Source organism: Hordeum vulgare, chromosome 7H (genome assembly GCF_904849725.1).
Source record: "Hordeum vulgare subsp. vulgare chromosome 7H, MorexV3_pseudomolecules_assembly, whole genome shotgun sequence".
In the NCBI taxonomy this organism is placed as follows: domain Eukaryota; kingdom Viridiplantae; phylum Streptophyta; class Magnoliopsida; order Poales; family Poaceae; genus Hordeum; species Hordeum vulgare.
Genome location: NC_058524.1, coordinates 254980961 through 255125139, shown reverse-complemented (window position 1 = coordinate 255125139; position 144179 = coordinate 254980961). Strand labels below are relative to the sequence as shown.

At 47.2% G+C, this 144179-nt stretch overlaps 1 protein-coding gene across 1 annotated transcript; it reads left to right on the top strand.

Annotated features, from left to right (window-relative positions):
- The first annotated feature begins 113250 nt into the window (after positions 1-113250).
- On the top strand, positions 113251-115221 carry LOC123408696. Its single transcript, XM_045101753.1, has 3 exons — positions 113251-113670; positions 114089-114148; positions 114973-115221. Exons 1-3 carry the CDS (start codon positions 113251-113253, stop codon positions 115219-115221), a joined length of 729 nt encoding a protein of 242 aa, XP_044957688.1.
- Positions 115222-144179: the final 28958 nt, after the last annotated feature.

Here is a 144179-nt window from a genome sequence, read left to right as displayed (position 1 = left end):
TTCTGGTAAATACTCTCTCGTTTAACCAGAAGCGCATTTCCAGCAATACGTTTTCTATTTTTCTGCCGGGGACCTCTTGGAGAGGATATTTTTGCACATTGGTCCCTGATCTTCTTTCGTCCGTATCTTTTTAACCGTGACTCCGATCGAGGTGAAACCAACGCTCACGTCTTCGTCTTATCGAGCCCGTCAAGTTGGTATCATTCTCGCAAGGTGGTTACACTGTGAAAATGACCCTTATGTCCTTATTTCCAATCAGCCCCCTTTGAGAGAGAGAGCGGTATCCCGCGATCCTTTCTGCGGACTATCCGCAACTCTTCCCGGAGTATTCTTCGAACCCAGGCAAGCCGACCACCTCACATATGCCCTAAAACTTGCTCTGCATTGTTCCTGCATGTTCAATTAATATGCTTACAGTTGTATGTATAGTAACGCGTGGTACGTGACTCTAACGAACCCTTGCTCGCATTTTCTTCAATGACGGCACCACGCCCGAGTCTGAGCTGCTTTCGGCCGTCTGGGGTGGATGCCGACTTTATAACTCTCTCGTCGACAGCTAGCTCGTGTTTTGAGCTGCTTTTCGGCCGTCTCAGGGAGCTGTTGAATTTCTTTCCGTGGTAGTGACCCTATGCTCTGAGCTGTTCTTTGGCCGTCTTAGGGAACTGCTACATTCTTTTTATCAACACCGCATCATGTTGTGTGCTGCTTTCTAGCCGTCTTGAGCTGGGGCTGAGTTATTCAGGTGACGTCCCAGATCTTTGTTGTAAAGACCGTTCTGGTGGCTACCTATTTATTTGCCGGTTTTATGCGAGGGTTCCGAGGGTCTAATTTACAGTTAGAGATTGTAAAGTAATAACCTTTCATTTACATATTGTCTAATTAATGACTCATAATATAGAGATAGGTTGAGGTGTTTCTACCATTGTTATTTCATGCAGAATCAACATTATGTTAAGTCATTGCTGACAACAACCATGCTTGATAAATATGTTTTTAAACCAAACATAATGGGTTGATCTCGAGTCACGTGTCCGGGCTTATCCATGCAACCACATTTGCCGATATGGGACGGCCGTGACTTGGGCTGATTAGGTGACCTTTCACCGGTACTCCCAAAGAAGGAGGATTATGCACGCGTGCTACCCTGATCAGGTGGGCGGTGATAATCCTGTGAGCCCAATTGAGTTGAGTTCGGCCCATCCCTAAGTGGGACATTTCAGTTTGGCCACGATGGTGGCAGGTGTCATGAGGACACAGGGCCACCCAGGGCAAGACTCCGTGGAGAGTGGTTGTCGGGGGTACGATGAAAGAGTCACGGGTCAGGCAAGTTTTGTTGGAGTAATGCTGGTCTACCCGAATGGGATCACGAGGTTAGTGCTCCATAGTGTGGGTAAAGTGTGCAACCTCTGCAGAGTGTCAAATCTATTCGAATAGCCGAGTCCACGGTATTGGATAGCCCGACCAAACCTCAGTAGGTGATCAACCGTAAGAGCGATGATAATGATGGAAGAACTTGTCTTGTGTAGACATCGGAAGATGTCCGGTATATGACATGTTAGCCATGAGATGGCTATGAGATGAGTGGTCGATGACCACATGAGTTGGATTGGATCAGATATAGACGGGATCATGAGAATAGTGGGAGTACAAATCATTTACCTAATATGCTTTACCTTATCGCATTTACTTTAGAAGTTATCTTGCTAGATAACCCTATTATACCTTGATAATTAACCTTGCTAGATAGGTATGCTATGTCATGATGATTAATATTTCTCTAATAACAAATGCATGCTTGAATTCCATAGATTGCTTTGCTCAGTGTATATGTTAATTTTGGTTTGCTTGCGAGTACATTTAAAAGTACTCAGCGGCTTTTAACGTGGCCAGGTTCACATAAGCATCCGTCGTACGCGAGGAGACAGAGTGTTCGCGGGCTAGGAGCTTAACCGAGTCAGATCCCTATGGATTGGAGCTGCATCAAGACCATGCTGCCTTATAGAGATTTTCCGCTGCCATCCCCCTTGTGGTTCATCTTGTGAAACTCTTATATTCATTAATAGAAATGCCTATGTTCCTGATACCTGTTGTAAACGTGCATGCCAGAGTGATTTCATGGGCTGGTATGCGCGGCCACCGTCTGGCTAGAATGGTAATCCGGCGGAGCGCCACAACAAATGGTATCAGAGCATCCAGGCTGACTATAGGTTACCCTAGCCAAACTTCACTGTCTTGTGTTCGGTAGATAGCCCAGATGGATTTCAGCCATCTTTGCCACTTGGCACGGCTACTATTGATCATAAGGAAACCCCATAGGTTTTCGGCTCCATCAGACCCCAACTCTCGTGGACCTTGCCTCTGGTGTGAAATGCTTGCACCCGACAACGACCTGTGAGCCCTAAAACCCCTAGGTCAACCAGATATCCTTACCCCTGCTTGCTAGCCATGACATTCCTCTTCTCACTCTAGTTTCCTTGGGGAAACGCTTATAAATTCTATTTCTCCTTGACAACCTTAGGAACGTTGACTAAGCCACTTTGGCTATAGTCCTGTGTCGAGAGTGATGTTCCCTAAGGAAGTAGTAGGAGCTTGAGACCAGTGCTATCATGTGCATGGTGCGGTTTCGCTTCTAAATCCTTAGAAATGCATCAAGTGCGCTATATTAGTTATACTAGTGGATCCTTGGCCATGTTTAAGGTCCGCAACACTTGAGCTTATTTGCTTTCTGGTGTCTCGCGGTTCTCGTTTCTTTTGTCGGTTTCATTTTTCTGCTCCGACTGGATCCATTTGCAAGAGTTATTTAAGAAAATCAGCATGCAACCGGGATAATACCCAATAATCCCCATTTCAACCAAAGTCGAGCCATGCCAACTTCCTGATATTCAGAACATTACCACCGGATATGTCAAGAATGACGAATGGTTGAGAAGCAGAATCGTGTGCAACAGACAAGGCCTGAATATACCTAAGAGACTTGGCCTCAGAATCTATCATACCAAAGGAAATAGTCAGATGAACTACCGAGAATGAACATCCGTAGGGACAAAATATTCTGTCTGGAATACACATATTATTTGAGTCAGTAAGGTAAACCTTGAGTAGTTTCTGAGTAAACTCAAGAGCCATTTAGTCTTCACCAAGGACATATTTCAAGAATGCAAGTGACACAAAAGCAGCGACAAAACTCCGGTACGTTGCTACAAATTTCAAGGAAAATCTTACATCACATATGTGCAAATATAAAAATTTCTAGACACTGTGAACAAGGTTTGCAAGGAATACAAATAAGTTCACGGTTGTCCAAATCAAGAAGCACCCAACATGCTTGGAAGCTCAGCTGAACCAGATGGAATTATCCATCAATTGCTTATTATCGACAAAACCTGGTTTGAACATATGGCCTTCCGAATCAATTGTCCACATGAGGTCTGCACCAGTCATGCAACCTTTACAAAAACAACAACCAGACCAGTGGAAGGACAAGTGATGTATGGAATATGTTCAACCAAGGTATAGTCTGTATCAAGTTATGGCTCTAATATGGGTAAAATTCCGGATAATTCAAAAGGAAGCCAGAATCGGCTCTAGATCCGACTATACATCATGGAAAAAGGCTTCTGGAATAAGTAACCTAGCCTTCCCCCACAAGATACCAAAAAGAGCTTACGGTACCACACTATCTCGGTACGCCACTCGGTTAAAGATTCTTATGGGATACGAAACTCCTATCTTCCATAACAGGCTACCATGGAAAGCTTCTGGCGTAAGGAACCCTACCTTCCAAAGCAAGCCATATGAAGGAAAGATTTTGAGGTATGATAACCAGCCGTCTTTAGCACGCTACTCTAGCAGAAGCTTTGAGCATAAAGAATTCAGTCTTCTTCAACACGGCATCGTGCCTACAACAAACTTGTCAGGAGCATGAGCTAGTCTGGACAAACATTCGCTTCAGAACCTAGTGGTGATGGAAGGATCTATCCTACATTTGCATATGTTTAACGGATCAATTCACGCGAGCCCCTCGTACCCGGGAATGACTACGTTCAGAGAAATGTCAGCCCTATGTTTAAAAGAAGAATATGAGCACAACAACCCCTACGAGATACACAAGAGTAAGTTGTGAGAACAAGCTAATGCTCAGGGAAAATAATCAAGGAATGGTGTTGGCGTAACATGAAAAGTACATCAAAGGAGTCCTCAAGAGCAACGAAGTCGTGGGCAAACGACCTCCGTGACGGTGAACAAGATACCGTTTTGCAGACAAAGAGGCATTACCAACCCTTGTGAGACTCCTGCATATGCGGCCACAAACGAGCTTGCCGCACTCCTCATGAATATGGACCATCAAACCAGATAAGAAGCTATGCCCTGAAAGATACACCAAGAGATAGGCATACTATGCACATCTCAGTGATCACAACAAGGACTGCAGAGGCTATATATATGATAGAGCCATCCCAACGAACAGCAAAGTCTGAACGAGACATTAAGATATAATGGTTCAAAGCACATCGACAACAACAACTCGTAGACAGCATGACATCATAAGAGATTACTGTCTATGATTATTTTGTGATCATGTGTGACATTTCAGTCAAGGATATAGTAGCAACAGCTCAGTCTTGTTGATTCCTTGAGTCATGAATCACCTAAGGACAAGGTCAAAATGCTTGATGCAGTGAGAAACACCAATACAAAACACACAGCCAGACTGAACATTCTGACATGGCAAAAAGGAAGCCACTCCCATTCACTCGAGGACATGCGAGTACGTGAGCCTGGTACCAGGAAAGGATGATTACCCGTGACATCTAGGATCCGAAGCATTACAATAAAGCCCGAAGCAGATACTTCCAGGCCTTGAACCACGATGTTGGTTGGCAGTGCCCGCTACCCTACCCCGCAAGACCACTTTAAGAATAAAGGGTATACCCGACCAGAAAGAGAAGGATTCAAGAAAGCCATGTGAAAATACAACACTTGGTCCCTCCGAAGAGGCAGTTATAAAGTCAGAGAATCAATGAAGGCAGGACAACTGATGGATCCAAGTCGCACACAGGTAAGTCCCCTCTTCCCCAGGAGGTAAGCCTGGAAATCTCGAGGATGAGATTTTCTTAAGGGGGGTAGGTTTGTAACACCCTGGGTTTTTTTCATTTGCGGGATTTGACCCCCGTCTTTTTCTCGGGTTATCAGATTTCTTTCACCCTTGGAATGTGAAGATGGTCATCTAGCCTTGCCTTCCCCAAATTCTATCTAGTTTAGCCGTTCCACCCAAGACCTTTTCACAGGGTTTTGCCATCAAAATCCTACCTTCCGAATTACCGGAAGGGAAACCCTGATCTCTCATGTTTGAAAGGAACCCCAATTTCTTTTGCCCTGTTGGCTCCCAAACCTTTTCCCAATGATGATCCTTCATCTTTAAACCCTGGATATGCAAAAATATTGCTAAGTCATTTGCAATATTTTTGATTTAGAATTAATTCCTTTTTCTGCCAGTTAAAGGAATTAAATACAGGAAAATAGCTATCCATCGCCAAAGCTCGTGAAAACTTGTAGAGATATTCTTTGTGATCATATTGAGCTCCCATAAAATATAGGCCATCATAGAATAAGGGGAAATTGCATTTTCCTATTTAATGCCAATATAGCATTTTGGGCACTTTCTAAAGGAACTACCATTTTGGTAGCCAGGAAAAATCCAAAATAATTTGTGGATCTTCTCCTATCCATATGTTCATCATTTCCATCAAAATCCCAAGTTCTCTAGTTTAAATTTTGAGCACAACATCAAATTGCAAATTCTGTCCAGTTGGGAAATTTGCAAAGGAAGTGCTCTATTCCTTGATCTCCTTGAGCTGAAACTTTTCATGATGGTTTACATTGTTAAATCACTAGTGAATACCAAAACTCAGCTCAATCCCTCTAACCATCTTTTCCCAGCAATTTTCCTAAGTTTTTGCCCATTTGGAAGCTCTATGAAGGAAGTACCCTCTAGGAATTTCCAATTGAGCTGAAACTTCTCCAGTATATTCATTTGATCAACTCATCATCTTTCCCCAAGTTTGAGACAAATTAATTTAGCCATTTGAGCCCAGCTTCAAATTCTATTTTCTGGACCATTTTGTGGTTTGTGAAGGAAGTGTATGCAAACAGGGTCCAGAAGACTTTAAATTTTGCAAGCTTATAGTTCTTCCTATCCTATTTCATTTTGACAAAGATCCAACTCCAATTATCCACTCATTTCCCCAGAAACAACCACAAACACCTTCATATCAGTATCTGTTTTGGCAAGTTCCTTCTTCCCAGAGTCTCCCAGCTCATTCCAACTTCCATTCTTATCTCCTGGAGCAGTGAGGGTGATGTTGGACATGATTGGACATGCAGGAGGTGGCAAATCGGGTTGTGCACGTGGTGATCACCGGAGAGCGCCATATGCAAGCTATGTGCATTTGGGCCCTGCCCCGTCCACTACATCTGCCTCTCGCGTCCTCTCAATGTCCAATAGCTAGCCCGTGATCGTGCAGTCCTTCCCCCCCCCTCTGTTCCTCGCCATGGACATCTCTGCTGACCACTGGAGCAATGTCGATCCTTTGGGAGCTTCGGACGCCGACGAGAGATGCCCAGAAGCTTCCCCTGAGGCTATTTAAGGAGCAAGCCCAGAGCTCCCCAAGCCCCTACCACTCGAGCTCGAGGAGCTCTCTGCCCGCCATGTCCGCCATTGCCGCATTCGGCTTCGGCTCAAGTTAGAGCACCTCGGCCCCTTCCTCCCTGCCTAGGCCCTGCTTGAGACCCCGCTAGGGAAGGCCCTGCCGGCGCCGCCCACTCCAACTCCACGCCCGCCGCGCACCGGCACATGGCGGTGGCGTTGTGGTCCATCTCCGGTGACCCCGCGGCCACCCTCGAGCGCGGCGAGGTGCGGTGGTTCTCGTGTGCCCGTCGGCCGGCCTCCCGGAGTAGCGTAGCGACGGCGAGGACCGGCGCCGGATCTTCCTTGTGGCCCTGTCAGGAGGTTGAAGAAGAAGCAGGAGAGAGAGGGAGGTGCTGGGGCAGGGCCCGCATGTAAGAGAGAGAGAGAGAGAGGAGTGGATAAAGTGGGGCCCATGCGTCACCTGAGGAGAGAGAGGGGAGCCGACAGGTGGGCCCCGACCCCACCTGCCGGTGAGAGAAGACCTGGTCCAGTTGTTAAGTGGAAGTGTATTCTGGTAAATACGCTTTCATTTAAGCAGAAGCGCATTTCCAACAATACGTTTTCTATTTTTCAGCCCAGGGACGTGTTGGAGAGGATATTTTTGCAGATTGGTCACTGATCTTATTTCGTCCGTATCTTTTTAACCGTGACTCCGATCGAGGTGAAACCAACACTCACGTCTTCGTCTTGTCGAGCCCGTCATGGTGGTAAGATTTTCATAAGGTGGTTACACTGTGAAAATGACCCTTCTGTCCTTCTTTCCAATCAGCCCCCTTCGAGAGAGAGCGGTATCCGGCGATCCTTTCTGCGGACTCTTAGCACCTCTTCTGGGAGTATTCTTCAACCCCAGGCAATCCGACCACATGATATATGCCTTAAAGCTTGCTCTGTGTTGTTCCTGCATGTTCAATTAATATGATTACGATTGTATGTATAGTAACGCATGGTACGTGACTCCGACAAACCCTTGCTCCCGTTTTCTTCAATGACAGCACCACGCCTGAGTCTGAGCTGCTTTCGGCCATCCGTGGTGGATGTCGACTTTATAAATCTCTCGTTGATAGCTAGCTCGAGTTCTGAGCTGCTTTTCGGTCATCGCGGGATGCTGTTGAATTTCTTTCCGTGGCAGTGACCCTATGCTCTGAGTTGTTCTTCGGCCGCCTTAAGGAACTGCTACATTCTTTTTATCAACACCGCCTCATGTTGTGTGCTGCTTTCCAGCTGTCTTGAGCTGGGGTTGAGTTATTCCGGTAATGTCCCAGATCTATGATGTAAAGACCGTTCTGGTGGCTACCGATTTGTTTGCCGCTTTTATGTGAGGGTTCCGAGGGTCTAATTTACAGTTAGAGCTTGTAAAGTAATAACCTATCATTTACATATTGTCTTATTAATGACTGATAATATAGAGATAGGTTGAGGTGTTTCTACCGTTGTTATTTCATGCAGAATCATCATTATATTAAGTCATTGCTGACAACAACCATGCTTGATAAATAGGTTGTTTAAACCAAACCTAATGGGTTGATCTCGAGTCACCTATCCGGGCTTATCCGTGCAACCACATTTGCCGATATGGGACGGCCATGACTTGGGCTGATCGCGTGACCTTTCACCGGTACTCCCAAAGAGGGAGGATTATGCACGCGTGCTACCCTGATCAGGTCGGCGGTGATAATCCTATGAGCCCAGTTGAGTTGAGTTGGGCCCAACCCTAGGTGGGACAATTCAGTGTGGCCACGACGGTGGCAGGTGTCATGAGGACACAAGGCCACCCAGGGCAAGACTCCGGGGAGAGTGATTGCCCGGGGTACGATGAAAGAGTCACGGGTCAGGCAAGTTTCGTTGGAGTAATGCTGGTCCAACCGAATGGGATCACGAGGTCAGTGCTCCATAGTGTGGGTAAAGTGTGCAACCTGTGCAGAGTGTCAACTTGTCTTGTGCAGACATCGGAAGATGTCCGGTGTATGACATGTTAGCCATGAGATGGCTATGAGATGAGTGGTCGATGACCACATGAGTTGGATTGGATCAGATTCAGATTGGATCATGAGAATAGTCGGAGTACGAATCACTTACCCAATATGCTTTACCTTATCGCATTTACTTTAGAAGTTATCTTGCTAGATAACCCTGTTATACCTTGATAATTAACCTTGCTAGATAGGTACGCTATGTCATGATGATTAATATTTCTCTAATAACAAATGCATGCTTGAATGCCATAGATTGCTTTGCTTAGTGTATATGTTAGTTTTGGTTTGCTTGCGAGTACATTCAAAAGTACTCAACGGCTTTTAACGTGGTCAGGTTCACATAAGGATCCGTCGTACGCGAGGAGACAAAGTGTTCGCGGGCTAGGAGTGTAAGCGAGTCAGATCCCTGTGGATTGGAGCTACATGAAGACCATGTCTCCTTAGCCAGAGCTTTTTCCCTACCATCACCCTTTTGGCTCATCTTGTAAAACTCTTATATTCATTAATAGAAATGCCTATGTTCCTAATACCTGTTGTAAACGTGCATGCCAGAGTGATTTCCTGGGCTGGTATGCGCGGCGACCGTCTGGCTATAGTGGTAATCAGGCGGAGCGCCACAAGAATGTGATAAGCAAGACCTCCTCCTAAATGTGTGTATTGTTTTAAATTTGAGTTTGAATGTGAATGCACAATCGATTAGGATCATGGATCACTCTTCCGTGTCACATACATCTTGGTAGTGCGCATAAATGATATAAATGGGTTACAATGCACAGAATAACAAGCTTGAGTGATGGTGTAGTGAGAACCAGGGCCTCACAAACCTTGTAGTCATGGGGTCTTGTCAATCTAGGGCAGGCAATGCATCCGGTAAGCACAACATCAACTAGCAAGAGCAAGAGCTTGCTAGAGGGTGGATCCCGCCCGGTGGCACATCTTTCCGGTAAGATGAAACATGCAAAACAAGATTTCCGAGGAGGCTAGTAGGCTCGAAGCTGGCAAGCCCCCTACTGCCCCTCCACACACACCATCCCCGACAGGTGGTGCGCACACAAAACTAAGTTGACAAGTGGCAGATGTGTAGGCGGTTAGTTAGAGTGTGATGGCTATGTGGTAGACCACCGCCTCATAATCAACTTCATCGACACTCATCCTTGTTCATGTCGCCACCAGCAATCACCCCATATAATTACTATTTTAGCCATTTTGGTGACCCCTTAGTCTATAAAAGGAGGCCCGTGGAAACATTTATAGGGGGCTCCCGGTCCATTTTGCATCCACAACCACACTTCTTGAGCATCTTTCCGGCAAGTAGCGCTCCTAGTACCTTAGACTTTCACCCACATAATGCACAAACACACGAGGTAGGGTATTACGCCTTAGAGCAACCTGAACCTGTCTAAACCCTCTGTGTGTTTTTCGTTGGTTCCTATCTTCATGCACGATGATCCCCATAATCGAACCACAAAGGGGACTCGCAGGTCCCATAGATTGTCGTACCCCGACATCTTCGACACACCAGGCAGGGGCATCATGTGCGCGAAACCAAATCAACAATCCACGCACGAGGTTATCCATCACCATTGCACGGAAAGGGCTAAGTCTTAGTACTTCCATTACTTTCCGCTGCTCAGATTTTATCCTTAAGTGATATCCTTCATACATAAAATGCGTGCCAAGGAGTGCTCCTGAAATCCTGCGCGCTCCTAATTATTCTTGGTCCGCCAGACAACATGTGCATTTACGTTTGTTTATGGATCTCTAAGCTCTCACGGAGGTGGTGTTCCTCATATACTTCTACTAGGACCCAATCCTAAGCGTCATCGACTGGAATATGCACAACTGGGCAACATTCCGGCAAGTCGGCATTGAGAATCCCAGAATTCTCTTCCGAAAGCCTAAAGCCTTTTCAGCGTCAATAACTTTGCATAATTTCTTCGCTCGCAAGCCAGTATCAAGAATCCAGAGTTCTCTACCGAACCATAAAACCTTGTCGACTGATACGTCTTCAACGTATCGATAATTTATGAAGAATCCATGCCATGTTTTCCTATGTTTACAATACTTTTATAAGGTTTTGGCTCACTTTATATGATTTATTTACAACTAGCTAGTACTAATGTTGTTTTCGAAAGAATTACCCTGGTGTTGTTTTCTGTGTAGAAAATGGAAGTTCTCAGAATTGCCAGTAATGTTTTCATGATTTTTCTTGAACAAATGAGAAATATTGGAGCTAAGAACCACCATAGAGGAGCCACCTATGGGTCACAAGCTAACAACACACGCCACCCCTGTGTGCGCCCTGATGTGTGCTGGGGCCCATGTGGCTCCATTTGACGTGTTTCGAATGTTGAAAAATTCTATATATAAGAAAAACCCTGAGAAATTAGGATAGAACTTCCGCTCCGCCGCCAAAACTCTATATATAAAATAAAACCCCATCTAGACCCTTTCCAGTACCCTACGGGAGGGGGAAAATCATCTCTGGTGGCCATATTCATCATCCTAATGGAGGCCATGACGAGGAGGGAGTAGTTCACCCTCGGGGCTGAGGATATGTACCAGTAACAATGTGTTTAATATCTCTCTCTCTCATGTTCTTGAAATGGCACAAAGTTGATGTATCACGGTCTTTGTCAATATAGTGGGATCATATGGTTTTCTTCCCTTGCCATCTTGTTGTGATGAATAGAGTCTTTCCCTTAGAGATCTCGTTATCTTGGATTGAATATCTTGGGTTTGAGAACACTTGATGTATGTCTTGCATGTGGATACCCGTCGTGACAATGGGGTATTTTATTGATTCACTTGATATATGCTATGTCATCAACTTATGGATTTCACTGACCTTGGGTATATATGCATAGGTGTTGATTGCATGTTTTCATCCTACTTTCACCGATAGATATCTTGGGATACTGCTTGAATTTCTTTGTGTTGGAATGAATATGATGTATCCGAAATTGTGTGGTGCATGTGAAATAATTAATCCACGGATATTTGAGGCTACATTGGAGTATCTAGGGGACACTAGGGTTGATTGATACTTGTTACCTCGCTATTTTTAGTTATTCAGATTATGAAACTCTATTTCTAGTATCTATACTACACTTGTGTCACCATCTCTTCGCCCAACTAGTGTACGTATACAATCTTCCATTGTATTGGGTGTGTTGGGGATACAAGAGATTTCCTATATTTTATTGTAGGGTTGCTTGAGAGAGACCTTCTTCATCCTACACCTCCCACATATTAATAAACCTTAGGTCATCCATATGAGGGAAATTTGTTGCTGTCCTACAAAACTCTGCACTTGAAGGCCCAACAACGTTTACAAGAAAAAAGTTGTTTAGTAGACATGAAGCTCTTTTCTGGTGCCGTTGCCTGGGAGGTGAGTGCTTGAAGGTATATATTTAGATCTTGCAAATAAATATTTTAGTTTCTTGTTCTTCACTAGTTTGGTTTTATAAAATAAAACTACAAAAAAGGGAATTTAGGTTGCCTCAGTTGCTTCGCCTTTATAATGTCTTTCATGGAAATGATGGTTCAAAATATTGTGCTTAATTGTGAGAGGAAGAGTTTATAAAAATGCTTAATGTTAATTCCTTTAATTATGAGCATGGTAGTAATATTATTTCTATGAATTATTTGAATATCTATGATGCTACTGATATGAAAAGCCACAAGCTTGGGGATGCTACGTTTGATGAAGATGATATAGTTAGTTGTGATACCCTGGCTTATTAGGGATGATAGACTACTCATATCAATAAGGAATTCCTTCTATCCGGGAGCCCATTTGAACAGAACTCCCAGGTTAAGCATGCTCGGCTTGGAGTAGTTAGTAGTTCTAGGATGGGTGACCGACCGGGAAGTTGATCATGGGTGCGCATGAGTGAGGAAAAAGTGTGCAGAAAAGATTAGTACTGATATGTGGGGCCAGTCTAGATCCAGCCAGGAGTAATGACCGCCAGCGGGTGTGTCCGGGGCGTTACAGGTTGGTATCAGAGCCAACCCTCGCGGTTACACGGATGTTTGCACATAGGTGTGTGATCATGTTGTTCATGACGTTTGTGACCCGTTGTTGCACACGGCATGGCACATGTACTCGACTGGATGCACAGACGTTTGTGCCAAGAGGGAACACTCCTGTGGCCCGACGAGGACTTTGGTTCCTATCAGTGGTGGTGTATGTGATACCCTCGCTTATTAGGGATTATAGACTACTCATATCAATAAGGAATTCCTTCTATCTGGGAGCCCATTTAAATAGAACTCACAGCTTAAGTGTGCTCGGCTTGGAGTAGTTCTAGGATGGGTGACCGACCGGGAAATTGATCCCGGGTGCGCATGAGTGAGGACAAAGTGTGCAGAAAAGACTAGTATTGATATGTGGGGCCAGTCTAGATCCCGCCACGAGTAACGACCGCCGGCGGGTGTGTCCGGGGCGTTACAAGTTGGTATCAGAGCCGACCCTCGCGGTTACACGGATGTTTGCACACAGGTGTGCGGTCATGTTGTTCATGACGTTTGTGACCCATCGTGGCACACGACATGGCACATGTACTGGACTGGATGCACACAAGTTTGTGCCAGGATGGAACGCTCCTGTGGCCCGACGAGGACGTTGGTTCCTCTCACTGGTGGTGTATGTGATACCCTTGCTTATTAGGGATGATAGACTACTCATATCAATACGGAATTCCTTCTTTTCCGGGAGCCCATTTGAACAGAACTCCCAGGTTAAGCGTGCTCGGCTTGGGTGAGGACAAAGTGCGCAGAAAAGACTAGTATTGATATGTGGGGCCAGTCTAGATCCCGCGAGGAGTAACGACCACCGATGGGTGTGTGCGGGGCGTTACATTAGTCTCCCAAGTATTGATGAGAAAATTTATTATGATGAAAGCATGCCACCTATTTATGATAATTATTGTAATGACATGTTTGATATAAAGAATAATGATAACAATAATACTTGTCATCGTAGTTATAATTGTCATTTGTATTATGCCAATCAAGTATCACATGATAGTTATTTTGTTGAGTTTGCTCCCACCACTATTATGAATGATAAAAAGTTTGCTTATGTGGAGAGTAATAAAAATTCTATGCTTACGTATCATGAAAAAAATGCTTTATGTGATAGTTATATTGTTTAATAATTTAATGATGCTAGTAAGAAATATTATGAGGGAGAAACATATGCTTGTAGGAATTGCAATAATATCAAGTTTCCTCTGTGTGTGTTCAAAGTTTTGAAGTCATGCTTGGTTCGACTCCCTATGCAAGTTGATTCATGCTAAAATAAATTGTTTGCTTGCAAAATCGTTATGCATAGGAAATGTGTTAGACTTAAATGTGCTTGAAATTTGATCCATGATGCTCTCTTGCATGTTTCAATTATTACTTTTTATGTGAGCATCATTGAAATCATCATGCCTAGCTAAAAGACATTAAAGAAAAGCACTTGTTGGGAGACAACTCAATACTTATATCTACTATTTTTGTGTTTTGACCTGATTAAGAAACTATATTAATCATGTGTTGTGTCTTTTATTTGAATAAGGTGCCATGTAAAGCCTTTGGGATAGAGTGGATTCTTATTTGTTTGATTTAGTGCAAAAAAGAAATTTTTACGTCCATTGGAAATAGTCCCTAATTTTACTACAAAAATTTGAAATTTTTACGGAGTTTTTATAAGCAAATTCTCTGCATTGTCCTAATTTTTAGAATTTTTAGAGTCAGTTAAGTAGTGTGATTGAAGTTTCCAAGTTTTGGGTGAGATACCGATATGAGGAGAATAAGGAGCAGAAAGAACCTAAGCTTGGGGATTCCCAAGGACCCCAAGGTAATATCCAAGGAATACTCAAGCGTCCAAGCTTGGGGAAGCCCAGAACACATCCCCTCTTTTGTCCTCAACACTATCGATATATCTTACTTGGAGCTATATTTTTATTTGTCAAATGATATGTGTTTTGCTTGGAGCGTCATTTTATTTGGTTGTTATCTATTAGATATTATGTATAATATTGCTTTCCAATAAAAAGTTCCAAAAATTGCCTTTAGGATGCTTGAATTGCATGTGTAATATGTGATGTACAAAAATAGAAAGTGTTGTTGTAGTATTTGAATTATCAGATTTTACTGGTACATGGAAAGTGTTTGAAAGTTTTACGAAGTACTTTGATACAAATTATTTAGCATGTTCTACAATTTTAATTTTTTTGTAGATACATAAGTACAATTTTTCAATAGATTGCGACAGACTATTCTGTTTGGACAAATTGCTACCATAGTTTTGTTATCTACTTATCCTGCAGTTTTCATGGCTTATATTAGTATGTATAAATTGTGGAAATGATAGTATACAGTACCTAATGATTGGAAATTATTATTCAACTTGTCTTGGCAGTACATGAAGTGTTTATTTTTTCTTATGTGTACTAACCAATCTCACGAGTTCTTTTCAAGTTTTGCATGGATGAAGTTTTTGAGACTTAAGTGAAACCGGGATATGAGAGGATTGAACGAGATACAAAAGCTCAAGCTTGAGAATTTCCAAGGCACCCAAGTAAATATTTCAATAAGTCTCAAGCATCTAAGCTTGGGGGTGCTATGCACTCCTGTAGGAACCAAAGTATGTCTAGAGGGGGGGTGATTAGACTACTTGACCAAATAAAAACTTAGCTTTTTCCCAATTTTATTTGTGGGAAACTTTTAGCAGTTGTTGTAAGTCAAGAACACCCTAAACATGCAAGTCTGAGAGTATAACAGCGGAGAGTACTGACATGCATATGTAAGGTCAAATAGACAATTATCAAAATTAGGATCATTAGGCTTCATTTTGTGAAAGACAATAGATTTTCGGAAAATGATATCTAAATTGTTCAAGGAGTAGTCTTGATATCTTTTCTGCAAATCTTGGAAGTCCTCTAATGATAAGATTAACAATTTTAAGATTGCCAAGAATATTAACTTCTTCATCTTGAGAAGGATGTGAGGGATCAATGGGGGGCACATATGTATATTTAACATATTTTCTCAATTGTAATTCATCAAATATATCAAGCATTTCAACTTTCCATTGTCTATAATAGTTCCTATTGAGAATAGGCACTCTACAACTAAGATTCCCCAAACTAGATACATCCATATTCCTCCAATGGTGATTAAACCAAGTCTATGGAGACCAAAGCTCTAATACCACTTGCAGGATCCAAAGCATGTCTAGGGGGGTGATTAGACTACTTGACCAAATAAAAACTTAGACTTTTCCTCCTTTTAGTTGTGGAAATTTTTTAGCAGTTATTGTAAGTCAAGAACACCCTACACATGCAAGTCTAAGAGTATAGTAACGGAAAGTAATGACATGCATATGTAAGTAGAGGGTACGAATAGGAAAATCAAACGCAAGGTTGACACACTGCTTTTTGGTGTGGTTTCGATAGGTAGTGCTATCGTACATTAATGTTGATGGAGACTTAAATCCATGGAGGGTGACAACCACGCGAGTTCATGGAGGGCTCGACCCATGGAGGGTCCATGGAGAAGCAACCTTGTCTATTCCATCATGTCTTATGTCCACGAAGGACAAGCCTCAATCGGGGTAGATCTTCACGAAGTAGGCGATCTCCTTGCCCTTACAAATTTCTTGGTTCAACTCCACAACACGCCGTAGGAGGCTCCCAAGTGACACCTAACCAATGTAGGAGGCACCACCCTCCAAAAGTTAATAGATACGGTAGAACGATAAACTCATTGCTCTTGTAATTCAAAATATAGTCTCCTCAACACTCAAACACTATCTCATAGATTTGGCTTGGGTACAAGGGATTGATTGGGTGGAAAGCAACTTGGGGAGGCTAGAGATCAAGTTTCAAATGGATGGATTGGAATATGTTAATCTCAACACGTGAGTAGGTTGATCTCTCTTACAAAAATGGATATAGCAAGTGCATGTGTGTTTTGAGTGCTTCCTCTGCGAATGAGAGGTGGTGGAGGGGTATATATAAGCATCTCCCAAAATCCAACTATTGCAACATTATTTTCCAACTCTGTGAAACTGAAGTGAATCTCGGTGGCACCGATTTCAACAAAATGTGGCAACTTTCGAATTCTCGGCGAGACCGATATAGGAATCTCGGTGGTACCGATATGGTGACATAGGGTAGTTTCCAGATCTTGGTGAGAACGATTCCAAGACATGGAATTTCCAATTCTTGAAAACAACATACCAAAAACTTGGTCATTGGTTTTCTGTGGCACCGAATGGAATGTTGGTGGTACCGAGATTATAGGGTTTGGCAAAGCTTCTATCTAGTGCAAAATCGGTAGGGCTGAATGGAAAATCTTGGTGGCACCGATTTTGATGTTTAGATTTTGGACAAAGAACTTTTGTGGGAGAATGGCCAAGTATATTTGGTGGCTGTCTCTAAGCATTTGAGAAACCAATTCATCATAGATACCTCACCCTCTGTCACACCCCAGTTTTTGGCCTTCCTAATAAATTAACTTATTTCAAAATTTTGGACCAATTATATTTTTTGTGAAATACTAGTGATGCTTGAAGTGACTATTGTTTGCCTTGCTTGTTTGCATGATTGTGTTTCATACCTAATAAATCATGTCACTCTCCTGATCACCTCCTCATTCCATGATCTCCTGCCTAATGATCATGCCATGTGTTTATGATAAATATTTATTTTCACCAAATATTATTTTCACCAAAAAGCATTTCCTTGAATTAAAACTTCAAAACCCTGGGATGAGGTTTGTACTACAAGTCCTCAAATTGGGGAATTTCTTTTGCACCAATTATTTTATTTAAAACCTATTATCAAAATGTCTTTCAAAAACCATCATATTATTATTTTAAAAGTTATTTTATTATTTTATTTAAAAGCCCTTCCGTTAGGCCAGAAATGGTCTCCTATGAAGGAAAGTTATTTTTATTGCTTTCAAAATATTTAAGAAAATTTAGGGAAACTCAGTGGATATATTTATTCCATATTTATGAGTTTCAACACATGGTCATGTTCAAAAGATTCGGCAAACCCCTACAAAACCATTCCTGCTTATTTCAAGCTTTTGGAATATTTCTATTAGAAATATTCTCAATAAATTCCAGTAAAATTTTAGCATGTCATCTATGATATCATTGATGATGTTGCCAAGTTTCATTTTAATCCAAGTTCATTTGGCTCCCTAATCACTCTAAAACCCTATCTGTCCAGAATCAAATTTGAGCAACTCTACATTGTGAAGTATCTCGAATTTTGCTCAAATTTGGTGGACATGTTCCAATACTCCAATGAGGCATCCACACCAAGTGGTACATCAAGGAGAATAGAGTAGCTTGTCCTAAGACCCTCAAAACCCTCTCTGTCGATTTCTGACTTTGGTAAACTTTACATTATAAAGTTTCTCCAATTATCCTCAAACTTTTTGTGCATGCCTTAATGCTCAAATAATTCCCCTACATCAAATATTCGATTTGTGGGAATTCATTTGAATAGGGTTCTAAGCAGAAACCCATTTCTGCCCCTTTTTAGGGTTTTTCAAGTCTACATTGGAAAACTTCTCCAGCAAATCCCAAATTTGGTGTGCAAGCCTATTTTCATATATTATTTGATCCTCTTAAGTTTCATAGCCATTGGAATCTATCTGGTAGCCTAACCATAGATCAAACACCTTGTGTGCACTCACTAATTTGGTTTCTTTTGCCCCTTCCACTTTTACCCTTGAGCTAAACTTTCTACCACAACCTCACATAGTCATATTTTACCTACAGTAACTTTCCGATGGCCACTGGTCAATTATTGGAGAAGGTTCCTTTGTAAGTTTCTCTCATTTTCACCCTTGTAAGCACTGTTTTACCTCTCTTTCCATTCTTTTGCTTAAGCTATCACCCCCAATTCTTTCCAGAGCATCTCTAGTATTCCAAAGCTTCAGGTAGAACCAAAATATAGCATGCTCATGTGGAGAAAATGAGGAGTACCTCCTCAAGTTCATTTCTGGCTGAAAAGTAGCTTTGTACATCAAGTGCTAGCTACACTTCTTTTCTCAAGCTGAATTTTTGCACGTGTGTAGTCCTTTCATACCACATGCTCCACGACATGGTTTCACCCCCCTCTCTGCCTGTGAAAACCATTTGTATCAGCCCCTAGTTTCCTGCTGAAATGTTTACAACAGTCAAACCCCATTCAAACCTTCTTCACTTGGCTCCAAACTCCACCAGTGCTTCATGGCATGCATGCCTTGCATGCTTGACACCTTGGCCTGGCCAAGGGGTGGCCCAGGACACCAGGTGGGGTGGTGACCACCTCCCTGGCGTGCAGAAACGGTGCTCTGCACCTTGTCTTCTTTCTCCAGGGAATGTCTAGCCGTTTCTCCGTGCCCCAGTGTGTCTCAGGGGCTCCCCTTGACCATTCAAAGCATCTCCACTCATCAGCTAGCCTCCAAAGTCCTTTTGTGGTGCGTGTCATCCATGCACAGGGAGCACCAGGGAGCATCCGAGCTTTTCTTCTCTCCCCCTCTCCATTTTGTCTCCCTCCCGAGCACCCTAAGCCTCTAGAGCATCTCTCCTCTCCTCGTGGGATCCATCCCGAGCTCCCCTTCTTCCCCCCGAGCCTTCTCTTCCTCCCCTTTCTCTTCGGCAGCCATGGCCGAAGCCACCGGAGGCAGCCGCGCGAGCACGACTAACCAGGGGTCTCCCCTCGCCCCTGGGCCCCCTACGGAGGACTAACTCGTCGTCGGGCCTCCTCCCTAGCTCCTCCATCTCCCTCCCTTCGCCCCTGATACTGGCGCCAGCAGAGGCCGGCGATCTCCCTGCAGCCTCACCGTCGGCAACTTTGCGGCTCTCCCCTGTAGTCGCCGGGCAGGGGAACGGGGGCGGCTAACTCCCCCGAGCACGCCGGTGGCCGGCGCACCGCCGGGGGGTGGCCAGAGCCGCCTGGGGGAGCTCCTCCCGCGACGGTCTACCCTCCCGCATCTCCTCCCTGCGCATGCTGGAGGTAGGAGAAGCTCCTGCACGCGGGGTCCCCTCGTCAGTGAGCCAGGGCTGGGCCCAGCCGTCTTAAGTGGAGGCGGGTTCCCCTGGAGCCGTCTTCCTCACGCCGAAGGCGTAAATCCCGCAATACGCCTCCCGCGTGACGCCTCGCTGGTGGCCCGAGCCACTGGGCCGGCTGGAAGGCCTAACTGGCACCCAGTGCGCAAGATAGCCCCCATAAGCTAAGCCCTTTCCCATTTTTTCTATTTGGTTAATCTTATATAATCCATATTAAATCCATTATAACTCCAAATCCGATGATTCAAATTTCTACAGGATCCTAAAAATGAGCCCTATCCAAATATGTGCCTTGCACAATTTTCCCTACCCATTTTGTTTGGCATTTTCATTTAAATCCAAATCTGCCCATATTTGACTCCACTTTGGAAATTCCCAGCAGGTTCAAATTAACTCCAAATGGAGTGATTCCAATTCCTAGGGCCTTCTAAAATCTTTCCACATTTTTAAAACTCTGGTCAACATTTTTGTATGGCTTACTTATGTTGCAATAAATAAATAGCTCCCATTGCTATTTATTCAACATTGTAAAATCCCTAGAGTATTCATTTCAACTCCAAATCCAGTAAAACCACTTCCTAAATATTCCTAAAATCATTCTCTGTTAAATGGGTGCCTTCACTCATTTTTAACAGAATGATTTCTGTTGGCTCCTTCAATAATCACCTATTGCTCCTTTCACCTATTCAAAAATCCTTGATGATTCAAATCTCCTCTGAGAAGCTTCAGGTATTTTTCTTATTACCAGAGAGGTCCAAGAAAAATAAAACTTCTATTTATAGAACACTTTTATTCTGCTTGCTATGTGGCTTACTATGGTTGTTTCCGACGATAGATGATGGTAGACGCAGTATTGGGAGTTGGAGCGGAAGACCTCGAAGACCCCGAGGACTTACGTGAGCAAGGCAAGCAGCCCTTTGACCATGACTCCAGCATATGAGTTGATGCATGCTAGAATAGCAAGTACTTTCCGTTGCATGTGATCATAACGCCGGTTCATCATTGGTGTGATGGTATCGAAGGCTTCTTCGAAGCACTTGCATGATGGTGATGTTACACCTATGGCTCCTCGGAGCCCAAGCATGATGAGCTTGATCCTACCATCTATGAGGATCATGCTACTGTCATGTTGGCTAGTAGAGTTATAGAACCATTGCATTGAGCTTGACCCTACCCCTTGAGGGTCATGCTAATACCATGTTGACAAGTAAAGATAGAGCATATTATCATGAGCATGATGATGAGTTAAATCAAAGAGTTTATGAAAACCCCGTCGGGTGCCACTAATGCCCGAGGGTGATGATGAGTTGGTGGTCACTTTTGGTGAAGTGATGCACCGGTGTTTTGTGTGAGTATGGTTTCGGAAATGGGATTAGATTTATGATGTGTCGACCGTCCCAACCTTACCAATATGACCACGATACCCCTTTATGGGACAGGGCTTTGTTGATTACTCTGGTCGGTGCTAGCAAATAGCCACATTACTAGTGGCGGGAGTGATTGTCGTCACTCTCGTGATGGGGTCGTGCTAGGTAGGACGACTATACCATTATTATGAGTTCCAGGCACACCGTTGGTCCCTGCATGGTTGATACTGTCCAGAGTCGGTGCTCGTAAGACGTACAACATGTGGGCTGGGTACCAATCGAGTGGACCTCTTTGTCTAGTATCGTCAGGGGAAAGATGATGATCGGGTACTTACCTCGGGTATATGTGATATACCGCGAGTCGTGGATGACATGGAAGTTTCCCGTTTCTCGTGGGTCCAGCGTACTACCTCTACAGAGTGTAAACTATTCGAATAGCCATGTCCATGGTCAAGGACAGTTGGGTAATCCTGCTTAAACTACGTCCTGATATTTCCGCATAAACCAAGTGTGAGTGAGTGTGTGTGTGGTGTTAAAAAGGTGTTGATACAATAATAATAATATGACCAAGTTCGGCGACTTGGCATACAGGGTAAACCCGGATGGTTTAACCCTCAGCTGATACATTGAGGTTATGACAAGTCCAATGACTTGGCATATAGGGTGAACCCGGATGGTTCCGCCCTTAGCAGATATGTTGATATCTGTAACCTGTTCTTCAAAAGTAATTCTTTAACTTGATGCATAATCATGATCATTCCACCGAGATGAGTTATACTAGAAATGCATGATATTGTTATCCTTCACTTTCATTGTTCATATCATGGGCTATTTGCGAGTACATTCAAAGTACTCATTGGCTTGCCACTGGTTATTTCATTGACCAGGTGTGAAAGAACAGGATATGGTGAAGATTAACTCGGTGACGTTCTTGCGAGTTAGGACGCTTCCCATTCAGAATGCATGTAGGTTAAGGCTGATGGCATGGGTTCACGCTTTCAACCAATAATTCCGCTATTGGTCAAGTGTGGTGCTTTGTCCTTTAAGGCCCTAAATATGTTAGACTCGACCGAAGTGGTCATTTGTTGTATCAAACGGTATGTATGGATGTAAGACTCTTTTATTCGGTATCTGTGTTCGGTGAGCATTGATCTCTGGGATCACTGAGCACGGCGATTCTGGACTAGTAAGTCGGGGTCCCCACACCATCTTTTAATAGTATTGGCTTTCCTATGGACTCAAATGTGATTTATCACAAATATCAAATGTAGAGCCTTGTAGCTTCAAGTGTGGCCAATATTATTCCTTTCCTACCTTGGGGATTCTCCACACAATCCTTAGCCAATGCATCTTTGTGGACTATATCTGAAATATACTAGGTAAAATGTGTTAGTCCAAGAGACAATGTATGTTGTCATGAATTATCAAAACCACCAAGGGTGCATATGTGCTTTCAATATCCCCCTTTTGATAATTGATGACAACATACAATCAAAGCTTCAAATAAAGATAAGAAGTAGAATGTGACATCTTTGAAACATACATGACTAATACAAGCTCTCCTTAAATGCGTGCAATCCTTTTTAAATGATGTTTTCTTTGGACTGCAAGAGCACACACATAGTAGAAGGAAAATACAAGTCATGTGAATCTCGGCTATATTCATCAAACATATGCGAATGAAGGATTTTCATGTTCAAGACTCACCCTTGCAAGTAATATGTGCAAGAGAAAAGAGGTCATCCGCAACAAGGATGTGATGCATATACTTACCTTGAGGTTCTTTAGCATCTTAGCAGTAGGAGTACACTTGGGAAAACAAATGTTAGATAACAGAAGAATATTCTATTGTAAAGATGCAAAGAGCTTAAAAAGTACCAGTACATGGAAGACATATTGAAACAAGGATTTGATTATAGATATGTCTCCAAGAATTTTTACAACTTTTCTCCCCAAAGTATGAATATGTAGAATTTCCTCTCCTCCTAAATCATAGCATGTAGATATTGGGAGTAGGTAGGGTGAGACAAGTTCAATCCAAAGTAGGCAATATAAAATGCAAATAAAACTTTATCTCCCTTAGGGTAAGCATAAGCTTACATAAGTCTTTCATATCTCTCCCCCTGGGGGATTTCTCCTCCTTTTATATCTCTCCCCCTTAATGATATTTCTCCCCTTGTATGTGTAAGCTTGGATATATCTCCTGCAAAGGCAGAGTATCCCCTCCTTTGATATAAATATATAAAAGCTTTGATATATCTCCCCGTTTGGCATTCATTTCCAAAAAGGTCAGAGGGTAAAGTTTTATTCAGAATAAGGGATCCTCGATTCTTCTTCTTGATAAGGGTTCCTTGAATTTTCTCACCCTTTAGTATGGATAAGGTTTCCTTGAAATGTCTCCCCCTTGCGTATTGATAACGGTTCATTGAAATTTATCCCCCTTTTTCTTAGGGATCCTAGATGTTTCTCCCCCATTAAGAGAAGGTGCCCCCTTTGGCATAAATCTAGTAAAATCACTAAGAACGCATGCAACATCAATTCGGAGCCTTGGAGGCAAAGTGGTTCGATAGAACTAAGAGTGAATACTGAGCTCATGTGACAAATCTATTGGATCGATTTTCCCAACTTGGAGAGACCAAGTCCCAAATGAAAACTTATCTACAAGGAAATATGGGATACCAATTTTGAAAAGACTTCAAAAATTCAGATAAATCCTTCCTGGCCATTTTTTAAATAAAAATTCTCAAATATTTTGGCCAAAGCTCTCAAAAAGTATTCAAATGATTTTCACAGAATTTTTCAAAAATATTTGCAAGGAATTTTCACAACTAGATGAGAATTTACTGGTTCCAAGAAAGCATGCAATGAGAATATGAACCATAGAAGAAGCTTCATCTAGATGTTGGGCGGTGACTAGGTCACCTATATTAGAGTATATTGACTTGGGGAGCCAAACAAGATTGCTTGCTCATCGGTCATGCTCATCGTTAAGCGCAAAATGGGGTTACCATTTTTAATGAAGCATTTTAATGTCTTCATATCTCTTGAGTTGCTTTACCTCATGACTTGGTGTAAAGCTTTATCAAGGATATGAGTACATACCTTCGCATGATGTTGATGACATGGCATGTAGGTGAACTTGTTTGTGGATGCTCAATGTTTATGAAGATCATCTTGAGTTGGGAGCTTTCCTTATTGTTTTGATACACTTTTCACCAACATAGGTTAGCCATGCAACGAAGAACATAATATACCCAAATGACAAGAGTGAATTTATTCATCGAATAGTTGTTAAGGATATGATTTTGTTGGCTTGTTCCTTCGTCTCCAAAGGGGTTGTTGACACTTGGCCATGACAAGATTTCCATTTTGATGTGAGTTGATGTCAATCTTGTGAAGTGTGATTCTTCCAAGTACCTACAAAAGGTTAGATGAAATACAAGGGAGCATTGTTTTCCAAGATATAAAATAATGTATCAATAGCATCAAGGATTAATCAAGTAAGCTCATGCCCTTACATGCTTCCGAGTGAATTTAGCTCAAGTTTAAAATATCAATGATGTTTAACTCACTCATCAAGTGACAAAACACTTTCTCATCAAGTGGCTTGGTAAAAATATGAGTCAATTGTTTGTCGGTAAGAACATGCTTGAGATTAATATATCCTTTACCAACATGATCATGAATGAAATGATGTTCCCTTGAATATGTTTAGTTCGAGAATGTTGTACAGGATTATAGGAAATTTTAATAGCATTTCTATTGTCACACAATAATGGAACATGTTTCACATGAATGCAATAATGCTTAAGAGTTGGCGTCAGCCATAGAAACTGTGCACACCATGATCCAGTGGCAATGCATTCTGCTTTGACGGTAGGTAAATATACGAGTTTTGTTTCTTGGACGACCAAGACACAAGACATCTCCCAAGAAATTGACATGTACCCGAGGTGGATTTTCTATGAACCTTGTCTCCGACATAGTCAGACTCATAATATCCAACAAGAATAAAACAAGATCCCTTGGGTTACGATATGCCAAAGTTTGGTGTATGTATCAAGTATCGCACAATTCTTGTCATAGCCTTTAGATGACACTCCTTAGGTGTCGCTTGATATCGGGCACACATGAAAACACTCAACATAATATCAGAACAGGAGGCACATAAAGATAGTAATGAACAAATCATTTATCAATAAACCTTTTGATCAACCGGTTTGTCCTCCTTGGTGAGGTCAACATGTCCACTACTAGGCATGGGAATTTTCATACCTTTGCACTCTTGCATGTTGAACTTCTTGATCAAGAATTTGTTGTACTTGGTTTGAGAGATAAACATACGTTCTCTAGTTTGTTTGATTTGAAAACCAAGGAACAATTTCAGCTCACACATCATGGACATCTCATACTTCTCAGACATCAACATTTCAAAGTTCTCACTAATATGTGGGTTAGTAGATCGGAAGATAATATCATCCACATAAATTTGGCATAGGAATAGTTCACCATTAACTCTTTTAGTGAATAAGGTTGCATGAGTTTTACCAATCTCCAAACCCTTTTCAATGACAAACTTTGTTAGGCATTTGTACCAAGCTCGAGGGGCTTGTTTAAGACCATATAAAGCTTTGCGAAGTTTATAAACATGATTAGGTTTCTTAGGGTTCACAAAACCGGGAGGTTGTTTGGCATAAACTTCCACCTAAATTTCACCGTTTAGAAAAGCACTTCTGATATCCATTTGTTAAAGTGGAATATCATGGTGATTGGCATAAGTGAGAAGAGTGTGAATGGCTTCAAGTCTTGTAACGGGGCATAGGTCTCACCATAGTCCATATCTTTGACTTGTGTGTAGCCTTGAGCTACGAGACGTGCCTTGTTGCATACCACTTGGCCATCTTCATCTTGCTTGTTCCGAAACACCCATTTTGTACCAATGATGTTGTACTTGTCCTTGGTTTTCTCCTAGAGTGTCTAAACTTCGTTTCTCCCGAAGTTGTGTAGCTCTTCGTGCAGGGCATTCACCCAATCTGGGTCTTGAAGTGATTGTTCTCCCTTTATAGGCTCAATGCTAGAGATAAATAAGTAATGCTCACAAGAGCAACTGATTCTCCCAGTTTGTATGTCACCGAAGATTTGATTCAACGGATGATCCTTGTCCACTCATGCTCGAACTCTTGAGAACCTTTTCTTGTTGGATTGTGGAGCTTCCTTATTATATTCTTCTTTGTTGTTGTTGAAGGTGTCATCTCCTTGAGGTGGTGGTGAAGAAGGATGAGGCGGATCATCATGATGTACTTCTTCCTCTTCTTCATCATGTCGTGTACCACTAGTGGATGCCTCCATGTCATTTTGTGGTTCGCCTTGACGCGAAGTAGGAGCTTCCACTTGTGTTGATGAAGTACTTTCCTTCACCCCCGTGGGACGAATCCTGCCGATGGACAACTCTTGGATGGCTTCCGAAGGTTCCTTATCTACTATCTCATTTGGCAATTGTTTGACTTGCGAACCATTAGATTCATAAAACTTCACATGTACTGTCTCTTCAACTTTTTGAGTGAAGTTATTGTAGACACGTTAAGTGTGAGAGTTTGATACGTAACCAAGTAGGTAACATTCATGAGATTTAGGAGAAAAATTGGAATGATGATGCTTATCAAGAATGTAGCACTTTGAGCTGAATACTCGAAAGTATCCAACTTGGGGTTTGTTACCGGTGAGTAGCTCGTATGCCGTTTTACCGAGGAGCTTATGTAAGTAGAGTCGGTTCACGGCATATAAGTTGTTTCCACGGCTTCTGCCCAAAAGTGTCTTGGCGTCTTGTATTCGTCAAGCATTGTTCTAGACATGTCGATGAGAGTCCAGTTCTCCCTCTCAACAACTCAATTTTGTTGTGGTGTGTACGTTGCCGAGAACTCATGTGAAATACCCTCTTCATAAAGAAAATTATCCATATTTATGTTATTGAACTCCGATCCGTTGTCGATCCCAACTGTCTTGATCTTCACTTCAAATTGATTCTGGGCTTTCCGAGCGAAGTTGTAGAAGATATTTCGTACCTCCGACCTTTCATCAAGGAAGAATATCCCGTAAATCTGGAAAAATCATAACCAATAACTAGACCAATTTTTTTCCACCGAGGCTCTTTTAGGCATTGGGACCAAAGAGATCCATGTCACGCGGCTCGAGTGGCCTTCTAATAGTCATGATGTTCTTCACAGGATGACTTCCACCAACCTATTTTCCTGCTTGACAAGCACTACAAAGTCTATCTTTGTCAAAGATAACATATTTAACACCGAGAACATTATCACCTTTGATAAGCCTCTAGTCGGCATCATAACCCGTAGATCTCAGGTAGGGGAACCCGAACTATGGACCTTTGATCGATGGGTTGCTGGAAAGAGGGGGAGACGGTGTTTACCCAGGTTCGGGCCCTCTTGAGGAGGTAAAACCGTACACCATGCTTGATTATATTGACATGGATGATGATTACAGAGTCTATCTTGAGATCGTGTATACTAAACCCTAGGTGAATTAACCTGTCTACATGGACGAGGACCCCCGGTTTATATAGTCACCGGGGGGCCTAGGGTTACATACAACCAACCTAGTCTACTTTACTTGGTTGCCACACCGGCCTTCGATGCTTTCCTCCGTGAGTACGAGACAACCATGCTCCCCGGCCTACCATACGCATGGACCATTAGGCCGACCTCTTCATAGTAAGCCGACTATCTGAGGACCCCTTAATCCCGGACTCCCTTAGTAGCCCCCAAACTAGCCTTCAATGCCGATGTATAGGATCTTTGGATGATTACGCCCAAAGTATTCGTCTTGCAAGGCGAGTTGCTTTGTTTCCTCCGAGCAAGAAATGATGATCTTCGTCCTCGTCCGGTTCATGATTATTGAAGTGTTGGAGGGCCCACAACTTTTAATTCTACGTAAAGTTTAACATAATTCTAAATTCTCACGTGCCTTTGTAGAGGCAAATACCTTTGGCAATCCTTGATGGAACCGCTCCTAATAGCAAGAGGGGGTAACACCCTTTATAAACATATAAAAATATGTCTTGAGGCTCCCTTTCTCAGCCTCGCCAAGAAACCCTAGAGCTTTTAACACCCTTAGAGTGAGGGCACGTTCCTCTTCACGCCACCTCGGTCCTCTTCCGGGGGACTTGTCCAGTTGCTCTATTTCTCTCCTCCGCCTGCATGAGCTTGAAACACAGGGATATCTTCTCGAATAGGATCTCACACCCACTCGCGTCGGTCTGACCTCCATTGATGGGAAGGCCTTCGCGGAAAACTTCCCTTCCCTACAAAGGGGAGAACGGGTTTCCTTCGTTTCCTTCCTATTGCGAGGGGTGGGATTCCCCATTCTCCCTTTCCTAAGGGGGTTATTGGAGTCTTAAGGGCTACAGCTCCACACTCTCACCCCCGATTCCATCTTCCATATCTCAGGCTTTGTGGCCTTATGCGAGATGTTCTTGGATTGCGAGCCCCACTTTGATCTATGGAGAAAGTACTTCTGCATTGTTCCTCTAACCAGAGGAACGACAATTTGGGAAGTTGGTGGAGCCAAAGTATGGCACATTGCCGCCACAGGATATCCAATTGGGACACCGAAGAAGGAGCTCGACAAGTGGTCCTCGGAGTGGTTTTATATTGAGGATGTTCCCCTATTCGAGCCAGTTTGGAGAGGCCTTTCCGAATACTCCCTAGATCCTTTAAAGAAGCAATTTAGCTGGAGGCCGAGAGTCTTTCCCAAGAGGAGAGCTTCGAACTGAAGCGCCTAACTGCCAAGGTGAGGACCCTTACTGATTGCGGGCGAACTATCATCAATGTGATGGCTGTGGTGATTACCCGGTCCGTCCAGCCGTTTCAACAACGTACCCATCCTTTGTGGTGTTACAGCGGTATGAGAGATTCCACCCGATCCAAAAGGCTAGGACCGGAAGACCAGAAGGCCTTAGCATCCATTCTGGCCGATTTCTTCAAAGGGGAAAAGTTCACTTTACCCGCCTCATCCTTAGGGACGGCTATTGGTATACAACCCCGTCGAATGGGTAAGTGTGTTCATATTCAAAGTTTCGGTCGTTCATCCCCTTTATTGTTTGATTTATAATTTATACCCCTTCCTAGCAGCCCTGGAAGCGCTGGATCGAAATGGTAAACCATCCCGCACCTCAGCTTGAGGACTTTGCCCGTAATGACGATCCTCGGTTTCATGAAGACCCGGAGCTTTCGATCATTTTTGAGGACGGGGTGTCTTATCACGAGGGAGTTCATGAGAATAGGGTGGCCCTTATAGCCGATAACCCCAGGTCCCTTCCATGTTCAGGGAGTAATAGAAAAAATGACAACCCGACGAGGGACCGCGCCTAGGGGTCGACGGAACGCACATCGGACAACTCCTAGGACTAAACCAGCCGGGGTTCTATCAAGCGAGGATAGAATTCCCAAACAAGAGGTGGTGGGAGAAACCTCATCTGCTGCCCCTTCAACGAAAAGGTATATGGACCGACTTATATCCCTTACGATAATAACTGTCCTTCTATACTTTTATGACCCTTGCTCGACCAATGTAGGAGACGGGTGCAACCCTCCTCGCCCAAGGACTGTGTCGAGGTATTGGGTACTCAACCAAACCCAAGAGTGTCGGATAACGCCGGAGTCCAGAACGCCCACTCCCAGAGGGTTAGGATAGACTATCGATAAATAACTCCGAATACGAGAGTGCAATGAATCATCGACAGTGGAAGGAGTCACTACGTCATCCTGTATTTTCCAAACAAGAGTTTAATACTCTCAACTCTGTTGATGCATCCTGGAAAGTGTCTGCCCATCTACAGGTAGGTTATCAACATTATTATATCCAAAAAAAAGTTCAGACCCAGTAGCTTCCGAGCCTTAATTTGGGCTGGAGGGGTGAATTAAGGGTCAATGTTAATTACCTTTCATTATGTAGGCTTTAAAGCAGGAAAACGAAAGTTTATCCAAAGATTTCCATCACAGCCAGGCTGATTTAAAAGCCAGTAGGGACGGGCTGGAAGATGTTAAGAAATTTACCAGAGAAGCTCATGGTAAGGGTGTTAATTTGTGATATTCTAAATTTCTGTAAAATATCTTTTAATAGACAAATAATTTCATATATCAGGTGAATCAATAGGCAAAATACAAAAAGATCTGGATGCCTCCCGAGGGTCTCAGCGATATGCCGAATTGCATCATGAGGCTGGTCAACGCATATTGAAGCGATGCCACGAGGAAATCAACAATCTCAAGGAAGAGAATAATAACAAGATGAGGAAGTTGATAGTTTGAAGACTCAATTGGCGCAAACTCGAGAAGACAACCAAAAATTGAAAGGCGGCCTATTATGTAAGTAAAGCTCCCACCTCTAACTGATCCAAGTTTTATTGTGTTAATCATGAAAATGTGCGCTTCCTTTAGATTAGGTCTCCTGACTGGGCATCCTGAAGAGGAGGCCACTTCCTTTGGGGAGGACCTGTTGAAGGAACTGTCCATTGTGCATGAGTGGGCTCGAAACGCTATGCATAGTATGGTCCAAACTTTATGGCCAAACCAAAACCATCCGCAAGGGATGGCCGAGCTTGCCGAGAAATTTAAAGGAGCCCGAAGTCGCTTCGAATTGTGGAAGACCTCAGCCTGCAGAGACGGATATTGAAATGCATGGGCTATGGTGAAGACCCGCTTTACTCGTCTAGATCCCGAGCACATGGCCCGAGTTGGGGCAGCGGGGCCACATGGGAATGAGATTTCTCTACATGTGGTGTACGATCAAGTGATACCCGCCGCACGTCTGTCGCGGGAGGACTGCACGTTAGATGTTATAATAGATCAACTTGACCAACCGCCAAGCGTGTGATCATATGTAATGATATTTGTGTGTTAAGGCACTTCCCTCCACATTTTGAAAATTCTGCCTTTAACCGGCCATAGGCTTCTACCTCATGTGTTATAAATTGGGCAGTGTTTTGTACTTTGTATCCTACAAAGGTAGGAATTCATTTCTGATAAATAGGGAATCCGGTCATGTGGTACTAACATACAAAAATTATACTGGTGGATTATGATATATTACGACGAGACATAAGAAACATATTCCAGAAAAAATAGTTCCTTAATGGGTTCATTTTTATGGGTTGCTACATGATTTTTACTCGGTATGGCCGTTTCTCCACGTAACACGACCAACAGTTTTATGATGCAAATTTGCTGAGTAGATGGGCATCAACCTAGTCGATCAAGTTGTATATCAAGAAGAGCTAGCTTTTGGCTATACCCGTCTGAGGTACGTATCCGGATGAACTGGTCGTATCAATCACAGCGGTGCTCCCATTACCTCTAGCCAAATATATTGGGAACGTAGAGAGTAAGCACAGGAGCGAGGAAACCCAGTATTGCTAAACTCTTAAGTCCAATTGATACATAAAATGGCAAGTGTCGATGCTTTTAGTCAAGATGCATACATGAACAAGTAGGTATGACAAATATATTGAACAACTTCTTTAGGAAGCCCCGAGGTACTACTTGATCATTCCGTTTAACACGAATACTTTGATAAATGCCCGAGGACGTTCATTAAGGCGAACATGCCCGGGGAACAACTAATGAGACCTAGAGGAAAGATAAAAAATGTGGGCGAAACGGGAAAAAGGAAGTGAGAGAAAAGAGATTATGACAATGGTCTAGCTATAAAAACACCAAAGGCGAGCTGCATTCCACGGGTTCGGCTCGAGGCGGTTGTCTTCGGAGTTGCACAGGAGATAAGCTCCTCCTGTTAAAATTTCATAAAGTATAAAAGGGACTTCCTACTATGGTTGAAGTTTATGCTTCTGCTTCTCAGGGAGGTGTATGACGAGTTGTCCCACGTTATATGCCTTTGCCCAAACTTCCCTCCTGTGATAGCGCCGATCTTGCTGTTGATAGAAAGCAGATCGGGCCAGAGCGATGTCGTGCTCGCCTTCCAATGCCTCTAAGTCATCTTGTCGATCTAACTCGGCCTCTTTTTCCTTGTACATACGCAACCGAGGTGCGTCATGTATAATGTCACACGGGAGGACTGCTCCAGTCCCATACACCATAAAAAAAGGGGTGTACCCTATGGAACGATTTGGGGTGGTGCGCAAGCTCCATAGCATGGAGTCGAGCTCCTCCACCCATTGGAAATCAGAGTCTTGAAGGGAGCGGACCAAACGAGGTTTAATACCGTCCATAATTAGCACGTTAGCTCACTCAACTTTCCGTTGGTTTGTGGGTGGTATACGAAAGCATAATCGAGTTTTATGCCCAAGTTTGTGCACAAGTCTTTTACCTTCTGGGCAGTGAAATTGGATCCGTTGTGTGTTATTATGCTACGTGGAACACCATGATGGTGTACAACACCGGAGACAAATTCTATTACTCGCTTAGCTTTGGCCGAGCTGACCGGCTTTTCATCTATCCATTTGGTGAATTTGTCAACCATAACTAGGAAGTATTTCTTTTTCTTGCCCCCCTTTAAGTGGGCCGACCATATCCAAACCCCAAACCGCGAAGGGCCATGTGATCGGAATTGTACGAAGAGTTGTTGGGGGCTTGTGGCATTGGTTTGTAAAGAGTTGACACCCCATACAATGCTGAACGAGTGCATGGGTGTCCTCTCAGGCTATCGGCTAGAAGAAGCCAGCTCGAAAAGCCTTGCCGACCAAGGTCCGTGTTGCTGCGTGGTGACCGCCCATACCGGCATGTAACTTGGCAAAAAGCTGCCTTCCCTCCTCCTTGAATATGCACCGTTAAAGTACTGTTGTGGTGTTCTTCTTATATAGCTTGCCCACGTGGACCTTGTAAGCCTTTGATTGGCAGATGATACGTTGCGCCTCGGTCTGGTCATTTGGGAGTTCCTTGCATAGTAGATAAGCAAGGAAACTTTCAGTCCATGGCGCGATTATGGCCATGACCTCATGGGCCGAGGGCGTTTCTTCAACTGAAGATCCATCGATGACTTGATCATCATGCTCGGTCGCTCGGGGTACCACCTGCTCTTCGCCATCGGCTCTTGTGTGGACCATCTCGTCTTGCCATATTACGGATTGCTTGAACAGCAGTTCTAGGAATATGTTGCCGGGGAAGGGGTCACGCTTTGCGCCTAAATGGGCGAGAAGGTCCACTGCTTGGTTGTTGTCTCTTAAGACGTGGTGGAACTCTAACCCTTCGAATTGTGCTGATATTTTGAGCATAACGTTTCTATAAGCCGCCATGTTTGGATTCTTTGCATCAAATTCGTCGTTCATTTGTGAGATGGCGAGATTAGAGTCTCCTTGTACCTCACACCGCAGTATACTAATTGAGACTGCCATCCAAATATCGTGTAATAGTGCTTCGTATTCTGCTGCGTTATTTGAGTCAGCGTACATGATCTATAGCACGTACCAAACATTATCCCTTGTAGGTAATGTGAGAATCACTCCAGCCCCCACTCCGGCGAGAGTTTTGTACTCTGTGGGAAGTTCGGCCTCGGTCCATTCAACCATAAAGTCGGCCAGGACCTCAGATTTGATGGCCCGTCGTGGTTTGTAGGTGATCTCGAATGGCAGGAGCTCGATGGCCCATTCTGCTATTCGACTAGTAGAATCCTTATTGTTGATAATATCGTTCAACAGAACTTCCGAAGTCACATTGACCGCACACTCCTAGAAATAGTGCTGAAGCTTTCGTCATGCCATAAATAATGTATAGGCAATCTTTTGGTAGTGTGGGTACCTGGTTTTGCATGGGGTGAGTACTTCGGATATGTAATAGACCAGCCTTTGAATCCGTAGTGGTTGACACTCCGCTTCTCATTCTACGACGAGTACCACGTTGACGACTTGATTGGTGGCCAATATGTACAGCAACACCGGCTCCCCTGTGAAGGGTGTTGCTCGTATGGGGTTGCTGGTTAATATTGCCTTGATGTCCTCCAGAGCCGCAGTGGCCTCGTCAGTCAACTTGAGGTCTCTAGTTTTCTTGAGCTATATATACAGCAGGAGGGCCTTCTCTCCTAACTGAGATATAAATCGGCTTAGGGCCGCCACGCAGCCTGCCAACTTTTGGACGTGTTGTAGCTCTGTTGGTTCACAAGCTGTGACAATGCTCGTATTTTTGCGGATTGGCTTCAATTCCTATTTACGACACGATAAATCCAAGGAGTTTGCCGGCGGGGACTCCGAAGACGCATTTATCCGGATTAAGCCGAATATCATATGCTCGTAAGTTGGCAAAGGTCTCCCTAAGGTCGTCCACCAACTGGTTGACGTGTCTGGTCTTCACGACCACATCGCACACATATGCCTCTACCATTTTGCCCATTTGTTTCCCGAAGCAAGACTGGATCGTGCGCTGGTAAGTGGCACCCACATTTTTTATGTCGAACGACATTGTGTTAAAGCAGAATGGCCCGTAGGGTGTTAAAAACGCGGTTGCTGGATGGTCAGATTCCTTCATCTTGATCTGATGGTATTCGGAGTAGGCATCGAGGAAACACAAGGAATCTTGTCTGGTTGTAGAGTCAATAATTTGGTCTATTTGGGGCAACCGAAAAACATCCTTAGGGCAGTTTTGTTTAGGTCTTTAGAATCAACACATAGCCGCCAAGATTTATCCTTTTTTGGTACCATGACACGGTTCCCCAACCAGTCGTGGTGTTTAATTTGCCTGATGAACCCAGCTTCCAATAGCTTGGCAAGCTCGTCGCCCATGGCTTGGTGTTTAGGTTTGGAAAATCGGCGCAAGGCCTGTTTGACATGTTTGAAACCGGTGATTATGTTGACTCTGTGCTCCGCCAGCTCTCGAAGGATTCCTGGCATGTCTGAGGGGTGCCACACAAATATGTCCCAATTTTCGTGTAAAAAGGCATGTAGGACTTACTCGATTTTGGGCTCCAGTTGTGCCCTGATTGATGTTGTTTTACTCGGATCCGCTGGGTGTACCTAGAATTTGATGATTTCGCCAGCAGGTCTGTAGGATGGGGACTTGGGCTGCTTGCCGAGGATCACGTCATTTGTGTCCACCACGACGCATAGTGCCGTGAGTTCTTCTCTAGCAAGGTTCTCTGCTAGCACCTCTAGGGCGAGGGATGCCGTTTTGTTTTCGGCTTGGAGGGATCTTTTGGTGACACTGTTTACTCTATCACTCCGTTTGGCCCTGTCATTTTGAGTTTCGTGTACCAACAATGCATGGTAACCGATGTGGAATGGGACGATAAGAAAGAGGATCTTTTCAGATCGGTAGTTATTAGGTGTACCGAATACGACATCGAGTGCTACTCGTCTGATGCAGCGGGCCATACCTCGGAAGGTGCTTGTGCTCGGCTCAATTCGAGATCGATCGAAATGCATTTCTTAAAGTGTGTTCTCGTAAATGAGATTGAGGCCTCTGCCCCCGTCCATCTGTACTTTGTTCAGTTTGAAGCCGTTGATTATGGGGTTCAGGACTAGGGCTATAGGTACCCGATCTGTGCAGGCCATCGTCTCATCGCCCTGGTCGAAGGTGATAGGTGCGTTCGACCATGGGTTTGCCGCCGCTACATGGTGGATTTGATTGAGCTCCCGGAAGGCTCTCTTTTTGTGATTTTTTGAGGTCAACGTCTCGTAGATCTCTAAGATTTCTGTGGTTATATCTGGTGGTGCCACTGGCCGATGCTCTGAGGGTGTTGCATTGAGAATGTTTTCCTCGCTTTTTGCGACATGCCTGAGGACCCTACATGCTCTAAGGCTGTGGGTGGAGCTTGATTCAGGCGGGGCAGAATGTATGGGTCATGGCTTGTCCACTAGTACGTCAAGGACCGACCTAGTCCGCGTCCATGTTCTTTTCGTCGAGTTTCTTGTTGTGGCCGACCCCATGACCGAGGGTGTGCATCTTGTTCAGATTTGTTTGGCGAGGCTAGGGTTGTTGAACATTTGCTGAATTTGAAAAGTACTTTCCATGGCACAGTATTTAAGCACTACGCTTGACAACTCAGTGAAGGATTGAATCCGATGATGGGTGAGGGCATTGAGGATATCCTCATCGTGGCAATCCTACTGGAAAGCACGAATAAGCTCAAACTCGTTGCGGGCTCCGGTCATGTTGCAGAGGAGGAATCTGCCCGAAACTGGTGTACTGATTCCCCTCGCCACTGCATGACTTCATGTATGGCCTAAGAGTCGTACTGTTCCGTCTTATGCTCGAGCTGGGTGGTTGGTGGGGAAAGATTTCGAATTCCCGTGATTTGTGGGTAGGATATCTTGATAGTTGCGTTCCCAACTGGGTCACGTGCTGGTCCTGCCGCTGGCCCCGACAAGTTGACAGGGCGATATAGATTTTCCGGACTATTGGGTGAGTCCGGAAGATTATTGATTGGGACGTAAACCGTCCTCAACTCAGGTGACTAGTGTGGGGAGCCCGTAAGCGGGCACTCGACGATCTTGGTCAAGTGTATAATAGGTGGGGTGTAAATTTCCCTGTCGTTGAGTGTAAGCACAATCTAATCATAGACCATAACCTCGTTAGTCATTATTCCCATGACTTGTATCCAATCGTGTAGCATCGGGGTTTCGGCGAAGCTCGCGCCGCTAAAGAGTTCGGGTTTAGACGCTTCCCTGGTACCTCTCAAGGTCGCTCCGAGAGTGTTCTCGAATTAGACGCTCTCCAGGGCATTTACCACAACGAGCCTAAGGCCCAGGGGGATGCAGGTCGTCTCAATGGCGAGGTTCACACTTTTTTATGCTGATGTATCGGGGCCTGCGCGTTCCTTGAGAGGAGTTAAGAGTCTTCTAATGCAAGATCTCCCCGGGGGTTAGTGGTGAATTCTAGGTTCCCGAGCTTGACTTCCTAACCGAGGGTAAAGTTCTCGACCAGGCCGAGGTGGCCGACTGGATTGTCGTGCAGAACAACGCTTTTGAAGGCAAAGATATGTCCGGGGACAAAGACATCCCTGTTGATGATCTCCTCGCTGATGACTAGGCGTCCAATCGATCCTTCCAATGATCCAAATAGTGGAACTCTCAATGAAAGCACCAATGTCAGTGCCAAAACCGACAGATCTCTGGTAGGGGATCCCGAACTCTGGACCTTAGATCGATGGGTTGCAGGAAAGAGGGGGAGACAGTTTTTACCCAGGTTCGGGACCTCTTGAGGAGGAAAATCCCTACGACGTGCTTGATCATATTGATGTGGTTGATGATTACACAGTCTACCTCGAGATCGTGTATACTAAACCCTAGGTGAATTAACATGTCTACATGGACAAGGACCCCCCATTTATATAGTCACAGATGGGCCTAGGGTTACATACAACCGATCTAGTCTACTTTACTTGGTTGCCACACCGGTCTTTGGTGTTTTCCTCCTTGAGTACAAGACGACCACACTGCTCGGCATACCATAGGCCCGGCCCATCAGGCCGACCTCTTCAATGTAAGCCGACTACCTGAGGACCCCTTAATCCCGGACCCCCTCACCTGTCAAGATTACACATACGAACAAGTCCTAGCCTTCTATGCCAGAACAAACCTTTAGAAGATTTTGAAATAATACATGTACAAGGTTTAGATTTTTAGTGAAATTAGCAATGTATAGGTCACCTCTATGAAAACTAGTAAAGACCATGTTATGATTATCATGATGAAACACTTCGCAATCGACTTCCGTAAATAGCGCATTCAAACCAAAATCCGCTAATCTAGATACAGAAAGAAGTTTGTAGCCAAGGGATTCAACAAGCATGTCATTTTGAATGGAACTATCATGAGGTATGGACACCTTACCAAGACCAAGTACCTTACCCTTAGAGTTGTCTCCAAAAGCCACACACCTTCATTGTCCATGGTTCGGTGTGATCTCATGAAACATGTCTTTATATCCGGTCATGTGATTGGTGAATCCATTTTCAAGTATGCACTACTTTCCTCCGGCCATATAAGCTCTAAGGTTTGCCATAAGAGTAAGGCTCCTCATGGTCTTCTCATACTCAGTGTCAAACTTCTCGTCATCATCGTTGTAGCCATGCTCCACATTGTCATCATCGAATGTAATATCCTCGTCACAAGAATCAAAGGATTCATTAGAGTTCCAACTATTACAATATTCAAGCTTATGAATGTGAATAGCTTCAACAATGATATTTTTGATGGTAATGACATATCCTTTAGCACACATGAGGTCGTGAAGCTCAAATAGACAATTATAAAAATTAGGATAATTGGGCTTCATTTTGTGAGAGATAGTAGATTTTTGGAAAATGATATCTAGATTTTTCAAGGAGTAGTCGTGATATGTTTTCTCCAAACTTGGCAACCTGCTAATGATAAGATTAACAGTTTTAAGATTGCCAACCATATTAACTTCTTCATCGTGAGAAGGATGCATGGGATCAATGCGAGGCACATAGGGAAATTTAACATATTTTCTCAAATGTCATTCATCGAATATATTAAGAATTTCACCTTTTGACTGTCAAGTATCATGGGGAATAGGCACTCTACAACAAAGAGTCCCCAAACTAGATACATCCATCTTCCTCCAATGGTGATTAAACCAAGGCTATGTAGACGAAAGCTCTCATGCCACTTGTAGGATCCAAAGTATGTCTAGGGGGGGTGATTAGCCTACTTGACCAAATAAAAACTTAACCTTTTCCTAATTTAGTTGTGGGAAAGTTTTAGTAGTTGTTGTAAGTCAAGCATATCCTACACATGCAAGTCTAAGAGTATAGAAGCGGAAAGTAATGGTATGCATATGTAAGTAGAGGGTAGAGATAGGAAGATTAACCCAAAGGTTGACACGATGATTTTTGGTTTGGTTTCGATAGGTGGTGCTATCGTACGTCCACGTTGATGGAGACTTCAACCCACAGAGGCTAACGGTCGTGCGAGTCCACGGAGGGCTCAACCCACAAAGGGTCCACAGAGAAGCAACCTTGTCTTTTCCATCATGTGTTATGTCCACGAAGGACTAGCCTCACCTAGGGTAGATCTTCACGAAGTACGCGATCTCCTTGCCCTTACAAGCTTCTTAGTTCAACTCCACAACACGAAGTACGAGGCTCCCAAGTGACACCTAACAAATCGAGTAGGCACCACCCTCCCAAAGGTAATGGATGCGGTAGAACAATGAACTCCTTTCTCTTCTGCTTCGAAAGTTAGTTTCCCCAACTCTCAATCACTCTCTCACAGATTTGGCTTGGGTAGAAGGGATTGATTGGGTGGAAAGCAACTTGGGGAGGCTAGAGATCAAGTTTCAAATGGGTCGATTGGAATATCTTGATCTCAACACATGAGTAACCGGCTCTCTCACTGAAAATGGATATGGCAAGTGTATGTGTGTTCTGAGTGCTTCCTCTATGAATGAGAGGTAGTGGAGGGGTATATATAGGAATCTCCCAAGATCCAACCATTACAAAATTATTGCCCAACTCGGTGAAGCCAAAGTGAATCTCCATGGCACCGATTTGCACAAAAGTTGGCAACTTTCGACTTCTTGGTGAGAATGATATAGGAATCATGGTGGTTCCTATATGGTGACCTAGGGCAGTTTCCAAATACCGGTGAGACCGATTCCAAGACTCGGAAATTTCCATTCTTGAAAATGAGATACCAAAAACTTGATCACTGGTTTTCAGTGGCACTAAATGGAATGTTGGTGGTACAAAGATTGTAGGGTTTGGCAAAGGTTTTGTTTGGTGGAAAATTGGTAGGGCTGAATAGAAAATTTCGGTTGCACCAATTTTGATGTTTACGTTTTGGATAGAGAACTTTTGTGGGCGAATGTGTGAGTATATTTGGTGGCTATCTCTAAGCACTTGAGAAAGCAATTCATCATAGATACCTCACCCTTTTTAGTAGTATTGACTTAACTATGGACTTAAATGTGATTTCTCACAAATATAAAATGTAGAGTCTTGTAGCTTGAAGCTTGGCCAATCCTATTCCTTTCCTTCCTTGGGGCTTCACTAGGTAAAAGTGTTATTCCAAGAGAACATGTATGTTGTCATGAATTATCAAAACCGCGAATGGAGCATATGTGCTTTCAATCCCACCTCTGCTCATCAAACAAATATTGGCTAGCTTATGTTGAGCCAAAATTTTCATTTGTCCACATGATATGTGCTATTCTTGGAGTGTATTTTTGTTTTCTTTGTTGTTTTTATATAAATCTCAGACCTAGACATCTTTATTGATAGAGAGTCCTCACATAGCCACTTAATTTCTTGACTACTCATTGATATTCACTTATATCTTTTGAGAGTAGTTTGATATTTACTCTTGTGCTTCACTTATATCCTGACAGTAAATTGTGAATGAATGAAACATCATAAATCTGAAATGAACAATGTACTTTATGCTTAGTAGTAGTTTCACATTTGGTTTAGAAGTAAAAAACGTTGAAGTTTAACAATCACGATATTGGTCATACAAGCAATTCATGAATGATTAGTATAAGAAAGAGAACTTTCACATACAAATATATTATCTTGGACATCTTTTATGATTGCAAATACCCATTAATTATTTTCAACCTTGATAAAATAGTTGAAGTTGGACAAGGAAGACAACGTAATGGTTATGTTCGGGTATATTTGCAGAGAAGTTCTATTGTTATAGATCCTCGAACATGTGGTGCCTATTTAGAACCTTTTGCTAGCCAAAAATTCATACTAAGTAGAGGTACTACTTGTGCATCCGAATCCTTAAGCCAAGTTTGATCCATGAGAGTCCACTATAGCTACCTATATATGATATTTCACTGCCATTCCAAGTAAATTTGCATGTCTCACCTCTAAAACCATCAAATAAACATCCATTTTGTGTGACCGTACCGCTCATGGAGCAATTGGGACGGTCAATATCTTCCATGCTAAGCAGGTTATTCTCTCGATGAGTGTTTATTCACTTGTAATCGCACGAGAGAGGATTGTAAAAAGGATGCCCAGTCCTGCATAATACAAAAATAGAAATAAACAAAACTCCCCCTACAAAGTTGATTGTTTGAAGGGCACCCGTGGAAATGTCTAGGCATGGAAAGTGTTTGAATGTTTGAGGTGGAGTAAAAATTTAATTCTATTTGGGAACCGCGAGTAATGTTATTAGCATCGTACATATCAAAATCCCTTGTTGTATTGTTGACAGGAAAGGAACACCACCCAAAATATATTCATCTTTGTTTTAAGTAATGAGCTCTAGCACCTCTGCAAATCATTGCTTCCCTCTACGAAGGGACAATCTATTTATTTTCATGCTATTTACTTTTCATGTTGAGTTAACTTCATATTTCAACCTCAGTATATTAGTTGGCAAGCACCATGTGGTGGGGAAAGATGCAAACACATATATCAAGTGAAATATATTTGATTATGATTCATTATTGTTGACAATTATTTTCATGATAAGTACGCTGGGAGGCGAAACATTAAGCCCCTTTCTTTATTTTTGTTCGATGGATGCTGCTTGTTCTAAAAATATGCTTTGAGTATTAGTGATCGTAGAAGACTATATGATAACTGAGTATGTGGAGCTCTTACTTAGACTTGATGATGCATTGGAATTGTTTGATGACTAAGAACATATGTTGTTAAGTTTCAAGAGAATGCTTGTTTGAACGATGACATGTGAATTGGTTGGTACTCTATCATGATGATTGTTTATGAGAAAAAGTTGCTGGTCATGATGCTAGAAAAGTGATTGAAATTATCAATGATCAAAACTATTCACTATGCTAGCATTCACATTTCATACATTATTTCTTTCATCATTTACCTACTTGAGGATGAGTAGGAATTAAGCTTGGGGATTCTGATACATCGCCAACTTATCAATAATTTCTGAAGTATTCACGCCATGTTTGCCATGTTTACAATACTTTAAGATGGTTTTGATGGACTTTATATGATTTATTTAGAACTAACCTAGATTTACGATGTTTTCAGCAGAATTACCATGGTGTTGTTTTTTGTGTAGAAAATGGAAGTTCTCGGAGTCGCCCAAAACTTTTCTATGATTTTTTCTAGAACATATAAGCAATATTGGAGCGAAGAACCACCAGAGGGGAACCACCTATGGGCCAAAAGCTAACATGGCGCCGACCCCCCTGAGCGTGCCCTAATGTGTGCCGGGGCCCATGTGGCTCCATTTGACATGAATCCAACGCTGAAAAAACTTATATATACCAAAACCCTCAGAAATTAGGAGAGAACTTACGCTCCACCGCCGCAACTCTGTGTATCAAAGAAAAACCCATATGGAGCCTTTTTAGTACAATGTGAGAGGGGGAAATCATCTTCGCTGGCCATCTTCATCATCCCGACGGAGGCCATGACGAGGAGGGAGTATTTCACCCTCGGGGTCGAGGGTATGTATGAGTAGCTATGTGTTTAGTCTCTCTCTCTCTCATGTTCTTGAAATGGCATGATATTGATGTACCGCGGGCTTTGTTAATATAGTTGGATCACATGGTGTTCTTCCCTTTCCATCTTATTGTGATGAATTGAATCTTTCCCTTTGATATCTCATTATGTTGGATTGAATATCTTTGGTTTGAGAACAATTGATGTATGTCTTGCATGTAGGTACCTATGGTGACAATGGGATATTTTATTGATTCACTTGATATATCTTATGGCATCAACTTGTGGATTTCGGTGACCTTGGGGATATGTGCATAGGGTTTGATTGCACGTTTTCATCCTACTTTCTTTGATAGAAATCATGGGGGTACTCTTTGAAGTTCTATGTGTTGGATTGAATATGATGAATCTGAAATTATTTGATGCATGTCGAATAATTAACTCATGGATACTTGAGGTGACATTGGAGTATCTAGGTGACACTAGGATTGATTGATATGTATCATAGGTGTTATTCTAGTACGAACTCTAGGGATGTTTGTGACACCTATAGGAATAGCCCAAAACATTGATCAGAAAGAATAACTTTGAGATGGTTCGCTTCCTACAACTTATTATGATTCTAGTATGATTCTACTATGTTTGCATTGTTGATAGAATGCACTACAACTCCGCTAATAAGAACTTTGGAGTGATTCTTTGTTGCATGTTTAGGGATGACCATTGATGAGAAAGAATAATTTTGAGGTGGTTCGCTGCCTACAACTCCGCTAATAAGAACTTTGGAGTGATTCTTTGTTGCATGTTGACGGGTGACCATATGATTCTACTATGTTTGCATTGTTGAGAGATTGCACTAGTGAAAGTATGAACCTTTGGACATATTTCCAATCATTTATATAACAATTTTCTCAATGTTTACTACTTGTTACATTGCTGTTTTTATTTATTCAGATTATAAAAATCTATTTCTACTATCCATACTACACTTGTATCACCATCTCTTTGGCGAACTCGTGTACCTATACAATTTGCCATTGTATTGGGTGTGTTGGGGACACAAGAGATTTCTTTGTATTTGATTGCAGGGTTACTTGAGAGAGACCATCTTCATCCTACGGATTGAGAAACCTTAGGTCATCTACTTGAGGGAAATTTGGTGCTATCCTACAAAACTCTACACTTGGAGGCCCAACAACGTCTAGAAGAATAAAGTTCCATGGTAGACATCACCGGCTTCTATAAATTCGATGCTCTCTGCCAGGGAACCAACATTGAGAACCCTAGATTTCTCTATTGAACCCTAAATCATTGTCGGCATCGAGAGCTTTTGGATTCTCTACCAGCGAGCCAGCCTCGAGAACCCAGAGTTCTCTGTTGAACCATAAAGCGTTCTCGGCGTCGAGAACTTCCGGGTTCTCTGCGGGCGAGCCAGCATCAAGAACCACAATGTTATTTGCTGAACCGATCTGTTCCTTGCTGGTGTTGAGAACTTCCTGGTTCTCTGCCAACAAGTTAGCATCGAGAACCCCAGAGTTCTCTGATGAACTCTGAATGGCTTGCCGACTACAAGAACATCCGGGCTCTCTGCCGACGAGCCAGCATCGAGAGCCATAGAGTTCTATGTCGAACCCTAAAGTTTTGCTGGCCTCGAGAACTTCCGTGCTCTTTGTCAGCAAGCCAACATCGAGAAGCACAAAGTTCTCTGCTGAACCCTAGAGTCCTGCCAGCGTTAAGAACTTTTGGGTTCTCTGTCGGCAAACCAGTATCAAGAAACCTAGAGTTATGTGTTGAACCCTACAAGGCTTGCCGACTTCGAGAACTTTTGGGCTATCTACTAGCAAGCCAGCATCGAGATCCACTGAGTTCTGTGTTGAACATTAAAGCCTTACTGACATAAAGAACTTCGAGGCTCTCTGCCGGCGAGTCAGCATCGAGAACCATAGAGTTATCTGCTGAAACCTAAAGCCTTGCTGACGATGAGAACTTCTGGGTTGTCTGCTGGTTAGACATCATCGAGAACCCCTGAGTTATCTACTAAACCTTATAGCCTTTCCGGCGATGAGAACTTCTAGGTTCTCTGCTGGTTAGACATCATCCAAAACCATAGAGTTTTTCGTTGAACCTTAATTCCTTGCTGCAGTCAAGAACTTCCGATCTCTCTACCGGAGAGCGAGAATTGAGAACCACAGACTTCTCTAAAGAACCCTAAAGCCTTGCCAACATCGAGTACTTTTGGGCTCTGTGTCTGCGAGCCAGCATCGAGAATGACACAGTTCTTTGTTGAACTCTAGAGTCGTGCTGTTGTTGAGAACTTTGCATAAGTTTTTTTTGCCGGTAAGCCATCATTAAGAATCTCGTAATTCTTTGCCGAAAGCCTACAACCTTGCCAACATTGAGAACTTTTCATAAGTTCTTCGTCGGCAAGACCGTGTCGAGAAACCAGAGTTCCGTATCGAACCTTGAAGCCTTCCCGGCATCGAATACTTCATGGAGCGCAGCTGGAAGCAAGGAAAAAGTATACTACTGTCGAGGACCAATTCAGTATAATGGACCCAGAGTTCTCTGCCTGAAGTGACTCGGGGGCTCACGGACAAGGTCTTGTCGGCGAGCCACTAGCCCCGACAGGAATGTTTGCCGGCGAGCCACCGGCTCTGGCAGGCATGGAAGCGAGGAACAATAGAGGAATCACGACAAGTACCCTTTCTTCCCAGAGACACAAGACAATGGCCTTTTGGGGATTGGGAGTGCCGGCTGCATGACCCTCTCCGACGTATCAACAAATAAGGAAGACGAAGACGCTAACAAGCTTGGTGGAATGATCTTCCTGAAGACTAGCATGGAGAACCCTGTTGGCGTTCTAGGAATGGGGGTACCCAGACCTGCCTGCCTGTGGCTCAGGGCTGTCCCACATCATCAAGCAAGCACAATCGGGCACGGAACCACTCAAGGAATGGCCCCCGTGAGGGGTCAAGCCTCGCGAGGGGGGGCAGTATCAAGACCCGCAGGGGGCCTCATCAGGATCCCTCCGGAGCGGCGGATATACCGAGGAAAGACGCGGCCTGAGGAGTCAAGGATGACGTGGAGGAAGGACAGGCGAGGAGAAGATAGCAGGACGGAGCACTTTCCCCTTTAGTGCAAAGGGGGCAAGGACGAATCGGGGTTCCCAAGGCATCTTCCAAAGGTTTCCTTTCTAGTGCAACAAGGCCATCCCCGTCCGCCAGCAGGACAGCCGTCATCCCTAGACTCGTCCCTGCAGCTCTGGCAGCCACTTTGCATGCGAAGACTACTTTTCGACAGGGGAAGCATGTTCCCCTACCCCCCTTGAAAATATAGGAAGCAATTGTGGGATCCTTTCCCGCCGAAACGATAAGGGAAGAGAACCGGGGCCGCCACTACATATATAGAGAGCAGGTTACTTCATAGGGACCCGAATCATCCATTCGCCCATCGGCACCACATAAAGGCCACCCAGCCTCCGGAGACTCTCGAACACTGTACTAGTTCGTCCACCAACCTCCACGAGAGGTAATCCACCAAAGCAGGAGTAGGGTATTACGCTTCTCAGCGGCCCGAACCTGGGTGAACTTCCGTGTTCTATGTCTTCCTCACCACCGAGTCAGCTCTCTGCCATCCCGAGCGAGTAGTAAGTCAGGTGAGGCAAGCCCGTGAGAGATCTTCGTACACGCCCCTGAGTTCGAATCTTTAGGGTTTTGCGGAGCCTGAAATCCGACATTTGGCACGCTAGGTAGGGGGTGTGTCAAGGTCTTCTCCGAGCTTCATCTTCCCTAAGCCCCACTTCTCCGATTACAGGTGACCAACAAGCTTCTTCGAACCTCGTTGACCTGGCTTCCAACCGTCATACCACTACGGTCGAAAGCACGTGTACCGGCGTTGTGGTACCAGGCGGCTCGTACCAGATCGACAACATCATCTCCATCGTCGCAACTACCCGCGCACCCAGGCACACGGCGGCTGGGTGGCACCCCCGGCATCAATGACACGTCGCATCAACTTGGGGAACTCGACGTGCACGATGCGCTACAGATGGCGAGCGAGATGCTCCACCATCGACCGACGCAAGGGGGCTTCGATGCCTGGGCGGACCACAAGAAGGAGCTGACCGCCATCGCCCGGAAGGCCATCCGACCCCAATCTTCTTCAAGGCCGCTCGCACCGGGTGCTAGGGGCTCGCACCTCGTGCCGGTCCCCGAGCCTGCAAGGTAAGGGGCCCCTCATGCGCTGGGCGAGGCCGAGAGAGACGCGTCGCATGCTGCCCTCCTCCTCCTCCAGATTCCGGTGGCCGGCCTCAAGGTGCATCATGCCGGCAACCACCAGGGGCGCGAAGAGAAAGGCAGGACGTTTGATGCACATACCGGCGCGCATCACCAAGACCAAGTCGCCCCCGACAACCCGGGGAGGACAGGAGGGAGCGCTCCCTCAGGCACAGCCAGCGGGCGGCGGAGGCGTCAACGGGGGCGAACTACGGTGATGGAGACATGCCAGGGTACCAAAGGGGGAGTCTGCACCAGGAAATGCCGGGACCACCCAACGGCGGCAACAGGAGCAGGTGACTTAGTGCGGAGGCCCATCGCAAGAAGATCTCTGAGCAACGCGACCGGGGGGGACCTCCCCCCGCCGCAGAGAGGGACATCCACCGCCGCGCTGCTGAACGGCCTTGGTGGTCGATCGAACACCTACGTGGAGCCTTACGTACCGTGTTATGTTACACCACCTGACCCTCCCATCGAGGAAGAGCCTCAAGCATCCACCCCAGGCGCCAGTCCTCGTGAGGAGTAAGGAACGCTCTAGGGGGGGGGGGCCTTGAGCCGGACCCTAGGGCTCCCACTGGCGGAGCATTGGACCCAATAGGCGCGGGCAGGGAGGCGCCCTGAAGCCGTGGGGCTTGACGCCAGCCGCCGCCCCCACGGAGAAACTGCAAAGAACCGGGTCCCCGGCCTCACGAGGACGAGTCAGAGAAAGCAACAAGACACAAGTGGTGCGGGTCACCCGCAGCGTCTACGGTGCTGGTGTGGGCACCGAGGGTCGGGCCTCACGAGGCGTCCCCGAAGCGCGAAGAAGCTATGTGAGGTAATTTTTTGGGTTCACTGCTCTAGGGGGTTGTCTTCTAGCCGCATGAAGTTCAAGTGTCCAGGGCACACCTCTTCCCATCATATCATTTATGCATGCTTCCATAACTTTTGCTACATCCATTCGGCGATCTAACATCTTACCTTGCTTGCATCTTTGGCCGTTCTACCCCCCTCCCCACTCGAGGGCTTTGGCCAGTGCGCGTTGCCCCGTCACGGGACCTAGGGAGGCCCCGCAGCTTCCCAGGGCCACAATCAATAGGATGGAATGGGGGCCGCTTGAGCGTGAAAAGGGGGCTCCTGAGCATCGAGCCTCAGGGGCCTTACCAGTCATAAGGCCACCTGCCACCCTTGATGCCATCCACGGACATTCGGTCGTTATCAGGGGTGGCAGGGCTTGACCTCGTAGCTGTGTTCGTTCATTCGATCGCAAGCAACGACCGTTGGGAAATGTATGGGACCGAGTCTTGGCGACGCAGAGCCGCTCGAACGTCAAATGGGGCTTGTCGGGGATATACCCCGCATTGTAACCCAGGTTTAAGTATGACCCACCAAGGACATAGCGACTCACCGGCGATTCAGGAGTGACCTGGCGGGCGACTCATACTTAACCCCATAGGCAACTTAGATAAATGACGAAGGCCCAAGGCCCGGCGTACACCCTGACATAAGGCGGCTCATAGAGAGGCCAGGAGGGCCGGCTCACAAGAGAAGGCCCAAGAAAAGGAGAGACTCCCTCACAAAGGAAACAAGACCCAGATTAGGATTCAAGAGAGACTAGTCCTATTCCTACTCCTAGTAGGACTCTACATGTAAACTTACCCCTTCCACCTATATAAGGAGGGGTAAGGCTCCCCAAGAGGGACAAGACTCACAACATAGGTCTAGACAAGAAAAATCATGAGACGGACAGATTAGACACCCACGAGATTAGAGGTGGCGACTATGCACCCTTGTAATCAAGATCATCATCTTCATTAATGAAACACAAGCAGGACGTAGGCTTTTACCTCCATCGGAGCGGGCGAACTTGGGTAAACTCGCGTCTCTCGATTCCGACCAACCCCTTCAAGCCGCCACATGGTTGCGATGGCCTCACACCTAAGTCCTTGGACGAGGACATCTGCCATGACAAAATCACGACAGTTGGCGCCCACCGTGGGGCAAGTCGCACGGTGGTATTGTGTTCTTGGAGAAAAATTTCTAGGGATGAAGGAGCTCGCGATTGATCGGATGAACAAGAGCCGGCAAAGAGCAGTTGCGTTGGATAACCCGGCAAGCTCATTGTTTGTGATTAGAATCTGTATTGATTTGGAGTTGACAATATGAGTTTTGAGTTCAAGAGAGATTAAGGTTATGTCCGCCGCCACGCGCATGTGTGCGTACCATCGAATTCAATCGAAGATCGATTTTTCTAAAGCAGCTGCAAGAAGCCAAATCTGACAGGTGTCTTTCCGCGCACGTTCATATACAAGATGAGATCGAACCGAAGCAAGTCTCTGTCCAAGCACTTGATCGATCTACACAAGGATATTTGTTATACCCTGCGATGCATCTCCATCAAGCCATCAGATGAAAACAGCGGCAGACTACTTCCATGTGAATTTGTATTCATACATGGAGCGGAGCACTCCACGCAAGGATCCAAAACTCCAATGGCAAAGGAATTAATCTTTTTCCTCGTATGAGTACAACTGTGCAAAGACGTGACCAAAAAGTATACCAGAGTTGAGAAATTTATAAGCGATGGCTGCAATTGTTTTCTGACTATATTACTAGCAATCCGATGAGAACAAGAGGTTGAAAGTCAACAAAAAGAGCCGACGACAGTGTCCGAGACGGTGGCAATTTCCACACAGATAGCATACTAGCAGATTCATCCAAGCCCGCTTGCCAAGGAGATGGACATGGTCATGAACTCCAGCAAGATCTACTATGTCATACAAAAAGAAACTAAATAAAGAAGAAACACACAGTCTAGACGAACAAAATAGATGTATGTGGCAGACTAGATCCAAGCCACGCCGGCTCGCCTCTGTTCACCCGCGTCTGCGCTCCAGCACGCTGGCTCGCCTCCACTCGCCTCGCGTCAAACCGCTGTGGCCTCGCCTCGTCTTGCTGCGCCTCGCCATGGCCACCTCGTCGTCCACACACCACATCCATCCATCACGAAGGTGAAAAACATCGTCACGCATCATCCATCCATCCATCCTGCAGACACTGTCCACGCCCATAACTCACAGAGACACTTATCCATCCATCAGCCAGCAACCCGATCATACATCAAGAAGAAGAGAGAAGGGCAGACCCGATGAGGTGCACGCGGCGGCTGTGCAAGGCCATGGAGACAAAGCTCGCCCACGCCAGCTCACCGAGCCACCGCCGTCACGTCCACCAAGCCACCGGGCCGCTCTTCCACCACTGTCGCGGGCCAGCGTCGACGAGCCGCCCCGGCCGAGTCACCACCGTGAGCCGCATGTGTTGCTGCCGCGCTCCACTTCGTCTCGCCGCATCCACCGAGCCACGAGGCTGCTCCTCCGCTTCGGCCGCGGGGCGGCGCCGTCCCCCACCCCGGTCGAGCTACCGCCGAGACTTCCGCCTTTGCCGCGGGTCGGCGCTGACAAGCCTGTCTAGCCGAGCCACCACCGTGACACGCCTATGCTGCTGTCGTGCTCGACGACTTGCCATCGCCCACCAGCCTCGGACGCCACGCCTGCCGCAGCCGTAGTCGCTCGGCTCCACCTCACCTCACCTCGCCGCCTGCCCCATCACCGTTCGACCCGCTCCGTGCCGGGTTTGCTCCGGCTTCACCTCGCCCCGCGCCCCTGTCAGCTGTCAGAGTATGAAGAGAAAGGGAGATCAAGCATGCTGAGTAGAGAAAGAGGAAGGTGACACCATGGTATGATACTACTAAGTAGTATAGAGCACTGTATTGAGTACTACTACTACTAAGGGCAAAATCCTTTCAAAGACCGGCTTCAAGATACTATGAGATTATAATCCATCTGGACCCATGATCAATGCAGTCATATGTACACAGATCATCTGTCGTGTAAAAACATCAGGTGATATTTATCCATTTTGTTTTTATTAATAAATATAAATTCTTTTGAGAATAATTACTTCGTTCATAATATGTTCCTGTTCAGGATAAGTGCTCACTACAAAGACGATATAATATTGTGGATATGAAGCTCACGTTAATCACGCGCCAGCATCCATCCACGCTACAACGATCCAAGGTAGCCAACTCGTCGTATACGCCGGTTTACAAACGGCATGGTTAATTTGCCCTCCACACCAGTTTCCAATGACGCGACCAACTCTTACGCAACCGAGGCGAGACTTACAATGATGCGGCCAACTCTTACGTCCGCACAAGCAAGACGGATTACAATGACGCAGCCAACTCTTATGTCCGCGCAATCAAGGCGACTTACAATGACGTGGTCAACTCTTACGTCCACGCAACCAAGGCGACTTACAATGAGGTGGCCACCTCTCATGTCCGCGCGACCAAAACGGCTTACAATGTCGGGACCGATTCTCGCGTCCGTATCAAACTGCCAGACAGTTCTCACATTCAACTGAACCCGTCGGTGCAGTGCTTGCCTATACGAGTTGTCCAACGGACGCATGTAAGTCACCTCTGCGGCCCATCTCCCCCATCAACATTGCAGCAAAGGAAAAGTGGTGTTCATATCGACATCATGAAAACACGGACCAACTCCTATTCGCGCCGGGTTGCTCAATGGATAGACGCATTGGTCAATACTATCTATTTCAACATGTCAAAGTAAGACGAACATGTCAAAGTAAGACGAGAATTTTTCATGAAGGATCCATCCCTGCTGAAGCTATAATTTGAGCCAGCCATCATTGAGCCGACAATTGAAAGGAAGCAGCAAAGAAAAAGGAAAGTGGTCCTAGACGAACCACGAGAACAGGACCACCCGAGAATTAAGCATGGGTCAAACATCCATCATCAACTGTCAAATCTTATGACCGTTTGTGCCACAATCAAGTATGGAGAGTCTCAAGCCGCCTCGTTGAGTCGACTTAAGACTCGGGGGCTACACGGACATGGCTCGACAGATTCAACCGTGCTAAATAATTCAAGAACCCCGGGTCATTACAGGAAAATTAAGCCGACCCGGGGGCTGCGACCTTATGGCGGAAGATTTAAAAGCCGCCCAAGAAGAGAAGTCGCCATGATGCGACCGCCCAAACATGGGTGCCCGACCTTATTGGAGGATGATTTAAAAGCCGTTCAAGCATGGACGCTATCAATATCAAAGAGGATAAGTTGCCACGATGCACTTGTTCAAACTTGGGTACTCGTAAGCCAAAGAGGACCAAAGTTGCCACGTTGCACGGTTCAAACATGGGCGTATTATATGATTTTGAGAATTAAGCCGGCTTACTTTGGGGCTACTAGTTCCCAAGTCGTTTTGCAGAAAGAGCGTAAACGCTTCTGCAATCCTATGTCTGACTTTTCCCTAATCATATGTCACTTGGCGGCTTCTACTCATTGAGATTCAGCCTGAATACCCTCTTGGCTAGCGAAGAATTCACGCATTACAAATGGTTATACTCGACTGTGTGTTGGACAAATCGCCCTATGGACCCATGTACTCTTGGCGAGTCAATCCGTTTCTGGACCCTGAACTTGCCTTGGTTAAAACATGAAAGGTACCGGCAAGAGCCAACACATGGAAAATAGACAAACCATTGGTTCAGTGAACCTGCTTCGCTGAAGCTTGACTCGCGCCTGATCAGCCTGTCTAAATAATCCAGGCTGTTGCAAAAGCCTTCTTGGGGGTAACACTAGAGTTTTGCAAACTCGTCTTGTCCTGTCGCGATTCATCGAGCCGACGAATTTTATGACTATCTTTGTGGCATTGCCACAAGGTTTCATAAAAGTTTTATAACACGCCGTGACTCACTGAGCCGGCTTAACCTCTTTTGGGTACCACTAGAGCCTTGAGAGCTCGTGTTACCCGCCGAGACTCACTGAGCCGGCTATGGTGTAACCAACACTATTTTGTCATATGCATGCATCATATTGCATTGCATCGTGCATCATACATACATATCATGCCGGTCTTCAAACCGGGTCAAAGCATAAATTCTTGCAGGTGCAAATAAAACTTTGAATAGCCAATTTGGTTGGATTTTCATCATGGTTTATCATAACCAGTGTTAAATGATTGATGGTTTTAAGCCAGCTCGGAAGAAGTGACTATTGTCGAAGAGCCGCCCTATCACATATAATGCCGAGTCATCTAATTGACCGGCCCTTGGATTTCTTCAACTTGTGCTCTGTGATAAACTACAACACTTATGGATTTCTCAAACATATGAATTTCTCATGGATATATTTGCCGGGTTACATTTCAAACCACGGTCAATGATTTTTTTATCACAAAAGGCATCATCGGCCACATAGTGGATATGATTTTATTCAATGGAAGGAATAGTCCTGAGTCGCTGCAGGCACACAACCCAGCACTTGGGGGCTACATTATTCAAATCAAGATTACATCAAAGTATGAAAGTCCCATGTCGCTGCAAGCATGCACCATGACACTTGGGGGCTAATGCAAACCGCTCTTTCAAATCATCACATCATCAACAGACCCGGCTATTTGAAGGAGATAAGTCGGCCCTGCGGGCTACAGGTGGCTCTTTATCCAAGTATGGATTCAAGGAAGAACCAGCTCATTATTTTTATAATGACCCGACCCTTGGGGGCTACACATTGCCACTCAAGTTTACATAGTCAGATCCAAAGTCAATGCTCAATATTGCCTAATGACCCGACCCTTGGGGGCTACATCATATGATGTTTTATTTTCAAAGGAGAAGAACGTGGAAGTCCCAAGTCGCCGCAAGCAATCGACCCGTCACTTGGGGGCTACACTATTCAGATCATAATTTCTAAAGTCCCAGGTTGCCGCAGACAAGACAACCCGGCCCTTGGGGGCTACAGCACTAAGTTGTTTCACAGATCATGAGGTTCAAATTGAAGACCGGCCCATCACACACTGATGACCCGGCCCTTGGGGGCTACAGGTAATATGGATATATCGAAAAATTGAAGATCACATTTCATTTCATCATGGATGTGAAGTATTAGGAGACCGGCTTAACATCACACGGATTTCTTTATTTCCAATAATTCGATATAGTCAATTGGAGTTCAGTTGTTTGATGGGGCATCACCAATAATCATGACCCGCCATTAGGAATCATGACCCGCCATTAGCAATCATGACCCGCCATTGTCAATCATAACCCGCCAAAGCAAGAGAAGCCGGTTCAACATTATGTGGATTTCTTATTCCCCAAATTTTCTTCAAGCCAAAGCATTGAAGGTCGACTCAATGGCATATGTATTTTATTGCGAACAAGATGATTGGGAAGACGACTCATTATTATGAAGAAGAAACCCGGATTTTTCAAGGAGCCACTTTAGTAAATCAAGCCGGCGAAAGGAGCAAGTCGGTTCCTTAACATATTTATTATTCTTATTTCAGGATCTTACCATGAATAAATTCAAGCTAACCTGGGGGCTAATGTCGGGCATATACCCCGCGGTGTAACCCGGCTTGAAGTATGACCCGCCAAGGACTTGGCGACTCACCGGCGATTCAGGAGTGACCTGGCGGGCGACTCATACTTAACCCCATAGGCGACTTAGATAAATGACGAAGGCCCAAGGCCCGGTGTACACCCTGGCATAAGGCGGCTCATAGAGAGGCCAGGAGGGCCGGCTCACAAGAGAAGGCCCAAAAAGAGGAGAGACTCCCTCACAAAGGAAACAAGACCCATATTAGGATTCAAGAGAGACTAGTCCTATTCCTACTCCTAGTAGGACTCTACATGTAAACTTACCCCTTCCACCTATATAAAGAGGGGTAAGGCGCCCAAAGAGGGACAAGATTCACAACCTAGGTCTAGACAAGACAAATCATGAGACAGACAGATTAGACACCCATGAGATTAGAGGTGGCAAGTCTGCACCCTTGTAATCAAGATCATCATCTTCATCAATGAAACACAAGCAGGACGTAGGCTTTTACCTCCATTGGAGGGGCCGAACCTTGGTAAACTCGCGTCTCTCGATTCCGACCAAGCCCTTCAAGCCGCCACATGGTTGCGATGGCCTCACACCTAAGTCCTTGTACGAGGACATCTGCCGTGACAAAACCACGACAGGGCTCCTGAGCATTAAGCCTCACGGGCCTTACTAGTCATAAGGGAACCTACCACCCTTGATGCCGTCCACGGACATTTGGTCGTTATCAGGGGTGGTAGGGCTTGACCCCGTAGCTGCGTCCGTCACTCGATCGTATGCAACGGCGGTTGGGAAATGTGCAGGACTAGGACCTGCCGACGCAGAGCAGTAGAAAATACCTCAACTAGTATGAGGAGAAGGAGCGGGCGGGGCCTCGGAGGGCCCCATCTACAAAAGGGATCGGGGCAAACTGCCCCCAAGGAGACATCGCGAGGTCGGAGCGCCCTCACATTCGCCCTACAGTCCCCTCGGGACCTGCATCAACCTGTGGCAACTTTGCATAGTCCTTCAATCCTTCCGGAACCTACTTCATCCCGTGACACTCTCACATAATAACAAGCTGTGGTTGTATATGCCCTGGCCCCCCCGAGGACGCGGAGGGGTCCCTCCCACGCTGAGTGGATGACCTATGCTCCGCACTGGGTGAAGAACCAAAAGGAATTAGATGCCTATGCCTCAGGGGTAGGGACACTCGCGAGCCCAAAGCGTCCTCGGGACCTCCAAGATACACCCCCCGTGACACTCTCACGAAATAACGAGCTGCGGCTATATACGCCCGGAGCCCCCCAAGGTCGCGGAGGGGTCCCTCACACGCATAGTGGATTCCCTATGCTCCGCGCTAGGGGGAGATGGCGGCAGAGATTAGCCTAGGTGTTGGACGCGGCATTTGCTTGCTTCTCCGTGGAGCTTGAGTTATCTTCTGCTGGACTTACACTACAGGAATCAGCTTCTTTACCGTCTGCCATCACAGATGGCAAAGACTAAATCCCGGACGGCAAAGAGAATACCACAGACGGCAAAGAATCTCACGGCCGGCAAAATTTCTGCGTCAGCCTACGACGAGATCGTACCTTCTTTGCCGTCTGTCCCCACAAAGCGGAGCTTTGCCGTCAGCTTTCCATAGGAGTAGTCGGCAAAGTACTCGAGACGGCAGCCGACAGGCGTTGCCTCCGTTAGGGGTTAACGGAGGCTTTGTCGTCTGCCTCCCCCTTATTCTTTGTCGTCTGCCTCCCCCTTATTCTTTGCCGTATGCCTCCCCTTATTCTTTGCCGTCTGCCTCCTCCTCCCCCCCCTCCACTCTTTGCCGTCTGCCTCCTCCTCCCCCCTCCTCTGTGCCCTCTTCTTTGCCGTCTGCCCACCCTGGAGGCAGACGGCAAAGAGCCTATATAGACACCCCAGGATGCACAGCTGGGTGCCATGTGGCACCTTTGCAATCTGCCAGCTCATGGCACATGTCTTTGCCATCAGCTGGCTGACGGCAAATAGCCCATATAGTTCCTGTTTTTTTGTTTTATATTATTTCACAACACACACACACATATATATATATATATATATATATTTGATAACACATTTATATAATTCACCACACATATATGATATATAGTTCACCACACATATACTTGCCAACACATATATATAATTCACCACACATATATGATATACATATAAATCAATGTACATCCCCATATATCGAAAGAACCAACATACAAAGTATTGCACTGTTTATCCATATATACATATACATATAGTTCGACATTGTTCATCAACTCAAATGAAAACTAGATGATATACATATAAAGTTCATCCATCGACATTGTCCAACTCCACGAATGCCAGCTTCCATGCATGTACTATATCCAATCTGCAAAAATATGAATATGAAAGTCAGAAGAAGAACAAAATCTGATGTTTTTGAGCTAATTACATCATTTTTAGCGGAAAACAATCTAATAATATAATATTCATGAGCTAACCAAGGTTCTTATGCCACTTTTAGCTTATTATGGCATTTTGGAGCTAAATGGGTTAATTATGTCATTATTGGGGAAATTAAAGCCAGGATAATATGAAAGAGGAGGAGGAGGAGAAGAAGAAGAAATCAAGAAGAAGGAGGAGAAGGAGGAGGAGGAGGAGGAGAAGGACTAGAAGGTCCTTGGCCTTCCTTCTCCTCCTCCTCCTCCTCCTTCTCCTTCTTCTCTTCTTCTTCTTCTTTCTTTCTTTTCATTTTTCCTATTTATTCTCCTCTTCTACTCTTGTTGGAGCTAAATTACCTAATTATTTATTTTTGGAGCTATATGGGCTAATTATCCCATTTTAGAGGAAAACAAGCTAAGAATATAATATTCATGAGCTAACCAAGGTTCTTATGCCCTTTTGAGTTTATTATGGCATTTTGGAGCTAAATGGGCTAATTATGTCATTATTGGGGAAATTAAAGCAAGGATAATATGAAAGAGGAGAATAAATAGGAGGAGGAGTAGAAGAAGAAGAAATCAAGAAGAAGGAGGAGAAGGAGGACACCTCCTCCTCCTCCTCCTCCTCCTTCATCTCTTCTTCTTCTTCTTCTTCTTCTTCTTTATTTTCATTTTGCCTATTTCTTTTCCTCTTCTCCTCTTGTTGGAGCTAAATTACCTAATTTTGTATTTTTGGAGCTAAATGGGTTAATTATCCCATTTTAGAGGAAAACAAGCTAAGTATATAATATTCATGAGCTAACCAAGGTTCTTATGCCATTTTGAGCTTATTATGGTATTTTGGAGCTAAATGGGCTAATTATGTCATTGTTTGGGAAATTAAAGCAAGGATAATATGAAAGAGGAGAAGAAAGAGGAGGAGGAGGAGAAGAATAAGAAATCAATAAGAAGGAGGAGAAGGAGGAGGAGGAGAAGGACTAGAAGGTCCTTGGCATTCTCCTTCTCCTCCTCCTCCTCCTCCTTCTCCTTCTTCTCTTCTTTTTCTTCTTCTTCTTTCTTTTCATTTTTCCTATTTCTTCTCCTCTTCTCCTCTTGTTGGATCTAAATTACCTAATTTTGTCTTTTTGGAGCTAAATGGGCTAATTATCCCATTTTAGAGGAAAACAAGCTAAGTATATAATATTCATGAGCTAACCAAGGTTCTTATGCCATTTTGAGCTTATTATGGTATTTTGGAGCTAAATGGGCTAATTATGTCATTGTTGGGGAAATTAAAGCAAGGATAATATGAAAGAGGAGAAGAAAGAGGAGGGGGAGGAGAAGAAGAAGAAATCAAGAAGAAGGAGGTGAAGGAGGAGGAGGAGGAGTAGGAGAAGGACTAGAAGGTCCTTGGCCTTCTCCTCCTCCTCCTTCTTCTTCTTCTCTTCTTCTTCTTCTTCTTCTTCTTTCTTTTCATTTTTCCTATTTCTTCTCCTCTTCTCCTTTTGTTGGAGCTAAATTAGCTAATTATGTCTTTTTGGAGCTAAATGGTCTAATTATCCCATTTTAGAGGAAAACAAGCTAAGTATATAATATTCATGAGCTAACCAAGGTTCTTATGCCATTTTGAGCTTATTATGGCATTTTGGAGCTAAATGGGCTAATTATGTCATTGTTGGGGAAATTAAAGCAAGGATAATATGAAAGAGGAGAAGACATAGGAGGAGTAGGAGAAGAATAAGAAATCAAGAAGAAGGAGGAGAAGGAGGAGAAGGAGGAGGAGGAGAAGGACTAGAAGGTCCTTGGCCTTCTCCTCCTCCTTCTCCTCCTCCTCCTCCTCCTCCTTCTCCTTCTTCTCTTCTTCTTCTTCTTCTTCTTTCTTTTCATTTTTCCTATTTCTTCTCCTCTTCTTGGAGCTAAATTACCTAATTATGTCATTTTGGAGCTAAATGGGCTAATTATCTCATTTTAGAGGAAAAGAAGTTAAGTATATAATATTCATGGGCTAACCAAGGTTCTTATGCCATTTTGAGGTTATTATGGCATTTTGGAGCTAAATGGGCTAATTATGTCTTTTTGGGGAAATTAAAGCAAGGGAAATATGAAAGAGGAGAAGAAAGATGAGGAGGAGGAGAAGAAGAAGAAATCAAGAAGAAGGAGGAGAAGGACTAGAAGGTCCTTGGCCTTCTCCTCCTTCTCCTCCTCCTCCTCCTTCTCCTTCTTCTCTTCTTCTTCTTCTTCTTCTTTCTTTTCATTTTTCCTATTTCTTCTCCTCTTCTTGGAGCTAAATTAGCTAACTATGTCTTTTTGGAGCTAAATGGGCTAATTATCTCCTTTTAGAGGAAAACAAGCTAAGTATATAATATTCATGAGCTAACCAGGGTTCTTATGCCATTTTGAGGTTATTATGCCCTTTTGGAGCTAAATGGGCTAATTATGCCTTTTTGGGGAAATTAAAGAAAGGATAATATGAAAGAGGAGAAGAAAGAGGAGGAGGATAGGAAGAAGAAGAAATCAAGAAGAAGGAAGAGAAGGAGGAGAAGGAGGAGGAGGAGAAGGACTAGAAGGTCCTTGTCCTTCTCCTCCTCCTCCTCCTCCTCCTTCTCCTTCTTCTTTTCTTCTTCTTCTTCTTTCTTTTCATTTTTCCTATTTCTTCTCCTCTTCTCCTCTTCTCCTCTTCTTGGAGCTAAATTAGCTAACTATGTCTTTTTGGAGCTAAATGGGCTAATTATCTCATTTTAGAGGAAAACAAGCTAAGTATATAATATTAATGAGCTAACCAAGGTTCTTATGCCATTTTGAGGTTATTATGACATTTTGGAGCTAAATGGGCTAATTATGTCTTTTTGGAGCTAAATGGGCTAACTATGTCATTGTTGGGGAAATTAAGGCAAGGAGAATATGAAAGAGGAGAAGAGAAACTTACCGTAGTGGTCATCAAGGAGGAGAAACACCTGGAGAAGGGTCGTGTGATGCCGCTCGGGAGTTATTCTGCAGAATAGTTATTTTGCAATGTCTCAGTTAGCATGATGACACTCAATTATTAATACTAGTTTATAATGAAACTCACCGTGCCAATCGAAGAGAAGACGGACATCGGCGGAGGGACTTGACCGCTCTTCTCGCACAGACCTTGAAGAGTGGGTCGTATTAGTTAGTAATGAAACAGACATTACACACATGATTTGGCTAATGTGAAAAAAACTTACCACAAAAAGTTCGTACAGGGCCCATTGACCCGCCTCATTCCGAGACCTCTCCACCTCAATCAATCGTGCCGTGGTCTGGTCCCTCTCATCAAGAGCAGCCTGACTTGCCAATCTCTCTTTCTCAAGAGCAGCCTCAAGAGCAGCCTGGCTTGCTAATCTCTCTTTCTCAAGAGCAGCTTGGTTTGCGAATCTCTCTTTCTGAAGAGCAGCCTGAAACACCATTCCTCGTTACCACAGTAATGATCTATGGTGACACACATAATGAAATGGATGAAAGTGTTCTTAGTCCGTACAACTAACCTCGATGGCAAGTTCGACTCGCCGTGGACGACGCATTATCTCAGGACAGCTGCTCGACTGGCGCGCCTTGATCTCCGGAAGAGTGAGTGAACAACGTATTATCCCATCTCCAATGGCTATCGAGCCATGGGGCCTCCCGCCACCAGATATCATCACCAGCTCTGGATCCAAAGGTTCCTGGCTAGGGTGAAAGTCATCCCTTTTCGTAGCCTTCCCCGCGTCCCTGTATGCCATGAGCTTCTGGTGGGATGATATGTTGGTGAAGTTATTGGGATCATCTAGGTCAGACTCAGAGAATGCCTTCGCCTTCTTGTACGAGGCAGTATGGGCCATGCCATAAAGGTCGTACAAGTGTGGCATCTCCGTCTTATTGTGATGCGCCTAAAAGAGAGGAACAAAATATTAGCATCAAGAATGAATTGCATGAATCATGAAGCAAATCACATACCCAGTTTCGTCCAAACTGAAGTAAGTTGGCGCTGCCTTGATGGTGTGGCACACCAACCATTTGGCTACGCCGATCCTTCGCATTCTCGTGGACGGCTCGCCAGCTGCGTGTGCACGACTCATCAACCAACGCCTCCCAACAATCCATCTTATCCGCACACCATCTCGGGGGCACTTGTAAGTTATTAGAAAGAATTTTCAGTGCTACGCCTATGAATGAAATCAAGAAAACTATGTAGAAGGACTTAAGAATAGGTAATTACCTTCATGTATTGCTCCTTCTTTAGAAACTTTCTGCGACAATCCTTCTTTTGCTTCTTAATACCACGCGTGGCGTAGTAATCTCGAATAGCCTGCAGCCGAGCCTCGTGGCGCAAGTTCTGTAGTAACCACCTACACTCGGCCTCGAGAACCCTGGCCTCCTCCTCCTCATATCCATCCTCACACCTATAGAAGGTCTGCAATCAAACGTGAAAACACCGATTAGTACAATAATTAGCTATATTGTTAATTTTAGATTCTGTAAAAGGATAATTTACCGAAAAGGTCTTGATCACCATCTCGGCCCTCATGTGGCACAAGGCACCATCTATAATCTCCTCCTGCGGGGCATGCGCAGCCTGGTAGTGCTCCTAGGAATATCCTAGTGTAGGAACCTGACCCTCACCAGGCAACGTGACAAACCCCGGGAAATTTGTCCGGCAAAGCACACCAAGGACGGAGTTCGGCCTGCGGACTCCAAGAGGGTGTACCCATCCCCTGCAGTATGATAAGGTCAACACATTAGATATTTGAACAAACTTGAAGGCAAAAGCTAAAAAAAGAGTAAATGTACTTACCTATCTCCTTTAGGTTTAATCACCGGCCTCTGCTCGCGGGTAGCCAGCGCTACTGGGAGACGTGTACTACCATGCTTGTACACGGTGGCCCCATCCACCTGCACATCGCCCTCACTATCCGTAAGCTCATCCCCGGCATCCCCGCCCCCTGAGCCACTCGGACCCTCGGTCCAATCCGGCAACTCTGTACGATCCGGCCAGGTCTCCCATCCGGGCCTCTCCATGTCGGGTGAAGCCTTCGGAACCGTAATCTCCTCCGGCTGCTACTGGGCCGAATGCACCTCGACCGACGCTGCTCCTGGACTGGAGTCTCATGGGACGAATGCCCGTCAACAACAGGCTCCTGGAATGGAGTCCCCGTATCCTCCTCCGCAAATGGGTCAACCATAGTAGTCCTATGCTCAGGTGAATGAGCTGGTGGTGGTGGCGAGGACGGCTCAACAGTCCTCCTGGATCTTCCGCGGCCACCACCTCTCCCTGTACCCTTCCCCTTCTTCCCTACCCGACCAGCACCTCTCCCAGTGGGCAATGCCGCCGACAAAGAAGAACCCACGGGTGGTGTCGAGAGACTGTCTGCCAAGGCTCTACAGAGAGATAGAGGTGGAAGGGAAGTACCACCCCTCGTGCGGGGCGCCTGGGAAGAACCCGTCGAGTGATCTGGACCAGCGCCCACCATCTTTCCACACCTGGTGACCTGCCATGATAAAGATTAAAATAAATTAGTACAACATAAAAAAATTGAATAACTGTCATGAATAATAAAGATTAATATATATATAATTTAAGTTGTGAATCTTACAAACTAATAATCATCATCAATAAATGCATCATCATCATCACTATCACGCATGTCTTCATGAATGACGTGCTCGTCGGGTTCAACGGCGTGAAGTTGTGAAAGGCCTTCCTTTAATCGTTGAAGCATTGACAGGTCATCTGCATCAGTAACCTCTACGAGTTCCAGGTCTTCTGGTTCCGGCTCAGGGCTGGAATCGGATTCATTGTCGCTGTCTACTTCCATGTTCTTGGGTGAAGCACGGCGGTTCTTGAAACGTTTCTTGGAAAGACGTGTTTCTTGGAAGAATTCTCCATCATATGTGTCTGGGTTAATGTGAGGTTCATAATCCTGTTCATTTGGGAGAGGTGGCCTGACATGTGGCAGCACTTCATAAACAACATACCAACCTTCCAGATTATTATCCGTTTGGCATGCCCACGATAGATAGAAAACATGAGTCGCCTGTTGAGCCGTAATATAGATGTCGGGAACATCTAAATGGGTGTTTGGATTGGTTTCGACTAGTCCTATATGTTCATGAGTCCTTCTAGTCTTTTTTGGCTGGAACCAATAACATTTGAAGACTACGACGTTCGTTGGGTTTTCACCATAGAATTGAAGGTCATAAATTGCTTCAACTCTTCCATAATACTCGATAACACCTTCGCCGATACCAGAGACACCACAATTTGTAGATTTCCGGTCGGGCATAGATAGCTCTTTGCCAAAGGTACGAAAGAGATACCCGTTGATGTTGTATTTCTCAAATGAAGGGACCTTATAGTCAAAACCATTAGCGACTTGTCTCAATTCGGCGTCCATAGACTCTGAATTAGCCTACAAGTTTAATACGAAACGGTTGTTGCATTAGCCGCAAGTTAGACCAAGAATGAAATGGTCCATTATTGATAATTACCGTTTGTTTGAACCAAGAGATGAAACCGGGATAGCCGCCTCCTGTCTTTGACAGAAGCTCATACTCTTCGACGAAATCATTTTCGATCACCGCTCCATCCGAGAATTTGGCGACGTAACGGCTGTTTGAAATATCTGGGAATAAGTGTAGTTCAACTGAATTAGAAGTTACGGGAAAATGTGCCGAGAACTCACTCAATGTACGGCCGCACTTCTGTTAAGTTGTTGAAGATATACAACGAAATGTTACGCCATTCTTCGACATCCAATGTTATTGGTTTCGAAGCACCAGCTGGTGCGAGCTTCCCTTTGAATAGGTTGAGGTTGGACCCACCTTTTTTAGGGTCTGCATCATTGTGCCGAGGCTTCGGATTATGCAAATGATGATTTTGGCTTCGTAGTGTGCTGTCACAAAGATTGGCACCTCCTCAGTAATTAATGCCTCAGCCATTGATGCTTCAATTCTATGATTATTTTCACATTTATCTCGAAGGGTCTTCTGCATCCTCTCAGTTGCATAGCACCAACGATATTGCACGGGCCCACCCAATCTTGCCTCGGTCGGTAGATGTAAAATCAAATGCTGCATTGGATTAAAGAAGCCCGGTGGAAAGATCTTCTCTAACTTGCACAACAACTCCGGTGCAAACTCCTCCATGTCTTCTACCACGCCAGGCGACAATTCTTTCGCACAAAGAACACGGAAGAAATATCTCAGCTCCGCCAGTACTAGCCATTCCTCCTCAGGAATAAAGCCACGTAACATCACCAGCATTACCCGCTCTAGCCATATGTGCCAATCATGACTCTTGAGACCAAAGATTTTTAATTTTTCAAGACTCGCTCCCCTCTTTAGATTCGCTGCATACCCATCTGGGAACATAAAGTGCATTTTGACCCACAAGATAATTTCCCTCATAGCTGGCCTTCCAAGATTAAACCAGGCCTTTGGCTTCGACCACTTCTGCTTTCCTTTGCCTTCTCGCATGTAACGGTCTATGACATAGTGTCTCTTGATCGACTCTAGCCTTAATATTATCCTTTGTCTTCCCATCTATGTCGAACAATGTACCAAAAATAGCCTCTCCGATATTCTTTTCAGTGTGCATCATGTCGATATTGTGTGGAAGAAGGAGGTCTTTGAAGTAAGGCAGATCCCAGAAGCATGGCTTGTGTGTCCAGGTGTGTTTTGAATTATACCCCTTGAAATACCCTAGACGGTCTGGATCACGCTCGAGGGCGTTTAACTGATCCAGGATCTGTTGGCCTGTGAACGCAGGTGGTGCCAAGTTTTTGACAACTTTACCTTTGGTAAAGTTCTTCTTGTCTTTTCTGAACTGATGGTCAGGATCCAGGAACTGTCTATGCAAGTCAAAGCAAGAATATTTCCGACCCTCCTGCAACCAATGAAACTGAAGAGCTGCCTTGCATTGGCGGCGCGAGAACCTTCCATGCACACACCATCCAGAGAATAGCGCATACGCTGGCAAGTCATGCATAGAGTACATGTACCACACATGCATTTTGAAGTTTTCTTTTCTAGCGGCATCGTATGTCTTGACCCCATTATCCCAAGCTTCTTCCAATTCATCCTTAAGCGGTTGCAGGTACACATTCATATTCTTCCCCGGATAATTGGGCCCTGGAATTATCAACGTCAGAAATATGTTCTTTCTTTGCATAATCTGCCGGGGGGGGGGGAGATTGAGTGGAATGAAAAATACAGGCCAACAACTGTATTGGGTTGCCGTCATGCCGAAGGGATTAAAACCATCCGTGTCGGCGCAGACTCGAGGATTCCTCTGATCTGCCGCTTTATCCTGATGCAATCCATCGAAATGTTTCCACGCTTCCCCATCCGATGTGTGTACCATCATCTTATTCCCATCTGCATCTAGTTCGGTTCTTTTGCCCAATTTGTACCATGTCATCTGTCTGGCTGTCTCTTCGACCATGAAAAGACGTTGAAGTCTTGGTACGATTGGCATATACTGAAGAACACTAACTGCGATTTTGGTCTGCATCTTCTCACCCATACCATTGTCTACCACAAGATACCTGCAAGACTCGCAATTGGGACAATAGTCCAAGTGTGTATACTCCTTCCTAAATAAGACACATCCTTTCTCACATGCATCTATCTTCTCATAGGACATCTTAAGTACACGAAGTATTTTGTCCGACTGGTACATGTTTGCAGGCATGACATGGCCTTTGGGTAGGAAACGTCCAAATAGTGTCATCATCGCGTCGTAGCATTCTCTTCCCAAGTTGAACTGAGCCTTCAGAGCCATTACTTGTGCAATTGCATCCAGCTGATAGAGCTCAGTGTGCTCATGGAGATGACGTTTTGAAGACTCCAACATTTCATAAAAGGCCTTTGCAGATTCCTCCATCTCATCTTCCGAATCCCGAGCATCATCAAAGTCTTGCACCATGTCTTCGATCCCAGTACCATGCTCGTCCGTGCGACGATGGACCACCTCAGCTCTTGTGCGTTGTATAGACTCACCATGAAATGTCCACACCGTATAATTAGGCTTAAAACCCCTCATCTGTAGGTGTTTAATCATTAGAGCCTCTGTCGTCTTTTTATAGTTGTCGCATCCAGGACAGGGGCAATAGTATCTTTCCTGGCCATTTGCGAATGCGGCTTTCACAAATTCCTTTGTTTTTACAAACCATTCTTTCGTCATCTCTTTCTGACTAGGGTGACCGGTATAAATCCACGCACGATCACTCATCTTGCATAGCTACTAAAGACAGAAGAAATATATTTATATATAATTAACATTTATATTCATCGGTTAATCAGGTTCGCCATTTTTATTACGTCCAGGCAACCTACACGCTAATAGGTAAGGATAAGTCCTAATCCCACCCGAGTATGTGTAGATTGGGTTCGTTTTCCCATGCTCTGCTCCGGATCCAACGCAAAATTTCGGCAGCACCTCCCAGCTGTTCGCCTGATACACGTCTCCGCAATAAACAGAGAGGATGTGCATCCGGAGAACAACAGGGAGGCACTGACGAAATTCCGCATCGGATCCAGAGCACAACATATGGGAAAACGAACCCAATCTACACATACTCGGGCTGTCCATGGATAATGTTGGACAATTCGAAAGGATGGAGGTTATAAATATGCAAAGACATGCATATTTATAGAAGTCGCCCTTTCGAACGGGAGACGCATATTGGTCACGCATACTCATGATTGAAGAAACCTATATATAGCTAGCAAGTTTCAACGGCACGAAGACCGGGACAGAGCAAATTAAGGGGGTAGGAGGAGAAGTCATTTGTGCTCACCAACAAACGTAGGGGCGGAGCTCGTCCAACGCACGTGGAGGTCATCGAACAACTGCACATTGAAATTCACCCGATCAACACAAATATGATGTTTTTATAAGCTAATCAAAAAATATGTGACCTAACTCTTATTTTCTTTTTTCTTTTTTCCTATTCTTCTTCTTCTTCTTCTTCTTATTTTCTTTTTTCTTTTTTCCTCTTATTCTTCTTCTCCTTCTTCTTCTTTTCTTCTCTTCTTCTTCTTCTTCTTCTTCTTCTTCTTCTTATTCTTATTTTCTTTTTTCTTTTTTCCTCTTATTCTTCTTCTCCTTCTTCTTCTTGTTCTTTTCTTCCTCTCTTCTTCTTCTTCTTCTTCTTCTTCTTCTTCTTCTTCTTCTTCTTCTTCTTATTCTTCTTCCTCTTCTTCTTATTTTCTTTTTTCTTTTTTCCTCTTATTCTTCTTCTCCTTATTCTTGTTTTCTTCTTCTCTTCTTCTTCTTCTTCTTCTTCTTCTTCTTCTTCTTATTTTCTTTTTTCGTCTTATTCTTCTCTTCCTCTCCTATTTTTCTTCTTCTTCTTCTTCTACTTCTTTCTTCTCCTTCCCTTCCTTTTCCTTCTTCTTCTTTTCCTTCTTCTTCTTATTTTTTTCTTCTCCTTTCTCCTTCTTCTTCTTCTCCTTTCTCCTTCTTCTTCTTCTCCTTTCTCCTTCTTCTTCTTCTCCTTTCTCCTTCTTCATCTTCTCCTCTCTCCTTCTTCGTCTTCTCCTTTTCTCCTTTACTAAACAGGAAACTAACCTAACTAAACTAAACTAAAACTGAACCTAAACTAAACTGAAACTAAGACAAAACCTCACTAAAACATATAACTAGTTAGACAAAAACTATTAAAAAAAGAAGAAAAAAAACTAATCGAAACGGGGACGAGGGCCGCAGGGGGAGGAGGGCAGCAGGGGGAGGAGGGCCACAGGGGGAGGAGGGGCACGGTGAGGGGCGTGAGGAGGGCGATGGCGGTGGGGTGGGGCGCTGGGGTGGGGGCGGCGGCGGCGCTGGGGGACGGGCGAGGCTGTGGTGAGGGAGAGTGGAGAGAGTGTAGAGAGTGGGAGAGAGGAGGGCGCGGCGACCGTTATCGTTAGGTGTCCATCCACTTTGCCGTCTACCGCAGACGGCAAAGGAAGAGAAGGCAGACAACAAAGGGGTGGGGTGGGCGCGGGTGGGGTGGGGCAAAGAGGTGGGTAATGGCGTCAGCTTTGCCGTCTGCCTTCTCTTTCTTTGCCGTATGTGGGCGGACGGCAAAGAGGTGGCTGATGGCAAATAGGTATTTTGCCATCAGCCACCTCTTTGCCATCTGTTTTCCTGAAGCTGATGGCAAATATGTTCTTTGTCGTCTGCTGGCTGATGGCGAAGTTTTGGCAGACGGCAAATAAAGGAATTCCAGTAGTGTTAAATTTGTCGATTTCAAAAGTTGATGTTTGAAAAATAAAAGAGCGGGAATTTTCTCTTGCGCTTTCTCGTTTTGCCGGCTTTGAAGCCTTCTTTTCTGGATGACATTTTCTGAGGTGTTGAATGCTCTACACCGCCCCTAGGCGCCAAGGAGCGTGAAAGCAAGGAGTTGCCTTCCCAGGGGTAAACATTTTCAGCGGTCGACCCCCGCTTGGGGGCCCGAATCGAAGCACGACACCCCCACAAAAGAGTCTCACGAGGCCTTAGGGCTCCCTGGGGCGATGACCAAAGGGACAGAATGGGGAATCGCTCGAGCGCCAAAGGGGGCTCTTGGGCACCGCTTTAGGAGCCTTACCGGTCATAAGGCCACTCGCAACCCCTGGTGCCGTCCTGGAGCTATGGTCGGCGTCGGGGGCGGAGGGGCCCCGCCACGTGAATTGCGTCGAACCTAACGGCAGTGGGGAAATGTGCAGGACTGGGGCCTGTCAACGTAGAGCGGCTTGAGTGTCAACGGGGGCTCCTGAGCAACATTCCTCAGGGGCCATACTGGTCGCAAAGCCACTCGGCCACCCAGGTGTCGCCCATGTCGGCACCCAGGGCGCCGGGGCTTTGCCCCATGAGGAACAACCTTGGTAACAGGTTGCGCCTCACGGCGGCTGGGAAAAGTGTGGGACCGGGACCCGTAGACATAGAGTGCTGAAAGGGTCTCGACCCCGTCCCACAGACAACGCAGGAGCTACTCAGGAGGAGCTGCAGAAGGGACCGACGCAAACCCATGAGCTAAGTACCCCGCAGGCCTAGACAGGGGCCATCTGGTTTCGCGTCGAACCAAGAATGAATTAAAAACATGCGTACTAAAGAAAGGATGCAAGGCCTAAGTACTAAGCTGCAGCAAGGAACGAGGCCATCGACCAAGCATGAAACTACACAAACGATGCCTCGGGAGGATGGGACCTCCTGAGTGCCCTGGCCACCATTGCACCCGAGCAACGGTTGGGTCAGCGACGGGCCCTATGCAAGGAAGCCAAACCGCAACGACTACCGGTGAGCATGCCATCGATTGAAGAGCGAAAGGAAAAAGGGAGAACGGCGAAGGAAACATACATAAGTCTAACGCCCGATAGGGCTGAGTTCATGGTCCAAAATTACAGGGGCAGGAAAACGGAAGCTGGGTGACGCCTAGGGGGAGAGGCCGCCGACACTGCCCTTGGCGCCGGCAGGCTCGGCGTCGGAGCCGTCCTCCTCACTTGAGACTGGTACCCGGACGTACCGCTCCACCAGGGCGTCCACGCACGGGCGCACTTCGTCCCGGAGAAGATGCCGAAACTCAGCGGTCACCGGCTTGACGATGCTGTGGAGATCAAGCTGCGGGACGAGGCGGCGCAGGATGGAGAAAACGAGCGTCAAGGCAAGGCCCAGAAGCTCGCGTGCTGTCAGCGTTCTGTCAATGGGGGTACCCAGACCTGCTTGGCTACGGCCCAGGGTTGGACCACTTCATCGATCAAAAACCAACAGGCCCGGCACCACTCAAGGCAAGGCCCTCGCGAGGGACCAAGCCTCGCGAGGAGGAACAACATCAAGACCCGCAGGGGCCTCCTCAGGACCCCTCTGGAGTGGCGGATATTCCGATGCGAGACCCGGCCACGGGAGTCATGGATGGCGTAGGGGAAGGACGGGCAAGCAGTAGACAGCAGGATGGTGCAGTTCCCCCTATAGTGCAAAGGGGGAAGGACGCACGCAGGTCTCCAAGGCATCTCCCAAAGGTTTCCATTCTAGTGCAACAAGGCCACCACCGCATGCCATCAGGATGGACATTATCCCTGGACCCGTCCTTGCCGCGTTGACAACCACTTTGTAGGCGAAGACTACTTTTGGACAGGGGAAACACGTTCCCCTGCCCCCTTTAAAATTGGCCATTGTGGGATCCCTTCCCGCCGTAACGATTAGGGAAGAGGACCAGGGCTGCCATCTATATAGAGAGTAGGTTACTTTATAGTGGGAGATCGAATCCATTCATTCACGCACCGGCACCACATAAAGACCACCTAGCCTCCGGAGGCTCTCGAACACTTTTCTTGTTCATCCACCAACCTCCATGAGAGGCAATGCACCAAAGCAGGAGTAGGGTATTACGCTTCTCAGCGGCCCGAACCTGGGTAAACTGCCGAGTTCTTTGTCTTCCAAACCATCAAGTGTGTTCCCTGTCATTCCCAGCGAGTATCAAGTTAGGTGAGACGAGCCAGTGAGAGATCTTCGTACACGTCCCCGAGTTCGAATCTTTAGGGTTTCGTGGAGCAAGAAATCCGACACGCACGTCAGACGCGTTGTCCTCCTCCACGGGGAGACGCTGGCCTCTAGCGTCTCCACCACCTTTTGGAAGAACGCGAGGTAGCCCTCATCCCTGCTCACCCTTGGTAGCACCGGGGCATCCCCCACGAATCGGCGCATCACGCCTGCCGCCCGACCGGTGATGCTCTCTAACTGCTTGGCACGCTGGGACTCTATCATCCGCGTGTACGCCGCCTCGTCCTGGGCCGCCTGAACGGCATCGGCCGCCTCCTAGACCTGTCTGTGCAGCGACGCCAACTCCACCTTGGCCTCTGCTTCTCCCTGGCGGCCGCCTCCTGGACCTGTCTCGGCAGCTTGAGCTTCTTGGCTGTGGGCGATGTGGAGAAAAGGGATGATCAACCACCAAGCAGCGGACGGGACAACAAGGAAAGGAGGTGCAAACAAGGGACTTCCTTATCAATTAGAGCCCATCGGCGGCGAACGCGCGGCGACCCTGAGGGCCCTCCGCCGCTGCTCACAGGGGCGGATGATGGCGCGGACGTAGCCGCACGTTTCCCCCTGCCAGGATCGCCTCGCCAAGGAAGAGAAAGAAACGAAGGGGAGAAGATGTTTTTCTCGGCGGAGCAGAGGAAGCAAAGAGGAAGCTCAAGATCGAAGTGCCTCCCCCTTGCCAGGAGCGGGGCAGATTTACAGGCGAACCGTGCCTCCCCCGTTGTGGGAGCGCGAGCGTTGCACGCCCCTCGGGTGCCACGAGGTGGGCCGGCAGGCGCATTGCCGCCCACGTCTCTTCACGTGATAACTGAGCAGTCAGGTCCATGAGGGCCGTCGGGCATGGGCCGGCCGCGCCAATGCCATTCAATGAGTAACAATGATGGCCGGCGCGGTTCTTTGAGATCGTGCCAACGTGGTCTGGTGCGCCCCGGATGCCTCGGGGAGCGAGAGCGTCGCTGGATGGCGGCTGGACATGTGTGCCGCCTGGCCCGCAGGAAATTAGGGCCTGCGATGCCTCGGGCCGTCCCCGAGGCTTTGCCCAGAAGCCATTGCCTGCGACGCCTCGGGCCGTCCTCGAGGCTTTGCCCAGAAGCCAACCCGAGCATGCCGTGAGCCCAGGGGCTACTGTCGGTGCTATGGGAATGGGGGTACCCATACCTACCTGCCTGTGGCCCAGGGATGGCCCACTTCACCAAGCAAGCACAATCGAGCGCGGCACGACTTAAGGCAAGGCCCTCGTGAGGGGCCAAGCCTCGCGAGGGGGAGCAGCACCAAGACCCGCAGGGGGGCTCATCGGGATCCCTCCGGAGTGGCAGATATTCCGAGGCGAAACCCGTCCTCTGGAGTCAAGGATAACACGGAGGAAGGACAGGCGAGCAGCAGACAGTAGGATGAAGCAGTTTCCCCTTTAGTGCAAAGGGGGCGAGGACGAACCGGGGTTCCCAAGGCATCTTCCAAAGGTTTCCTTTCTGGTGCAGCAAGGCCATCGCCGCCCGCAAGTAGGACAAACATCATCCCTGGACCCGTCCCTGCAGCGCTGGCAGCCACTTTGCAGGCGAAGACTACTTTTGGACAAGGGAATCATGTTCCACTGTCCCCCCTTGAAAATTGACCGTTCTGGAATCCCTTCTCACCGAAACGACAAGGAAGAGGATCGGGGCCGCCATTATATATATAGAGAGTGGGTTACTTCATAGGGGACACGAATCATCCATTCGCCCACCGGCACCACAGAAAGGCCACCCAGCCTCCGGAGGCCCTCGAACACTGTACTAGTTCATACACCAACCTCTACGATTGGCAATCCACGATAGCAGGAGTAGGGTATTACGCTTCTCAGCAGCCCGAATCTGGATAAACCATCGTGTTGTGTGTCTTCCTCACCCGAAGGATGGAGAATGCACTTCGACGGAGCCTTCGCACGAATGGGAGCAGGGGCTGGCGTCCTCCTCACTTCCCCGATGGGAGACAAGCTTGGCTACGCCGTGCAACTCTGCTTCCAAATGGGGGAGAAAGTCTCCGACAACATAGCGGAGTACGAGGGCCACATCGTCGTCCTTGGGGGTCCAGCGCCTCACTATGATGGGCGACTCTTAGCTCCTCGTCAACTTCTCCAACAAGGAGTGCACGCCCAAATATGAGTATATGGAGGCATACCTGCAAGAGGTACGTAAGAACAAGAAACATTTTCAAGGCTTGGAGTTGCAGCACGTCTCGCGGGGCGAAAACAAGGAAATGGACGACATCGCCAAAAGAGCTTCGCGTCGCGAGGCTCAGGAGCCAGAAGTCTTTGAGGAGTGGCTCTTCAACCCTTTTGCGACGCTGTCACCCGAAGACCCCGCACCGGGTGGAAAGGAGTTCCCCCTGCACCAACCTCGGGGGCTCCGGACTGTGGTCAAGCCTCGGGGGCTCGACTGCTCCTGGCCCTGGAGGCTCAAGACGATGACTGGATGCCAGAACTCGGGGCATATCTTCTCCGTGGTGCATTGCCGGAGTAGGAGGATGATGCAGAGCATGCAGTAGGACAAGCATCAGCTTATTGCATGCGAGACGACACCTTGTACCGCAGGCGCCCGAACAATGTCGTGCTGCGGTGCATTTCCATGGCCCAGGGGCACGAGTTCCTGGCACACATTCACCGAGGGGACTGCGGACATCACTCTTCCGCGTGCTCGCTAGCAGGTAAGGCATTCATGTTAGGGTTTTAGTGGCCCACAATTCTGGATGACTCTACCGAGCTGTTCAAGTCTTGCGAGGTGTGCTAGTTCCCTACCAAGCAGATCGACCAGCCCGCGCAGGGCCTCCAGACCATCGCGCTCACCTGGCCCTTTGCGGTCTAGGGGCTAGACATTTTGGGGCCTTTCCCCGGGCCTAGGGGGGCTTCCGCTACCTCTACGTCGCCATCGACAAATTCACCAACTGGGCGGAGGTGGAGGCCGTGCGCACCATCCCGGCCGAGTCCGTCATCAAGTTCATCAAGGTCCTCGTGAGCCGCTTCCGCATCCCCAACCGCATCATCACGGATAACGGTTCGTAGTTCACCAATTAGCTCTTCAAGGTTTACTGTGCTAACCTCAGTACACAGTTATGCTACGCATCGGTGGCCCATCCGCGAAGGAATGGCCAGGCAGAGCGGGCCAACGCGGAGGTCCTGCAGGGTCTCAAAGTGAGGAGATTCAAGAAGAAGCTCGAGGCTTGCAGCCGAGGTTGGGTCGATGAGCTACCGTCGGTACTATGGTCCATCCACACCACTGCAACCAAGCCCAGTGGCGAGACACCATTCTTCCTCGTCTACGGAGCCGAGGCGGTTCTTCCCCACGAAATCAAGCACCGATCCCTGCGGGTCCTAGCGTTTGATGAGCAGCGTCAGGAGGCTGCACGAGGGATGGACCTCGTACTCGGAGAGGAGGTGCGCTGCCGGGCCTCTCTCCGAGCCGTGAGGTACCAGCAAGCCTTACAGTTCTACCACTGCCACAACATCCGCTCTAGGACCCTCGAAGTAGGCGACCTCGTTCAAACGCGGGTCCAATCCAGGGAAGGCTTGCACAAACTCTCGCCTATGTGGGAAGGCCCATTCAAGCTCGTCCATGTCTCCAGGCCTGGTTCGGTGCGTCTGGAGACTCAAGATGGAGTCCCCTTCCACCTGGAACATCCAGCACCTCCCCAAGTTCTACCCATGACGACTCTAGACCGTCCATGCATTGCCTTTGCGCTGCATCTGCATCGACCCTGCATCGTCCTTCAATTCTTTCGAAACCTACTTCATCTCGTGACACTCCCACGTAATAACGAGCCTAGGCTGTATATTCCCAGGCCCCCCTGAGGACACGAAAGGGGGTCGATCCCACGCTGGTGGGGAAGACGAAGGAAATCAACACACTCCACCAATGACTTCCGTAATAACACATCCTCGCGACCTCCCAAATACACCCCCACTGTGACACTCTCACGTAATAATGAGCCGAGGCTGTATACGCCCAGGGCCCCTCGAGGACGCGGAAGGGGTCCACCCCACGCCTAGTGGAAGACCTTAGCTCCGCGCTGGGTGGCGATGGTGGCGGAGAATAGATTAGATGTCGGACGAGGCTTGCATTTGCTTTCTTGTGACTTGTATTTAATGATATTTACGAAGTCAAAACTCGGGGCCTTTCCAAATGAAGCTTTCCGCAAAAACTTATTTTCCCCACATTCTTCGCAGCATGCTCTTTTCCTCTAAGTCATATGCCTGTTTGCCCTCACCCGCTCGTACCCCGCGTGCAGGTGCTGGGGGCATGGTGTCGGCAGCTCGCCAAGGCCTTGGTGCCTGAATACACGTGTGGTACTCACTGACGAGTCGGCACACTCATGCCAACTAGCACTCGCTCATGAGACCTAATCGCGGCTCGGCGCACCACCATGGAGAGGGAAGAACATTTGGTTTTTCCTCACAACAATTATTTATCTTGGGACAGTTTGAGCGCCTAAGGGGGCTCCTGAACATAACATCTCAGGATCTTTACCGGTCACAAAGCCACCTCGCACCCCGTTGCCAGGGCCCAACCCCGTGAGGAACCACCTTGGTAACGGGTTGTCCCTCATGACGGCGGGGAAATGTGCGGGACTGGGACCTACTGACGCAGAGCTTCCTGAATGCAGATTAGGGACCTCCAAAACAAAACTCACGAGGGCCTCTTGAACGTCTAAGGGGGGTCCTGAGCATTATGCCTCAGGAATCCTACCAGTCGCAAAGCCACCTGGTACCCGGGCGCCAGGGCCTTGTTCCATGAGAGGAGACCTTCAAGTGGCGCCTCACGGCAGGGAAATGTGCAGGACTGGGACCTATCGACATAGAGCCGCTTGAATGTCTAAGGGGGCTCCTGAGCACAGCGCCTCAGGAGCCTTACCGGTCACAAAGCCACTTGGCACCCCGGTGCCAAGGCTTTGCCTCGTGAGGGACGACCTTGGTAACGGGTTGCACTCCACGACGACAAGGAAATGTGCAGGACCGGGGCCGGCTGTCATAGAGCTTCGACCCACTTCACCTACAGCAAGGGAAAGATGAGCCAACCAAAGAGCCCCCCCCCCCCCCCCCGAACACCAAAGTCGTGCATCACAACAAAGAACTTCCCCGTAAGCATACCAAGCTAAGTATCTAAACCAGCAGAGAAACAACATCACTAACAAAAGGGGACAACCGCTAAAATCCATTACATGCCTGAAGAGTCTTCCCCTGTTCCTGTTGGTGCAGGATCGAAAGCAAGGAGAAGACAGCTAGTGATGGAGATCCCGGAGGAGGACTGCCGCTGCCGACGCCCGACACCTATAGACCAACATTCAGTGCATGTCCTCCACCTCCTTCACAGGCGCCGCAGGAGCAGATGGGCAGCGCCGCACTTGGGCGCTCCTCCCTGAGGCTCGGGCACGGCGGCAAGGCAGTTCGTCGTAGCTGCTATCACTGCTGTCGCTCGGGCTCCCCCCGGAGGGGGTGTAACTGCTGCTGGAAGCGTGGCTCCCATCATAGATACAGGCGCATCCACGGGACCGCCACGGCCAGCGTCCTCCGGGCACATACCCAGACGATCGCCTTCGACACCAAAGATCTTGACGACGATCGCGTTCTCCTGCTCCCCGTCGAACTTGAAGTGGAGGTAGCACCTCCCCTTAAAGCCTCGGCCGCGGGCGAACGCGTGTCACCCTTGGTTCAGGTACACATAGCCGCGGGGGGTGACCTCGACCTCGACCCAGGATGCCCCGCCGCTGTAGCCATCGGTCTGCAGCCAAAGGCCCGAGAGCCCGCTGGCCGATAGCACCTTCGCGAAGAGGGTTGGGAGTTGGAGCTAGGCGATCTCCGGCATGTCCACCCACGTCATGAAATCCATCGTTGTATCAGTCGAGTGGAGCCGCGGGCGAGGCGGCTGGGTGGCCATCACCGGCCTCCCATTCCTGACGCCCCGCCATGGCTACCGATGGTGATCCCCAGCAAGAAGGAACCACGGCCGCTCCTGCCGGAGGCCGCTGTCGGTGCCGCCGCGTACTTCTGAGGGCGGCTTCGCCCCCTCTTGGTAGTTGGGGCAGCAAGAGCTTTGCCAGGGGACTTCCCCTTGTCGGCAGCATTGAATCTTCTCACCGATGCTATGCTACAAGAGTGGAGGGATGAAGGTGGAAGGCGAAGAAGACTGAGGCGACGCGAGCCTTAACGCCCTGGTCGGGTTAAATAGGCAGCCCAGAGCAGGAAGGCGTCCCTTCGCCGTCCCGGGCCAACGCAATTCGTGAGGGGACGCAACCGCATGGTGAGCGTACAAGCGCCGCCCACAGAGAGCAATGATGGCTGGCGCAACATCCAGGCGTCACATCAATTTGACCTGGCACGCCTCCGGGTGCTTCAGGAACGGAAGTGTTGCCGCTGGGCTGCGCGGCGCGTGTGAATCCTTGCCCACACACATTTAGGGCCCACGACGCTTCAGGCTGCCTCCAAGGCTTTGCCAGGAAGCCAGCCCGGTCGCGCCTTGGCCCCGGGGCTACTGTCGGCATCCTGGGAACGGGGATACCCACACTTGCCTGTCTACGGCCCAAGGCTGTCCCACTCCATCAATCAAGCACCAGCAGGCACGGCAAGGCCCTCGTGAGGGGCCAAGCCTCTCTAGGACCCCGTCGTAGCGGCTGACATTCCGAGGCAAATCCCAGCCTCGGGAGTCAAGGATGACGTAGAAGGTGGACAGGCGACCCGCATATGGTAGAGCCGTGCAATTCCCCCTTTGGTGCAAAGAGGGCAGGAGCGTACATGTGCCCCAAAGGCATCTCCCAAAGGTTTCCATTCTGGTGCAACAAAGCCACCGCCGCCCGTCAGTAGGGCAGACGTCACCACGGGCCTTTCCCTGGAGCGCACACAGTTACTTTGCCCGCGAAGACCACTTTTGACAGGGGAAGCATGTTCCCTTGTCTTCCACCAAAGCTTGCCGTTGTGGGATTCCTTCCCGCCTACGATAAGGTAAGAGGACCCCGACCTCCAATATAGATAGAGAGGGTAGGATAGCTGAGAGAGGGATCAAATCATCATAACCCTAGAGCAACACACCAAACCACTTGGCCTCAGGAGGATCAAAAGCATTGTATTATCTCGTTCGTTAACCTCCGTGAGAGGCAATCCACCAAAGCAGGAGTAGGGTTTTATGCTTCGCATCGGCCCGAACCTGGGTAACCTACTGTGTACCGATTCCTCCTCACCATCATGTGAGTTCTAGCCTTGCCCAATGTGTAGCATGCCCAGTAAACCGAACCTATTGAGTGGACTCTGCGCGCGCCCCCGAGTGTAAATCCCTAAGGTTTTGCGGAACCCGAAATCTAACAGACGGTATGTATGGATGCAAGACTCTTGTTATTAAGTGTATATGTGCAAAGTGAGCGTTGATCTCTGGGATCACTGTACATGTTCATTTGACGATCTCGACTTACAAGTCGGGGTCCCCCAAAATATGTGGTTATCAAGACCCATGCCAAAGTGTGGTCCCACCTTCAGCATCGACATCTTTTGAGTTCTCTGTTGTAGGCAGTCTCGGGAGCTTCTATCGGTGTAGCGAAAATCAAGGACTCACAAACCTTCTCGGTGTTCCAAGGCAGTCCCGACAAGAATCCAATCTTACCGTCACACAATGCATTCGGCAAGCACAACATGTACGAGCAAGAACAAGAGCTTGCTGGAGGGGGGGGGGCTTTCCCCCGGTGGCTTATCTTCCCGGCAAGGCAAAGCCGGCAAAACAAAACTTCCAGGCGGGATGGTGGGCTAGAACATGCCAAGCTCCCTACCACCCCTACACACACGCCGTCCCCGACAGGTGTTGCGCACACAAAACTCAGCCGACAAGTGGCACACGCGTAGGCGGCTAGGTAGAGCATGTCGGCTACATGGCGGACTATCGCCCCAAAATTAACTTCATCGACGCCAGTTCGTGTACATGTCGCCACCAGCATTCACCCTATGTAATTACCATTTTAGCCCTTGTGGTGACCCCTCAGTCTATAAAAGGAGGCCCATGGTAACATTTAGGGGGGGGGGGGCGATCCATTTTTGAATGCAAAGCCACACTTCCCGAGCATCTTGCGGGCAAGTAGCGCTCCTGGTAACTTGGACTTCCACCCACATAATCCACAAACACAGGATATAGGGTATTACGCCTCAGGGTAGACCAAACCTATCTAAACCCTGTACATGTTTTTTCCTGGTTCCACTCTTCATGCACGACGATCCCCGAAGTCGAACCCAAATGGGCCTTGCAGGTCCCATAGATTGTCATACCCCTACAACGAGTTAATAATCACCATATGAATATCACAAGGATATGAGATAGTAAAATCAATCAAAAAGCGTATGACTAAACACCATGAAGCTTAAGACAAACAAAAGTAGGTCAAATGTTTTCAAAACCGAAGAAAGGTATCAAAAGCAACACACTCTCTCGAAGGCCTATGATCTATATAACCCCCCCCCCCCCCCCCGTTCAACAACAAGTTACCAAAAAGTTCGGAACTATAGAGCGAAGCATCACTATGGGCATGGTCTCCTCCATGGTCGAGGAAGCCGCTCTGGTTGTAATGGAAGGACGCCATAGGAGAGCGCCCATGAATTATTTCACAGAAGTCCTCTCGGGTGGTGGAGTTGACACTGGAGGTGTTGACGGAGGCATAATAGAATGTGTAGCTAGTAAGAAACTGAGGGTCTCACAACCTGAGCAGACATTGCAAAAGATCAAGCCCGAGTCCTGAAATGAGTCTGTATTGGTAGTGTGAGGCTCTCATTCTCATCATCTGAGCTGGGCAATGGAACCACATCTACCTTTTGCTTCAGTTGGTTAACCTTGGTGGTCAGCTCACTAACCTTGATGTCGAGGGCATGAAACTTAGTATCCACGATCCTCTCTAGACTCTTCTGGTTCTTCAGTACTTCGGAGATGTTCTTCTCCATTGCTTGAATGGTTCTAACAAGGTAGGCCATTTGATCACCTTTTGTCTTCAAAACCGGAGCACTAGCGGCTCTAGTTGCCTCTGCCTGGGCGTCAGCCTCAATATCGGCCCATGCAGTCGATGAAGTGGGATGAGAAGGATCCATCACCACAACATTATCCTCATAATCTAGTTGGAGGGGCAGGTGTGGTCGATCAAGTAGATATTGACACTTTCTAAATTTGGAGTAGATGAGCATCTGAATGTACGGAGTATATCCACAAGCTCTCTTCTGATCAACAACTATTCTCTTGATGGTCTCAAGAATCATATCCATCACTCTAATCCCGGTGTGGCTATCCACATGATGCAGCATGTTGATGGAGTAGGCTAAAATTATCTTGTCATCTCCCAATTTGGGCATCAAGGTGTGCCTCAATATTGTGTTGGAGATTGGAAGACCAGTTTGCAGAAAGGAGACAAAACCAAGCTTGTGGGTCTTCAGATATTCCTTGGGGACTGGTGTGTACATGTTTGCTATAGAGTTGCGGCTCATCTTAGAATCAGAGTACACATCTAAATCTCCTTGCTTCACCTTTGGGGCTCCTAAGATGTAGCATATTATCAACTGTTGACTGGTATCTGGTGCCTTCATTTATCCAAAATTTCTGTCCATCAAGATAAAAAAGAGCAGTGGAAGAGAATTGCATGATCATCTCATCCTTCTAGGTAGTCATCTTGCTGCCAAAAAAATCATCAAGATCTATCAATTTGAAGTTTTTCTCAAGATGTGGGAAGTAGTCTTCATTAGCCTTGATGTACTTCCAGTCAACAAATCTCATGTCACTATGAGCTCATCTCTTATTAAGTAACACAGTCTCATAGAAGTCTCGTTGCTTCCTTGTGCGAAAGCGAGCATTAACACTAGTCCTTCTCACAACATAGGGATCATAAGATCTTTACTTACGGAGACCTTGGTATTTCCTATCATTCATGTTCTGTGCCACTTGATGATCATCACTGTCCTCTCGCAGGTGAGGTCTGATCTTCCTCAACACAACAACATCCTCATCTTCTTCTGCAGACTCTCTGAAAGTAGTACCCTTGTTCTTGTTTGCAGCAGAGATGATTTTAGTGGTCCTCTTGGGTCTCGGGGCAGTTGGCTTGCCCTTGGGAGATGAGGGTTTTGCCTTAGAAGCCGGCTTGTGGGCATAACATCCTACATAAGTTTACTTTGCTTGGAAGGAGGAGGGTTATCAGCTAGAACTTCCTCTTCCTCTTCCTCATGCTCATTAGGCTCTTCATACATGGAGGTTGGCCTCCCAACCACATGGATAGTCCTCCTCCTCTCTCTCCGCTTCCCTCGCTGCTTGGCCAATGCCTTGGTTTTCTTCGAGGTGTTAGGGGCTTCAAGACATTTCATTCCTCCATTTGCACCCGACTCATGTGCCTTCCTGGCTTTAGTTTTGCATACTCCTTTTTGATAAGTTTTCCTCGGGTATGAAATCAGCATCCTCTTCATCTGAGTTCCTTGGCTTCCGCGGTTTAGTGGTTGGCTTGGGGAAGTCGTGGGAGCTAGGAGTTCCTCGGTCTGAATGGCTTGCCTCAGGACTAGTGACTGCTTCCAGGTCCACACTATATTCTCTTAACTGATTGTGGCCATCATCAGATCCTCGCATGACTAGGCACTGACCGTGTCAATAGATGTAGAGGAGCATAGAGTATGGGCATCACAAAATTCAGATGTTTTTGCAAATTTGAACTCAAAAAGTTACTTTTAGGTTTCGATAGTGTGAGAATCGATTCCACCTTCAAATTTTGGAGCTTATGAGGAAACATACTCCAGTAAAACAAACTTGGTCACTCGTTTTTGTTTCACAGATGAGTGACCCGGTGTAACAGTGCGAGACCGACATCCAAATGCCTTCCATTTATTTTGAGTTTCGCCGTGTTCTCCACTTGGTTGTCACATTCATCATCTCATCATTCGCATTGCATCGGCACTCCGTCGTCGTCATTTAAAAAAAAAAACTTGCGTCCGTCCCTAGTTTCCGGTTCTCTTTGTTCTCGTTGTTGACCGTTTCATGACCAACCACACACACGCGCGCCCGTGACATCATTGTAATATTGCTTTTAAAAGGGTATACAGAACTTTCTCTGAATTGGTTGAAAGTTGGTGTGCGGTCATAATATAGTGTAGGTAGACCGCGTGTCGATTTTTGATGCATTTGGAGTCTGTTTGGTACCCCAACCATTAAACATCTAGCAGCAGTATATCTGGTTTATTCATCAATTTTTTGGTTTATAAAACTTCATTGCACGGCCTCCCACTTCCCACTCTTCTAAGTCCAATGCCATCTTCATAGCCCACCTAGCCCACCTAACGTACCCCTCAGTTCCGAACCATCCGATCGAGATCAAACGGTCTGACTCTGGGCAAAAACAGCTAACCCTAGCCTCCCCTACTATAAATAGATGCCCTACACTGCCTAATCGAGAAACCCTATCCTCTCTTGCCTTGTTTTGTGAGACCCCAACCAAGTGCTGCCAGCACAACCTCTACCTCCCACCTCAGCCGTCGCGGCCTGCTAGGCCTGAACCGAGCCTCTCTGTGGCCCGATCCTCCGCCATGCGCCCGAGCTCTCTATATCGGGAGAGAGGCCCGATACGACGGAGACGTATCTACTTTTCCAAACTATTTTGCCCTTGTTTTGGACTCTAGTTTGCATGATTTGAATGGAACTAACCCGGACTGACGCTGTTTTCAACAGAATTGCCATGGTGTTGTTTTTGTGCAAAAATAAAAGTTCTCGGAATGTGCTGAAAATTTACGGAAATTTTTTCTGGAATAAAAGAAAAATACCTGCACAAAGATCCACCGGAGGGGTCGTGCCAGTGGGCCACAAGCCCCTGGGCCGCGACCACCCCCTCGGCCGCGCCGTGAGGGCTTGTGGGGCCCATGTGGCACCACAGCCCCCAAAGTCCACTCTATATCTTGTGGAGAAGGTTTCATCACGTTTTACGATATGGAGGCGCCGCCACCTCTTGTTCTTCAGCTGGAGGGCAGATCTGGAGTCCGTTTTGGGATACAGAGAGGGGAAATCGTCGCCATCGTCATCATCAACCTTCCTCCATCGACAATTCCATGATGCTCTTCATCGTTCATGAATAATCTCATCGTAGGCTTGCTTGACGGTGGTGAGTTGGATGAGATCTATCATGTAATCGAGTTAGTTTTGACGGGGATTGATCCCTAGTATCCACTATGTTCTGAGATTGATGTTGCTACTACTTTGCCATGCTTAATGCTTGTCACTAGGGCCCGGGTGCCATGATTTGAGATTTGAACCCATTATGTTGTCGCCAATATATGTGTGTATTAGATCCTATCTTGCAAGTTCTAGTCACCTACTATGTGTTATGATCCGGCAACCCCGGAGTGACAATAGCCGGAACCACTCCCCGAGATGACCATAGTATGAGGAGTTCATGTATTCACCGCATGTTAATGTGTTGGGCCAGGTCTTTATTAAAAGGAGAACCTTAATATCCCGTAGTTTCCATTAGGACACCACTGCCACAGGAGGAATGGACAATAGATGGCATGCAAGTTCTTTTCCCTAAGCACGTATGACTACATACGGAATACATGCCTACATTAGATTGACGAACGGGAGCTAGTTACATATCTCTCCGTGTTATAGCTGTTACATGATGAATCACATCCGTCATACTCATCCATCACCGATCCACTGCCTACGAGTCTTTTACTACTGGTCCTTGCTACGTTACTTTGTCTAGGCTTGTCCCTTGCTACAAAAGGGTTTGGGCCACTTTGCTACTACTGTTGCTACAGCTGTTACTCTGCTGCTGCTACTATTGTTCCTTGCTACTTTTCTTTTCTTGTTGCAAGACCCTTTTCTGACACCTTTGCCGGGAAAGAATAGTTCCCCGTCCATGTGCAACTTACTGGCGCCATTGATACAACAATTAGGAATAGTCTGCTGTCAACAGATCTGTTTCTCACACCGTTGCTATCATACTACTTTGCTACTTATACTTTGCTTGCAGACACTAATCTTTCAGGTTTGGTTGAATCTAACAAACTCAGCTGCTAATACTTGAGAATATTCTTTCGCTTCCCCTTGAGGCGGATCAACAAATTTAGGTTGAATACTCTACCCTCGAAAACTGTTGCGATCCCCAACACTTGTGGGTTATCAACCGCCTCCATTAGAGATCCGATGAGCCCCGATGCTAGCAAGCCACCAGGCTAGACCCGCGCCCCCATCTCTCCTTTCCTCATTCCCTGGCTCTCTCTAATTCCCACGTCGTTGTCGACCTGCCGGAACACCATGGTCGCACGTGGAAGCTCGTCGCTCCCATCGTTCTTTGTTTGACGCATCGCCTCCAGACCTGACGAGTCCCTGTGCCTTGACCTCGACCCCACCTCTAGATCCACCACCCTGCGCCCGTTGCTGGCGCTGCGCCCACCGCCCGCTGCCCTTATGGCTGCCTGTACCACCATGGCCTCGTCCCGCTCGGGTGCGAGGGGGGCGCCAGTGCCTCACTCGCTTTTACAATATCACCAGCTCCCACATGGGATAGAACCTGCATGCAAGACCCTGGCCTAACTGCGCCAGCGCATGCTAGGCCAGCTCCGCCAAGCCTCACAGGCCCACTTGCTTCCTCTCCAAGCTGGGCTCGAGCCCATGGTGAGCGCTGCCCATCTCCCCTCTATTTCTCACTCCAGGGCGATGTCGTGGTTGTGTCATGGCAGATGTCCTCATAATAGGACTAAGTCTGGGAGCCATCACAACTAGGTGATATATTGGATGGGGTTGTTCAGGAACGAGAGAAAAGGGTTTACGCAAGTTCGACTCCTCCGATGGAGGTAAAAGCCCACATCTTGCTTTGTGTGTTTATTGATGATGATCTCGATTACAAGGGTGCTCAATCGCTAACCTAACTCTCGAGGATTCCTAACCCATCCTTTCTACCTCAGGGGCCCTGCTCTATATATAGGTTGAGGCCCTCTGATTACAACAGAGTACTGGTCGCATTGTAACCCATGACTTATTCTAATTCTTAGTCATCTTATTATCTAAAGTAGGAAATCTTCATGAGTCTCCTACTTGAGCCGGCCCGCCTACTGATTGTGAAACCCGACCCATAGGATGAGCTGCCTCTTCGGCTTCGTGTTTATACATGTCTTGTTCTTTGGGATGGTCTGAAAAGGAAGATTAATTCCCTGGGATGAGCTTCCTTTTTTGCCACACCGCTTCGTGTTCGCCAGTTGGCTTATAAATAGACCACCCGAGGTCATTTCTTACTTTTCCCCGTGTTCTTCCTCTCACCGCCTCTGTCTTCTCAAGCATCACCGGAGTTCAAGCACTAGAAGCCATCGAGCCGTGTCAGCATTCTTGAACCTGTTCATCTACATTGCCTGCGACATTCTCCCGAGTTTTTCTTCTTCTCCAGATCTGGTAAGTACTAGTTTTTCCCACTAGATTTTCTTTCGGTTGTCGATCGTAGTTCTTCATTGTTCTTCATTGTTCTTGTCAATCGTAGTAGGGTAGATCCAAGAACTTTTGGTCCTTCTAGCTAATGTAGTTTTGACCTAGCCTCCTCTTTTTTTTCCTATAAGGTAGATCCAAAAAGTACTATAAGATCTTGAGTTTATATTGCCTTCGATACCTCTGCCATCTTAAGAGAATTTACAGTTCTTTTTCCACAATTTACTAGATCCATCCATCCTATTGCTTTGGTAGAGATCAGTTTCTGCTTACAAATTGTGCTATGTCCCCTAGAGCTCGTGTTTCACTCATTAAGCCCACTCAATCCATATCTCGTCGTTTGACCGACTTTACTCATACCTTCACTATTTGACCGACTTGGGAAATGAATTTATCTGCCAGCTTACCTGATCATCAATTACTTTTCTTGTATGTCGGCTTGCTTCAATTCACCCGCTCATTTATTCTTTCTTGTTCGTGTCTTATTTCCTCGTAGTGTTGTGACAACAATCACAATGGCTCCCAAGACCAGCAAAACTATCAGTTGGGCCAGGTCTAGAGTATCAATGCTCACTCTAGAGGAGCTCGTATTCCAAGGGCTTTTGCCAGCTCAAGATGAAATCGCGTGTCTAGTCCTTAAAGATGAAGCTTCTCCACAGCCCCGATAGGGAGGAGTTTTCATTTTTGCAGACCATTTGCTTAGGGGTTTTCTTCCGCCCGGGTCAAAATAATTCACGGATTTACTCCACTTCTTCTAGCTAAGGCCCTAAGACATTGGTCTCAACTCCATGACAAATATCTGTTAGTTTTAAGCCCTTTGTGAGGTGTATTTCCAGATTGAACACACTGTCACTCTCTTTAGGCAGTTCTTCTACATCAACCACAAAACTAAGGTGAAGAATGGCCCAAGTGTAGAACTTGATGGGATTTCAATTCAAGAAAGAAAGATGAGTACCTTTCCTGAATCAAAGTTGGCGATTTATCCTAAAGGTTGGAATGCCACTTGGTTTTACTACGAGGAAACTTCTCTAGAAGGTCATAATTCTCTATCAGGTTATAGATCTGACCGTCTTAACACCACGAGGGAATTTATGACTTGGCCAAACGAGTAGGAGTAGAGACTGCTCGCACCCAAAATCTTAGGGCTGAAAGCTTTAACAGCTCATGGTCTAACAAAAATTGATATGGTTCGGTGTTGGTTAATCGGGAGGATTCGTCCCCATAGTTTAAGGGGTGATTTAATGTGCAATTATATTGGTGAGTCAAGGGACACCCAACGCTTCAGTGAAGTGGATTTGAATGACACTGAAGTTAACAAAGCCACCAAGAAAATGTTGGCGTCTCGAAGGATTTGAATGATATGGTTCAGTGAAGTGCAGCATGACCGGATTGGCTCCATTCTACGGAACCCACCCGGTTGCACTTATAAGTGTACTTTTTGAGCTTGTCTACTTCCTTTATCATAAATTTTTCACCATTGCACTCATGATCCCGACTTATGCTTTTGTTACAGGCAAATTTTTATATTTGGAGAGCCGGGGCGAGAACCCCTTGTCGTGGTTTTTTCATGACAGATGTCCTCGTGAAAGGACTTAGCGATGATGCCATCACAACTATGTGGTGACTCAAAGGAGTTGATCGGGAATGAGAGAAGAGTTTACCCAGGTTTGGTCCCTCCGATGAAGGTAAAAGCCTACGTCCTGCCTTGTGTATATTGATGATGGAATCGATTAGAAGGCAGCGGATTCGCTTGACCTAGCTATCGATGGATTGTAACTTAACCCTGTTGACCTCAGGGGCTCGCCTTTATATACAGGTCGAGACCCAGGGTTTACAAGAGTGCGGGTCATGCTATGATTCGTGACCCAATATGCCTCTAACTCACCTTGGCTCCTAAGAAAGGAAACTCCTGACGACTCTCTACCTCATGGGACAATAGTCACCGTCTTCATGTATTGGGCCGCCTGTCGACTTACTCTGTTACCCTTGTAGCTCTGTTCCAGGAACACCAAGACCCATCTTGAATGTATACTTTAAGCCACCACATTATTGTCGGCGTTCTGGGAACAGTGGTACCCAGACCTGCCTGCCTGCAGCCTAGGGCTGCCCACTTCATCAACTAAGCCCTAGCAGGCTCGACAAGGCCCTCGTGAGGGGCCAAGCCTCAAAAGGAGGAATGGCATCAAGACCCGCAGGGGTCCTCCTCAGGACCCCTCCAGAGCGGTGGACATTCCGAGGCAAGGCCCGACCTCCGGAGTCAAGGATGACACAAAGGAAGGACAGGCGAACTGCAGATGGCAGGGTAGTGCATCTTCCACTTTGGTGCAAAGGGGGCAAAGATGTACGCGGGACTCGAAGGCATCTTCCAAAGGTTTCCACTTCAGTGTAACCAAGCCACAGTCACCTGCCAGTAGGGCAGACTTCACCCCTGTAGCGCGGGCATCCACTTTTTAGGCGAAGACCACCTTTGGGCAGGGGAGCATGTTCCCCTGTACCCCTCCAATATTGGCCGTTGTGGGATCCCTAACCGCCAAAACGATAAGGGAAGAGGACCGGGGCCGACTCTATATATAGAGGATAGGTTGCTACGTAGAGTGGATGGAAACCTGAAGCATTGAATCATCCACCATCGCACCACTAAGGCCACCCAGCCTTAGGAGGCCGAAGAACACTTTACTACTTCATTCACCAACCTCCACGAGAGGCAATCCACCAAAGCAGGAGTAGCGTATTACACTTCCCAGCATCACGAACCTGGGTAAACTGCCGTGTCCTGCGTCTTGCTAGCCATCAAGTGAGTTCTCTGCCTCCCCCATCGAGTATCAAGCCTAGGGATCGAATCTGTTACGTGGTCTCTGCGTGCGCCCCTGAGTTCGAATCCCTAGGGTTTTGCGGAGCCCGAAATCCGACATTTGGTGCGCCAGGTAGGGGTGCGTGTTGGATCATCCACGCTAACAGCAAGAGCCATATCTCGACTCGGCGACTCCATGGCAAGTGCAACAACCAACGGCCGCCAGTCCATGGCGGTGGACGGCATCCGGGGAAGCAAGCCCGCCCCCGCAGTCGCCTGCATCCTTGGAGGATCGCAGGCGCCACCTTCCGACCGTCACATCAAGCGTTTCCTGCAGCGCTCCGGGGTGGCTCACCCAAAGCCCGAGCCCCCCAAGGCCAAAGGTCAACATCACCTTTGGCCTCGACGATCACCCCAAGGCTACAAGGGCAGCCGGGGCACTACCCATGTTGTGCACGCCCACCATATCCGGTGTGGCTTTCTCCAATACCCTCATCGACGGCGGCGCGGGCCTCAACGTCATCTCAGTTGAGGCCTTCGACGTGCTACGGTTACCCCTAGAGCGGCTCTTGCCCTCAGAGCCAGTCTCTAGGGTGGTGGCGGGATCCGTCGTCCCCGTGGGACGGATTAGCTTCCTCGTTGCATTCGGCATCTGCTCCAACTTCCGCGCCGAGTAGATCGACTTCGACATCGCCCACATCCACCTACTATACAATGGAATACTCGGCTACCCCGCCCTCACGCAGTTCATGGCGGCGACGCACCCGGGCTACAATGTCGTCAAGATGCCCAGGAGCGGTGGCGTGCTCACCGTGGCTGGGGACATCAAGGACGCCTCGCGGGTGCTCAAGCTCTCCCACAAGGCCGCGGCCCTGGCGCGAGCCAACCTCAGGGGCAGGGCACGCGCCGCGGAGGACCCAGGGGATGCCCACGACATCACGCCCATGAAGAAGAACCAATTGTTATCTCAAGACCGGGCGGAGACGAAGCAAGTTCCGGTGGATGAAGGAAGCTCGGCCCCCACCTTCACCATCGGCGCGAACCTCCCTTAAGACTAAGAGGAGGCATTGGTTGGTTTCCTCAGGGCAAACAAGGACGTGTTCACCTGGAGCGCATGCGATCTGGTGGGGGTCCCGAGGGACGTCATCGAGCACCACCTCAAGGTGTGCCTGAACGCGCGTCCAGTAAAGCAGAAGGCAAGGAGGCAAGCCCCGAATAAGCAGGCATTCATCGCCCAGGAGGTGTGCAAATTGAAGGAAGCAAGGGTCATTCGAGAGGTGCGCTACCCAGAATGGGTTGCCAACCCTTTGGTTGTGCCGAACAAGTGCGGGAAGAAGCACATGTGCGTCGACTTCACGGGCATCAACAAGGCTTCCCCTCGGCACCCGTTCCCACTACCGGGCATCGATCAGGTCATGGACTCCACCGCGGAGTGCGATCTCCCGTGCTTCCTGGATGCATTCTCGGGCTACCACCAGATCAAGATGGCGGTGGAGGATGTCGAGAAGACAACTTTCCTCTCTCCGTGTGGGGTATACTGCTACGAATGCATGCCCTTCGGGCTACGAAACGCCGGGGCAACCTTCCATCTGCTGATGCATATCGCCCTGGGACCGCAGCTCGAGAGGAAGGCAGAGGCTTACATCGTCGACATCGTGGTCATGTCAAGGCAGGCCAAAACCCTGGTGGAGGACCTGGAGGAGACCTTCGCCAACCTTCGAGAGGTGAACCTGGAGCTCAACCCCAAGAAGTGTGTCTTTGGGGTCCCATCAGGCAAGCTACTCGGTTTCCTCGTGTTGCACCGAGGGATCGAGGCAAACCCAGTAAAGGTCAATGCCATAAACAAGATGAGTGCACCCACAACCATCAAGGAGATGGAGAAGTTGGCCGGTTGTGTTACCTCCTTCGGTTGTTTCATCTCCAAACTTGGTGAGTGGACCCTACCATTCGTGAAGATCATGAAAAGAAAGGGGTCCTTCGAGTGGACCCTGGAAGTCGATGCCGCCTTCCATGAGCTGAATCGTTACCTCACAAGCCCGCCAGTCATAGTGGTGCCTCACCCTTGGGAGCCTGTGCTTCTGTACCTCGCTGCCACCCCCCGTTCCGCGAGCGCCGCATTGGTGGCAGTAAGGGAGGAGCAAACCAGCAAGGGGGCTACTTAGGGAAGCCCAGTGGGCCCTCACCCGCGTCTAGGGGCTCGCATGACTCACGAGCTCCAACTCCCCCATAAGAAGAGGGACCTGAGCCCCAAACTGCAAGATCGTGTCATGAGGTGCCCAGCCTTGCTGAGGCCCCGGTTCCTCCTCCGGACGACGAAACACCCCAAGCTCCTAAAGCCGCCAAGGAGCAAGATGCCCTGGGCGGACGCACCCTGGTCGAGCACCCAGTGTACTTTGTCAACACGATACTGCGGGACGCACGCTCGCGCTACCCCATGCAGCAGAAGCTCCTTCTAGCGCTCCTCGTCGCCTCACGCAAGCTGCGTCACTATTTTCAAGGACACCCGATCAAGGTCGTCTCTGCCACTCCTTAGAAAATATCCTGCACAACCCAAACGCAACAGGAACAGTTGCCGAATTGAACATCAAGCTTCAGGCCTTTGAACATTGAATTCAGCATGACAAAGGACGTCAAGGGGGCGGCCCTGGCTGACTTCGTGGTGGAATGGAAGGACGCACTGGACCGGGGGATGGAAGGGAGCCAATCCCTTGCGCCCCAAGTGGAGGCACCCGAGGGATGGACCATGCACTTCGATAGAGCCTTCATGCGAGAAGGAGTAGGGGCTGGTGTCCTGCTCACTTCCGTCATGGGAGACAAGCTTCGGTACGCCATGCAGCTTTGCTTCCAACATAGGGAGAAGGTCTCCAACAACATAGCGGAATACGAGGACCTCATCGCGAGCCTCAAGGCAGCGGCTGCCTTGGGGGTCCGGCGCCTCACCGTGCTGGGCAACTCTCAGCTTCTCATCAACTTCTCCAACAAAAAGTACACACCCAAGGACGAACACATGGAGGCATATCTGCAAGAGCTATGTAAGATCGAGAACCGTTTTCAGGGCCTGGAGCTGCAGCACATCCCACGAGGTGAGAACAAGGAGGCAGACGACATCGCAAAAAGAGCTTCGTGTTGCGAGGCTCAAGATCCAGGCGTCTTTGAGGAGCGACTCTTCAAGCCTTCCGCGACGCCGTCGCCTCAGGACCCGGCGCCACGCGGGGAGGAGCTCCCCCCAGCACCACCCTTGGGGGCTCCGGACTGCGGCCATGCCTCGGGGGCTCGACTGCTCCTGGCTCTGGAGGCTCAGACCGATGAATGGATGCAGGAACTTTGCTAGAGAAGGAGGAAGACGTGGAGCGCGTAGCTCGACAAGCCTCAACCTAATACCTACGAGACGGTGCCTTGTATCGCAGGCGCTCGAACGACATCGCATTGCGGTGCATTTCCAGGGAGAAGGGGCGCGAGCTACAGGCCGACATCCATGGAGGGTACTGCGGGCATCACTCCTCTTTGCGCACGCTCGCAAGTAAGGCGTTCAGGTGAGGTTTCTACTCGCCTACAACGCTGAACGACGCCACCGAGCTGGTCAAGTCTTGCGAGGCCTGCCAGTTCCACGCCAAGAAGGTCCACCAGCCCACGCACGGGCCTCCAGACCATCCCGCCTTCCCGGCCCTTTGCGGTCCGGGGGCTAGACATACTGGGGCCCTTCCCGTGGGCGGCGGGGGGCTTCCGCTACCTCTACGTCGCCATTGACAAATTCACCAAGTGGGCGGAGGTGGAGCCCGTGCGCACCATCCCCGCCAGGTCGGCCTTCAAGTTCATCAAGGGCCTCGTGAGCCGCGTCGGCGTACCCAACCGCATCATCACTAATAACTGTTCGCAGTTCAGCTGTCAGCTCTTCAAGATTTACTGTGCAAACCTCGGTACGCACATATGCTATGCGTCGGTGGCCCATACGCGGAGCAATGGCGAGGCGGATCGTGCAAACGCGGAGGTCCTGCGGGGCCTCAAAGTGAGGAGCTTCAAGAAGAAGCTCAAAGCTTGCGACCGGGGTTGGGTCGATGAGCTCCCGTCGGTACTGTGGTCCATCCGCACCACTAGAACCAAACCCACTGGCGAAACCCTGTTCTTCCTCGTTTATGGAGCCGAGGCCATCCTTCCCCATGAAATCAAGCACCGGTCCCCGTGGGTCATGGCGTTCGATGAGGAGCGTCAGGAGGCTGAGTGGGCGTACCTCATTCTTGGAGAGGAGGTGCGCCGTCGGGCCTCTGTCCGAGCCGCGAGGTACCAGCAAGCCTTGCAGCGCTACCACTGCCGCAACATCCGCTCCAGGACCCTCGAAGTCGGCAATCTCATCCTGAGGCGGGTCCAATCCAGGGAGGGCTTGCATAACCTTTTGCCCTTGTGGGAAGGACCATTCAAGGTCGTCCACGTCTCCAGGCCTGGCTCCATGCGTTTGGAGACTCAAGATGGAGTTCCCATCCAGAATGCTTGGAACATCCAACACCTTCGCAAGTTTTACCCGTGACGACTCTGCACCACCTCTATGCCGCCTCTGCATCAACTCTACATCAACCCTCCATCGTGCTTCAATTCTTCCGGAACCTACTTCATCCCGTGACACTCTCACGTAATAAAGTGCCGAGGCTGTATACGCCCAGGGGCCCCCGAGGACGCGGAAGGGGTCCACACCACGCCTAATGGAGAAGACGGAGGAATCAACAGAGTCCACCAATGACTTTCGGAATCAGGCGCCTAATGCCTGAGGGGTAGGGACACTCACGAGGCCAAAGCGTCCTCGCGACGTCCCAGATACGGCTCCACCGTGACACTCCCACATAATAATGAGTCGAGGCTGTATATGCCCAGGGCCCCCCGAGGACGCGGAAGGGGTCCACCCCACGCCTAGTGGAGGACCTATTCTCAGCGCTGGGGGAGATGGAGGCGGAGAATAGATTAGGTGCCGAACGTGGCTTGCGTTTGCTTTTTCTGGCTTGGATTTGCTGATGTTTATGAAATCAAAACTCGGGGCCTTTCCAAATAATTTAGTGGTTGGTTTCTTGAGAGGGGTCATGTATGCCGAGTTTTCATAAGTCGCATCCCCTTCCTCGCACTCCACAGCTATCTTTCGGCTTCCATTAATAATAATGGTTTTGTGGGGACCCGACATTTTGAGTTTAAGGTAAATGTAGCAGGGTCTAGCCATAGAGCGAGATAAGGTGGCCATGAAAAAAGGGCGTGACAAGGACTCTTGATCTTCACCACTTCAAACGTCAAGGCTTCACTTCTGTAGTTGAATTCTTCACCAAAAGAAACGCTTAACTTCACCCGTCCAACTTGTCGATTTTCCTAGAACGATGCAATGAAACACTGTTGTCGACGACATTAGGTCGCCTTCAGAAAGGTTCATCCGCTGGAAAGTGTAATAGTTCAAGATATTGATGCTGCTTCCCCCATCGATGAGAACCTTCGTTAGGGTGTATCCACCAACCTCAGTCGCCAGCACCAAAGTGAGACCACCAGGGTTATCGTCCCGGGAAGGGTGATCGTCCCTGCTACAAGTGATCCGCTGTTCGGACCAACTGAGATACCTGGGAACCGCCGGCTCAACCACATTGATGGCTCTCTATTTTAGTTTGTTGTCCCCGTCGGCGTGCTGGGAACGGGGGTACCCAGACTCACCTATCTGCCACCCCGGGCTGGCCCACTCCATCGATCGAGCATCACCATGCTCAACAAGGCCCTCGTCAGGGGCCAGGCCTCACGAGGGCGAACGACATCAAGACCCGCAGGGGCTTCCTCAGGAGCCCTCCGGAGCAGCGGACATTCCGAGGGAGGCCCAGCCTCAGGAGTCAAGGGTGACACAAAAGGAGGACAAGCGAACCGTAGGTGGTAGAGTAGTGGAGCTCCCCCTTTCGTGCAAAGGGGGCCAAGATGTGCGTGGGACCCAAAGGCATCTTCCAAAGGTTTCCACTTCAGTGAAACCAAGCCACCACCGCCCGCGAGCAGGACGGACGTCACCCCTACAGCGCGGGCAGCCACTTTGCAGGCGAAGACCACCTTTGGACAGTGGAGTATGTTTCTCTGTCCCCCTTTAAAATTGGCCGTTGTGGGATCCCTTCCCGCCAAAACGATAAGGGAAGAGGACCGTGGCCGCCGCTATATATAGAGGATAGGTTGCTTCTTAGGAGGGGATCGAAACTCTAACCATTCGCTGATCCACCATCACACCGCTAAGGCCACCTAACCACAGGAGGCCGAAGAACACTATACTAGTTCATTCACCAACCTCCATGAGAGGCAATGCACCAAAGAAGGAGTAGGGTTTTACGCTTCCCAGCGTCCTGAACCTTGGTAAACTTTCATGTTCTTTGTCTCCCTCACCGTCGCGTGAGTTCTTAGCCTTGCCCACCTAGTAACGAGCCTTGTAGGTCAAATCTGTTGTGTGGGCTCCGCACGCGCCGCTGAGTTCGAATCTTAGAGGTTTTGCGGAGCCAAAAATCCGACATTTGGCGCGCCAGGTAGGGTGTGCGTGTCGGAGCCTCCACGCCAACAGCAAGTGCCAGATCTCGACTCGACGGCTCCATGGAAAGTGCAACCATCGACGGCCACCGACCCTCGGCGGTGGACAGTGTCCGACGAGCAGGGTCGCCCCTGCGGTCGCCTGTATTCCTAGCGGATCTCACACGCCACCTTCTGGCCTTCACATCAGGCGTTTCCTGCAGCGCGGAAGAACTACACGGCAAAGGCCCGAGCCCCCGGAACGCCGCGTGTGGCCAGAGATCAACATCACCTTCGGTCCCGGCAACCACCCCAAGGCCACAACGGCTTCCGGGACGCTTCCAATGATGTGCATGCCAACCATATCTGGCGTGACTGTCTCCAACACCCTCATCGGCAACGGCGAGGGCCTCGACGTCATCTCAGTGGAGGCCTTTGATGCGCTGCGGTTACCCCGAGAGCGGCTTGCACCCTCGAAGCCCTTCTTTGGGGTGGTGGCGGGATCCGTCGTCCCCGTGTGGTGGATTTGCCTCCCTGTGATGTTTGGCACCCGCTCCAACTTCCGCATCGAGCAGATCGACTACAACGTTGCTCACATCCACCTTTCGTGCAAGGCAATACTCGGCTACCCCGCCCTCACACAGTTCATGGCGGCGACGCACCTGAGCTACAACATCGTCAAGATGACCGGGAGCGGAGGCGTGCCTACCGTCGTGGGGGACATTAAGGACGCCTCACGGGTGCTCGGGCTATCCCTTAAGGCTGCGTCTGTGGCGTGTGCCAACTCCAGGGGCAAGGCGCGCACCGGGGAGGACCCGGGAGACGTCCACGACATCGCGCCCGTGAAGAAGAAGCAGTTGTTTTCCCAGGACCGGGCGGGGACGAAGCAAGTGCTGGTGGACGAAGGAAGCCCGGCTCCCACCTGCACGATCAGCGTGAACCTCACCCAAGACTTAAAGAAGACCTTGGTGGGTTTCCTCAGGGCGAACAAGGATGCGTTCGCTTGGAGCGCCTCCGACCTTGTGGGGGTTCCGAGGGACGTCATCGAACACCACCTCATGGTGTGCCCGAGCGTCCGTCCGATTAAGCAGAAGGTGAGGAGGCAAGCCCCGGAGAAGCAGGCATTAATCGCTCAAGAGGTGCGCAAATTGAAGGAAGCAGGGGTCATAAGGGAGGTGCGCTACCCAAAATGGGTAGCCAACCCGGTGGTTGTCCGGAAGAAATGTTGGAAGGAGCGCATGTGCGTCGACTTCACGAACCTCAACAAGGCTTGTGCTCGGGACCCGTTCCCGCTGCCACTCATCGACCAGATCGTGGATTCCACCGGGGAGTGAGACCTCGTGTGCTTCCGAGATGCATTCACGGGCTAACACCAGATCAAGATGGCGGTGGAGGACGTCGAGAAGACAACTTTCCTCTCTCCATGCAGGATATACTGCTACGAATGCATGCCTTTCGGGCTGCGGAACGGTAGGGCGACCTTCCACCGGTTGATGCACATCGCCTTGGGGCCGCAGCTCGGGAGGAACCGTAGAAGCGTTCATTGACGACATCGTCGTCATGTCAAGGCAAGCAAAAACCCTGGTGGACGACATGGAGGAGACCTTCGCCAACGCACGGGAGGTGAACCTGAAGCTCAACCCCGAGAATTGCGTCTTCGGGATCCCATCGGGCAAGCTGCTCGGTTTCCTCATGTCGCATCGGGGATCGAGGCAAACCCAGTGAAGGTCAATGCCATAAACAAGATGAGCACGCCCACAACCTTCAAGGAAAGGCAGAAGCTGGCAGGGTGCGTCACCTCCCTGGGTCATTTCATCTCCAAGCTTAGCGAGCAGGCCCTATCCTTCTTCAAGTGCATGAAAAGAAAAGGGGTCCTATGAGTGGACACCAGAGGCCGACGCTGCCTTCGATGAGCTCAAGCGCTACCTCACGAGCCCACCAGTCATGGTGGCGCCACGCCCTCGGGAGCCCCTGCTATTGTACCTCGCTGCCACCCCCACTCCGCCAGTGCCACATTGGTGGCGGTGAGGGAAGAGAAAACCTGCAAGGGCGCTACTTTGGGAAGTCCCAGTGGCCCCCTAGCCGCAACACCTGGGGCTCGCACGACTCACTATCTCCAACTCCCGCGCAAACGGAGGGACTTGAGGCCCAAACTGCAGGGTCGTGTCATAAGGTACCTTGGCCTCCTGAGGCCCCGACTCTCCCTCTAGACGACAAAACGCCTTGACCTCCAGAGGCCACCAAGGAGCATGACACCCTGGGCGGATGCATCCTCGTCGAGCACCCAGTGTACTTCGTCAGCACGGTACTGGGGGACGCGCGCTCATGCTACCCCATGCAGCAGAAACTCCTTCTAGCGCTCCTTGTCGCCTCACACAAGCTGTGTCACTACTTCCAAGGGCACCCGATCAAGGTCGTCTTCGCTCACCCCTTGGAGAAGATCCTGCACAACCCTAATGCAGCGGAAAGACTTGCCGAATGGAACATCGAGCTCCAGGCCTTCAACACCAGATTCAACACGACTAGGGTCATCAAGGGGTTGGCCCTGGCGGACTTCATGGAAGAATGCACGAACACACCAGACCGGGGGCTGGAAGGGAGCCAATCCCTTGCCCCTGGAGTGGATGTGCCCGAGGGATGGACCATCCACTTCGACGGAGCCTTGACGTGGAAAGGAGCAGGGGCTGGTGTCCTACTCACCTCCCCGATGGGAGACAAGCTTCGCTACGCCATGCATATCTGCTTCCACCGCGGGGAGAAGGTCTCAAACAACATAGCTGTGTACGAAGGCCTCATCGACGACCTCAAGGCAGCGGCAGCCTTGGGGATCGGGCGCTTCACCATGATGGGGACTCTCAGCTCCTCATGAACTTCTCCAACAAAGAGTACACACCCAAAGAAGAACACATGGAGGCCTATCTACAAGAGGTACGTACGATTGAGAAACTTTTTCATGGCCTGGAGCTGCAGCACGTCCCGAAGACGACAATAAGGAGGCGGACGATATCGCCAAAACAGCTACGCGTCACGAGGCTCAAGAGCCAGGCGTTTTTGAGGAGCAACTCTTGAAGCATTCCGCAACACCGTTACCTGAGGACCTGGCGCCGCATGGAGAGGAGCTCCCCCCGCACCGCCCTCGGGGGCTCCGAATTGCAACCAGACTTCGGGGGCTCCGGATTGCGGCCAAGCCTCGGGGGCTCAGTTTCTCCTGGCCCTGGAGGCTCAAGAAGGTGGCTGGATGCAGGAAATTGGGGCATATCTGCTCCGTGGCACATTGCCGGAGAAGGAGGAGGATGCGGAGCGCGTAGTACGACAGGCCTCAAGCTACTGCGTGTGAGACGCTGCCTTGTACCGCAGGCGCCCGAACGACGTCTCGTTGCGGTGCATTTCCATGGAGCAGGGGCGCAAACTAATGCCCGACATCCACGGAGGGGACTGCAGACATCACTCCTCTTCATGCACGCTTGCAAGTAAGGCGTTCAGGTCGGTTTTCTATTGGCCTACAGCATTGGACGACGTCACCGAGCTGGTCCGGCATTGCGAGGCTTGCCAGTTCCACGCCAAGAAGATCCACCAGCCCGCGCTTGGCCTCCAAACCATCCCTCTTTCCTGGTCTTTTTTGCGGTCTAGGGGATGGACATATTGGGACCCTTCCCGCGGGCGGCGGGGGGCTTCCGCTACCTCTACATCGGCATCGACAAGTTCTACAAATGGACGGAGGTAGAGCCCGTGCGCACCATCCCAGGCGGGTCTGCAGTCAAGTTCATTGAGGGCCTCGTGAGCCGCTTCGGCGCCCCCAACTACATCATCACCGATATGTCACACCCTGTTTTCACTACCACTTTCCCTGTAATTCAAAAATCTGAGTTTATTCAAACTTTTTCATGACTTAATTATTTTCAAAACCCTTCTTATTATTTCTGGTTAAAGTAAAACCCTGCTTTGAGATTGCACTACAAATCCTTGATGGCAAGAGGTGTTCTTACCCAAAGTTGGTGATCTGGTTCTAGCACCATTTTAGTGCACTGAAACGACAAAATAATTATTTTATGAATTATTTTCTTAATTATTTTGTATGTCCATTTCTGAGGCCAGAAATGGTATTCCTATATGGAAAAAAACTTTTCTGCCTTAGAAAAATCTGAGAAAATTTGGAGATGATCAGAAGGACATATATTTTCCATACATAAGATTTTCAACCCCTATTTATATTATTATTATTTGAGTAAAATCATGAAAACCCTTTGTGTCTGTTTTGACCTTTTGAAGTATTTCCAAAGGAAATATTCTCAACAAATTTCTAGAAAATTCCAGTGGTATCCCTAAGCCATATTTGGTGCCCATATAAAGTTTCACTTTCATCCAAGGTGATTAAGGGCACCAAATAGTTGCAAAACCTCTTTTGTACAGATTGAAGTTAGAGCATCTCTACGTAGCAAAGTTTGTCCGATGGAGTTGAAACTTTGCATGAGTGCCTAATACCTCAAATGAGGGCTCCATACCAAAAATGGGATTTGTGGGACCTAATTTGCCCACACTCTCTTTGGAAGGAACATATCTGGTCATTTGGTGGAGTTTTCAAGTTTACAAAGCTAAACTTGTCCAATGGAGCTCAAACTTGGTGGAGCCCCTTGTTTTCGGACCAAACCAAACCTGTTAAGTTACAGATCCAGTGGTGGGGTGTAACCACCCCAAACCACTATCGAGCACCTTCTATCAGATGAGTAAAACCCCTCCTATCCTTAGCTAAACCCAAACCATTTGTCCCAAAATCTCAGATTAGGTGGCCAACATCAATGCCAAGCCCCAATCAACTGGCCCCTCTCTTGTTCAATGTAGAAATGCCAAAAGCCCCAATCTAAGCTTCAACTCAAGGCTGACAACACCTGTTTTCCTTGTCCCCCTTGACCAGCCGAAGCTCCCACGGGTCTCCAACGGCTAGGCATCTCTCATCCAATGCCCATGACATGCTAGACACATCCAAGGCACCCAGAGCACGCCAGCATGCTGTGGCATGCAAAAGCTGCACTCTAGGCGAGCTACAGAGAACCACCGAGGTGGGGGCGACGCTCTCGACTAGTTCCAGCCTTCCCCTCCCTCCCGCGCTAAGAGCTGGTACGATGCATGCCCTCGCGCACCACAACCAGCCAGAGACGTGCGGCCATGGCTACTCGCCTCTCCTCTCTCATTTCCTTGAAGTGAGTCCTGGTAGTCCAAAACCACGTCTTGAGACCGTGGTTTCGACCCCAGCTCTTCTCTGCACCCCCATGCGCGCCACGGTCAATCATCGGTGCTCCCGAGTTGGCTCACTGTTGCGGGCCTATATATAGCCTCTCCCCTCGCTTAAGCACCCCTCAAACCTCATCGCAGCAACCTCAGTCACCTCCCTAGCCACCCGAGTAAGTAAGCGGAGCCCATGTGCTGGAGATCGACCGAGGCCCCTCCGCCTCGGAGCTCCAGTCGATCTCCGGCTATACGTTGGCTCCTGCGTTCCTCTGCCCCCCAAACTACTCCCCGTGACCTCAGGAAGCTTTTCCCCCTCTTCCCCGAGCAAATTTGTGCCCCTAGCTACCACCTCCTCCTTCGTCTGAAATCCCTACGCCGTAGCTACCTCGTCGTCGGTGAACATGAGCCCCTCCGACATTGTCTCGACCACGATCAGGTAGGCGACGACGAGCGGGACCCATTCCCATCATCTTTAGGGCCCGAGGACGTCGGTAGCCACGGCGGCGTGCTCCTCCTCCTCTCTGGCCAGATGTTGGACACGACCCCGACAAGTGTGCCCCACCTATCGGTGGCCCATCTCTCTCTCCCTCGCTGCACGCAGCCACTGACCACATGGGCCCGCGCGTCATGTTCAAACCTGACGGCCCGCCCGTCACGTTCAAACCTGACGGCCCGCGCGCCTACGCACGCAAGTTGGCTTGCCTTTGGGCCGGTCCAGTCCCAGGCCAAGCCAGGCCAGGGTCTGTAGACTTTTTCTTTTTATTTAAAACCTGAGTTTAAATGATTTTTATAAAAAGATTTAACCAGTATAAAAATATAATTTCTTCATTATTATTCTTCTAAAAATTTGTAGTATTTAACAGAACCATTGTTTGAATTCTTGCAGCAACTATTCTGTTTTATAATAATAAAAAGGATTAAATTGGAATAGTTTTGCTTCTGTTAAGTTGATTTAAAAAATATTCCTTCACTAAAAACAAAAGCAAATATTGTTAAAATAACAACCTGGATTTATCATAAATAACCAACATTTTTAAAATGACTTTGTGATCTGTTTTGGAGTGAGCTACTTATTATTTTTATATACGACAATAGAAAACCCGTGTGACGAACGAGTCGGAGCAGAAGACCTCGAAGACCCCGGATACCTAGCTGACCAAGGCAAGCAGCCCTTTGACCATGTTTGAGCATATGTTATGATGCATGTTAATGTAGCCAATATTTCCGTTGCATATGATCATAAGTGCCGGTAAATCATTGAAGTGATGTTACCGATGGCTCCTCCGGAGCACATGCGTCGAACTTGATCCTACCACCTATGAGGATCATGCTGGTACCATGTTGACAAGTAAAGTTAGAATAGTATTAGCATGAGCATGATGATGACATAAATCAAAGGTTTTTGAAAACCCCGTCGGGTGGCACTAATGCCCAAGGGTGATGATGAGTTGGGTGGCCACTTTAGGTGAAGTGGTGCACCGGGTATTTGTGTGTGTATGGTTTCGGAAATGGGATTAGATTTATGATGTGTCGACCATCCCAACCCTACATGTACGACCACGGTACGCCTTTTTGGGACGGGACTGGGTTGATTACTCTGGTCGATGCTAGCAAAGAGCCACATTACTAGTTGTGGGAGTGATGTGTGGTCACTCTCGTGATGGGGTCGTGCCAGGTAGGGCGACTATGCCGTTTTTACGTGTTCCACGCACACCGTTGGTCCCCGCATGGTTGATACTGTCCAAAGTTGGTGCTCGTAAGATGTACAACATGTGGGCTGGGTACCAATCGAGTGGACCTCTTTGTCTAGTATCGTCAGGGGAAAGCCATTGATCGGGTACTTACCTCGGGTATGTTATATATCGCGAGTCGTGGATGACAGGAAGTTTCCCGGATCTCGTGGATCCAGCGTACTACCTCTGCAGAGTGTAAAACTATTCGAATAGTCATTATCCACGATCAAGGACAGTTGGGTGCTGTTGCTTGAACTACGTCGAGTGGTTTCTGCATAAACCAAGAGTGTGTTAGTATGGTGTTAATATGAAAGTGTTGATATGACCAAGTTTGGTGACTTGGCATATAGGGTGAACCGGAGAGTTCATCCCTCAACAGATATATTGATATCTGTAACCTGTTCTTCAAATCAACATTTAGCTTATGTTGCATACACATGATCATGTTTATTACAACAAGTTGTTGTCCACCAAATATGCATATTATTGTTATCCTTCACTTGCATTATTCATATCATGGGCTGCTTGCGAGTACATTCAAAAGACTCATTGGCTTGCCACTGGTTATATTATTGACCAGGCATGGAAGGACTGGAGTTTGGAGATGAGTACGTCCTCGGAGACTCCCCTGCGAGCTAGGTTGCTTCCCAGTCAGAATGCCTGTTGGTGTAGGCTGATGGCCTCGGCACCCGCTTAGCCCTAAGACTTCCGCTACTAGTTGTATCTGTGTGATTTGGCCTTATAGGCCCTACCTTGTGAACTTGACCATTCGGTCACATGATGTAATAATTCGGTATTTGGATGTAAGACTCTTAATATTCAGTATTTGTGTGTTCCATGAGCATTGATCTCTGGGATCACTGAGCACGTTCATTCGGCTATCTCGACTCGTAAGTCGGGGTCCCCACAGAGCTGGTATCAGAGCCAGGTTGACTATAGGAAGCCTTAGGTAGCATGGACGATAGCCGAGACAATTAGTGTACGTAGACCTTAACCTGAGATTTCTGAACCCACTAAAAAGTTTCTAACCCTCTCCCCTATATCTTGTAGATGGCCGCCGTACCTGAGATGCTTCTGGAGACGGGCTTTCCCCTAATTTTGGGTGATAGCCTCGAGAAGTGCCAAGTACGCTGCACGCCCATCTTCCTCTACCACGAGCACTGGGTCAACGCCGACACGAAGGAATATCACGTGGATGTGATAGTGAAGGCTAATGACTCCCCGACTAGTTGGTTCTTCGAAGGACCAATAATGGAGGATCTGATGCTGGCAGTGGAGACAGCCGAACGAGAGGTGCTCATGCGTCTCCGCGATATCCTTCCTGCGATGGCTAACGAGCCAACTAGTCATCACCTACCTTTTATTAAGGATGGGATAGACGGGAGTTGGACACTCAACCCATCTTCAGAGGACGGGACACCACTAAGGTTTCAGACCTACTTCAGCCTCTCCTCCGACACTTTGACGCACCTTTTGATCAAGGAGTCAACAAAGATTCACCAAGAACTGCACCAAGTCAAGGATCTGCTCCGCATTGAGAAGGTGAAGACCCGCAAGGTGAAGAAGGAAGGAGCACCCGAAGGACGATCACGCGTTGCTTTCCGAGGAGGAGTACCACCGCTTCACGCCACTCCTATTCAGAGTCGCCGCCTGACCGCGGAAGAGTACACTGAACTCTTCGCCGCCTCGCCAACCAAGAGGTGCCGAGATGGACCGCTTCCTTCTCCCACTCCTCTAAAGGAGGAAAGTACTGATGAAGACGAAGACAAATACCCTACAGAACCTGCCTACGAAACCGAGCAGTCAGCCGCATAGGGTTACGACCTAGGCAGTTAGGAGATTTCCGAAGCGTAGTACGTTTATGTATCGGTTCATGCAAACCATGATGTTGTGGGAATGTTGGATGCAAGTCGTAATCTGCCTTAGGCAGCTTGTAAGCGACTACATCTCTTGATTTAATCTAATGCATTAGTCTATTCCAAAAATCTTTGGCTTAAGAATCTCACACTAGCACGACACCAGACCTCTTTACTAGAGCATCATCCCTTATGATTCCGGCCAGTTTGGCAAATAGACATGTCTACTCCCTTAATAGGATGGTGATTGCAACTCGCACCAGCACCTTCGGCAACCCCGGCTCTACCTCTTTAGGTTAGCAGCAGGGAACCGGAGGGGACACTCAAGTTGGAGATCACCACGAGCAGCAGCAAGACGATGTTCCACCACTGCCGCCTCCTCCTAAAAGCTTGACTGTGGCTCAGTTCCTTCAAACTCTCCATGAGGAACATCAAGCCAATAATGCCGCTATTCATCAGCTGGCTCAAGTCTTGGTGAACAACCCCCCGCAGAACGGGAATGGCACTGGTTGCTCTACTCTCTCTGATTTCATGCGAACTACGCCGTCCATATTCACGGAGACGACTGAACCATTGGATGCCGATGACTGGATCCGTACTATCGAAGACCTCCTCGCGCTGGTCAAATACACTGATGATTGTGAGAAAGTCCTCTATGCATCTCACTATCTCGGAGGCATGGCCAGGTCTTGGTGGGATGGATTTCAGATCATGCGAGCACGACAAGTCATCACTTGGGAAATGTTCAAGGAAGGATTGCGCAGTGCTCACATTCCTCCCGGAATGATGACCATTAAGAAGCATGAATTCCGAGCCTTGAGGCAAGGCAGTGGATCCGTCAAGGAGTATTTGGAAAAGTTCAACCTCCTGTTAAGATATGCACCAGAGGGTGTCAACACTTAGGCCGCTAAAGTGGAACGCTTTATGGAAGGACTGCAGCAGTCACTCCAGTATCAACTGGTTGTTTGTGAATGTTGGACCTTCAGCGATCTGGTTAATAAGGCCCTTATGTTGGAGGATAAGCATTGTGCAATGGACGACACCCGTAAGCGCAAGCTGATGGGTAGTGGAAGACCAAGTAATCCGAAGCCACGCCCATGGCAGTCAGCTCCATCAAGACCTAGTTATCAACAACAGAAGTACAAGTCTCCAACATTTCGCCAGAACTACCAGCCTCAGCAACAAGTCAATACAAAGCCAACATTCAACCCACCGAACAATAGTGGAGTCAAGACCAACCTTCCAACACAAGTTACCTGTTTTGGATGTGGACAGACATGACACTATTCCAGGCAGTGTCCCAACAAGAAGCCCGACGCACCGCGCCCCAATGTGCCAAACCAAGGCCAAGGAGGACCAGGCAAGAACCAAGAACCCCGCAACCAGTAGTTTCACAGCATGGGCGGATCAATCATATCTTTGCAGAAGTGGGGCAGGAAGACCCGGACTGCATTCTGGGTACGTTCCTCGTCAACTCCACCCGAGCAACAATATTGTTTGATTACGGTGCTTTGCATTCTTTTGTTACACAAAGGTTTGCGAAAAATGTGGATTAAAGCCTACTCTGCTTAACGGGCAAATGGCAATCAAAACCCCGGGAGCAGTGTTAAGGACCAACCTAGGGTGTAGGAAAGTCGGGATTGTTATCAATGGGATAAGCTTCTCAGCAGATCTCATTGTCATTAAGTCGCAAGGCCTAGAAGTAATTATTTGCATGGATTGGTTGGCCAAACACCAGAGCATCTTGGACTGTGCCAACATGGCTATTACCATGACAAGCGACCAAGGGTTCAAAGTCAAGTATGTCTCTGAGCCACTAACCACTCGTGTACCGCGGGTTAACAGCCTGTTAGGAGAAGAGCTGGACCAAGTGCCGATAGTCTGTGAGTACCCGGACGTCTTTCCTGATGAGCTACCACGGATGCCTCCCGACTGTGACATCGAGTTCATCATTGAGATCATGCCCGGATCAAGGCCTATCTATAAGAAGCCTTACAGGATGGGATCCGAAGAGCTGGCGCAGCTGAAGAAGCAGCTGGATGAGCAACTCAGGAAAGGGTTCATTCGTCCGAGTGCGTTAGCTTGGGGATCACCTATTTTGTTCGTGTCTAAGAAGGATGGAACTATCAGACTATGCGCCGATTACCGTTCTCTCAATGAAGTCATGATCAAGAACAAGTATCCACTCCCCAAGATTGAAGACTTGTTTGACCAGTTAAATGGAGCTAAGGTATTCTCCAAGATCGACCTCCGATCTGGATATTACCAACTGAAGATCCGACCTGAAGACATACCCAAGACTGCGTTCGTTACCCGGTACGGTCTATACGAGTGTACTGTCATGTCTTTCGGGTTGACTAATGCCCCAGCTTACTTCATGTACCTCATGAACAAGGTCTTCCTGGAATACCTGGATAAGTTTGTTGTCGTATTTATTGATTACATATTAATCTTCTCCATGTCCGAATAAGAGCACGAGCAACACTTGAGGTTAGTGTTGGAAAAGCTTTGAGAGCACCAACTTTATGCCAAGTTAAGCAAATGCCAATTCTGGTTGAACGAAGCTGGATTCTTGGGTCATACCATGATAGCAAGTGGATTGGCAGTTGATCCCTCCAAGATTACTACGGAAACCAACTGGGAGTCGCCAATCGATGTGACGGAAGTCAGGAGCTTCCTCGGGCTCGCGGGATACTACCGCAAGTTCGTAGAAGGATTCTCCCGCATCGCTCGACCCATGACTCATCTCTTGAAGAAAGGCACGAAGTTCGAATGGACGCCAGAGTGTGAAGCAAGCTTCCAGGAGTTGAAGAAGATATTGACTACCGCCCCGGTATTGGTTACTCCAGATATCAACAAGGAGTTTGTGATATATTGTGATGCCTCCATAACCGGGCTCGGTGGACTCCTAATGCAAGACGGCAGAGTCGTGGCGTATTTGTCATGGCAAGTGTGTCCGCATGAGGAGAATTACGCGACCCATGATCTCGAATTGGTAGCCGTAGTGCATGCTCTAAAGACATGGCGACATTACCTTCTGGGGAAGCGATGTGAAATATACACTAACCACAAAATTCTGAAGTATATCTTCACTCAAAGGGAATTGAAGATGAGGCAACGAAGATGGTTGGACCTAATCAAGGATTACAATCTCAGCATTCAATATCACCCCAGTAAGGCTAATATAGTGGCCGATGCCTTAAGCAGAAAAACCAGCACCTTGAAAGTTATGCTCAAGGAAAGGCTACCCGCCTTATATTAGGAAATGGAGAACTTCGGGTTGGAGCTAGTGGAATCAAGATTCCTAGCTAACCTCGAAGTCAAACCAATGCTGGCTGACGATATCCAGGTAGCCTAGAAGGGGCACAAGAGCATTGAAGGCATCAAGAATAAGATCCAAGAAGGCAAGGCCCCAGAATTCTCAGTGGATGAACAAGGAGTAGTGTGGTTTGGGAAACGTTTATGTGTACCCAACAAGGTAGAAGTCAATGATTTGATCCTGCAGGAAGCACATGATACACCCTACTCTATTAACCTGGTTGGTACCAAGATATATCAAGATCTTCGAGAAAAATTCTGGTGGCATGGCATGAAAAGGGAAATAGCGTCTTATGTTGCCAATTGCGACGTGTACCAGCGAGTCAAGGCTGGGCATCATCGACCTGCTGGATTGCTACAACCACTTCAAGTGCCAGAATGGAAGTGGGACAAGATCGGCATGGACTTCATCATTGGATTGCCCAGGTCAAGCAACGGGCATAATTCCATATGGGTCATTATCGACCATCTGAACAAGGTGGCCCATTTCATTCTAGTCAACACCACTTATGATGGAAGCCAATTGGCTAGTATATACATCCATCATATAGTGAGTCTCCACGGAGTTCCCAAGGAGATTGTATCTGACCTGGCATGCAGTTCACCTCAAGATTTTGGTAGAAGTTACAAGAAGCCCTCAGAACCAAACTCTCTATCAACACCGCTCTCCACCCGCAAACGGGCGGACAAACGGAGAGAGTAAACCGGATACTCGAAGATATGCTATACGCTTGTGTCTTGGCACATGGTGCCAAATGGGAAGATTGTCTGCCGTTCGCTGAGTTCTTATACAACAGCTACCAGTCCAGTCTCCAGATCGCCCCATTTGAGGTGTTCTACGGACGAAAGTGTCGCACCCCGCTCAACTGGTCCGAAACCGGTGAAGGATTGATTTTCAGGCTGGAAATTCTGCAAGAAGCAGAAGATAAGGTGCAACTTGTTCGAGAAAACCTAAAAGCAGCCAAGTCGCGACAGAAGAGCTATGCGGATTCTCACCGCAGAGAACTGGAGTTTGTTCCCGGAGACCAAGTGTACCTCCGCGTCACACCTGTCAAGGGAACCAACCGTTTCCACGTCAAGGGAAAACTTGCTCCAAGGTTCATTGGACCATTTAAGATCACGACAAGGCGTCAAGAAGTTGCTTACCAGTTGGAGCTACCTCCGGAACTTTCGGGTGTGCACAACGTCTTCCACATGTCACAACTTCGGAAGTGTCTTCAAGCGCCAAACCATCCCGATCTTTACAAGGATATTGACCATCACACCATTGTCCTTAATCTAAATCTCATTTACCGTGAGAAGCCGATCCGCATCCTGGATGAAGCAGAACGTTGCACAGAAGCCACAACATCATGTATTTCAAGGTTCAGTGGAGCAAACACACCGAAGCAGAAGCAACATGGGAGCGTCCAGACTATCTCCGTTCTGAGTTTCTGTACATTTTTAGCACCTACCTTAGGAAACTCGGGGACGAGATTCTTGTAAGGGGGATAGGTCTGTCACACCCTGTTTTTAGTACCACTTCTGTCTAATTCAAAAATCTGAGTTTATTAAAACTTTTTCAAAACTAATGTTGTGAGTGCCGTGATTGTCATTGGATGCTTGTGTGCTTGATCATGTGATATCACAAACCCCATTTTTCATGACTTAATTATTTTCAAAACCCTTCTTATTATTTCTGGTTAAAGTAAAACCCTACCTTGGGATTCCACTACAAGTCCTTGATGGCAAGAGTTGTTCTTACCCAAAGTTCGTGATCTGGTTCTAGCACCATTTTAGTGCACCAAAACCACAAAATAATTATTTTATGAATTATTTTCTTAATTTATTTGCATGTTGTGAGGCCATAAATGGTATTCCTATATGGAAAAATACTTTTTTGCCTTAGAAAAATATGAGAAAATTTGGAGATGATGAGAAGGACATATATTTTCCATATATAAGATTTGCAACCCCTATTAATATTATTATTATTTGAGTAAAACCCTGAAAACTCTTTGTGTCTGTTTTGACCTTTTGAAATATTTCCAAAGGAAATATTCTAAATAAATTTCTAGAAAGTTCAAGTGGTATCCCTAAGCCATATTTGGTGCCCATATAAAGTTTCACCTTGATCGAAGGTGATTAAGTGCACCAAATAGTTGCCAAACCCCTTGTGTCCAGATTGAAGTTAGAGCAACTGTACATAGCAAAGTTTGTCCAATGGAGTTGAAACTTTGCAGGAGTACCTAGTACCTCAAATGAGGGCTCAACACCAAAAATGGGATTTCTGGGACTTAATTTGCTCACACTCTGTTTGGAAGAAACAGATCTGGTCATTTGGTGAAGTTTTCAAGTTTACAAAGCTAAACTTGTCTAATGGAGCTCAAACTTGGTGGAGCCCCTTGTTTTAGGACAAAACCCAAACCTGTTCAGTTGTAGAGCCAGTGGTGGGTGTAACCAGCCCAACCCACTGTCGAGCACCTTCCGACAGATTGGTAAAACCTCTCCAAACATAGCTAAACCCCAACCCTTTCTCCCAGACTCTCCGATTAGGTGGCCAACATCAATGCCAAGCCCCAGTCAACTGGGCCCAAAAACCCCAATCTAAGCTTCAGCTCAAGGCTGACAGCACCTGTTTTCCTTGTGCCCCTTGACGAGCCGAAGCTCCCACGGGTCTCCAACGGTTAGGCATCTCTCAGCTAGTGCCCAGGACATGCTAGACACGTCCAAGGCACCCCAGAGCGCGTCAGCATGCCATGGCATGCCAAAGCTGCGCTCTGGGCGCGCTACAGAGAACCATCGAGGGGGGGCGACGCTCTCGGCCAGTTCCAGCCTTCCCCGAAGTGTCTAACCTCTTCCCCTACAGCCCCTCTATATCAGGCGACCATCACGGCCCCTCCTCTATCGCGCTAAGAGCTCGTGCGACGCGTCCCTATGCGCACCAGAACCAGCCAGAGATGCGCAGCCACGGGTGCTCGCCTCTCCTCTCTCTCCTTTCCTTGCAGTGAGTTCTGCCAGTCCAAAACCATGTCCTGAGACCATGGTTTCGACCCCAACTCCTCTCTGCACCCCATGCGCGCCATGATGAATCGCCGACGCTCCCGAGTCGGCTCACTATTGCGGGCCTATATATAGCCTCTCCCCTCGCTCCAGCACCCCTCAAACCTCATCGCAGCAACCTCAATCACCTTCCTAGCCACCCAGTAAGCCAGCAGAGCCCCGTTCGTCGAGATCAACCGAGGACCCTCCTCCTCGGAGCATTGGTCGATCTCCGGCTACACGTCGGCTCCTGCATTCCTCTACCCTGCAAACTACTCCCCGTGACCTCAGGAAGCTTTCCCACTCTTCCTCGAGCAAATCCGTGACCCTAGCTACCACCTCCACCTTCGCCCGAAATCCCTCTGCCGTGGCTACCTCATCGCCGGTGAACCTGAGCCCCTCCGACGTTGTCTAGACCACCATCAGGTAGGCGACGACGAGCCGGACCTATTCTCGTCGTCGTTAGGGCCCGAGTACGTAGGTAGCCACGCCGGCGTGCTCCTCCTCCTCTCTGACCAGAGGTAGGAGACAACCCCGACAGGTGTGCCCCACCTGTCGGTGGCCCATCTCTCTCTCCCTCGTTGCCCGTAGCCACTGACCACACGGGCCCGCACGTCACGTTCAAACCTGACAGCGCGCGCGCCTCGGCAGGCTAGTTGGCTGGCTTTCGGGCCTGCCCAGTCCCACGCCAAGCCAGGCCAGGGTCTGTTGCCTTTTTATTTTTATTTAAAATCTGAGTTCAAATGATTTTTATACAAATATTTAACCAGTATAAAAATATAATTTTTCCAATGTTATTCTCCTAAAAATATGTAGTATTTAACAGAACCATTGGTTGAATTTTTGCAGCAACTATTCTCCTTTATAATAATAAAAAGGATTAAATTGGAATTGTTTTGCTTCTGTTAAGTTAATTTTAAAAATATTCCTTCAATAAAAATAAAAGCAAATATTTTTAAAATAACAACCTAGATTTATCAGAAATAACCAACATTTTTAAAATGACTTTGTGATCTGTTTTGGAGTGAGCTACTTATTATGTTTATCTTTTTATGGCGATAGAAAACCCGTGTGACGAAGGAGTCGAAACGGAAGACCTCGGAGACCCCAGATACTTAGCTGACCAAGGCAAGCAACCCTTTGACCAGATACTTAGCTGATGCATGCTAATGTAGCTAATATTTCCGTTGCATATGATCATAAGTGCCGGTAAATCATTGAAGTGATGTCACCGATGGCTCCTTCGGAGCACATGCATTGATCTTGATCCTACCACCTATGAGGGTCATGCTGATATCATGTTGACAAGTAAAGTTAGAATAGTATTAGGGTGAGCATGATGATGACATAAATCAAAGGTTTATGAAAACCCCGTCGGTTGCCACTAATGCCCGAGGGTGGTGATGAGTTGGGTGGCCACTTTAGGTGAAGTGGTGCATCGGGTATTTGTGTGTGTATGGATTCGGAAATGGGATTAGATTTATGATGTGTCGACCGTCCCAACCCTACATGTACGACCACGGTACCCCTTTATGGGACGGGGCTGTGTTGATTACTCTAGTCGGTGCTACCAAAGAGCCACAATACTAGTGGCGGGAGTGATGTGTAGTTACTCTCGTGATGGGGTCGTGCCAGGTAGGGCGACTATGCCGTTTTTACGTGTTCGAGGCACACCGTTGGTCCCCGCATGGTTGATACTGTCTAGAGTCGGTGATCATCCTGAGGCGGGTCTAATCTAGGGAAGGCTTGCATAAGATTTCGCCCATGTGGGAAGGCCCATTCTAGGTCGTCCAAGTTTCTAGGCCTGGCTCCTTGCGTTTGGAGACTCAAGATGGAGTTCCCGTCCAGAACACTTGGAATATTGAACACCTCCGCAAATTCTTCCCGTGATGAATCTGCACCGCCCCAGCACTTCCTCTACGCCGCCTCTACATCGACCCTGCATCGTACTTCAAGTCTTCCGAAACCTACTTCATCCCGTGACACTCTCACGTAATAACGAGCCGAGGCTGTATACGCCCTCACTACAAGAAATATGCTCATACATGACGTTTTTTAAGACGTCGTTGATGAATTCGTCATAAATCTATGACGATTTCATCCGAGATTGTCGTAAACCGTTTGAGGGGATCAAATCTACATATAAATTACGACGATGTGAGTCAAAAACGTCGTAACCGCATAAGATGAGATCGTCATAACTTTTACGATGATTATAAAAATGTCGTAACATGTTCTAACTATGTTGACATGTCACTCGTGGGTCCATTCTATGTCACGCGTCAAACCCGCCTAGTTTGTGAAGCAACCTACTATTCTGTCATTCCAAAAATTCTTTAAAAATTCTCATAAATACTTTGGATCATATATTCGTCAAATATGTGAAAACCCTTCCATCCATAGTTCAAAAATAATTAAGCAATATTCATTTTCCTATTCTGTTCAGAATAGCACTTTGTGAAGGAAGTGTTATTTCTATTTCTTTGATTACCCTCATATTTTTTTAGCACCCTTTCCTATCCAAATCATTGCCTCATGAAAACATTCGGAACCATTTTCCTAGTAAATATTTGTCAGCAAATTTCCGAAGTTTGTGTTCAGCTAACAGCTTTGTGAAGGAAGTGCTAGATAGGTATATCCTGATGAGTTGAATTTTTTCCATATATTCTGTGTGCCCAAAACATAGCTCTCCACAAAATTTTAGCCCCATCTAATATTCCATGTGAGCTCATCATCCTATCTTTGTTTTTGGTAATATTTTCATTTTATGAAGCAACTACATTATATATTGCTTTATAGTTGATGAAAATAGATACTTATTTACCTCGACGTCAAGCCACCACACCATCCAAACCTCGACGTCAAGCCACCACACCATGTATTTATGATTAAATATATACTTATTTGCCTATAAATGATTTTTGGGAAAAATAAAGAGCAAACTATAATGCAGCTGCAATTCAAATTTAACCCGCTTTCAGCTCAATCGTCATAAATTTTCCTTTTTCACGAGAGGTGCATAAAAGCTTTTAACACCCAACCATTTTGTCAATTGTACATTAAATATGGCCTAGTATTTTAGAAAAATGATTTGGTCCAATTTTGAAACAAATATATGGTAGGTCCTTCACAAATAAACTCATTTTGGACACTTGAAAAATGGAAAATGATTTTTACGTACAAGGAAAATGAAAACTTCTTTAATCAACATTGTTTGCCATTCCAATATGCACCCTTGTGCATAATATTATATTATTTCAACAAACTATGTCATGAATGTGGCCATAAGATTGATCATTTGGCTTGAAAGCCATTACTCTTCACACATGATATCCCATTTCTAAGAACACTTTTTAAAAATAATTGTCGTATTACAAGTTTATTATTTTTCCTGATAATTTGTCACATATAATGACACAATGCAAAGTTTTCTATTTTTTGATTTTGTTTTGAGTTTTTCATGGCCATTTCAAAATGCGGTCAACACGGCGGGTATGCCCGTTCGTAGCTAGGGCTTGATTTTTGCAAATATTTTGGAGTATCTATGCAGAAATAGATATTTTTATATCTAGAAATGTTTTTTGAATAAAAAATAGCAAACTATGAGGCAGCTTTAGTTCAAATTTAACCCGCTTCCACTTGAATGAGGAGAATTGTTTTTTTCACGAGAGGTGGATAAAAGTTTTTGACATCCAACCATTTGGTCAATTTTATATTAAATATGTACTAGTATTTTAGAAAATTGATGGAGTCCAATTTTGCAACAAATATTTGGTAGGTTCTTCAAAAAAAACTTTTTTTCCACTCGAAAAATGGTTAAAAATAGCTAGAAAGATGAGAAATGCATACAAATTGGTCCTCATCCATAAAATATGGTCTAACTCTAGTGAAAATTTGTGTGATGCCCTTTTCCAATATATTTTTGATAGATGCTTCAAAAAATTCCTTTATTTGTAGTACTTAAAAACTATTTTAAATCACTGATATTTCGAACCAATCAGAACTCTTCGCACGGATTGATGACATGGCACCCATCCATCCATACATCTACCTCACCATCTCACATCCATCGATCCATGTATCTATAGAAAAGAAAAAAAGATAACCCGACCCGTAACCCAAACCCTAGCTCACATCCCTCCCCCCATCGCACCCTTCCTCCCTTGTCCCCATCTCCTCGTCGCCGCCACCTCCACCCCGTCCCCGCCCCCTCCCGATCCAGTCCTCCCTCGTCCCCATCTCCTCGCCACCGCCACCTCCTCCCCATCCCCACTTCCCTTGAACAATCCAGCAAACTCATCGCATGAGCAACAACCAGCAGCGGCAAGCAGAGGGAGAGAGGCAGGAAGACCGAGATGGTACAGGACACCCTGAGGCTGGTGTGCCTGCCGGTGTCGGCGCACGACGGGAGGCTGCCGCGGCAGTACACGCTGGAGGGGCAAGGCGCCAAGAAGGACATCTCGCCACCACTGGAGTGGTACGGGGTGCCCGGCGGCACGCGGTCGCTGGCGCTGGTGGTGCAGGACATCGACGCGGACGAGCGGGTTCCGTGGATGCACTTGGTGGTGGCCAACAAATCGCCTGAGGAGAAGGGGCTTCCCGAGGGGTTTTTGGGCGCCGGCGGCAACGCCAACACCGGCGGCGAAGGCGGCCTCCAGGAGGGGGTCAACGACTGGAAGCAGCCCGACTGGCGCGGCCCCGTCCCGGACTCTCAAGGCCACCGCATCCAGTTCCGGCTCTACGCGCTCGGCGACGTGCTCAGCCTCGGCAACAAGGCAAGTGCGCCCGCAAGATCCAGTCGTGGTGGCTCTGTTCTGAACTTCCTTTTTCTTTTATGACATTCACCTTTTCAAGTTTAAGATTCAATCGACATTTTCCTCCATGGATTTCAGTCCCAAACTCTCTAACCCCTTTGTGTGTGTTCTTTTGGCTTGCACGTCAAACCCTAGGTGGGGCTGTGCATCTGCTGCTCCAGATCAAGTGCGCGGCCATGAGTAGATCCAGCATATGTGCAGATTAGTGGTGTCTCCCTACCTTTCCCAAATTTTCTGACGCTCAAGTTTCTGATTTATTAAATTAACTTAGTCTCATGTGCATGTGTGTGTACTGAAAACGTTCACCCCTGTGCATAATCTTGGTGTATTGTTGCTGTACAAATAACCTGATTCATTTTATTTTATTTCCTTATTGAAGGATGTATACCCTGTCTTTTTTATACTGTTGCTTCCAAGAACAGAGTTAGATGTTCCTACGGTAATTTGTAAGCACCTATGAATGACTAGGGGCTTTTGTATGTGCATCTCGGTTGACTTCTTTGTGTGATTACTAAAGAAATGGTAGAGGAAGAAGAACTCTCCTTTCTTCTTTTGTACTCTTTGCTGGTCCTACTCTTGCTGCTCCTACGTTCAGATTTCACTCCCTCGAGTAGGCTAATTTTCTTGCTCCAGTCTGTCCCCTTTCGATCTAGTGATGGTTGCTCAGGCACCAGATTCAATTATTTCTTTGGATCTTTGTTGATTGCAGATAGAGAGATGAAGACACTCGGAGGAAGACAAGATGCTGGTCTGACTATTTGGGAGCAAGGGGGAGACGATGAAACCTGGACAGTGCTTACTCTGCTTCCTCTCCTTCTAATATCTGATATCCATCTTGCTTGGCTGGTATGGCTGCCCATCCGTGTTGTACCGTGTAGCCCTTTGTGGAGTCTTTCTATTGGTCAGTAGTTGCAGCCCATACATAGACTAACCGTGTGTCAGTTGACTATTAATATAGATAGTGCACATGAATGTGGTGGTCAAATGTGTCTCTCAAATATGTCATGTTGTCCTCGTTGACCAATAGATATTTTTGTGTTGGTCTAAGTTTGGTGTGGCATGGTTATATAGCTTAGCATAGTCTGGTCTCCCTATATTTGCTTTTACCCAAGAATCTTAACCCACTTGTATTCATGTACTATTTGAGGTGTAAGAATAATAATAAAAACATTTGAGTGATTATGCTTGTTGAAGAAGTCTGAGATGTGCTAATTTAATCTATATGATCTTCCTAATTTTAATTAAGTGCATCCGCTGCTCCAGATCGAAGCTGCCGGCGTTGGTGGCCGTGGTGCCGCTGGGTGGTGCAGGTTGATGCTCAAGTGCATGGCCATGGAGCAGAACCAGCATATGTGGTGGTGCAGGTTGATGCTCAAGTGCACGACCATGGAGCAGATCCGCTGGGTGGTGGTCACTTCGAATTTCTCCAGAACCGCCGCCACCTCCCTCGCCGTGCTCGTCGGCAGCGGCGTCGCCCTCTTCTTTCGCCGCTCCTCCATCGCGCTAGCCTAGAATGAGTTAGCAGACCCCATCGACAGGGAAGTTATGTCCTCACATTTCTCATTTTTCTCTACTCTTCTTTCACTGTAGCACAAATGGATGTATTTCTGATCTCAAATGTGTGCTCTTGCATACACTGAATTTCTGAATATAGCATGAACTATGCGTACACCCCCATAGGCAGCCAAGTTCTGTCCTCAGATTTGCTTGCTTGTTGTCCGTACAATTTATGAATCTCTGAACTTTTTCCAAGTCCATGTTATTTATGCACTGAATCTCTGAGCTTTTCCTATGTACTGTGTTTCTGTTTCATAGGTGCAGGTGTATGTTTGACATTTCTTTTCACTGTAAATAATATGTTCGACTATCAACATTAATTTTCGATGTACACCATGTCAGTATGCTAGTGTTCCTAGTAGAATACACACTCTTAAAATTAGAGAAAAAATAAATATATGCGTTCAGTTATATATGCTTATCATTTTGTAAGCTAGTGTATGAGAAAGCAATGACTTACATATGCATATCTGAACATTCCCAGCTCACCAATCCATTTGACTTAGTTATGCACACAATCAAGTGAACTGAAGATGAGTTCCATTTTGACAGCTCTTATGTCTTTGGAGAGGATGTGGGTTTTGGCAGTTCCAAATTATAAAACCAACACATAACTCTTGAAACAAAAACAATGGACCAGATTTGATTTATCTTTTCTGATTTTCAGGATTATTAGGTGATGAATTTCCCAGCCAGCTCCATGATCTGTCATTCATGTTTAAATGTAATAATAATCTTGCTGGTGTGGATGAATGACTACTAGCAGGTTTTTATATCCCACAGCTTGTGTAATGCATTTAGGGGTGGAGAGCTAGCCTGCTTCTTTCTTTGTTACCTTTTTCGCAAACAACAATGGTATGCATACTGTAGATTTCCATCTAATCCTAGTACACAGAGTAGTTTCGTCTCGCAAATATGACATCACTAAGCTTAGTTGAACCTTACCTTTTTATTTAGCGATGATTACAGCTCTCAGTCTCATCGGAACGTTATAAATGAACTACTAATTTTAGAATAAATTGGACCGGACTCCCTTGTCTATGGATCAATTAGTTCGATGTTGGATTTCTTGGAGTCGAGTGATCATTAGCGTCTAGTATAGCTTGCCATGAGATTCGAAAGAAAAATACCAAGTCTTTTTCCCTTACTCGCTTACTGTAGTTCTTTTAGTGTGTATATCGTCATCACTCAGTGCTATTAAGATGCAAATTTATTTGACTGACATGTATGTGTGCACCTGAGTAAGGAGTGATGCTGACACGTTTATTTAATTGACATGGCCTTCTGTCTCACCTGCCCCCGTCCCCTCCATGGTGTGTGTGCGTGTGTTGCTTTTCTGACCAGAGATGAATATCCCAGCCTGCTGAGCAACATTGTTGGCTTCCTCTTGTCCTGCAAAGTCTCGCGTGCAGGCTTGCTTGTTGCAAATTTAATTAACTCCTTAAAGGTAGATGGAATCTTCTTTGAAGATGTGCAATCTAATAGTCCACCCAGCGCTGAAATTGCTTCAGTAGCCGGATCAGCCCACCTGTAGTCAGATCCGTATGTTATTACTGACTTACTGTATGCAGTCTGTTTCATCTCGTTCTTCTGCTATTCAAATACTTGTACATTCATTCTATTGTTGGCCATTTCGTTGTGGAGCATGAATCCTTATCTTTGCTTATCCAAAGCAAATCAGGCTGGCATCATCGGAGACTATAATCTGTGCTTGTGGTGTGAGCGAGAGTTACCTGCTCCTCCATTGATAAATATTGTAATCGTGTTCTCTATTTATTTCAGATTGCTGACAAGATTTTGAACAAAAAAGAGCTGGAATTCAACAAGTGGGAAGGTACCCTGTCCGATCTGCTGTAGAATGGCCGCAAAAAACTTAACCAAGTTGCTTCTGTAAGTCCAAAAGCTTTTTGTTGTTGTTGAAGTGCTTCAAAGGATATATGCCACGCAATGGACGAATGAGCAGACCATCGCAAAGACTGCTATCAGGAACATCCTTCCATGTCTGGTCGCGACTACAACCAACCGAACCATAGAAGCAAGTGCTCCTTTTGATTTGCTTCCAGCCTTATGCTGGAAGCAAGTGAAACTTTGTTCGTAGTAGTGTTAGTTTACTAGTTTATCAGCCATGCTGGTGTTGGTGTAAAAAGTGTGTATTTTGATTGTGCAAACCTGGGAGATGTATTATGTGATGTTATATGATGGATGATTTTAATTCAACTTGGAGTTTTCTTGATTTGAATATGAAATAGTGTTGGATTTAATATTGGAATAATAATTTGGTTGAAAAGACCCAAGAAATAGAAATGAAACCAAGTTTTGAAACAAAAAGTTGCTGAATTTAAAAATGAAAAAAGGTCAAAACTGAAACTGGATCAAATGTATCTGGGCATGAAAAGGCCAGGGCCCAAATTAGAATGATAAAAAAAATTCGAAAGAAAAATACTAAAATGGTTGTAAATAGGCCAAGGCCCAAAGAGAAGCCCAATAAGAAAAGGCCAAAAAAATAAAACCAGCCCATGTGATCAATTGAAATGGGTTGGGCTGATTTCAACCCTGACGTTTTGATTTCGTCGTAATTTTGCCACGTAGGACTACCACGTAGGACTGAGTTTGATTGCCAACGACGATTTAGGATTGTCGTAAAGGTTACGACAACCCAGGAATCGTCGTAAAAGTTACAACGATTTTGATCAAAACATCGCTGCTGTTCATTTCTGACGCTCCGTTTTCGACGCTTGGTATTTCGTCGTGAGATCGTCGTAAATTGAAAACCGTGACAATGTAGCGACGAAAAAATGGCGTCATGTATTAGCATATTCCTTGTAGTGCCTGGGCCCCCCGAGGACGCAGAAGGGGTCCATCCCACGACTAGTGGGGAAGACGGAGGAAATCAACACAGTGCACTAATGACTTCTGTAATGAGGCGCGTAATGCCTCGGGGGTAGGGACACTCGCGAGGCAAAAGTGTCCTCGTGACCTCCCACATACACCCCCATCGTGACACTCTCACGTAATAATGAGCTGAGGCTGTATACGCCCAGGGCCCCCGGAGGACGCAAAACGGGTCCACTCCACGCCTAGAGGAAGCCCTATGCTCAGCGTTGGGGGCGATGGATGTGGAGAATAGATTAGGTGCCGGACGCGGCTTGCATTTGCTTTTTCTAGCTTGGATTTGGTGATATTTGTGAAATCAAAACTTGGGGCCTTTGAAAATGGAGCTTTTGCAAAAACTTATTTTCCTGCTACTCTTAGGAGCACGCTCTATTCCTCTGAGTCGAGCATCAGCATGTCCCCACCCACTTGTACCCCACGGCCGGGGGCTGGGGGCGCGGTGCCAGCACCTCGTCAAGTCCTTGGCGCCCGAACGAACGTGTGGTACTGACTAACGAGTCGGCAGACTCATGCCAACCAATACTCGCTTAAGAGTCCTATTCACGGCTCGGCACACCATCTATGAGATGGAACAACATTTCGTCTTTCTTCACAATAGTTGTTTCTCTTGGGACAGTTTGAGCGCCTAAGGGGGCTCCTGAGCATACCGCCCCGGGAGCCTTACCGGTCACAAAGCCTCCTGGCACCCCCAGTGCCAGGGCCTGGCCCCATGAGGAACCACCTTGGTAACGGGTCACGCCTCACGATGGCAGGGAAATGTGGGGGAATGGGACCTGCCAAAGCAGAGATTTCTGAATGCAGGCAAGGGATCTCTAAAAAGCAGAACTCGCGAGGGCCTCTTGAACGTCTAAGGGGGATGCTGAGCATCGCGCCTCAGGAACCTTACCGGTCACAAAGCCACCTGGTACCCGGGTGCCAGTGCCTTGTTCCGTGAGGGGCGACCTTGACAGCTTGTGCCTCACGGTAGCGAAAAGTGCAGGACTGGGACCTATTGGTGTAGAGCTGCTTTAATGTCTAAGGGGGCTACTAAGCACATCGCCTCAGGAGCCTTACCTTTCACAAAGCCACCTGGCACCCTGGTGCCAGGGCTTTGCCCCGTGAGGAACGACCTTGGCAATGGGTCGCGCCCCACGGCGGTAGGGAAATGTGCGGGACCGGGGCCAGCTGACATAGAGCATCGACCCACTTCACGTGCAGAAAGGAAAAAACCAACCAACCAACAGCCCCCACCCCCCAAGCGCCACAGTCATGCGTCACAACAAAGGAGTTCCCCGCAAGCATACCAAGCTTAGTATCCAAACCAGCAGAGAAACAACGTCACTAACAAAAGGGGGCAGACGCCCAAAATCCATTACATGTCCGAAGGGCCTATCTCAGTTTTCGTGAATGCAGGATAAAAAGCAAGGAGGAGACAGCTAGCGATGGAGATCCTGGAGGAGGGATGCCGCCGCCGCCCGGCACCCGAACAACTACAGATGCTCCGCAGGAGCAGACGGGCGGTGCATCGCTTGGGGGCTCTTCCCCGGGGCTCAGGCACGGCAGCGAGGCGGCTCGTCAAAGCTGCTGTCGCTCGGGCTCCTTCCGAAGGGGGTATCGCCGCTGCTCGAAGATCGGCGCTAGCCATCGTAGATGGGCTCGTCTATGGGACCTCCACGGCCGGCGTCCTCCGGACAACAACCCACGCGATCACCATTGACTGTGAAGATTTTGACGAAGAGCGTCGCCTCCCCGTCGTACTTGAAGTGGAGGTAGCGCCTCCCCTTCAAGCCTCGGGCGCAGGCGAAGGTCTGCTACCCGCGGTTCAGTTACGCGTAACCGTCGGGGGTGACCTTGACCTCCACCCAGGATGCCCCGCCGCAGCAGCCGTCGGCTTGCAACCAGAGGCCACGAACCCCGCCGGTCGGCAGTGCCTTGACGAAGAAGTTCGGAAGCCGGAGCCAAGCGATATCCGACCTCTCCACCCACGTCATGAACTCCATCACCGAATCGGCCGAGTGGAGCCTTGGGCGAGGCGGCCGAGTGGCCATCGCTGACCTCCCACTCCAGCCGCTACGGGCGCCCACACCAGACGACATCCCGCCATCTCTGCAGACGGTGATCCCCAGGCGGGCGGAATAACGACCACGCCCGCCGGAGGACGCTGTCGGTGCCGCCGCATACTTTCGAGGGCGGCCTCGTCCCCTCTTGGTAGGTGGAGCAGCAAGACCCTCGCCAGGGGCCTTCGCCTTATCAGCAACAGAGAACCTCCTCGTCCACGCCATGCTGAGAGGGTGGAAGGCTCAAGGTGGGGCGGAGAATACTGAGGCAATGCAAGCCTTATCACCCTCACCGGGTTAAATAGGTAGCCGAGAGCAGGCCGGCGTCCCTTTGCGTCCCCGGGCCCACACAATTCGCGAGGGGACGCGCCCGTGTGGCATGTGTACAAGCGCCACCCCAAGGAGCAATGATGGCTGGCGCCGCATTCAGGCGTCACATCGATTTGACCAGGCACGCCCCCGGGCGCCTCGGGAACTGGGATATCACCACTTCGTTGCACGGCGCGCGTGAAGCATGGCCCGCAGACATTTTGGGACCGCGAAGCTTCAAGCTGCCTCCAAGGCTTCGCCCAGAAGCCAGCCCGGGCGCGCCTTGGGCCCCGGGGCTACTGTCGGCGTTCTAGGAACGGGGGTACCCAGACTCGCCTGTTTGCGGCCCCGGGCTGGGCCAGTCCATTAACCAAGCACCAGCAGACTCAATAAGGCCCTGGTGAGGGCCCATGCCTCATTAGGAGGAACGGCATCAAGACCCACAAGGGCCTTCCTAGGAACCCTTTGGAGCAGCGGACATTCCGAGGCGAGGCCCAGCCTCAAGAGTCGAGGGTGACGCAAAAGAAGGATAGACGAACCGCTGATGGCAGAGCAGTGTAGCTCCCCCTTTGGTGCAACGGGGGCCAAGACATGCCCAGGATCGGAAGGCATCTTCCAAAGGTTTCCACTTCGGTGAAACCAAGCCGCCGCTACCCGCCAGCAGGACGGACGTCACCCCTGCAGCGTTGGCAGCAACTTTGCAGGCGAAGACCACATTTGGACAGTGGAGCACGTTCCTGTGTCCCCCTTTAAAATTGACCGTTGTGGGATCCCTTGCCGCCGAAACGATAAGGGAAGAGGACCGTGGCCGCCACTATATATAGAGGATAGGTTGCTTCGTAGGAGGGGATCGGAACCCTAACCATTCGCTCATCCACCATCACACCGCTAAGGCCACCTAACCTCAGGAGGCCGCAGAACACTGTACTAGTTCATTCACCAACCTCCACGAGAGGCAATCCACCGAAGCAGGAGTAGGGTATTACGCTTCCCAACGGCCCGAACCTGGGTAAACTATCGTGTTCTTTGTCTCCCTCACCGTCGCGTGAGTTCTTAGCCTTGCCCACCGAGTAACGAGCCTTGTAGGTCGAATGTGTTGAGTGGCCTCCACGCACGCCCCTGAGTTTGAATCTTAGAGGTTTTGTGGAGCCCGATATCCGACAGTCCCGCTTGTAGGTGATGGTGGTGAAGACGTGATACTAACCACTATTCAACTACATAGGGTTGCTCTAAAACCCGTTGTGGCCTTTATGCTGCGGATTATTCTGATCATAGTGATGCCCACTGCCATTGCTTGAGTCGCCCTGTCCTTGAAAGCCTGATCCAGGGAACCCGACAGATGAGCCCCGTGTGACCCGCCTGGACTAGGCTGACTCGGGTGTCCACCACCGTTTCCTCCTTGGTTGTCCCTAGAGGCGTGGAGATGGAATTCCTGCATAACATGGCAATTTTCCCAAGAATGAGGAGACGAGGTATCAGGGGTACTATGCTTGTGGCAAGGTGCTTTGAGCATCTCCTCGTAATTGCGCGGTTTCTCCCACCGTAACCTCCTCCAGGGCGGGTGTCCCCACGCTGGTTTCTGAACCCAGTATTGGTGTTGGCGACAACGTCTGACCCGCCATCGTGCTGCTTTCGCTTTCCTTGGCTTCCGGGATTCCCATTATGCCCAGGGTTTTGATAATGACCCTTGGTACCGTCGCCTTTATTGCTATTGCTAGCTTTGTCCTCATCTGAGCTGGCATCCTTCGTGCCATATGACTCGGCTTACCTGGTGAGGGTGTCCATTAACTCTCCCATGCCCTGCAACTTCCACTTCAGGCAACCAAGCTTCATGACCAGCGGCTGAAAATGGCAATTTTTCTCCAAAATAAGGACGGCCTCAGTAGCCTTGATACCATGTGATGAGTGAATGATTTCAGTGACCCGGCGTGTCCAGTGGTGCACCTACTCGTCGGAGTGTTGAACACAATCTTGCATATCCACTATCATTACCGGACGTTTGCAAGTCCCCTAGAATGTTTTGATAAACCGCTCCTTCAACTCTGCCCAGGTGTTGATGGAATTGCGTGGTAAGTTTTTCAACCATGTTCGAGCCGGCCCGTCCAGCATCATGGTAAGGTACTTGGCACACATCGCATCGCTGGCATCAAGCATGTCCATAAAAAGCTTGTGACTATCGATCCATCCAGCCTACTCAAGATCTGCTTTATAGATGGGCACCTTGCGAGGGACCTTGAAGTTCTTTGGCATGCGCTCATTGCAGAGAGCTAAAGATAACCAGGGGACCCCAATGGTCCTACCACTTGACTCGCCATGCACGGTTTTCGGCTGAGGGTAAGTCGGAACCACCTAAGCCGCCAGTGTTGTTGCTTCTTCTGCTTCCGCTTGACGGGTGTCTCGAGATACATTCACTAGCGCTTGGGCATTTGATAGTGGAGGTCGGGTTGGGTTGACCTGAGGTGGCTGTCGACGAATGTTGCTGGAAACTGCTGGAGAATCCTCATGGCGGCTCTTGGTGCAGCTCGCATGTGACATCGAGTGCACCAAAACACCACTTAAGAAAATTGTGCCTGTTGTACCACTGCGGTCTTCAGCATCTCGATGGCATTCCTAGACTCAACCTCCACCAGTGAGTTTCCATGGATGGGGAGCGACTCCAGGTTAGGCATGGCAGCCAGCATATTACCAACAGCATTGGAGAAGTGGCCCCGTGGTGTCCTGATCCGCTGAGTCGGCGACCGTGCCGGTGGAGGCTGAGCCAGCTCAACCTGTCGGTTTGTCTGTCGAGGGGGGTCCAGCTCCACCTCCGGTGTGTGTGGGTTGGCGAATAAACGAGCCATGACAAGATAATCGTGAAGCCAAGTCTGATGTGTCCTGTGGTGTACCGCGTCGGAAGCGTTCCGGCGACGTTCCAACTACCAAGCCTCGACCTTCAAGTGCTCCGACTCATTATTGATTTGAGCTAGCAGTTTTGTCAGCCGGGTGTTCACGACGTCAATCTCTTGCTGCACTTTAACCATCTCCTCACGAAGCTTTTTCAGCTCCATGTTTGACTACTCCTTATTTTCCGAAGTGACTGGGGTTGTTGTGAATTTTGCCATCTCCCCCATTAGATCCATCGTGGCTTGACCAACGCCTTGCGTGACCTGCTGGCTCCATTTGCTTCGGTTGTTCCACGTAGGTCTTGAGCCACCGCAGCTCCCGCCATGTAAATGGTGACCTAGCGAGGTGCATCTCGGGAAGCCCCTAATTAAGTTTCCCATCATAGAGGGGGAAGATCTATCCTGTGTCCTGATGGAAGACTCGCCATCAGAGTTAATAGGAGTATCCCCGCTAACTGCCAACTCATCTGGGAGGTCAATCCCTTGTGTGAACCCGATGAAGACGTGATGCTGACTGGCTTGACGCTGACCGGGTCACGCATACCGAGTTGGCTTGACGATGTTGGTCCAATCGTCCAGCTTGGGTACTGACGCGCCGACTTACCGATGAAGACGTGGATCTTTCTTAAGGGGACCCGGTATCAAGACTCGATTGAGTCGGCCTCGGGACCCGAGCTAGAGTTGTCAATGTAGCACTTCCCAAGACGACTCTTGGTCATTAGACCAACCGCATAGCTCCCGAACCTTGGAAGGGCTCCCTTTGATAACTCAACTCCACCGTGCGTGAGCCTCATGGTGGGCGCCAACTATCATGGTTTTGTCACGACAGATGTCCTCGTGAAAGGACTTAGTGATGAGGCCATGACAACTATGTGGCGACTTAAAGGGGTTGATCGGGAACGAGAGATGAGTTTACCCAGGTTCGGCCCCTCTGATGGAGATAAAAGTCTACGTCTTGCTTTGTGTATATTGATGATAGAATCGATTACAAGGGAGCAGATTCGCTTGACCTTGCTATCGATGGATTGTAACTTAACTCTATTGACCTCAGGGCCTTACATTTATATACAGGTTGAGACCCAGGGTTTACAAGAGTCTGGGTCATGCTATGATTTGTGACCCATATGCCTCTAACTCGCCTTGCCACATAATCAAGCAAACTCCTGGCAACTATCTACCTCATGGGCCATCAGTCGTCGTCTTCATGTCTTGGGCCGCCTGCCCATCTTGCGCTCAGACATTAAGCCACCACATTATGACCTGGCCCAATAGGGCGGGTTATATCTCGGGTTTATATCCCCAACACTCATGTTCCTCCCCTCCTGGTGAAATGGATGACCCGGCACATGAAGCCGCCTTGGAAGGAGAATGTGAGGTAGAACTTGACTCGCTTGATTGTCTCTTTGTTAAGGTTGCTAATGATTATTTTCCCTAGGACAATAATGAAACTAGTCAAGCCGACGATGTTGAGGTACTTTAAATCTTGTCCAGTTCTTCAGAATCATATGTTATGAAGAAGACAATACGAGCCGTCGAAAAAGTTAAGTTTAGATCCACACTTTGTTTTGAAGCAAATTCAACAAGCTGCGCAATCAATGCGCAACACCCAGAGTAGGTCCACGGAACTCTCGGTCGGCTTACCTCACAAGCTGGCCGCATGGAGGCAACGTCTTGAGGTGCCGCATAGCCCAACTACTTGTCATCCTGAAGTCAGTATTTTTAAGCAACCTCTCAGTCCATCTAATTCACTTTATCAAGAGTCACCAGCTTCCTATGGCGAGTCAACAACAACGCAACTTCCGGCTTTCGACATCAATCTGGTGTAAGCCTTCAATTTAAGACGATTTTCATTGACTTTGCCATCACTTGTCATTTCTTTGATTTAACAAACTTTTTCTATGACTTGCAGAGCCAAAGCTTTTTTTTAGCAAAAAATTGGGTGAGTCTTCTTCAGCTGCTCGGGATCGCAATGTTCAAAATCCTCCGCCACTTGAAGTGGTGACTCAAGTTGAGCCGTCTGTTCAGAATGAGCCAAATTTGGGCACTGAACCGTCTCATGATGTGGTGATTACCCACGCTGAGGAGCCAATTCTTATTGAAAAATGTGTAAATAATCAAGACATACCCACTAAGCTAGAATTTTAACCTCCTAGTCCTCCTCCTTCAAGCCATGTGCCCCATATGGATGATGTTGTCCCGTCAGCCGCCATGGACAACACAAAAGCAACTTTGGTAGGGGAAACCTTCCAAGCTCCTCGTCCTTGAACTATTTTATCAAAGGTTGTATCCAAAGACGAGACATCAAACTTAGATAAGGGAAAATCCAAAGTGGAGTTTCCAGAACTTGAGGATTTAGACATCAATGGGTTGTACCAACAATACATGAGAAAGTTGTCTGAGAGCCGAGACTTTGAGATGAACTTGGTAAACACCTTGACGACCAAATATGAGTTAATTTTTTATCCTTTACCCATTATTATATGTAATAATGTAGCCCCCAAGAACCAACTGGGTACAATAAGTGGCTAGTTGGATCTTGTAAATATTTGAAGAACCATCTATAGCCCTCAAGGACCGGGTCATTGTGACAATAATGAGCCGATACTTATGTGATCTCTTGATCCTTTTAAAAATGCCAACCATAACCCCCAAGGGCCATCTTATGCAATTGAGATAGCCCGGCCTTTTCTGCAGCACTTCATTACTTCCAAATTGCAAAACAGGCATAGTAGCCCCCAAGGCCAGCTGATCTCGGTGAGATAGCTGGGTCTTGTTCACGGTTTAGAAAGAAGTGACTTGCATTAGCCCCCAAGTGCCATGTATAATGCTTGCATCTCCTTGGGACTTTATATGAATTTTGTGTGCTCTAGCCCCCAAGGCCTGGGTCATCTACTTGCAACAGGTTGGGGCCTTATAGACTTCATTCTCATACTTATGCTTTTTGCAGGTGTTGTTAAATAAGGCTGAATCTGTGTTAGCCTATTTAGCACACAACTCAAGAAAGATATGAAATTATTAAATGATGCAGGACTTGTGGCAGCTCATCTCTTAGATGCTTTACACAGATTCAATAGTCAGTTGGAGCAAGCTAAGGACGAGTTCGATGGATAAAAGGGTGGGTTAGTGACACGAGCAGAAGAGGGTGAAGGAAAACAGAGCTTAGTCACCAACAAGTTCACAAATTTGAAGAAGCATATTGGAGAAATGGCCCTATCCATCTTCGATATGATTCTTAATCTTGTTGTTATTTTCCAAGTCATCAACTATTGTCGGCTTATCTTTACAATTGTCATCATGAAGGGCAAAAAACCACAATCTTTTATAGGAACCCATAGTTAAGCTGAAGGCGATATTCACCTATGTGGAGCTACTGTTCACAGGATCTGTTGATGCCATCACGACAGTGAAAAATCCTGAGCAGCCTCCTAAGCAAATAAAAGACATGTTGAATGAGCTGTCAACAATTCCACAATGAGTTGAAGAATTTAGAAGATCAACGGCTCATCTTGGAGTGATTATGGCGCTTGCTCGCGCAAAGGCCTATTTGCCAGAATTGGAACTATCAACAGTCGAAGGCGGGTTTTCGGAGTACAAGACTGATGGCTCAGAACTCTCAGATCAAGATTTAGTCAATTGTGCGAAGGTGACCCGCCTAGTGGCGACTATTATTGCAAATGATTTGGATATCACGAAGTACCAACCCGCCTACTCAAGGGAGAATACACGTATTGACCCGCCAAAAGACAAACCCTTTGAGCTAGTGTTGCCTTGTCGGAAGCATCCTTTTTCCCCCGACGTTGGTTCATCTTCTACTTCATATGAAAATATGAATTTTGAGGCTCTTACCACAATCTAGTGGGTTTGAAGGGACCTCGAAATCCCTGAAAATGAGCTGGCTTAGGAGGGTCAAGAAGATGCTTGTGCAGTTGATCAGCGTGAAACTACTAAAGCGAAGGACGCCTAAGCTGGAAAAACTTTAATATTTTTTCTGGCTTCCGAGTGAAGTCTGTAATATGAGTAGCAAAGTGTGATATGTCTACCGCGTCATCGTGCGCGTAATACTTTGTTGACCTTGTTTCCGCTGTAGCAGTATTTGTCAATAAGTGTTTATTCATACTTCTTGTTTGTTTGATAATTCATCTTTTGTGTGTTCAAGATAACCCACCCAAATAAGAACATGCTTTGAATATAATGAATCCCTTGATATGTTGATCAAGATGATAACTAGTCATCATGTGATCTAGTACAATAGCCCGACAGTCTATGTACGAATCGGTAAATATAAAGTTGAAATTTGTAACAACAATTTAGCACACAAGAATATATAATAAAGTAATTTATAAGATGACTTTTTAAGCTTGATTTTTAAGACTGGCTTCCGAGGCTCAAGTCTTTCTTCAATGAAGTTGACGTGATAGCCCATGGTTTATCCTCGCTCTGTGTAAGCGGCCTCTTACATGACTTAACCCGGTGTTTTAATATGTATAAATTTAGGGTACATGTGGATTTTCTTATCGGAGTAGACCGGGTCATGTTTTCGGAGTAGCATCTTGCGAACAAGCACATTTAACCAAGATTGTAGTGTCTTATAGTACAATAACCTCATCAATTTCTATTTTCCTCCCACTTACTTCTTTCAAGAGAAACTCTTTCTCCAGAAAGGATCCGTTCTTAGCAACAAAAATATTGCCTTCGGATCTAAGATAGAAGGTGTACCCAATAGTTTCCTTAGGGTATCCTATGAAGACGCATTTTTTCCACTTTGGGTTCGAGCTTCTCTAGTTGAAGTCTCTTCACGTAAGCATCGTATCCCCAAATTTTAAGAAACGACAGCTTAGGTTTCTTGCCAAACCATAACTCATACGATGTCGTCTCAACGGATTTAGACGGTGCCCTATTTAAAGTGAATGCGGCAGTTTCCAATGCATATCACCAAAATGATAGCGGTAAATCGGTAATAGACATCATAAATCGCACCATATCCAATAAAGTGTGATTACGACGTTCAGACACACCGTTACGCTGTGGTGTGCCAGGCGGCGTGAGTTGTGAAACAATTCCACATTTCCGTAGGTGTATGCCAAACTCATGACTCAAATATTCTCCACCACGATCAGATCGTAGAAACTTTATTTTCTTATCGCGTTGATTCTCCACTTCACTCTGAAATTCCTTGAACTTTTCAAAGGTTTCAGACTTGTGTTTCATTAAGTAGACATACCCATATCTACTTAAATCATCAGTGAGAGTGAGAACATAATGATAGCCACCGCGAGCTTCAACGCTCATTGGACCGCATACATCGTTATGTATTATTTCCAACAAGTTAGTTGCTCGCTCCATTGTTTCGGAGAATGGAGTCTTGGTCATCTTGCCCACGAGGCACGGTTCGCATGTGTCAAATGATTCAAAATCAAGTGACTCCAAAAGTTCATCTTTATGGAATTTCTTCATGCGCTTTACGCCGATATGACCAAGGTGGAAGTGCCACAAGTATGTGGGACTATCATAATCAACTTTACATCTTTTGGTACTCACACTATGAATATGTGTAACATCACGATCGAGATTCATCAGGAATAAACCATTAACCAGCGGGGCATGACCATAAAACATTCCACTCATATAAATAGAACAACCATTATTCTCAGATCTAAATGAGTAGCCATCTTGCATCAAGCGAGATCCTGATAGAATGTTCATGCTCAAAGCTGGTACTCAATAACAATTATTATGGTTTATAACTAATCCCGAAGGTAGATGTAGAGGTAGCGTGCCGACGGCGATCACATCGACCTAGGAACCATTCCCGACGCGCATCGTCACCTCGCCCTTGACGAGCCTACGCTTGTTCCGTAGTTCCTGCTTAGAGTTGCAAATGTGAGCAACAACAACAGTATCGAATACCCAGGAGCTACTACGAGCGCTGGTAAGGTACACATCAATAACAAGTATATCACATATACCTTTGATGTTGTCGACCTTCTTGTACGCTAAGTACTAGGGGCAATTTCGCTTCTAGTGAGCGGTTCCCTTACAGTAGCAGCACTCAGTCTCAGGCTTAGGTACTTTCTTTGACTTCTTCCCGGAAACTGGCTTACCGGGCGCAGCAAAAACTTTGCCGTCTTTCTTGAAGCTCTTCTTACCCTTGCCCTTCTTGAAACTGGTGGTCTTATTGACCATCAACACTTGATGCTCTTTCTTGATTTCTAACTCTGTAGATTTCAGCATTGAATACAACTCGGGAATAGTCTTTTCCATCCCTTGCATGTTTAAATTCATCACGAAGTCTTTGTAGCTAGGTGGAAGCGACTGGAGGGTTTTTTTAATGACCGCATCATCCGGAAGTTCTACTCCCAGTTGAGTCAAGCGGTTGTGCAACCCAAACATCCTGTGTATGTGCTGACTGACATAACTATTGTCCTCCATCTTATAGCTAAAGAACTTGTGGGAGACTTCATATCTCTCAACCCGGGCATGAGATTGAAAAATAAGTTTCAGCTCCTCGAACATCTCATATGCTCTGTGTTGCTCAAAACGCCTTTGGAGTCCCGGTTCCAAACTGTAAAGCATGCCGCACTGAACGAGAGAGTAGTCATCACTCCGCGACTGCCAGGCGTTCCTAATGTCCTGGGTTGCCGCGGGAATGGGAGGATCAACTAGCGGTTCATCAAGAACATATGACTTCTTGGAAGCCATGAGGATGAGCTTCAAGTTACAAGCCCAATCCGCATAATTGCTACCATCGTCTTTCAACTTGGTTTTCTCTAGGAACGCGTTGAAGTTGAATGGGACATATGCGTTGGCCATTGGATCTACAATATTTGTAAATACAATTTTAGACGAAGTTTATGATAATTAAGTTAATAATTACTAATGAACTCCAACTTAGATCGACATCCCTCTAGTCATCCAAGTGTTACATGATCCATGTTGACTAGCCCGTGTCCGATCATCACGTGAGACGGACTAGTCATCAATGGTGAGCATCTCCATGCTGATCGTATCAACCATACGACGCATGTTCGACCTTTCAGTCTCCCGTATTCGAGGCCATGACTGTACATGCGAACGTTAGAATCTATCACACGCGATCATCATGTGGTGCTTCGAGACAACAAACCTTCGCAACGGTGCACACTTAGGGGAATACTTATCTCAAAATTTTAATGAGGGATCATCTTATATTTGCTACCGTCATTCTAAGCAATAAGATGTAAAACATGAAAAACGTCACATGCAATCATATAGTGACATGATATGGCCAATATCATCTTGCTCCTTTGATCATCATCTTCGGGGCACCATGATCATCATTGTCACCGGCATGACACCATGATCTTCATCATCATGATCTCCATCATTGTGTCTCCGTGGAGACGTCATGCCAACTATTACTTCTACTACTATAGCTAACTGTTAGCGATATAGTAAAGTAATCAACATGGCATTGCATCTCATACAATAGATTAAGACAACTCCTATGGCTCCTGTCGGTTGTCATACTCATCGACATGCAAGTCGAAAATCCTATTACAAGAACATGATCAATATCATACATCACATCCTTTTGGCCATATCACATCACATAGCATACCCTTCAAAAACAAGTTAGACGTCCTCTAATTGTTGTTGCACGTTTTACGTGGCTGGTTTGGGTTTCTAGCAAGAATGCTTCTTACCTACGTGACAGCCACAATGTTGATATGCCAATTCTATTTACACTTCATAAGGACCCTTTTCATCGAATCCAATTCGACTACAGTGGGAGGGACAGACACCCGCTAGCCACCTTATGCACCAAATGCATGTCTGTCGGTCGAACCAGTCTCACGTAAGCGTACGTGTAAGGTCGGTCTGGGCCGCTTCATCCTACAATACCGTCGAAAAAAGATAAGACTATTAACGGCAAGCAAGTTGACAAATCAGCGCCCACAACTTATGTGTTCTACTCGTGCATAGAATCTACGCATAGAACCTTGGCTCAGATGCCACTGTTGGGGATCGTAGTGATTTCAAAAAATTTCCTACGCCATACAAGGATCTATCTATGGATAAACCAGCAACGAGAGAGGTTGTAGAGCATCTTCATACCTTCGAAGATCGCTAAGCGGAAGCGTTACTATGAACGCGGTTGATGGAGTTGTACTCGCATCGATTCGGATCGCGGTGGATTCCGATCTATGTGCCGAACTACGGCACCTCCACGTTCAACACACGTGCAGCCCGGTGACGTCTCCAACACCTTGAACCAGCAAGAAGGAAGGAGAGGTTGAGGGAGAGAGCTCCGGCAGCACGACGGCGTGGTCGCGGTGGATATACGTGGTTCTCCGGCATAGCTTCGCTGAGCTATGCGGAGGACGAGGAGAGAGAGATGTAGGGCTGCGCCGGGAGAGGAAGAAATCGTGTCTCCAAAATCCATAAACCACCACTATATATAGGAGGAGAGGAAGGAGGGTGCCCACCCTTAGGGTTCGCACCCCCAAGGGTGCGGCAGCCGTAGATGGGGTAGGGAGGGCGGCGGCCAAGGGTGGAGAGAGGGGGCGCGCCCTAGGTGGGCCTTGGGCCTCCTTTGCGCCTAGGGTTTCCCCCCTCCCACTCTCCTTGCGCCTTGGGCTGAGAGGGGAGGGTGCACCAGACCATTCCCAGGCTGGTTACCTTTCTCCTTTTGACCCATAAAAGCCTTTAGGGCTGGTGGCTCCTCCCGGTTGACCCCCGGAACCCTTCAGGTGGTTCCGGTACGTTACCGGTGATGCCCGAAACACTTTCATTGTCCAAAACCCTTCATCCTATATAGCAATCTTTACCTCTGGACCATTCCGGAGCTCCTCATGACGTCCGGGAACTCATCCGGGACTCCAAAAAACCTTCGGTAAGCACGTACACTATTTCCCTATAACGCTAGCGTCATCGAACCTTAAGTGTGTAGACCCTACGAGTTCGGGAAGCATGCAGACATAACCGAGACGCCTCTCTGGTCAATATCCAACAGCGGGGTCTGGATATCCATGTTGGCTCCCACATGTTCCTCGATGATCTCGTCGGATGAACCACGATGTCAAGGATTGAATCAATCCCGTATGCAATTCCCTTTGTCTATCAGTATGATACTTGCCCGAGATTCGATCGTCGGCATCCCTATACATTATTCAATCTCGTTACTGTGAAGTCTCTTTAGTAGTTCTGTAACACATCATCCTGTGGCTAACCCCTTATTCACACTGAGCTCAATAATATGATGGATTACCGAGTGGGCCCGGAGATACCTCTCCGTCACACGGAGTGACAAATCCCGGTCTCGATTCGTACAACTCAACAAACATTTTCGGAGATACCCGTAGTGCACCTTTATAATCACCAACTTACGTTGTGACGTTTGGTACACCCTATTGGAAATATGCCCTAAAGGCAATAATAAATTGGTTATTATTATATTTCCTCGTTCATGATAATCGTTTATTATCCAGGCTAGAATTGTATTGATTGGAAACTCAAATACATGTGTGGATACATATACAACACACTGCCCCTAGTGAGTCTATAGTTGACTAGCTTATTGATCAAATATGGTTATGGTTTCCTGGCCATGGGCAAGTGTTGTCACTTTATAACGGGATCACATCATTAGGAGAATGATGTGATAGACAAGACCCAAAACTATGAACGTAGCATATGATTGTGGTAGTTTATTGGTACTGTTTTCTGCATGTCAATGTATCTGTTCCTATGACCATGAGATCATGCAACTCCCGGGCACCGTAGGAATACCTTGTGGGTTATCAAACATCGCAATGTCACTGGGTGACTATAAAGGTGCTCTTCAGGTATCTCCAAGGGTGTCTGTTGGGTTGGCATGGATCAAGACTGGGATTTGTCACTACGTGTAACGGAGAGGTGTCTTGGGGCCCACTCAGTAATAAAACATCACATCAAGCCTTGCAAGCAATGTGACTACGGAGTTAGTTACAGGATCGTGTATTACGGAACGGGTAAAGAGACTTGCGGTAACGAGATGGAACTAGGTATGGAGATACTAACAATCGCATCTCGGGCAAGTAACATACCGAATGACAAAGGGAATAGTATACGGGATTATATGAATACTTGACATAGAGGTTCAAACCGATAGAGATCTTCGTAGGATATGTACGAGCCAATATAGACTCCTCCTCTCCTCCTTGCACAAGGGAAAAAAGGCAGCCCTAGGGCGTATCCCTCTCCCTCCTCTACTCCTATATATACTAAGGGTTTTGAGGTTTTAGACACAACAGAAAACAGCCACGTGGTGCCCTCTCTCTCTAGATCTCTTTCTCCTCTAGTTTCAGTGGTGCTTAGGCGAAGACCTGCTGGAATAGCACGACCACCACCACCACGCTGCCGTGCTGGAGAAATCATCTACCTCTCCGTCCCCTCTTGCTGGATCAAGAAGGTGGAGATCGTCATCCAGTTGTACGTGTGCGGAACGCGGAGGTGCCGTCTGTTCAGCACTTGATCGGGACGGCTCATGGGACGGATTGTGGGACGGTTCGTGATACGGATCGTGAAGATGTACCACTATATCAATCACGTTTATTAACGCTTCCGCTTAGCAATCTACAAGGTTATGTGGATCCGATCTCCCTCTCGTAGATGATCATCACCATGATAGGTCTTCATGTGCGTAGGAATTGTTTTTGTTTCCCGTGCAACGTTCCCCAAGAGTGGTAACAGAGCTAGGTTCATGCGTCGATGATATCTCGAGTAGAACACAAAAGAGTTTGTGGGCGTTGATGTTCAATTTGCTACCCTCCTTAGTCTTTTCTTGATTCGGCGGTATTGTTGGATTGAAGCGGCCCGGACCAACTTTACTCGTACGCTTACGAGAGACCCGTTTCATCGACTGACATGCAACTTGTTGCATAATGATGACTAGCGGGTGTCTTTTTCTTCAACCTTAGTTTAATTGGATTTGACAGAGGCGGTCCTTGGAGAAGGTTAAATAGCAATTTTCATATCACCATTGTGGCTTTGCGTAAGTAAGATACGCTCATACTAGATACCCATAACAGCCACGTAAAAGATGCAACAACAAATTAGAGGATGTCTAACTTGTTTTTGCAGGGTATGCATGTGATGTGATATGGCCAAAGACATGATATGATATATTGGATGTACGTGATGATCATGTTGTAATAGTTAAATATCAACTTGCACGTCGATGCTACGGCAACCGGCATGAGCCATAGGGTTGTCTTTAAACTAACGTTTGTGCTTGCAGATGCGTGTATTATATTGCTAGGTAGTAGCTTTAGTATTAATAGCATAGATAGCACGACAACCTCGATGGCGGCACAATGATGGAGATCACGGTGTGGCGCCGGTGACGATGAAGATCATGCCGGTTCTTTGGTGATGAGATCAAGAAGCACAAGATCATGGCCCATATCATGTCACTTATGATTTACATGTGATGTTAATCCTTTTATGCACCTTATTTTTCTTAGAACGACGATAGCATTATAAGGTGATCCCTCACTAAATTTCAAGATAAAATTGTGTTCTCCCCGATTGTCGACCGTTGCGACAGTTCGTCGTTTTGAGACACCACGTGATGATCGGGTGTGATAGACTCAACGTTCACATACAACGGGTGCAAAACAGTTGCACACGCGGAACACTCGGGTTAAACTTGACGAGCCTAGCATGTACAGACATGGCCTCGGAACACAAGAGACCGAAAGGTCGGGCATGAATCATATAGTTGATATGATCAACATGGAGATGTTCACCATTGAAAGTAATCTCAACTCACGCGATGATCGGACTTGAGTTAGTGGATTTAGATCATGCGCCACTCGAATGATTGGAGGGATGTCTATTTGAGTGGGAGTTCTTAAGTAATATGATTAATTGAGCTCATTATCATGAATATAGTCAAAAGGTCTTTGCAAATTATGTTGTAGCTTGCGTTGTAGCTCTACTGTTTTAGAAATGTTCCTAGAGAAAATTTAGTTGAAAGTTGATAGTAGCAATTATGCGGACTGGGTCCATAAACTGAGGATTGTCCTCATTGCTGCACAGAAGGCTTATGTCCTTAATGCACCGCTCGGTGTGCTAAACCTCGAGCGTCGTCTGTGGATGTTGCGAACATCTCACATACAAGTTTTTGATGACTACGTGACAGTTCAGTGTGTAATGCTTAACGACTTAGAATTAAGGCATCAAAGATATTTTGAATGTCACAGAACATATGAGATGTTCCAAGAGATGAAATTAGGATTTCATGCTCGTGCCCTTGTTGAGGGGTATCACACCTCCGACAAGATTATTTGTCTACAAAGTAAGGGAGAAAAGCTCAATCGTTGAGCATGTGCTCAAATTGTCTGAGTATTACAATCGCTTGAATCGAGTGGGAGTTAATCTTCCACATGAGATAGTGATGGTTCTCCAAAGTCACTGCCACCAAGCTACTAGAGCTTCGTGATGAACTATAACATATCAAGGATTGATATGATGATCCTTAAGCTATTCACGATGTTTGAGATCGCGAAAGTAGAAATGAAATAGGAGCATCAATTGGTGATGGTTAGTAAAACCACTAGCTTCAAGAAGGGCAAGGGCAAGAAGGGATACTTCATGAAACAACAAACCAGTTGCTGCTCTAGTGAAGAAACCCAAGGTTTAACCCAAACCCGAGACTAAGTGCTTCTGTTATGAGGGGAACGGTCACTAAGGCGGAACTACCCTAGATACTTGGTAGATGAGAAGGCTGGCAAAGTAGACAAACGTATATTGGAAATACCTAATATTGATGTGTACCTTACTATTACTCCTAGTAGCACCAGGGTATTAGATACCGGTTCAGTTGCTAAGTGTTAGTAACTCGAAATTATAGCTACAAAATTAATGGATACTAGCAAGGGTGAGGAGACGATATGTGTTGGAAGTGATTCCAAGGTTGATGCGATCAAACATCGCACGCTCCCTCTACCATATGGATTAGTGTTAAACCTAAATAATTGTTATTTGGTGTTTGTGTTGAGCATAGACGTGATTAGATTGTGTTTATTGCAATACGATTATTCATTTAAAGAGACTAATGGTTATTCTATTTGCTTGAATAAATACCTTCAATGGTTTATTGAATCTCGATCGTAGTGCTACACATCTTAATAATATTAATGCCAAAAGATGCAAATTAGTAATGATAGTACCACGTATCCGATTTGTGACTTGGAGTCATTCGGATCTGTGTCAAAGCTAGCATCAACGTAACCCTTTACGACGAGCTCTTCGGCACCTCCATAGACAAGAAACATATCTTTAGTCCTTTTTAGGTACTTTAGGATATTCTTGACCGTTGTCCAGTGATCAACTCCAGGATCACTCTAGTACCTCCCTACCAAACTGATGGCAAGGTTCACATCAAGTCTGGTACACAACATGGCATACATGATAGAGCCCATGGCTGAAGCATAAGGGATGGTACTCATCTTTTCTTTATCTTCCGACGTGGTCGGCCGTTGAGTCGCACTCAACCTCACACCTTGCAATACATGCAATAACCCCTTCTTAGCCTTCTCCATATTGAACTTCTTCAATATCTTGTCAAGGTATGTGCCTTGTGAAAGACCTATGAGGCATCTCGATCTATCTCTATAGATCTTGATGCCTAATATGTAATCAGCTTCTCCAGGGCCATTCATTGAAAAACTCTTATTCAAATAGGCCTTGATGCTTTCCAATAGTTAAATATCATTTCCCATCAACAATATGTCATCCACATATAATATGAGAAATGCTACAGATCTCCCACTCACATTCTTGTAAATACATGCTTCTCAATAAGTCTGTATAAACCCAAATGCTTTAATCACCTCATCAAAGGGAATGTTCCAATTCCGAGATGTTTGCACCAGCCCATAGATGGAGCGCTGGAGCTTGCATACCTTGCTAGCACTGCTGGGATCGACAAAACCTTCTTGTTGTATCATATAAAATTCTTCTTTAAGAAATCCATTGAGGAATGCTGTTTTGACATCCATTTGCCAAATTTCATAATCATAAAATGCAGCAATTGCTAACATGATTCAGACCGACTTCAACATCGCTACGGGTGAGAAGGTTTCATCGTAGTCAATCCCATGAACTTGTCGATAACCCTTAGCGACAAGTCGAGCTTTATAAATGGTCACATTACTATCTGCATCAGTCTTCTTCTTGAAGATCCATTTATTTTCTATGGCTCATCGATCATCGAGCAATTCCACCAATGTCCATACTTTGTTCTCATACATGGATCCTATCACGGATATTTATGGCCTCAAGCCATTTGTTGGAATCCGGGCCCGCCATCGCTTCTTCTTAGTTCGAAGGTTCACTGTTGTCTAACAACATGATTTCCATGACAGGGTTGCCGTACCACTCTGGTGCGGAACGTACCCTTGTCGATCTGCGAGGTTCAATAGCAACTTGATCCGAAGTGTCATGATGGTCATCATTAACTTCATCACGAGGTGGCGCAAGCGCCTCAGAAACATTTTCTTGCACCGCGCTACTCTTCGGTTTGAGAGGAGGTACAATTACCTCATCAAGTTCTATTTTCCTCCCACTTACTTCTTTCAAGAGAAACTCTTTCTCTAGAAAGGATCCATTCTTAGCAACAAAGATCTTGCCTTCGGAACAAAGATCTTGCCTTCGGATCACAGATCTATGAAGACACATTTTTTCTACTTTGGGTTCGAGCTTCTCTGGTTGAAGTCTCTTCACGTAAGCATCGTAGCCCCAAACTTTAAGAAACGACAGCTTAGGTTTCTTGCCAAACCATAATTCATACGATGTCGTCTCACCGGATTTAGACGGTGCCCTATTTAAAGTGAATGCGGCAGTTTCCAAGGCATATCCCCAAAATGATAGCGGTAAATCAGTAAGAGACAACATAAATCGCACAATATCCAATAAAGTGCGATTACGACATTCATACACACCGTTACGCTGCGGTGTGCCAGGCGGCGTGAGTTGTGAAACAATTCCACATTTCCGTAGGTGTATGCCAAACTCATGACTCAAATATTCTCCGACACGATCAGATCGTAGAAACTTTATTTTCTTCTCGCGTTGATTCTCCACCTCGCTCTGAAATTCTTTGAACTTTTCAAAGGTTTCAGACTTGTGTTTCATTAAGTAGACATACCCATATCTACTTAAATCATTAGTGAGAGTGAGAACATAACGATAGCCACCACAAGCTTCAACGGTCATTGGACCGCATACATCGGTATGTATTATTTCCAACAAGTTAATTTCTCGCTCCATTATTCCGGAGAATGGAGTCTTGGTCATCTTGCCCATGATGCACGGTTCGCATGTGTCAAAGGATTCAAAATCAAGTGACTCCAAAAGTCCATCTCTGTGGAGCTTCTTCATGCGCTTTACATAGATATGACCAAGGCGGCAGTGCCGCAAGTATGTGGGACTGTCATCATCAACTTTACATCTATTGGTACTCACACTATGAATATGTGTAACATCATGATCGAGATTCATCAGGAATAAACCATTAACGAGCGGGGCATGACCATAAAACATTCGACTCATATAAATAGAACAACCATTATTCTCAGATATAAATGAGTAGCCATCTTGCATCAAGCGAGATCCCGATACAATGTTCATCCTCAAAGCTGGTACTAAATAACAATTATTAAGGTTTATAACTAATCACGAAGGTAGATGTAGAGGTAGCGTGCCGACGGCGATCACATCGACCTTGGAACCATTCCCGACGCGCATCGTCACCTCGTCCTTGGCGAGCCTATGCTTGTTCCGTAGTTCCTGCTTAAAGTTGCAAATGTGAGCAACAACACCGGTATCAAATACCCAGGAGCTACTACGAGCGGTGCTAAGGTACACATCAATAACAAGTATATGACATATACCTTTGACTTTGCCGACCTTCTTGTCCGCTAAGCACACGGGGCAATTTCGCTTCTAGTGAGCGGTTCACTTGCAGTAGCAGCACTCAGTCTCAGGCTTAGGTCCTTTCTTTGACTTCTTCTCGGAAAATGGGTTACCGGGCGCAGCAACAACTTTGCCGTCTTACTTGAAGCTCTTCTTACCCTTGCCCTTCTTGAAACTGGTGGTCTTATTGACCATCAACACTTGATGCTCTTTCCTGATTTCTACCTCTGTAGATTTCAGCATTGAATACAACTCGGGAATAGTCTTTTCCACCCCTTGCATGTTGAAATGCATCACAAAGCCTTTGTATCTAGGTGGAAGCGACTGGAGGATTCTTTTAATGACCGCATCATCCGGAAGTTCAACTCCCAGTTGAGTCAAGCGGTTGTGCAACCCAAACATTTTGAGTATGTGCTCACTGAGAGAACTATTGACCTCCATCTTACAGCTAAAGAACTTGTGGGAGACTTCATATCTCTCAATCCAGGCATGATCTTGAAAAACAAGTTTCAGCTCCTCGAACATATCATATGCTCTGTGTTGCTCAATAAGCCTTTGGAGCCCCAGTTCTAAACTGTAAAGCATGCCGCACTGAACGAGAGAGTAGTCGTCACTCCGCGACTGTCAGGTGTTCCTAACGTCCTGGGTTGCCGCGGGAATGGGAGGATCACCGAGCGGTGCATCAAGGACATATGCCTTCTTGGAAGCCATGAGGGTGAGCTTCAAGTTACAAGCCCAATCCACATAATTGCTACCATCGTCTTTCAACTTGGTTTTCTCTAGGAACGCGTTGAAGTTGAATGGGACATTTGCATTGACCATTGGAACTACAATATTTGTAAAGACAATTTAAGACGAAGTTTATGATAATTAAGTTAATAATTACTAATGAATTCCCACTTAGATCGACATCCCTCTAGTCATCCAAGTGTTACATGATCCACGTCGACTAGCCCGTATCCGATCATCACGTGAGACGGACTAGTCATCAATGGTGAGCATCTCCATGCTGATCGTATCAACCATATGATGCATGTTCGACCTTTCAGTATCCCGTATTCGAGGCCATGTATGTACATGCTAGGCTCGTCGAGTCAACCTAAGTGTCTTGCGTGTGTAAACTGGCTTACACCCATTGTATGCGAACGTTAGAATCTATCACACGCGATCATCATGTGGTGCTTCGAGACAACAAACCATCGCAATGGTGCACACTTAGGGGAATACTTATCTCGAAATTTTTATGAGGGATCATCTTATATTTTCTACCGTCGTTCTAAGCAATAAGATGTAAAACATGATAAACATCACATGCAATCATATAGTGACATGATATGGCCAATATCATCTTGCTCCTTTGATCATCATTTCGGGGCACCATGATCATCATCGTCACCGGCATGACACCATGATCTTCATCATCATGATCTCCATCATTTTGTCTCCGTGGAGTCGTCAAACCAACTATTACTTCTACTACTATGGCTAACCATTAGTGATAAAGTAAAGTAATGAACATGGCATTGCATCTCATACAATAAATTAAGACAACTCCTATGGCTCCTGTCAGTTGTCATACTCATCGACATGCAAGTCGTGAATCCTATTACAAGAACATGATCAATCTCATAGATCATATACGTAACATCACGTCCTTTTGGCCATATCACATCACATAGCATACCATGCAAAAACAAGTTAGACGTCCTCTAATTGTTGTTGCAAGTTTTACGTGGCTGGTTTGGGTTTCTCGCAAGAACGCTTCTTACCTACGTAACAGCCAAAACGTTGATATGCCAATTCTATTTACCCTTCATAAGGACCCTTTTCATCGAATCCAATTCGACTACAGTGGGATGGACAGACACCCGATAGTGTCTATGCATAGAACCTTGGCTCGGATGCCACTATTGGGGATCATAGTGATTTCAAAAAATTTCCTACGCCATAGAAGGATCTATCTATGGATAAACCAGCAACGAGAGAGGTTGTAGAGCATCTTCATAACTTTCAAGATTGCTAAGCGGAAGCGTTACTATGAACGTGGTTGATGGAGTTGTACTCGCATCGATTCAAATCGCGGTGGATTCCGATCTATGTGCCAAACTATGACACCTCTGCGTTCAACACACGTGTAGCCCGGTGACGTCTCCAACACCTTGAACCATCAAGTAGGAAGGAGAGGTTGATGGACAGAGCTTCGGCAGCACGACGGTGTGGTGGCGGTGGATATACGTGGTTCTCCGGCAGAGCTTCGCTGAGCTATGCGGAGGACGATGCGAGAGAAATGTAGGGCTGCGCCGGGAGAGGAAGAAATCATGTCTCCAAAAGCCAAAAACCACCACTATATATAGGAGGAGAGGAAGGAGGGTGCCCACCCTTAGGGTTCCCACCCCCAAGGGTGCGGCAACCCTAGATGGGGTAGGGAGGGCGGCGGCCAAGGGTCGAGAGAGGGGGACGCGCCCTAGGTGGGCCTTGGGCCTCCTCTGCGCCTACGGTTTGCCCCCTCCCACTCTCCTTGCGCCTTCGGCAGAGAGGGGAGGGCGCACCAGCCCATTCTAGGCTGGTTACCTTTCTCCTTTTGGCCCATAAAAGCCTTTAGGGCTGGTGGCCCCTCCTGGTTGACCGCCGAAAACCTTCAGGTGGTTCCGGTACGTTACCGATGATGCCAGAAACACTTTCCGTATCCAAAACCCTTCATCCTATATATCAATCTTTACCTCCGGACCATTCTGGAGCTCCTCATGACGTCCGTGATCTCATCTGGGACTCCAAACAACGTTCGGTAACCACGTACACTATTTCCCTATAACGCTAGCGTCATCGAACCTTAAGTGTGTAGACCCTACGAGTTCGGGAAGCATGCAGACATGACCGAGACACCTCTCCGGTCAATAACCAACTGCGAGGTCTAGATATCCATGTTGGCTCCCACATCTTCCTCGATGATCTCGTCGGGTGAACCACGATGTCAAGGATTCAATCAATCCCGTATGCAATTCCCTTTGTCTATCGGTATGATACTTGCCCGAGATTCGATCTTCGGCATCCCTATACATTGTTCAATCTCATTACCGGCATGTCTCTTTACTCGTTCCGTAACAAATCATCCTGTGGCTAACCCCTTAGTCACACTGAGCTCAATATGATGATGGATTACCGAGTGGGCCCAGAGATACCTCTCCGTCACGCGGAGTGACAAATCCCGGTGTCGATTCGTACAACTCAACACACATTTTCGGAGATACCCATAGTGCACCTTTATAACCACCCACTTATGTTGTGACGTTTGGTACACCCTGTTGGAAATATGCCCTAGCGGCAATAATAAATTGGTTATTATAATATTTTCTCGTTCATGATAATCGTTTATTATCCATGCTAGAATTGTATTGATTGGAAACTCAAATACATGTGTTGATACATAGAAAACACACTTTCCCTAGTGAGCCTCTAGTTGACTAGCTCGTTGATCAAATATGGTCAAGGTTTCCTAGCCATAGGCAAGTGTTGTCACTTTATAACGGGATCACATCATTAGGAGAATGATGTGATGGACCAGACCCAAAACTATAAATGTAGCATATGATGGTGTTAGTTTATTGCTATTGTTTTATGTATTTCAATGTATATGTACCTATGACCATGAGATCATGCAACTCCCGGGCATCGAAGGAATACCTTGTGGGTTATCAAACATCGCAACGTAACCAGGTGACTATAAAGGTGCTCTTCAGGTATCTCCAAGGGTGTCTGTTGGGTTGGCATGGATCAGGACTGGGATTTGTCACTCGGTTGAACGGAGAGGTGTCTCGGGGCCTACTCGGTAATACAACATCACATCAAGCCTTGCAAGCAATGTGATTAAGGAGTTAGTTATGGGATCTTGTATTATGGAATGGCTAAAGAGAATTGCCGATAACGAGATGGAACTAGGTATGGAGATACCGACAATCGAATCTCGGGCAAGTAACATACCGAATGACAAAGGGAATAGTATACGAGATTATATGAATCCTTGACATAGAGGTTCAAACCGATAGAGATCTTCGTAGAATATGTAGGAGCCAATATAGACTCCTCCTCTCCTTGCGCAAGGGAAAAATGCCAGCCCTAGGGAGTAGCCCTCTCCCTCCTCTACTCCTATATATACTAAGGGTTTTGAGGTTTTAGACACAACAGAAAACAGCCACGTCCTGCCCTCTCTCTCTCTACATCTGTTTCTCCTCTAGTTTCAGCGGTGCTTAGGCGAAGCCCTGCTGGAATAGCACCACCACCACTACCACGCCGCAGTGCTGGAGAAATCATCTACCTCTCCGCCCCCTCTTGCTGGATCAAGAAGGTGGATATTGTCATCGAGTTGTACGTGTGCAGAATGCGGAGGTGCCGTTTGTTCGGCACTTGATCAGGACGGTTCGTGGGATGGATCGTGAAGACGTACCAGTACATCAATCGCGTTTATTAACGCTTCCGCTTAGCAATCTACAAGGGTATGTGGATCCGATCTCCCTCTCGTAGATGATCATTGATACGTCTCCGTCGTATCTACTTTTCCAAACTCTTTTGCCCTTATTTTGGACTCTAATTTGCATGATTTGAATGGAACTAACCTGGACTAAAGCTGTTTTCAGCAGAATTGCCATGGTGTTGTTTTTGCACAGAATTAAAAGTTCTCGAAATGACCTGGAAATTTACAACGATTTTTTGTGGAATATATAAAAAATACTCGCGCAAGAATCAACCGGAGGAGTGGAGCGAGGAGCACACAAGCCCAGCAGGCGCAAGCCCACCTGGCCATGCCTTGCAAGCTTGCGGGGCCCTCAGAGCTCTGCCGCCTCCAACTCCAGCTCTAGTT

What these genes read in the sequence shown, in the direction of transcription:
- LOC123408696 (XM_045101753.1), top strand. Translation starts at nt 113,251, where the DNA reads ATGGTACAGGACACCCTGAGGCTGGTGTGCCTGCCGGTGTCGGCGCAC. An exon ending in TGCTCAGCCTCGGCAACAAG is followed by an intron (nt 113,671 to 114,088) that starts GCAAGTGCGCCC and finishes TCCTTATTGAAG; the next exon opens with GATGTATACCCTGTCTTTTT. An exon ending in CAGAGTTAGATGTTCCTACG is followed by an intron (nt 114,149 to 114,972) that starts GTAATTTGTAAG and finishes CCGCTGCTCCAG; the next exon opens with ATCGAAGCTGCCGGCGTTGG.